Source organism: Pygocentrus nattereri, chromosome 5 (assembly GCF_015220715.1).
Source record: "Pygocentrus nattereri isolate fPygNat1 chromosome 5, fPygNat1.pri, whole genome shotgun sequence".
Classification (NCBI taxonomy): domain Eukaryota; kingdom Metazoa; phylum Chordata; class Actinopteri; order Characiformes; family Serrasalmidae; genus Pygocentrus; species Pygocentrus nattereri.
This window is the reverse complement of record NC_051215.1, coordinates 37216434-37360612: the sequence shown is the minus strand read 5'-3', so window position 1 is coordinate 37360612 and position 144179 is coordinate 37216434. Positions and strand designations below refer to the sequence as shown.

General features: G+C 38.8%; 1 protein-coding gene across 1 annotated transcript; it reads right to left on the bottom strand.

Moving 5' to 3' along the window:
• Positions 1 to 52328: 52328 nt before the first annotated feature.
• On the bottom strand, positions 52329 to 133670 carry zgc:171482 (zinc finger protein). Its single transcript, XM_017724181.2, has 7 exons — positions 133123 to 133670; positions 112724 to 112828; positions 103499 to 103591; positions 90955 to 91114; positions 86434 to 86667; positions 73677 to 73773; positions 52329 to 55489 (listed from the first exon to the last, which is right to left on the bottom strand). Exons 2-7 carry the CDS (start codon positions 112826 to 112828, stop codon positions 55468 to 55470), a joined length of 711 nt encoding a protein of 236 aa, XP_017579670.1. The 5' UTR covers positions 133123 to 133670; the 3' UTR covers positions 52329 to 55467.
• Positions 133671 to 144179: the final 10509 nt, after the last annotated feature.

The following is a 144179-nucleotide window of genomic DNA, read 5'->3' as shown; positions in this document are numbered from 1 at the left end:
GATTTCCGTGTGATCAGGGAAATCAGGTCATGGGTGGGGCAAAAAGCTGTATGGTATCTGAGACTAGGGGCCTGAAGAAATATTTAAATCCTATTGAGGGATGTTATGGGTAGGGAGTTTGATGGCAGAGAGAGTAAACAAAGATTTTATACACATGACTAAAAATTTGCATTTGGAATGACAGGTATCCTTAGCTGCACTGGAGGAGCGTGGGACACAGCCTGGTTCTGCCTCATGAGAAATTCACTGTTTCTTATATCACCTCAAAAACTGTAGTGCACTACAGTGAAACTTACTCACTCATCATCTGAGCTGCTTATTAACATGGGTCTGTGAAACCTCTGAACTTCTAAAATACTGATGATTATATTCTGTGTAATGTTCATGCTCTTTACATGTTGATTTATTATTTGAAGTGAGACTGAACAGAGCAAGTTATTTATTTATTTATTTATTTATTTCACTGTGGTTAACCCATACACATTGTAGTTATGATATAAATTTTTGCATATTTAATAGTTTTATTCATTGTTTTGTGTTCTCCAACTCACTGAAACAAGCAAAAAAAAATTAGTACATGGTTTGTAACCATTTACTCAACACCAAATGTGTGTTCATAAGCAGGAGATTTTTTCTTAGAATCTCGTGGGACGTTAATGTTTTGTACACTGTCCTGTTTTATGGAAAGAAAAGCCATCCTATATGTTTTTTGCCATGCTTTACCAATGCTTGACAACAAAATAAACTGTAAAAATGTGAAATGTGAGTTTAAATGCAATTTGTTACCTAGTAAAAATAATACAGTGGCATGTGCAAAAGTCTGTTTTATTCAAACCATCAAGTTGTAAAAGCACAGATTGTAACGCTGGGAGCGAGGAGGCGGAGGCATACGCTGAGATAAGCGACTTTTATTGAGGGCAAATCCAGGGTCGTGGTCATGACAGTCCAGGTTCAAAGATCCAACATGGATAGAATGAGGGACAGACATGACGAAATACAACCAAACAAAACAAATCCAAACTATACAAACAGCTCGTCAAAACAGGCTTTCAAACAAACAACAATTCAAACATACATCCAAACATCAAACATCAAACAAACATCCCAAACAACAACTCAAACAAAGACCTGCAACTACACATGGGAAAACACAGGGCAATACATGAGGGTAAACAACAGGCAGTAACACAGGTGGAGACAATTAGGGGTGGAGTCACGAAACAAGAGGGCAGGACTGAAAACCAAAACAAAGCACATGGACAGGACTGGGAAGTAAACACAACACGAGCACATGGACAGGACTGGGAGGGGCCAATCGTGACACAGATAAACAGTGCCCTCCATGTTTGGGGCAGAGGCATAACTGTTTTTATGTTGCCTCTGTATTCCACGGTTTAAAATTTGTTATCAGTTCTGCAATTCACATGTGGTTAAAGTGCACACGGTCAGATTTTAATGAAGGATATTTTCATACATTTAAATTTTAACTATGTAGAAATTACAGCATGTTTTATACCTAATTCCCTTTTTACAAGGCACCATTAGACACGGTCACTAAGTACATTAGTCATGTTTAGTACTTTGTTGCATTTCCTGCATGCACTGACTGCTTATGTTGTACAGGTGTGTGTGTGTAGGGCACTGTGTGCTTTGAGATTGCATGATCCTTGAGCAATCTTCTCACTATGGTTAACCTGGTTTTGCCTTCATCAATGGTTTCTGACCACTGTTGGCTGGATAGTTTTGAGTATCTGACTGATCTGAGTTAGTGTAATATATACAATGGATCTGTTCTTTAATACCAGAAGAACCATGGACTCATGCTTTAGGTGACTCTGTCTAGATGAAGACTGTTAATTCAAATGCAATAGAAACATAGACACTGCAGGAATTACTAGTTTGTTTTCCACCTTAAAGCAATTCTAGACTGTAGACATTTAGACAACTTTATTACTGTCTGAAAACAGGCTCAGTGCTGCAGGTTGTGAATAATGTCTGTTTACTACAGTGAAGTAAAGAGAGCACAAAAACAAAACAAAGCATCAGAGCCGGATTGAGCTTATTTTAGCTGATACCTGATTCATTAAAATACGCGTTGGCATCCCTAAAATGTATGACTAGCATGTATTTAAAGACTTTTTAAGCATACATTGCACCCCTGTGGAAACCCCAATTTCCATTATTTTTGAGAGGCCTAAATGTAAACTGTGTGATTTGAGCGGAAGCTCAGCATTTCCATGCTGCCCATAAGGCATGTGGAGAGCAGGGCTGTGGGTGTGATAGGGCTGGGAGAGGCCTTGAATATTCATGGCACTGTAAAGGCATTCTTTACTCCTAGTGCATGTTAAGTAGATACGTGTAGCCATGCTCAGTGCATTTAGAGCCGCATTGACACATCTCTTCATGCGTGCTCAGACATGAGAGACAGTAGGAGCGAGAGTGAGAAGTATGCACTGACAGGCCTGATGTCATCTATCTCTCATGAGCTAGAGCATAGAGTACGGATAACAGATCTCTTTATCAGAGAAGAGGTGTTCTTGCTTCGCGTGTGCGGTGCTCATTTTGGTTTCAGACCAGCTGGTACCCTGGCTTAGGCCACATTTGCCCAAGATTGAAGCATTAGATTGAAGTAGATGGAAATCAAAATTTAATTAATTCTCAGAGGTTTCTAAGAATTCCTAAGTGAGAAAAGTGTCCCTTGATGACATGCCATCTGTAACTGCTGATGATTAAAGCATTAGTCACAGAGCATTTTGGCCACAGTAAACACAAATAACAACGTGAAGCTTTATGTAACAAAAATACTCGTAATTCATTCTTAAAGCCAATATTTCTCTAACAGAAACATTTTCTTCATATGTATAAAGAGCCTCATTAAAAGCATGAAGCATGAAGGGGCTCCTAAACCGCTGTAGGCTGAATCGGTGAATGTGTATAACTGCATACGGAGATGTCATGACATCACACAAAAATCAATTCAAAAAGGGCTGTTTCTGCAGCTTAATTCTTATACATTGTTTAGATGGACTGAGGAGTGAATTGTGTATTTTAAAATATCAATAGTGTTTGTTTATCATGGGCGTCAAGCCACATGACTTAACCATATAAACTATGATTTTGCTGCAATTTTGCAAACACAAGGCTGTATAAGACTGTAATGTGGCTGGACATCTGGTCTAAACTCTGGACAATAAATCCGATGCACGCTGAATTGTTTTTAATTTTCTGTTATATTATACTTGCTTGCAAAAAGTAAGTAATCTGATCCGTCTATGAGTGGTGAAGTGGGAGTGTAGGCATAGTGATTTCTGAAACAAGCAAAGACATCAGAGCATCATGCCAGATTTAAAAAAGAAATCAGTCCATTTCATCTAATTGTAGGGAAAAAAAAACTCTAAATAGTTGCTGTACCTGGAGTGTAACATGCATCATCAAAGAAACTTCTGCCACTCAGTCTCACCTTGCAGTTGAGGCTACAGTGCAGAAACCTTTTATTCTGTCAGTTCATTGCACAACACTGAGCTTGAGCCTGACTCTGCTTTTTCTCTCTCTGACTGCCTTTGATGGTGTGTTGTTTGTGCATTTAACTGGTTAAAAGAGTCTGTTTAGCTGTTTAAATGTCATACAGTAAAGATAAATGTCTCTGTATGAAGTATAAACTACAACCCCAATTCCAATGAAGTTGGGACGTTGTGTAAAACATAAATAAAAACCGAATACGATGATTTACAAATCCTTTTCAACCTATTTTCAGTTGAATACACTACAAATACAAGATATTTAATGTTCAAACAGATAAACTTCATTGTTTTTTGCAAATATTTACTCATTTTGAATTTGATGCCTGCAACACATTCCAAAGAAGTTGGGACAGGGGCATGTTTACCACTGTGTTACATCACCTTTCCTTTTAACAACACTCAATAAGTGTTTGAGAACTGAGGGCACTAATTGTTGAAGCTTTGTAGGTGGAATTCTTTCCCATTCTTGCTTGATGTACAACTTCAGTTCCTCAACAGTCCGGGGTCTCCGTTGTCGTATTTTGCACTTTATAATGCGCCACAGGTTTTCAATGGGAGACAGGTCTGGACTGCAGGCGGGCCAGTCTAGTACCCACACTCTTTTACTACGAAGCCACGCTGTTGTAACACGTGCAGAATGTGGCTTGGCATTGTCTTGCTGAAATAAGCAGGGACGTCCCTGAAAAAGACGTTGCTTGGATGGCAGCATATGTTGCTCTAAAACCCGTATGTACTGTTCAGCATTAATGATGCCTTCACAGATGTGGAAGTTACCCATGCCATGGGCACTAACACACCCCCATACCATCAGAGATGCTGGCTTTTGAACTTTGCACTGATAACAATCCGGACAGTCCTTTTCCTGTTTGGCCCGGAGGACACGACGTCCATGATTTCCAAAAACAATTTGAAATGTGGACTCGTCAGACCACAGGACACTTTTCCACTTTGCATTGGTCCATCTCAGATGAGCTCAGGCCCAGAGAAACCGGCAGAGTTTTAACTTGCACTTGTAGATGGAGCGACGAACTGTGTTCACTGACAATGGTTTTCTGAAGTGTTCCTGAGCCCATGTGGTAATATCCATTACAGAATGATGTTGGTTTTTAATGCAGTGCCGCCAGAGGGATCGAAGGTCACGGGCATTCAATGTTGGTTTTCTGCTTTGCTGCTTACTTGCAGAGATTTCTCCAGATTCTCTGAATCTTTTGATGATATTATGGACTGTAGATGATGAAATCCCTAAATTCCTTGCAATTGCATGTTGAGAAACTTTGTTTTTAAACCGTTGGACTATTTTCTCACGCAGTTGTTCACAAAGTGGTGAACTTCGCCCCATCCTTGCTTGTGAACAACTGAGCCTTTCAGGGATGCTCCCTTTATACCCAATCATGACACTCACCTGTTTCCAATTAACCTGTTCACCTGTGGAATGTTCCAAACAGGTGTTTTTTGAGCAGTCCTCAACTTTCCAAGTCTTTTGTTGCCCCTGTCCCAACTTCTTTGCAATGTGTTGCAGGCATGAAATTCAAAATGAGTGAATATTTACAAAAAACAATAAAGTTTATCCGTTTGAACATGAAATATCTTGTATTTGTAGTGTATTCAATTGAATATACATTGAAAAGGATTTGCAAATCATTGTATTCCATTTTTATGTATGTTTTATACAATGTCCCAACTTCATCATACCCTTATATTTCAAATACGAGGAAAATTGAGTTTTGAGACACGTTCATTACAAAGTCTTCTACAGCACAGCCTTCTGAACTGATGCCATATTGAAAGTGCACTGAGTCTAAAAGTGGATATGGTATATCTGCATCATAGTTTCAAAGAGGACAGCAATGCCACCAGGGAGGTAAAATGTCCCTTAAGCCCTCATTCAGCAACAACAAGATGTGCTGTGTGACTACAGTACCTTCAGGGTGTTTTTCATTTGAGAATGTAAGAATATTACATTAGAACTCATCTTGTTGCCTCATGATTTTATTACTCGTTCACCCCATCAGGCAGTCTCACAAATAAATGGTCATGTTTCCTGATGGACAGCTTCTTGCACTCGTGGAGTGAGAGAGCTGTTGCATAATATTTCATCATAATTCTGCACAGCTCAGTTTTAAGCAGACATTTCATATTTTTGGAAAGTGTCTTCACTCCTCTTCACTCATTGTCACAGTTGTCAGATAGTCAGTTTAAATGTGTCTGTTGTGCATTTTTTAAAAAAAATAGTTTTAAATTTTCACTAGTCAGCATTTTATTGCATATGTGCACAGTATCTAATCTGTTTGACCTATGGCTTGTGAACATTTGCATTTGCAGTTTCTTGCTTGTATGTAATTAACACACAGTTAATGTTTATTGTCAGTCAGTGAAAGAATAATTGTTTATATCAGCAGATGGTCTGCCGAATAATAGCTTGGAATGGAAAAATATCCTGTTAATTAGCTCATACCTTTTAATGAGCACCTCAGATTGAGAAGGCTCTTGTATTCGACTAAGCAGTTAGGAGGTAACTAACATCTGGGGTTTTGTCATGGGCCTATTCTTTCTTTGGTTCTCTCTCTTGCACTCTCTCTCTCAGAGTGGTTTTTGCCTTGCAGCAGCGGCAGAGTGCCAGGCAGTGAAGGCTCTTGGCCTTCCAGGCCTTGCCAAGCCAATTACTGGCACAGGAGAAAGTGGGCTGGGTAATGTGTGGCACTTCAGAAAGGCTGGTGCATGGAGAAGGCCAGAAGGCCAAAATAAATCACATTTATAGAGTTTCATATTTCATTGACTTCATTAAGATGTCCAAGGACTATAAGATGGTGAAGTGAACTTTGATGTAGAGACTTGTCATTTTCTCTACACTCATTTAGCTGTTCAGAGAGAAGTTGGATGTAGTAGACTTGGCCAAATCGAACTGTTAAGGCCTTCAATATGCAATGAAATGTGCCAGTAATAAACGGATACATCTAAAACTTGAGCTATTATGGAGCAATTTGATTTGGGTCAGGATAGTTTCAATAGTCTCCTGAACTGATGAACTACATTATCCTTTTCTATAAATTCCTGGCTTGATGAAACCCATCTTTAAAATATTATCGGTCTGGCAGCACTTAATGATTCACTTTGATATACAGCCTATGATGAACGCACTGCGACCCACCCCCATCATCTCTTCCTTTGTGTCAAATCCATCCAAAAATATCAGAAAGAATCATGCATCACATTATTAGAGATCCTGCAAGCTCCTTATTTAATCAGTGCCCTGATTTAACAAGGCCAAAGCACTTCATTAAGGCAACACAGAAGACCCACAACTTGGAAATGATTCATGCAGAGAAGGCATTTAGTCCAATGGCTCATGTTTCCCCTTTAACTCAGGCTTTCACATTGAATCTGACAAAGTGACTCTGCTGCATATATTCAAGCTGGCTCTCTACTTCAAAGCAATCAGTGCAACCCCTTTACATGCCAAATGTTTCTGTCTCTTTCAATTCACAAAATCATTTATTTGGACTTTATCAATTCCCCTGCAGCTCAGAACCTCAAAACCTCCTACTTCCTCACTGGAGGAGACAAGGTTTCAAACATAATGGAGAATTTAATCCAAGAAACTTCAAGAAGTGATACAATGTGGAATAAAATGACTAAAGTTCAAAGGTCCTCTTACTGCGGTGTATTGCTCTAAAGTAGACACTCTTTTGCATCATAATCTATCTAGGGTGCCATCATCCAATCAACAGTATTGATAATGCTGATACTAAAGAAAACACTGGCAACTTATTTTTTATTGTTGGGTAGTTGACTTGATTGTGATGACTGCAAAAATAAGACACTTTGAGTTTTTGATAAAGTGTAAAACTCTTGCTGTCGTCAAAGCATAGCTGTCATGCAAGGAGATCTAGAAAAACACATCTGCATCAGAAATTGACTATAGTTTAGGATGGTGAATCACTGCTAACTTAAAGTAGTTATTAAATCTCTAGCTAACTCTGTTTCAGCTTAGCAACATAAACTGTTAGCTTGAAGTATTGTTTTGCAATTTTATTGAGTTGCAATTTTGTCTAAACTGTCCAGTTAAATTAAATTTCAGTAAATTTCCGTAGGGCTGCATGTCCACAAGCAGTGTTAATTTCGCTGACGAACTATTTTCGTCATGGTTTTCGTCAACGAACCTTTTTTTCACGACGAAAACGAGACGATGGCTAAATAAAAACTACATAAAAGGATTAAAAACGATGACGAAATTAATCGACACATTCCTCAACGAATAAAAACGAGACGAAGATGTTTGGCAGGGACGACATCCAATCAGAAGTGAGTTTGTTTAGTGCAAGGCGGGGACAAATAAGGAAAACACCCAATCAGAGCTACTTTGGCGTACATTGGGGCGGGACAAGCTGGGGGGGCCATCCAGTCAAACGCACACCTGCACGAATTTGATCTGAACCCGGGAAGACCGCACTATCCCGAGAACTGTCGGTACTCGTGATGGAACTAAGTTATCTAGACAGTGTCCGCAGGGAGAAAGAGAAGAGCCGATGTATGGACACATTTCTCCTTTGACGTCGTGAAAAACAAGACGATGTGTAAACCATGTGGGGCGACTATCTCGGGTAAAAACACGACAAATCTTTAACGGCATCTGCAAGCAAGTCACCCAGATCTCCATGCAAAGGTGAGCATTTTAGTGTCCTGCAGGGTGAAGTGTTTTTCCTAGTTTAGCGTTTGTGTTTAGAGAAAATCACCACACCGTGTTGGACGTCAGCCCTCCAGCAGCACCGTTAGCGGAGCCTTTCTCAATCCTAGTCCTGAAGGCATTTTAGAGCGTGTCCTGCTGTAAAACGCCCGTGTTAACTCAGTAAGGTGGTGTTAATGATCAGATGAGTCGGATCAGGTGTGGGAAGCAAGTGAAACGCTGAAATGTGCAGGGTAGTGTGTTCAGACCAGAGTCGGGAAACTACGGGCATCTGCGTTTGATCATCATGTCCCAAATGGCTCCATACACCCTAGAAAGTGCATGAAACAGATCAGATAGTTTTATTTACAGTGAATTAGTGTCCAGTGCCTCTAGTAAAACTGTGACCTCGAGATGTCTGGTGTGTTATGTGTCTGAAATAAAGAGATGTGGAATTGAAATGTGGAATGAAAGTCTGTGCCAGTTATTCATTCATTGATTTACTGCTATGCTAATATTGATTTGAATTCCACAATTAAAAATACTTTCATAGCAAAAAGTGATAAATGCAATGAATGTAGATTAATCACAGAGCATGTCATTTAATTAGATTGACAGCACTCGTAACAATTATTAAATAATTAAGCGATAACAAAAAGGTGATACAAGGATAAAATAACAGATTTCTCTTATTCGCTTTGCAGTTATGGAAGACCTCAGTTGACAACAGTGGGCCACAGAATGCAAAGAAAGTGACAGCATCCCAGCAGAATATTTCAGCAGCACTTCTGAGTGCTTCAAAGTACAAAAGTGACACTAAAGAACAACAAATGAAAGAGGAGGCTATAGCCAAATGGATTGGGTGTACTGGATTACCAGTTACTACAGCTGAAGACGAGGACTTTGTTCTTATGATGGAAACAGTAGATAGGAGGCTGACTGTTCCAAAGAGGCCGGCACAATAGAGCAAGTGTAACATTAGCACGAAGTGCTTTCCTTAAAATTAGTAGATCCAAATAAGCCTTTTGTACTCTGGCCACATTGAAAGCCCTTGGATAGCAAAAATAGGCAACTACTTGCAAGACACTTGAGTGATATTTACTGCCATTGCTGAGAGAGAAGATTTTAGCTGTATGTGCTAATGGAGTTGTAGGTCAGCTGGTTCTGTTTTGAAGTTAAAGATGATGAAATACAACGGTTGTACTGTTTGGTACTGACAGCTTTTGAGACTTTTTCCTTAATATTTTGTTTGTCAATGATGGCATTGTAAGTCTCTCTTTTTTGATATGTATTTAAGAATTTCAGCTGCAATATTTAACTGTAAACACTGAATTCAGTGTAAACACTGAATTTTTTTATTTTAATATTTGAGATATACTAAATTCAGGGACAGCAGGCATGATGGCATTATAGCTTGTGCACTTTGTTTTTTGAATGTTTTTTTACAATTTCAGCTGTTAAAGTAATTAACCTGTGAATACTAAATTATTAATACATTAGCTGTTATGTTTGGTGTTTTTTTTTGCACTAATGGCACTGCTGCTTTTACGGTACCCAGTTTTATAAAGAATGTAATATGCAACTTGTTATGAACAATGCTTATATTTTTCAGGCAGAGCAGGCCTTCTAATCATCAATGTATTCTTATTGTTATGCTCAATAAGCAAGGTCAGGTAAATAAAGATGATGTTGTTTGTTACATCCGTTTGAGGTGTGTATTGGTCTTTCACACGTTAATAATATTCCATAACTGGTTAATAAATGTTTAATTTTGTGTAAGTGTATATAATGAAAAAGCATTTACGTTTTACACCCTTTATATTTTAGTCGACTGAATCGACTGTAGATTTAGTCGACTATATTCTTATGATAATTAGTCGACAAACTAGAGTAAAACTAAATGACATTTTAGTCAAAATTAACAGTTCACAAATATAAATATTCTGTATGAAAACATGCCTTATTCTCTGCATTTTGACCTTCCAGCCTCACTCATGTGCAAAATCACTACTCAAAACAGTTCTTGCTACTCCTGAGGCACAATGAATGTAATTGGCTCAGAGAACAACTAATTAAAATAACCTAATAGGCGGGGCTTTTCTTTAGAAACGTGTCTGTCCCTCAGTGCTGCTATGTGGATGTGGATGCACTGCATGAAAGGTACGGAACTCAGTTTCTGGTGCTGTTCGTTTTTCAGGAAATTCTTTTTATGTGGTTTTGGTTCCTTAGAAACCTGCCCGGAAAACTAGCAGCTTCTAAAGCAGCATCTACTTTGGTTTCTTGTTTGTTAGCTAGCAAAGTAATGCAAGTAGACGAGTAATAATGGTAGCTACTAACTATGAGCGACTGCAGTTTCTTTACTAATGCTGCTTTTACATGTTGGAACTGAAAATGTACCTCTTGCAATGATGGCGGTGTGCAGCCACCAAGCTATCCGTGCCTAAATCACAACTGCTTAAATTTTAAGCATATTATGGTGGTACATGCACATTGTGCGTTCATGGCACCAGCTTATATCTAGTGTTTTTTGCAACAAACTAGTAATAAAAGTTATAGTAATAATATGCTTTCAGTGTACTGTGAATTCTGAACACATCAAAGTACACATGGGCCTATATATTTGACGAACCTTATAGTATATCTCTCATTCCAACTTGCTCTCCTTTACCTGTCACATTCATCCTTTCCTGTTGGCTGGTAACCAATTACGTTCTTTCTACCTTGAAGGCAGCGCTGAACCTTTTTGAGTAGTGATTTCACTCAAGAGCTCCAGCCTCATTAAAACAGTGTTGAATGTCACTCAGTATTTGGTCTGCTGTCTATAGTGGAGATTTTAAAAGCCCTTTTCATGTGTTTTTATGTGGACAGATTTTTTTGAAAACACTGACATGTGCTGAACAGTGAGCGATTTATATGTAGCCAATATCAGCTTGACTGTTTTATCCAACATTTAGAGGACTATTTGAGTGTAGATAACAGTATAATGACCTATGCAGTGCACTTTATAAGGAGTATAGAGCCATTTGACATTCAGACTATGACAAAACATATAGGTAGATCTTATGATGCTGTATAGCTGAAAATCACAGGAATCCGCTCCCGGATCTCATTGGAACATTTTCTCTCCACCCCCTCATTATCCATATCACCTGTTCCTTATTGTGTTAGTTTGTCTTTGTTGTTTTGGTAGTTTTGATGTCGTTTCAGGAGTGCTTTGTTAGTTCTTCTGATTTTTGACTTATCTGTCTTTGTTGATGAATAGTTGATGGATTTGCCTGTGTAATCTTCTGATTCCTGCCTCTTGAAATTCATCCAGTAAAACTACTGTATGCAATTAATAATGATGCATGCATTTTTTGTCATTTAGGTGATAAAGTAGAAATTAAATGACAATTATAATTTCCCTGAAACCACAAACATGACAACATATTTGAAGGAAGAGCTGTTTGGGAGATGAAAGATTGCTCTTCTTTATGAAATTAACCAGTTGACCTGTCACATTGAGTTAAAGGCCCATCACATGATGTTACTGACCAGACAACCTAACAGATGTTCTTGGTGAATCTTCAGAGGACATCATCTGAGTAAGCAAATTAAAGGTTTTCTAGAATCAAAGGACCTCCATACACTGTCAGAAATAAAGGTACCATGCAGGTACATGATTTATTAATCAAGGTACAAACAGTGTAAACGTTCCCTCAAAGGTACAGCAGTGGTTTTAAGGTCCAACTGTGTACCTTAAATAAGTTGTTTCTAGTGAAAAAGTAGACATATGTATCTTTTCATAAACTAATGTTTTAAAACAGAACCATTTAATAAAAAGCCTGGTGATGAGTGGAGTCAGTACAACCTAGAAAATATCATTTCACTGGATTATGGTTCAGTTATACTCCATGCGTAAAGGTACTGAGATGTACCCCTGAGGGTACCACCACAGTGACAAGAAGGGTACGGCCCCAGTGACGGTGTTGTACCTTTTTTTCTGAGAGTGTAGCATTACTTGGGCTGCCATGTAAGATTTGCTTGTGTTCTTTTGTTATTTCTACACTGTTCACACTGAGCCAAATAACACTGATTAGGGCAGCACAGAAGATTGGTTACTGCGCTCTTGACCAAATTCCCCTTTTTTGGTAAAAAGGATTTAAAAAGAAGGCTCTTTATATTTTTAATTTGTTGAAATAAACATTGTCTTCAGTGAAAACATGTCTTGACACACTACTAGCTGCTCTTCTGTCTTTTCCAGAAGAATCAATGTATTGCTTGGTTAAAGCCATAATGAACTGCTTAATCAATTACGGAAATCATTAGTTGCAGTCATAAATGGATAATTGTATTGCTGTACAAATGCTTATAGGACTCTGTCGTAAGTCCCCCCAGACGCACATCCATTTAACCTTCTCTTGTTGAGTCTTTTTTGTATTGACATAGTCTGTTTTTCGTGTTAATGTAATATAATTCTTTATCCTTTGAAAATTGGTAAATAGACTTATATACTTTTCTGATCTGTTTACATGTTATGCGTGTGCTCTCAACTGAACAATGTCTTCATATATAACAGAACCAGATTCTGTTTCTGACGTAAAAAGATTAAAACTTTTGAATCACCTCTAAAATGCAAGTGCTGCTCATTTGACTTTATTTTTATTGATCCAACACACTCTCCTCTCTGAGTTAGACATTATTGATGCCAGTCTTGAAAAAGATTAGCATTGACTTGACTGAAAAAAAGCTTTTCATCCTGTTGACCACTATTACAAATTCAAGGTTTCCCCATGCTTGACTGACCTCTGCTTCAGTGCTGTTGAAGTTTAAATCTGTTTTACTTTTAATCATAACTCGTGCGGCTTTATATATATATATACTTACTCACTCGCTCACATTCTAAGCCTTTTATCCATCTGGGTTGTGGGGGGAGTTGGAGCCTATCCCAGCAGTTAATGGCCAGAAGGCAGGAAACACCCTAGACAGGTCGCCAGTCCATCACAGGGCAGACAGACACACATACCTTCACACACACACACACACACCTAGGTGCAGTTTAGCACAACCACTTGGCCTGACTGCATGTCTTTGGTCTGTGGGAGGAAACCTATGCAGACATGGGGAGAACATGCACCATTATGCTTGGCGATGTAATGTTTCCATGCAGATGCTCAGCCATGAGTTACAGCTGCTCTGTAACTTTACATGGACTGAGTTACTGTGATTCTTAAAGCCTTGTACTTTTCAATAATTCCACTCACAGTTGATCATGTCTAGGAGGGAAAAATGTGTGAACTGACTTGTAACATTGACATCTCATTACAGTAGCATACTTGAATTCAGTGAGCTCTTTAGAATTACTTATTCTTTCATAAATGTTTGTAATAGCAAACTGTATGGCTGGGTGTTTGGTTTTATACAATTATGGCAATGAGACTAATTGAAACATCTGCGTTCAATCATACTTTTTGTCTTATACTTTTGTCCACATAGTGTGTGTGTGTGTGTTAGTATAAATAAATTATATAATGTGAGGAGGAAAGCATGGGGGCTTTTTTCTGGAGTCAGTGAGCAACACATCTGGTCTATTCTGCTGGACAATGAATTATGAAACTGTAATTGGCCAAACCACTGAAAGATTGAATCCAGAGGCAAAGTGCTGTCAGAACTGATAAAGTTCATTGAGAATTAGTTTGAACCTGAAAGGAGAGTGATGGTTCTTAATGCTACTGTTAGCAGTGTTGAGGAGTAGCTGGCTCGCCAGTACTTAAACTGAGTTTTGCTGAGTTTTTAGCTCATACATCAGTTTGCCAAAAACTTAAAGGAAAGTTTCAACACTACTTATTGGAGTCATGTTGAGAGCTGAGAATTATGTTGCTTGAAAATGCTTTCCTTTACCTCCCCTCTGTTTTGTTTCCTGGTTTTCGTACGTGGCCTCACCACTTGCTGGTTCATTATCCTTGGCTCTGCATGGTCACTGCTCCTGGTTTATGGACGCTCTTAAAATATGATTCTTCAAGGGTTCTTTTAGTAAATGATTCTATTTAGAACCATGAGTTCTAAATTGAGCCATAAAATGGTTCTTAGTGTGTGTGTGTGTGTGCGCGTATGTGTGTCTTTATAGAACCTTTAAGAAAATAGTTCTATGTAGCACCAAAAAAGGTTCTATTTCTAAAAGGTCTATTGCTTAATATTGTAGCAATTAGTTCTATATAGCACCAAAAAGGGTTCTATCTTCAAAAAGATTCTACAAACCTGTTTCCAGAAATGTTAGGATGCTGTTCCAAAAGTAAATAAAAACAGAATGCAATGTGTGTAAATCATTTAAACTAAATGGTTAATTGAAACAAGTGCAATGAGAACATATGCCCATTTAAATTTGATGCCAGCAACATTTAAAAAAAATTTGGGACAGGAGCAACAAAATGCTGGTAAATGAATTAGGTCATTGGATTAATTTGTAACAGGTCAGTATTATGACTGGGTGTGGCCCAGAGAGGCTGAGTTTTTCGGAAGTAAAGATGGAGAGGAGTTCATTGTTCTGTGAAACACTGTGCAGGCAAATAGTCCAAGAATAGTTTCATTGTATTGTACATAACATCATTAAAAGATTCAGAGAAATCTCTGTATGCAAGGGACGAGGCCAAAAACATATTGGCTGGCTATGATCTTTGGGCCCTCAGGCAGCACTGCATTAAAAACCGACACAATTCTGTAGTGCAAATAACTGCATGGGCTCTGGAACTCTTCTGAAAACCACTGTCAGTAAAGGCCTTGTTAAGAGATGACCTTACCTGTTTCAGCAAAACAATGCCAAACCACATTCTGCCTGTATTACAACAGGATAGCTCTGTAGTAAGGTTCTAGGTGCTAAACTGTCCAGCCTGCAGTCCACATCTGTCACACGCTGAAAACATTTGGCACATTATGAAGTGAAAATATGACAAAAGAGACCCTGAATTGTTGAGCAACTGAAATCATTTATCAAGCAAGAATAGGAAAACATCTTGGTTTCAAAACAACAGTTTTCAAACAAGTACAATGTGTTGTCCAAACTTTTTTGCAGTGAGTTGCTGGCATCATATTCAATGGGCATATATTTTTCAAGAAACAATTCAACTTTTGATGTTTTTTTGTACAATTTCCAATTAAATATAGGGTTTAAATGATTTTCACATCACTGCATTCTGCTTTTAATTACATTTTGCATGGAGTCCCAACTTTTTTGGAAACGGGGTTGTGTATATACAACACCTTGTTCTTTAAAGACACAGTTCTATATAGAACTATATAGTGCTTACTGTTTTTCAAGAGTGTAATTCTTTGTTGCCACTCAGTGTTTAAATATTCTTTCTGTTATTTTTGCATTTTTATTGGTGCATTTTAAACTCAGTTTTGACTTAATGGCTGAAAAAGCATCCACACTTCTATGTCCTGAAGTGGGCTCACACCAGCTTTAGATTTTGCACCTTAATTACAACTATAAAAGTAGGAATGAAACAGATGATTTTAGTTTCATGTTAAAATTCTACATCTGATTGGTCTGCCTTATTAGCAGTTAATTAACAGAATAATTTATGTCTGTTATATCTGTTGAACATAAAATGAACATATTGTCTGTAAATCCAATCTTCACCAAAGACATATTTGGATATAAAAAATGTGCCACAAGTAATTTGACATAAAATCAAACTTAACGTTGACTTTTGAAGAATGTTTTCATTTTCTTCTTCTTCTTACAAAGTAGTACTAGTAACAAATAGTAGCACTCTAGATTTGCTTAATGCAAAATAAACTTTGTATCACCTTAATATGCCCAGTCCCTAATTCTTTTTTTTTTCTTTCTGCTTTAAAGGACTTTTGCAACATATCTTCAAATCGTTGACCCCAGCTTTCTTTGCAGTTCTCTGAGAAAATTGTTAGGTACTTTCTGCTGCATCATCTTATTTGCTCTGTACTGTCTGCATGCAAAAGGATATGGCCATAAATCATCACACCCATCTCATTCATAAATCAAGATTGTACTACCAAATGGAAAAGCTTTTGAGTCGAGGCCAGTTTTTAAGGAGTTGCAAAGTCATGGCAAAGTAAGTTTGCTTTAATTTGAACAGGCTACATATGAAAGTTTGTATACTTGTATCCTATGCTTGATTTACATCAATGGCCTTTTTGAACCGTAACGCTAACAAACATTATTTTTGTGCCATTTGCTTCACCTGCTGACCCTAGCTAGTGCTCCCCTGCTTTCCAGATTCATTTACGGTCCTTCAGGAAATTGTTTTCTGGAAAACATCCTACTTAATATTCAGACAGAGACAGGGAGTAAGAGCAGAGCTGTTTTTCAGGAGAATATGAATTAAGCATGAGATTGGTGTGATGCTTGAAAGGAGAGGGAGGAGCGATAGCAGGCGCAAAAGGGTACTGGAGGACATTCTGTTGTGCTTCAGTACTTCCTAACCAGTGTATATTCTTGTTTGTGCTATTGTCTTTTGCTAATTGCTGGTTGATTTTAGCAAAAATGCTGCATGTATTCTACATTTGACAGATGAATTAGGAGGCTCCAGAATTGCTTAATGAAGTGTATATCAGTAAAGCGCTTGAACAACCATGCCACTTTCTCACAGCAGTGTAAACTACTGCTGGGTATCCATTTGCCCTCTGTAAGAGAAGTTACAAGCTAACAGTTGCACTCATATACAGCAGGAGGAAATTCACTCTCCATCATCAGGCCTTTGCAGGCTAGGGTACCTCACACTGTGAACTTTGTGCAGGTTTGATTCAGCTGCTCACGATATAATCACTGAAGTCATTTTATGCCCTTGCCACCAATCAGAGGTAATCACAGCTCTACACCAGGTGTAGAGGCAAATGCATATTCCAGGAGACAAAGACTGACTCTGCCATGGATATCCAAGAGAAGAGCACTCCTGCCAAGTACTTAAAGAAATGTTACTAATGTGGCTCTTCCCTCTGCTCTGAGTAGTCTATGAGAGTCTGAAGAAGGCAAGAAGGCATGGAGACGGTTGCAGATGCAGCTAATAAAATCTACATAAGAAGATTGACTTCCTTGCTGAAATGTTTGCCTTAAAACTGAAACATAGTAGTTTTTCAAGGCATGCATGCTGTCCAATACGTGTTGTCCAATTTAGCAGAGCTGCTCAGCAGGTCAGTAAACCAATAAGACTTGAAGCATAACAATACACCAAGCATGTGATTCAATTTTTTCACAGCACTTGGTTCAAGATTCAATATTCTCATGATACTTCAAACTAAAGTTGAATGAAAAGGAGGACGACTATATTGCACAAGCTGCTAAAATGTGTAGAGCTGGGAGGTAAAAAGCCTGCAGCTGGGAGCATGGGTGGTGCTGGAGGTGGGCTTAAGTGAGCTTAAGCCGTGAATGTTTCTAGCAAAGCTCCAAATCTTTTTTCACCTTGGTTTATCGGTTTAATGCATGTCCTTTTCGTTCAATAAAATTCTTCAGAGTTCCTTTTCATTTTTCACTACATGTTATCATTTACATCCTTCCACTCCTTGGACGTACCATTTCTCCTCACCCACCCTCAGTGCTCAGGTTGGTAGTGTAGCAACATGCATCAATAACATTACTGAAAATGAAAGAAAATATATAAAGCCCTAAGCAAAATGCTGTTTTAAGTATGTGCAACCACAGAATGATGGCTGTATTTATACTAATAGAACTATAGCTGCATAATGTAACATTGATAAATAGCTTGTTAGTTAACACCAGTCTGATGTTAGCTGTGGTGAAGTAATTAGGGTGGTACTTAATGTGTTGTATTGTGTTTTTATCATTTTGTCGATAAGAGAATGCTGTTAATGTCCATTTCTCAAATGAATCAATCTTTGATGTCTGACTATGGTTGGTTTGTGTCACTTGTCCAATGTTGTATGTAAAGTAATTGGTATAATAAGAAACTATAGTAAAATTTGTTGCTCCAATTCCTTTACATTGGTTTGAGAGGGTGGATAGTTTAATTCAAGTCTTTTGATGCTTCCAATAGAACATTATGACCGTACTGTCGAGAAAGCCTGACAAATCCTATTTTACCAGTACAACTGTAGCAAGAACCATTGCTTAATTTTACATTTGTTTTATCCTACCTGGTATTACGAGATTTTTCTGATTTACTTTCATGCTTAAACTCATGGCCTTACAGTGAAACTAAGATAAACTCTGTTTTTTTAACTTAGCATTGCATCCTAAAATTACATGGTTCTTTGAGATTTGAACTTTATACTTGGCCAGTTAATAGCTAGAACCTGTTGGCCATTTCAGTGTAATTCAGCTATCTTGGAACTTGGAACCCAAAATAATTGGCTAGTGTATTGGGGATTGTACTACACTTCTTAACTGATTAATATCTAGAACTTGGACTGTAAACAAAAGCATTGATAAGGTTGGTAATTTGTGCATACAACATTACATACAATACTACATATTAGTACACAATACACATACATTGTTTTAATATTCCCAATTGGACTAGTCTGTCCAAAAGGAGGCCCACGATCTTTTCCCTGATGGCTGTCAATACAGTACATCATGTACTGGCAAGAGCTGATATTTACTGTCACTGTTTTACCAGGACAAGAATTTGGACAAGCAAGTGAAACAGAGATAGGGAGAGCAAAGAGAGAGACAGAAACCTGAGACAGATGACAAGTGGAGGCAGAAAGGAAATTAAAGAGGAAAGCAGGAGAGTGATGGACACTCTAAAGAGCCAAATGAAAGAGAGAGTTCTGTGTATGCTTTTTAACATTTTAAATCAGCCTTCCTTTTCTTCAGCTTGAGTAAAGAGAGTCTGAAAACTTTTTGGAATGTTTAGGGTGGTCAGTATGTCAGTTCAAAAGCGATAATTTATGCATTAGAACGCATCAGTTTCTAATTAGACATAGAGGATATTGGCAAAGTATGATGCAGCTTTAACAGAATTTTTGGATTTTAACAACCATAGAGGTTGTCAGAGTAAAAGGTAATTGGTTTGACATCAGGGGTTAAGGGCTTGAGCCCTCAGTGCCTGCTGACCCTTGTCCCACCATTGATTGCAACCTTGGGTGTTTAAACAGCTGATATCACCCATTTCTACAATGCGCATTGATAAGATTGAGCATCCTAATGATGAGGCTTCTAAGCTACATAGTCATAGATATTGTAGCTAATTATACTGCTGATCCACATTCAAGAATTTTGTCTGTTAGCTACCTACATATTATTGGAAAAACAATAATGGTAAGCTGTAATTAGCCGTATGTTTGTTATTCTTAATTTGTTCGTGGCTTTACTAGTGGATTTTACTTTTTTTCACAATTTCCTAGAAGAGATAGTATAATTTAGATGTTAGAATTAACCTCATTATTGACTTATTCAAATGGAAAACTGAATTTCTGTTCCTTTTTTGAAATGAAGGAGTTTGAAGTTAAATAGAAACATTAGGTTTCAAAACCTACCATTCACTATACAGTTCAAACAATGTATATATGGGAACTAAGCAACAAAAACAGCCAGCTTTGAATTCTTTGTTTCTGTGATGTCACAAGAACCAACTTATTTACATATATACACCTATTCAGACTGCAGCAGTTGGCCCCGCCGATTCATATTAAAGTTCTAAGGAATGTTTCAGCGGAGTGCTTTTTGAATGAGTCACAATACAGGACAGCCAATCAAAACAGAGCTTGACACATCAGTCTTGAATGCACAGTAATTGAAAGGGCCTGTTTAACTTTGGGGGATAAAGATGGTAGATATACATATAACATTTAAGAGTATTCACAACTTATGGTATTTCACAGATGCCCCTTTAATTCTATTTTTAGTACGCTCCAAAAACTATACTATCAGTGTGTAAAGTCACTCAGCCACCCACTGTAAATGTTCCTCTAATGAGATGAAGCAGAATGAATGCCACACTAGGTGGCAGCATGGAAACAAAGCTTTGTACCTAATTATCAGACGCAGATGACTTATTGATTAAAAGACTTCATTAATGAAGGGGAAGGGTGGTGGGCTGTATAGGTCGTTGGTTGTTTTTGTAATCAGGAGGCATGTGGAGCTGTGGCCGCAGGGCTTTAGGGACTGGTCCATTAGGGCTGAGTGAGCACTGAAAGGTCGAGACGAGCTTGAGGAGGCACGAGCCGCTGCTGCTGCTGGCTCTGTGTGCAGTAGGAGCAGAGGAGCACAGAGGCTCACTCTCTCCAGTAGAGCAGATTGGGGTGCCAAGGTGTCAGCCAACCCACGTTACTCACAGATGAGAAGAAGTCACATTAAAAATTGAACTGCTGTGAGACTTGGCCCGACTGCAACAGAATGCTGAGGTTATGACCGAATTCATAAAGGGATCTTAGGAGAAGACTGAGATTTAGGTGTTGAAGATCACTCAGTGATGATTCTTGCAATGTATTAAAACCACTTTAATGCAATAAAGTTAAAACTTAACTGTTTTTTTTTATTTTATTTTTGAACTATTATTGGATCATGTGAATGTCTTGCTTCATCCCACAGAGCACTCAACAGGAAGGGCTGAGGTTGTTCAGGATGGCCCCAACACAAAATTAACATGTTTCTCAGTTACTAAAGGGCTCATTTGCATATTTCTGCCTTATGCGCACTCTTAAAAATAATGGTTCCAAATGGTCCTTGGCTTGAATGTATTGTTCTATGAAAGGTTATTAATTGATACAGGGACTTTATGATTTAAGGGATCCCTAAACTTTGTGGAGCACATATATTAAGAGAGTCGCCAGCTATCGACAGTCTCCTGACAGTGTCTAGACAGTTTAGTAGGGGAAGCCTGTTTTGGGGAATTATCTACCTAGAACTTCCATACAAACGAACAAAGGCACAACTTTGTAATTAACATACGACCAACACAATATAACCATGTGTTTGGCTCACATGCATTTCATATAAATGCCCATTTTCAGCAGCTAAGAGAAAAAAGTATCCTTCTGTTGAGTCAAAATAAATAGTTTTCACAATTTTAACCTAGTAAGTAGTGGTGGTGCTGGTGGTGGTTGTTGGTTTTTGTTTCAACATTAAGTAATTATTTTGAGAAAAATTTTGACTTTGTTTTGAAGCACTGAAAAAATTTTCAGCTGGAGGGATGAGCTGAACTTAAACTAAACCTAAAATAAACTTTCACAGAATAGACTCTAATATTTATAATGATTTAATAACATCCGAAAAACCTTTACTTGTTCACTATATATGGGACATAGAGCTTGAGCCTTATTGTCTCAAATAGCATCTGGCTTAACCTTACTTCTAAAAATGTCACTCATCAGTTAATTCAGTATAAAACACAATACTCTTTCTGTAAAAACACAACCAAACAAATATCTCCCGCTCTTATTTGAGCATACTTTGTATAGAAATTTAATGATAAATGGACCAATAGAAGTGCTCTAAAATTGCTTGGAATAAAATCTCTTTACATACTTTCCTCAATTAAAGATATAGAACATTTTTGCGTTAAAGTTGTCATTTTGGAAATACTTGGTTTGCTTTGAACAGCAACGATATGTTCTGGGAATGTGAATTTATTACAGACTTTTGTTAAAGCTGCCCTGAGTGTTAAATCTCAATATCCCAAACTTGCCTCTCTACTGAATGCTAGTCAAAATTTGACACTTCATCCAAGCAGAATGCTGTTCTCTGGCTTTATAGATGCTAAAAATGATCATTCAGTTTTAGTTTACTCCTAATTTTAATAGACAGAGATTTTGTAATTTTGCACTTGATATAATTGTGACCCTTGAAGGTATGAATGCAAAGTTGAACAAGATTCAGACGGTGCAAGCTTGACTGAAATTTTGTATAGACTTTCTCATTGTACTATTTATTTGTTTTTTGAGGCTTCCCCTTACTTGACCCCCAACCCTTCACCCCAAGGTTTTCAACTGTTACTTGTCAACTTTTTCCACATCTATCAAAAGGTTCTTCAAACCAAATTAGTGTCATCTGTGGCATTGCTCCTTTTGTTGCACCTTTATTTTTAACAGTGTACTATGAAAGCCAATACTGTGTTAAAGTTTTTTATAGGTTTGATTGGACGTTGTAGCTGCTCAGACTGACCACTTTCTTTGACCAGACTGCACTGATCAGGCAGACAGCTTGTTATGCAATTGTTACAGAGCACTGTTACCCAAAGATGGCTTAGTGTGCCACACCAGCTGCCACCTCCTGGGACAATGTCTCAACAGACTGTTGCACCCTTTCTGAGTCATACAAGTTCTGTGGAACTGGGTTTTAGTTGGATGCAAACATTGCAGGCAATGCTATACAGTGTCAACACCACTCATACCACTGAAGTGACATACATTTCTTTCTCAGTTTGCATCATGTGCACCACTACAACAAGAGAAGGCTGGCCATGTACAAATCAGTCACTCATGCCACAGTCATTTATTAGGACTGTGCATGGAGGCACCAGTGAAGATCATAGTAAATCTTCACCAGCTTTGAGGTCGTTTAGACACTGTGTGCCCAAATAATCCACCAGAGAGATGGCTTTAATGAAAGTAGTCACTGAGAGAGATTCTTAAAACTCACTTTAAAGTCAGCTGTAAAGTCAGCCTTGTCAACTTCCCTTTGCACCATTAAGCTGGCATTTGTGTGTGTGTGTGTGTGTGTGTGTGTGTGTGAGAGAGAGAGAGAGAGAGAGAGAGAGAGAGATTTGGTTTTGATAGGGGTTAGAACTGGAGACATGAATGTGGACAGGTTCGTTATTAATCATGAGGATTGTGCCTCTGCTGCCTCTCTTATCCCCATGTTAGATTTCATGCAGGGTTTGTTTGGGGTCGGACAGGGATTTTGGAGCTGTTGGAGTGGAATTAGGGCTGCTGGATATAGTCATGCTTAAGGTGGGCAGACTGAGGGGAACATGGCACGAGACCAGATTTTTCCCATGCAAATCTCCAAAATGTTCAAAGTTATCTGCCTTCTCTGCAATGTTATCACATCTTCTTGTCTCTGGACTCGAGTCACTTCTCTTCAGGCTTTCATCCAGTGAAAAAAAATCACAATAATAGTATAATATTTAAAAACTAAACAAACTATATTTTGTATAGCAATTTTAAATAGCAGCACAGTGGCTATAGACAAAATAATAATAAAAAAAAAAACAAAAAACTAAAGCTCCAATTTTTTTTTTATTCTCGCTTTTTGCATAATTGTCATAGACCTTTACAGACTGGAGCCATAGAGCAGTGCATCTCTTTCTGAGAGCTGTGAAATATCTGAACACATAATATAGTAATTTCTTAAACCTTTTAATATATTTTGGTCATATATTCGTAAATGTGTGTCAGCCATGCTGAATATGGAGCCTGTATTTTATAAGAGTCAATTGATTATCCACAGATGCTGTGCTAATTTCTACTAGTATAACGCCTTTTCCCTATTTAAATTGGCATCCAGCTAACAGTTTAATACTACAGAGCTCCAACAGACATTAGAAGGTTTAAACAGACAATCAGGTAATGTTTACCCTATATGCTACCCAGTTATACAGTGAATCTTTCAGTAAACATTTCAACTTGAGGTCTCTAAATATGACTGGATTAGTCTTAGATTAGTTAAACAAAAATGCATTGCTATGCAGGGTGTTGTCGCTTTCCAAAGAAAAACATGTATTATATATATAATTTTTAGTATAAGGTAATTTTTTTCTTTTGATATAAGCTAATGTGAAGATATATTATTGCAAGTAATTTTGGATCGTTTCTGTCAATTAATCATTATTTTTCAGACAACATAAATGACAGCTGCTGTGTTTAAATGATGTAGAAAATAAAAAATCAACAAACAGGGAGATGCATATTTGTTTATTTTTGGACAGTAATGGGATGTTTGCTATGGTTTTGGACCACAGCAAACACAGACTTTTCCACTGCATATGTAAATGTATTTATTCATCTTTTTCCTCCTCCAAGTTGAATGGGCTGGATGAGTTTTCACTTTTTAAAGGGGAATGTTTGGGGACCTCTCCTCCCTCTGCATTGCAATGACTGCACACACTGGGATTGTTTACTTGCATCCTCTTAGAGGAGAGGACCGTATCATGTGATCAGAGCGTGAAAGTGTATTGGGGGTGTGTGAAAGCAGAGTTGCTCTGAGCAGCTAAAAATCTCAGATGAAAATGCAACTTTTTTTCAACAAATTGCAGTGACAGTATTTTAAAGTGTCCACGATAAAGTTACCGTGTCTATTTGATATCACAGTATACTGGTTTCCCCTAATATAGATTGAATATGAATGTCTACTCTGGAATGTATGTGTGCCTGACTATGCATTTATGCAAGCCTTTAATGTATGATGTTTTGTTGGCAAAGCTAACAGAGGTGTGAGTTGCTGGCATCGCAAGCAACTGCTTAGCATTAAAAAATTCAGCCTGCTGGCAAACTCAGACAACCTTTTTTGTCTTCTAAATTATTTTTCAACGTTCTTTTTTTTAATTGGCTATTCTACGCTACAGCCTTAGAAGATTAAAAGTTCAACTGCAAGACCGGAAGTTTTTTCTCCAGCTGTGCACTAGAAATGACATTTGGAAAGGGTTAGATGTGCCCTTCATGTTAAAAGGTATTATCACTTTTGTTTGAAGCTGCTTAGTAGGACATGCAACCAGGTGAGATGTTTTGAACCCATTTCAAAGCCTGCTGAAGAAGCTTTCCCCCAGAAGACCTGCTTACATACAGCTTGCATCATATTTAGTTTACTCTCAGTCAATAAAGCAATCTCTCAACAAAGCTTCCAGAGGTTTGAGATGTGTGTTGAAAGGCTTGTCTGCTCTCTAGTGTAGCCTGTTGTTTTAGAGTTTGCGTACTGACTGTTATCAAGGGAAGTGTTTGCTACCTTCAAAGAACATTGAAAGAAAAGCCTGTGTAGTATGTAGAACTATTAATGGCAGGTGGAATATCAGTTGTCAGGTAATATGTGATAAAATAGGAGTGGTATGAATGCATTAGTTAAAGTCATGGTACACATCAACATATTGAAATGTGTCAAGGACAGAAAAGCCTGCCCCATCTTGATTAGCATAAAGAGAACCTCATCAAACAAAAAAGAACTGTTCAGCCTATGTAAAAAATGTAAGGAAATTATTTGCATGGATATTTTTGCATTGTTTTGATTTTAACATTTTTTTCCACTGCAATATAATATTATAAATATGTTCAAAATTTCTGTTTCTGCTACCAGGACCTACCCCTGAAGCCAAGCCTGGGGGTTGTGTTCCTCAGCAAGGCAGCCCACATGACCCAGTCAGGCTCAGCCTGAAAAAGCAACAGAGTAGGCTTTGTGGGCCTCATTGCAAACCAAATTGAGAGGAAAACTGACTGTTTTGTGTGCTTATACACCAAACAACGGTTTGGAGTATTTGGCCTTCTTGGAGTGAGTGGGTGGGTTTCCGGAAAGGGCCCTGTCTACAGAATCCTTAGTCTTGCTGGGAGATTTCAGTGCTCATGTTGCGGTAAGGGGGCATGGAGTCTGAATGGATCCTGTCCCATTGTGGAAGCCACCACGTGTAGATGTGACCAAAAGCTTGCTGCAGCTTGTCAGGTGGCAACCCAAGAAACTCCTTGTGTATACCATGGTGAGGGAGGCCCTCGAGCTGAAGGAGGAGGACTTTAGGGACTGTTTGGCCCAGAGGACTACCGACTCAGCAGATAGGTAACAATGGGCAAAAAGGGTCAGTGGAAGTAGCATTTTGAGGAAACTTGAGAGATATACCTCCCTCACAGGGTTCATTGCCAGAGGCATCTGAGGGTCAGACTCCATTTTCTTGGTGGAGGTCACTGAGGTAGTTGGCAACCTCCTTGGTGGCAAGGCACCAGGGGTGCATAAGGTTCAGCTGGAAATGCTTAAGGCTCTGGATTTTGTAGGTCTGTCATGGCTGATACACCATGTCACATGCACCGTGGCAACATTTCCTTGCTTGGACTGGCAGACTGGGGTGGTTGGTCCCTATATTCAGAGAGTGTATGCAAATTACTGGGTAACACACTGCTTAGCCTCCCTGTGAAAGTTTATGCCAAAGTGCTGGAAAGGAGACTCCAACTATCAAACCTATTGAGGAGGAAAAATGCAGATTCTATCCTGGCCCAGTGAAGAGCTGGAACAATTGACCACCTTTTCATCCTTATGTGGATTGTTGAGATGGCATGGGAGTTTGTCAACCCAGTCTACATGGCTTATGTGGACTTGGAGAAAACTTATGACCATGTTCCCTGATATATTTGGTGGGAGGTTCTCCAGGAGTATGAAGTGATCTTTGATCTCTGCCCAGAGTGAATTTTGTGTCCATGTAATTGACATTAAGTCAAGCTCGATTGATGTGGGTTTTGTACCATTTTTCCCACTCCTGCTCATGATACTCATGGACAGAGTGTCAAGACATTGCCGACATCAGGAGGGCCTTATGTGTGAAGGGTGGAAGATGTCATCTCTGCTGTCCTTTTGGGTCCACTGCATGAATGTCTCCAGCATGCCTTGGAGTGATTTGCAGCTGAGTGTGAAACAGTTGGTATGTGAATCAGCACCACCAAATCTGAGTTCAAAGTCCTCACCTTTAAAAGGATGGCATGCCCACTCCAGGTAAGGGTAGAGGACTTGCCGCAAGCAAAGAAGTTGTTCACAAGTGATGGGAAGAGGAAACGTGAGATTGACCACAGGCTGGGAAAGCCAGCAGCAGTAATGCAGTCACTGTACTGGACTGTAGTGGTGAAGAGAGCTGAGCCATAAAGCAAAGCTCTTTGTTTGTCACCCTCGCCTATGGTCAAGAGCTTTGGCTAATGACCGAAAGAACAAGATCACGGATACAAATGGCTGAATGGCTTTCTTTGTAGGGTGGCAGGCTACATTCTATTTGATAGGGTAGAATACTCCTCCACATTGAGAGAAGCCAATTTCAGGCATCTGATTAGGATGCCCCCTGGTCACATCCCACTGGTATTTTACCAGTCACAGCCAACTGGGACAAGACCCCGAGGTCCGCCAAGGACTTGCTGGAAGATTTATATCTCAAAGTTGACCTGGGATTGGCATGGGATCTCCCAAATTGAGCTAGAGGAAGTTGCCGAGGACAGTCCTCTTGGCTTCTTTGCTTTCCCTATTGCAACTGCGACCTTAGCTGGATCAGGCAGTTTTAGTAGATAAAATGAGATTATATTGACTGCCCTCTGAAATGTGCCTCATTCAAAGGCTGGAATACTCCTCATCACTTAAATGTGACTTGACAGGTTAACCTCCTCTAGGCTAAATAGGCCGATGTACTATATGTTCATGTGGTATTTTTTTTAACCCCGCAAAAGCAAATAATTTACTTTTCCATCCCAGTCATGTATGGCATGTAAGAGCATGTTTACATTCCACATCAAACTCTTTTATTACAAAAAAGTAAGGAAAATTTGATAAAATGATATGGGCCCATTAAGAATGTGAAGGCAGAAATGACTTCCTTGTACATAATACTGTTTTGTTTAAACAGAAATCAGATTTAATTGGCTATAACCAAAAGTTTTGCTTGAGTATGACTTACTTTAACCTAGTAACACTTATTACCTGTGAAACTGAGGTGTGTGGGGTGTGTGTAAGGGAGAGGTAGGGCACATGTAGTCAGCACTTTCCCTGGAGCAGTGAGGTTGCTCTGTGGTCATGCTTGTTTGAAGAACGCTCACTGGGTCAGGGTAAAGGCACAGGTGCCCAGGCCTGGATAAGTACTCTAGTGGGCATCCAATTCTACCACAAAAGTAACAGGCACTCAGACAGGCACATAGACATACACTTTTTATATTCTTTGTGACCATCTGATATATACACTAGTTCCTGTAAATGATTTGCCCATGGAAGCTATTGATCAGAACCCTAAGCTTTCAACCCTCTGAGGGCTTTTAAAGATCACACTCTCCTCACACACCCCCTCTTCTTCATACATGCCTATCCTCTTATACACCACCACCCTCTCTGTTGCCTTCCTCTTGCAATTCTCTTACCTCCCTGGAGGCCTGCTGACTCAATAAACAGTCAGACCAACATTAACACATGCAACTCCACTGCACTCTTGCTCCATTTGAGCCTAAAGTAAACCTCACATGGTCATGTATATGGAGATACCCAATGAAAAGTGCTAATGTAGAGGAAAATGCCTATTTGCTGCAAAATTTGGAAAAGGAAAAGAGAAACTGATTTCTTTGGCTTTGTCTTTGATATTCCTTTTAGAAATACAGATGAAAAAAATGTGCTCTGGTAAAATTCCAAAATGAGAGACAAACAAAATTTTCACTTTTTGTTGTTGATGGAGCTGAATGCTGTACAGCTGATGGTTATGAATGACCACATTACAGGCAAATATTTCACACTTCTACATTTTCATTAAGTTACAAGTTCAAAACTGCCAGACATCTGAGTGATTTTGAGAAGTCTCAAAAATATACCCTGGTGCAGTGAGCCTCTTAATTCTTAATTACAAAAATTTTTAACATTGGATATAGCATATTTTCGAGTGAACTCTTTAATAATAACAGCACATTATATACAGAGGTTAATTTGAAGTAGAAAAAATATCAGATTGGAAATCAATTTAGGACAAAAGCTGTTGTTTTGGAAACTGTATTAAGAGAGAAAAAGTCAGACCTGCACATGCCTAATCAAACTGTAAAACATTCCCGGCATTGCTCTGTCCTTGATGACATCTTGAAAGAACCACAGAGAGATCTCCTAAAAGAGATGCTAAAAAAATCTTTCCTCTGGCATCAACATGGATGTAGTGTTTTGTTGTATTTATGGCACCAGATCTGCTGTGCCAGATCCAAACTTTGTTGGAACCATTAAAAAAGGAACTGAGAGCACAGTAAATGACTCCACTGTTTGACTTCAAGTGAAAAGTGATCCAATGCGAATGCAAAAGTATGTGACTGTTCCTTTGCTTATTTGGGTAGGGAAGCAGACTGTTGTTAGCACATTAAAATCCTCATAGGTAAGGAAATTGGCTGAATATGTTCTTTTTCTGTACTAACACCGCTCCTGTCCCTTGATCATTCAGCATTGCTCATTTGGTTCCATCAGAGGTAGGAATTAGCTCAGAAGAGTGGCATAGAGCTTAGAGCTTTAATTGGGTCTCATATTTCAGTCTGAATCTGAATATAGCTCCACAAAGTTCTGTCAGAACCTGACCTCAATCTGACCAACAGAAGACCATAAAAATCTCCACATTACTAATGATAGTACATAAGTTTGCTTGTAGCAATGTTGGCTATCTTCAGGTCAGTAGTTAATAATAATAATAATAATAGTAATAATAATAATAATAATAATAATAACAATATCCACTATCCAAAATATAGTTTAAACTGCACATTGTTGCTTCCACTCATCAATCAGTCTTTTCAAACACTGCTTTTAGTCTGGATATATATTACATAAGCTACATACACTGTTCTCATGTTGGCCATGTGAACTTCAGTGGACATCGCTCCCACAAGTTCCAGAATAAATATTGATTAAAATGATTAAAGGACGGCAGAAGAAAAACTAAGGCAGAAGTAGGCCTAAATATAGGCCAAAATAAATAAAGGTGATGGGCTATGAGAAATGTAATATTTGAACCTGACCTGGGTTTTTTGGGAAATAATGTAATCAAACCCACCAATCTGATGATCGCATGGTCAGCTCACTGTAGCCTCATATCTCCTGTGGAAAAAATGCAAAGACAAAATTCAGACATTCCAATGGCAGAAATCATTAAAAAGCCCAGTCTCTAGTGATAAAAGTTTGGTATCTGCACTGGTGGTGAAACCAAGGCTGTTCATGCTGTGTCCTTGAGCGCTGTTTGCTTGCTTTTCTTTCTATAGTTTCTCTCCTTGTGCAGCACTGACTGAACATGCTCAATTGGTCAGAATGTAGTGCAGAACACCACATAAACTTCGGGAGAAGGTTGGTCACTAACACTCACTGAAAGCATACAACAATAGATGGTCAGGTTGATATATCAGGGCACCAAGAGAGATGCAGACCTGTGTGGCACTGAGAGTTAAGACATTTGTTGCTGTATTATTGTCATCATACTCAAATACAATAATTTTTTACTTTCTTTTGTAGGTTGTTGTTACTTATAGGGTTGGGTGATATCTACTAGGAAGCATCGTGATGGGCGATGACTTTGGCAGGGGTTGGGGTCTATTCACATGTTGGGCCCTTTCACAGCCCATCCTTCCCTACTCACCAGGTCTCTCTTTACTTTTTTCCTCTGTCTTTCCTCTGTATCCATCTTATGTTTCATAGTGAAGTCAGTGAATATGTGCTTATTCTTAGTGTATTGTTTTATCCCAGTAATTGTCTCTGAGGTGTTCTGGGACAAAGTGTCTTGTGGCTTTCAGCTGAGTGAAGATAAAATTGTCAAGAACAGCAATGCTACAAGCATACATAGCACAGAGCCCCTGCAGCCTTTTTGAAGCCAGAAACTGTGGCTTCATATTGGCTTCTTGAAAAAGCCTGTTTTTAGCTTTGAAATCTGTGTCTATTAAATGTTGATAACAAAATGCTGGTTAAACAGCACTGTTTATTCCTGACAGATTTACACTAACATTTTTACATGTTATATTCTCTTATAAGACATTACTTATATGCCTGTTACGGACACTAAAAATGCCCAGGTTGATACCACAGCAGACATTCAAACCCTAAATATCACTAAGCTAACCCTGCTGTCTTGACAATAATATAGTTAGCTACCATGGTGAAAATACAAGGAACAGTATTGAAAAACTGGTTAAAAAACAGATCTGTACATTAGACACTGCTGTGAAAAGGAACACTTTTCTTCTATGCAGAAGTGTGAAAGGTTCTATGCAGGGTGTGAAATACGCCCAGGTATTCAGGGATTCCCATGTTGGCTTGCTAATCCAGCTGTGGCTGGCTGCTCGCCTGCTAGCTTCAATGACAATTTAATGGTTCTTCTGGAACATTTGAGATCCTACACATAATTTTTTTCCCCTTCAGATTAGAAATGAGTAAGATTAATGTAAGATCTTCAGTGAGTAAGATCTTCAGATTAGAAATGAGCTTCCCCCAGTCTCCTAGGAAAATTGGGCAAGCTTTCAGATTTATGAATATATTATGGCATATTATGGCAAGTTTTTTTTAGATGTATCCCAGGCATAGTTATAGTTGCTAGGCTATGACGGACCAACTGGGTGTACCGACTTGCTATAGCCTGAGGCAGCTCAGTGAGTGCAGCTCTAGTTAGTCAAGCTAACGGTTGGTGGGTGGGGGAGGGGGAGTGTTGCGTCATGATGCTGGCTCAATATCATGATGTCTGTTAGTTATCAATGATGGGTGATGGCATCTTCTATCAACCCAACCCTAGTTATTTACCTTAAAATATGATGCAGACATATTGTTAGCTTTGGGCAACAGAGACGCAGGGGGAAGTAAGTAATGTAATTTGTGAAATAGCCAGCAACCCCTCGCATTACAATAAGGTGTTAAAACCCCCATGTTACAAGCAAGAATTGACTTAAGTCCTGCAGAAATCTTTAATTTAGCCTCAATATTCAACCCAAACCTGTGTCTTTCAGCTAGGCAGAAATGCTAGAAATACTCTCTCACTTGTATTGCAGTGTGGCCTTGTTAATGGTGAACAGTTTTTAAAAGACTTGCAAAAGTTGCTTTAAATTTAAGTTACATTGCATAAATTAAGGTCACATGGACATAAGTATTGGCCATAGTAGTTATACGCAGAAACTAAACGATATTTTGATGAGAAAAACTTTAAAGTTCTATACTTTAACCTTGACCGCTGAAGTCTTAGACTCATTCCACAGTGGGGAGACTAACTTCACTAACTTCTAGTCATTTCAACCTTTTGTCTTACATTTGACTTATTCAGACACTGTGTGTCTATTCTGAGAATAATGGCATTGGGGTCACAATGGGAAAAGGCATGCTAATCAGCAGTGTGACCGCTTGAGAGAGAAAGGGGCCTTTGCCAGTATTATCTGCAGCCTACTTAATCCAAAACTTACTGAAAGAAAAGGATTGCTTTTACCTAATTTTCCTAGTATCTGGTATAAGGTCAGTCAGGCACAGGAACTGCTTTAAGAAGCAAAATGTTCTTTTCTAGCACTAGAACAATGGTCTTCATATTCCTCATTAGAGTGCTATGCAATGGACGCTTTTCAGCTGCTTAATTGTTTTGGCTGTGATTTTGTGAATTTGCTGCCAATGTTATTATTGTGGTGAAATCTTGCAAGGCCAGCATGCCACAGACATGCTAGCAATGTGGAGAACTGACCTTTGAGGTACACAGTTTGTTTGAGGGCAAAACCTGCCTTTGTATTAGAACTACACATTTACTGTATGCCTGTAAAGTGTTGAAAAATGTGACATTTGGTCATGTAAATAATGTAACTGAAGATATTGGATTGATATTAATTTCTTTCTTATTTGATGTTTAGTAACACTGCAGTGCTCTGTGGCTTCTCAGTTAAGGATCATTCAAGCATAAAACTGTTGCATGGCTTAATGCTGTTGGTTTTTGAGCTCTCCTGGGTGTAATGCTCCAGTCCTTTTTTAAAATTGTACTTTCATATGATGGTATGTTTCTTGCTATTTTGGTTTATCCTAATTATTTACTCCCCTAACCTTCAGCTTCTGACATACAAATTCACTTTGATGCATTAATTTCTCATTATCTTGGCATGTTGACCAGAGAGCTACAGTGCAAGCACTGTTCAAATACGCCCCTAAATGTTATGTAAATTTCCCACATGCATATTAATGTGGCCACAATTAGACACTTAAAAGGTTGCTGATAATATTTTAGTGTAGAATGAAGAATACCCTTGTGTCCGTGACATTTAAGGACCGTACAAGCAAAGAGCTAAATGGAGACTGTATAAATATCTGACCACAGCCTTAATTTTTTACCACTTCTTTGAGTCATAGGTTCACTTGAGTTTCTTAGATACTAGAACACAACATTCTTGTGTTTGATAGATGTTGAATATGTTTCCTACTGTATTGTGTTGTTGCTGCTGGATGCCTAAATTTCCTTCGGGATCAATAAAGTATCTATCTATCTATCTATCTATCTATCTATCTATCTATCTATCTATCTATCTATCTATCTATCTATCTATCTATCTATCTATCTATCTATCTATCTATCTATCTATCTATCTATCTATCTCTTCACCGCTATTAGAACTGCAGTACTGAGTGAGTTGAGAGCAAGAGAGATTATATGTTCATTCAATGGCTAATTGGTCAATGAGCTTGAATTGACCAATGTCAGATATTTTTGGCTGATTTTATTTACTGTTACTTCAGTTGCGCTGCTTCCAAGCTTACCACATGTGAGCTGTCCTCTCAGAAGTAAAGCCAACCTTGATGACAGAAGATATGGTTTAAGGTCTGTCTCACAAAGCAACTCGTGATTAACTAGTGTAATGAATGTTTAACCACTTTTATTGTTAAGCCAGGTTTATATATTCAAGCTATAATTAATCCTCATGCGCATATTCATGAATATGCATTCATGGCAAGCAGTCAAATCATGTGAAACATGAGGAGGAGTCAGCAGCATCTAGAAATCTATGAAGTAAATAAACCATTTGTAATGGTAAAAAGTAGCACTGTCATCACTGCTACCATTTTAGTGCTTATTAGAGTAATTATTGCTTCATATTCTTAATATCTATGTAGAATGACTTGCTTCCTCTGCTAAATAAGTGATATATGTGATTAATGCCATAAACATCATGAGAAAAAAGTACCTAGAGGGGTCCAATTCCATTGTCTCAGGTTGGTCAGAAGCTTGGCCCTGATAAGTCCAAGAGCTGTTTATGTGATCAAAAATCCTGAATTTAACCTGCCCTGGAACAGGTTAAGCATGCAGCATAACTTGGTGTGGCAGTGTATTCTGGCAAAAAGTAATTTACTGTAGTGAGACAGATAATCCTTGATTCGAATGTTAGGTTGGTAGGAAAGAAATCCTACTTTGTGAGACAAGCTTTGGTCTATTAACCATTTTTAAGCTACAAACAACAGCAATAATAACACTCGTTGCAGGCTAAATCAGAAGTTCTGGAGCACATATCAGGTGGTTAAGCAGAACAAACTGATAGATGTGCGCACACAGTGTGTATTTTGCTGGCTCACATTATTTACATCATAAGAACGTAAACAGATTTACCAAAAATAAAAATAAATCAGCCAGTTGCTGCATATATAGTGCTGGATAAATTGTGGATTGAGACCCTGGCTGACTCTCATACCGTCCGATTCTGATTGTGTACCCCTAGCAGCTAGCTGTAAACATACCTGAGAAAGGTACCTAGCTAAAATTGGAGAAAAAATGTATATGCTGTCAATAAAACTGATTATCTAAGATTTTAGTGCTATTATATATGTCCCTGAAGTGTTATTAGTGTTAACACACAGTGTTGTTGGGAACAATATCCCTTGACACTTGTGCATGCATGTTTCAACAGTGAAGTGTCTGTGAGTTCTTTCGCTGTGTGCTAAGCAGTCTGGCAAGTTCAAGCTGTAGATACTCATTTTACTATTATAATCACCAACAAAATGTACTTAAAAAACATTTATTGTCACAGAGCAGTCTTTGATTTAATTTCTATCTGCTCTGTGTGATCTGATCTTTATTAGGTCATATTAAACACAGGATAGGGCTTTAGTGTTGGCATTAGTATTATCCTCTCTACTGGAGCACATGAGAGTGAACACACAGCAGACTTACACAGGCCCCCTCTGTATCACCCACACAAACATGCAGCTCAGTTTTTTTTTTATGAGGTCAGTAAGGGCTATATATTTTTTGCCCTGTTTAACAACAATCATTGTGGATGAGCCTTGTTATAGTGTTATAGCTCCATCGCCCCTAACATTTTGTCTTTTTGGTTTTGACTGAAGTAAAATATCTGCACTGTACAAGGTCATTGGCTGTATTACATTTGGACATGTGTTTTAGGAAAGTGTTGTACAGATAGAGATTAGCTTCTCCAGAAGTGAGCTCTTGCCTGTAGCTACACTCTTTAATCAGTTGGCAAGGTCAGTTATGCAGTTTGTCAGGACAGTGTTGCTGGACATCCAAGGTTTTTGACACTTTCATTCTTGTTATTGTGAGAACACGGATGTCCTTCCCCTCAGAGGAACTGTTGTGTTGTAGGCGTTTGTGAGAATGGACATCACTCTTGTGTTCACTCAGACTGTTCTGCCTTTTTGTGCTGATGTAACTCATACTGTTAATTGTAAACATTTTTTTATTGTGTTTAGATTAATCTTTGAAGGCTCTATCACTGAATCACTTTGAGGATCGTTCTGTGAAATCTGCTAGTAGCAGCAACAACAGTAGGCATTATTATAGAGCACAAATAGAATATCAAAGTACATAACTTTATGAACAAGTACTAAAATGAAACAGTAATTTTAAAAGGAAACTTTTTTTTTTTCTCACTGTAATGCATTTTCAAAGCTTGACCCTTGTAGCTATCCTTAGCTCCAGCCTAGCCCAGCTGCAGCTCCTTGAAACATGGCATAGTGGAGCAGGATGGCTACAGTCATGGAGGAAAAGCCACTCACTGGATGTCAGTGATGATAATTGGAAACTTCATACTTCAGAAATCACATTTATGTTCTGGTTCATGCGTTCACGTGTTGGAACGAAAAGAAAGACATTCAGTAAGGTATAAAGGTGTCATTTAGATGTTTATTCATTTAGAGCTTAGAGAAATTAAATATAACACCATAAAAGGCTTTTTTTTCTTGGCATACACAGAGATTCACTTGTGATTATACAGCCATTCTCTTTTTCTCCTTGTACCCAGGCCAGTATAATAGGTGTTAGAAAATGCGCTCTTGCCAATGCCAGCATAGCTGACCTCGACTGCATTACTCATCATATGTCCTTCTGGGGAGTGAAAGCATGCACTTTTGTATCTACAGTACCTATTGGTGGTCCCCAGGGACTCTGTGGTGGTGTCAATGCTTATTTATTCTTGCTATTGATTTATGCACATTGTATGCCCCTTAGGGCCTTCATGACCATTTTTTGGCTCTTTGACCTTCATACACATTCCAGATCTCCCCCCACTTCCCCTCAGCTAGTAGTGGTCTAGCGCTGTTGGAGCAGGTCACCCCTAGAAATGGCTATTGACCAGAATAACTGCCTTCTGCAGGTTCTATAATGGCTTTAGTAGGAGTCTTGGGTCACTCCAGTCAATAAAATCTGTTTGTCTCATTCTCTGTCTAAGAGGCCTTTGTCAGCACGGGGAGAAAATTAAACGTGATCAACCAACTTTAGGATGCCGTCTATGGCTGCATTAAAAAAGGGGAAGAAAAAGAGAAAATTAAGTGGAAATGCAGATTTTTTTTGGCACACATAAATCTTGTAAGGCTGTTCAGCGAAGGACAGCCTTGGTGGGGAGAGAAGAGAAGCTTACTGAGGCATTACTTAGTTTGTGGAAAGCGGACAGAAGAGTGCCCATTAATTCCCGCAAAGCTGTCTCTTGTTTGCGGTCTGCTACTAAGCAGCTGGCTTCTCTTCTCCGCATTAGCCATGACATGTGCCAGCTTTCTCCAAGCTTTGGGACTTGGGGGACTGAAATTAAGTCAACACACTAATTAAAAGTCATACAACAGTGCTGTGTGGCACATTCAAAAGCATTTGCTTTGCAAAGTTGAATGCGTTCTAATTTTATCACAGATTCAGCCCTTGCGAAATAGACACCAACCAGCCTTTTAAAAAAATTGCATTAGAATAATGCAAAGCCATGTGTTAACCCCTTAAACTCCAGGCATGTTATGCAGATAATAATCCTAAAGCTTTTATCCATATCCACTATGAATTATTCAGTAGCTACTTTGAAACCACTGCATGCAGTTATGAGAGTGGGTAATAGAAGTCGAGATCTGCTGACGGGTCTGTAGCGATTAAGGAGTTAATTACAGTGAAACTACTGAAAACACATGGTCTCTTGGGCTCAATACAATGAGCAGCAACTAGCGAAGTCAATGAGCAGCAAAGTGTTTGAAAATTGGAAATAGCTTTTGTTCTGTGGTTCCTGGTGTTCTGATGAGACCTTCAGTGTGATTTTATGGTTAGGAGCCTTTGTTCTGAAGTGCGCTGTCTGAGATTTGAGCTTGCTCTGTGACTGACAGCAATGACATTATGAAGAATAAATGACTGGAGATGTGTTGACATGTCAGTGACAGCAAAACAGTGTTATTGTCTGGGATTGGTTAAACGTTGACAGATATAAAGGTATGTAAAGTATATGTGTTTATGACGGTGTGTTTATGAAGATGAATTTGGTGTCTTATGAAGCTCACAAGAAGGAGATTGTGCTTATTATATCTAAAAGAGAATGATGTATACAAGCCTGCCTCTAACACCAAGCAAAGGAAGGTGATTTTCTGTGATAAATGTGCTTTCTTAATGATGCACAAACAGGGAAATGTGAGTTTTAATTTGATGTCATACAGCTCTTCACTGTCAACAGCTTTTATAGTAATTACAGCAGTCAGAAAAGTGGATATAGCAGGAATTTTTTTGGGGTGCATGAACAACAGAGACATTGCTTTAAAACACACATACAAAGCTGTAAGTAAATTCATCTAAGGTTTATATTTTTGGTGAAAATGGTACTGTAGGTTGAATTATGCAGTGTGCACTGTTGGCTGAACAGAGCTCTTTATTAATGTCATTCATCTGAGAGCTCCCCTGACTGCGACTGGTCCACTGCACAAAGAGGGCTTCTATTGTGAGTGTGACAACATGGATAACTTCTTTATGGGACAACTATGTGGGACGTTCTTGTAATATTACAAATATTAATGTGTTTCACCAATATTAATGTGGAAGAACATCACTTACATGTTGAACTTTGTGATAAACACACTCAATACTGCTTCAGTGTGGTCTTTGGAATTTGGAATTGTTTGGAATTTGAGGCTATCTCAGAGCAAATCTTGTATTTTAACACTTCATTATAAGGACTTTGTGGTATTATCGTTGTACAGTTATAATGAAGTGTCAAGTAGTGAAAACAAATGAGTATTTGGCAAAAATAACACATTTCAAAGGGTGCTGTACTTTCTTCATTATGGTAATTTTTGAGGGTACAGTAGCATAAAAGAATTTAGAATTTAGAGATTCAGTCATTAAGCAGTGTGTGGCAAAGCCCTGGATTTCTAATGCTGATATATGCAGAGGCTGGGTGGTAAATATAGCTCATATTCCCCAGCTCTCCCAAAAGGGAGTTGGACTCAAACTGAGTTTGGTTTAATGAAACTACCTGCCCCAGTTTTCCCTGTCTCTCTCACTCTGAGGGAGGGCTTGGGTAGGGATTGGGGCAGGGTGGTGGGGGTGGGGCTGGTGGTGGGGGTGTATCGTAGTCTTCAAGGTAAGCCGTGAAGCATGACCAAACTCTATCTGTGCTGTGCAGAGACTCAAGCATGTCATGTGTGTAATAGAGAAATAGGAAATGGATGAGAGTGGGCATGATTAGAAAATGCTCCTCCTCAGAGGGGGGACCTGAGGAGATGCAGAAGGAAAGGGAGGGAGCTGAATAATAATCATTTACACTAGTGTGGCATACTTCTAATAGTACTCTCCTATTTCTTGCTCTGCAGGCTCAGCCACTTTGTCCGGCTGTCTATACCAACAAGCCTTCCTTCTGCAGAGACAATCCAATATAACCTGACAACTAGCTGTTTATGTGGCGCTGATGATGAATTAATGATATTTGTTTTGTGATGTTTGCTAAGGATGTAACTAATTCATAGTTTGCTACAGCTCTCAGGCTTCCAGTTAAGACAATCTAATTATTTTTATATTTTGTACAGCAGTTAGATGCAACCACATAATTTAATTTGTTGAACTGTTTCACCATATCTGTATGTGAAACCACTAAACTGCTGAATATTATTTGTAAGTATCAGCATTGGTTGTTTCACTTAAAGCTGCTGGAATTAGTTTTTTGAGGAAAGAAATTGCCAATATGAAAATATATATTTGAAACATTATTTTTCTTCACATTTCATATACTGTTGTTCAAAAGCAGTAGACCACTTGAGATTGCATTTGCCTTCAGCTCGTAACTGTGACCAAATCACAGCCATGACGTTATAGGTGATACCACTCTATTATATCATTGCTTAAATGTTTAGGCAACACTTTAGTGTAATGATAGTTTATAGATGGTTATTAGCTGCAGCACCAAAAAGAAATATGAACTAATCAAATATTTAGAATTATCCATCATTAATTAATGTGACATTAGTTTATTGCAGACATAGAAGTTATTACTTTATAATGACATGAGTTTCAACTTCATAACTTGCAAATAATGTACTAACCAGTGATTACAGTAAGTGCGTCTACTTTCTAAGACATACACACATGCATGCTGTTACATTATAACAAATTATTGATGAACAAATCAGAAACTCAGATGTCATCCTCTTTTAGTAAATATAGTATGTGATTACTTACAAAAGACATCTAGAAAATATGAATCCTAGGTATGCATTAGGTAATGCACTGTGCCTAATTATCATGCACCACATTAAATTATTCATGTAATTAAGCCATAAATATCAATAATAAACACTTCTATACACTAAAATTAAGAGATATTATTCCATAAAAATCAATTAGGTCACTCAAATAGGCATTTAGTCCATAAACAACCTCAGTAAACACTCGTATACGCTCAAAAAGTTATTAGTCCATAAACATCAAGGAACACTTATGTGTTAGAATAGGAGATATCAGTCCATATACAACTTCAGTAAATATTCCCTTAGACTCAAAAAGGAGATATTGGTCCATAAATAACATCATTAAAAACTAATATATACTTGAATAGGAGATATTAGTCCACAAACATCAATAAACATTTATACAGAACATGTGATATTAGTACATAAACAGTATCAATAAAAAATGTCTGTATGTTACTGCATGAGATATTATACCATAAACAACATTAATAAACAGTCCTATACGCAGGGAAAAGGGGGTAGGGGGACAGGACACCTTGATATGACCTTAGAATAAGCAAATAAGTTAAGAATAATGAACATATAAAATAAGTAATGTTTATATATAATGTTATGTGTGTGTGTTTAATATATATATATATATATATATATATATATATATATATATATATATATATATATTCTTCCTCCCACCCTTTAGAATAGCTAATTGTAATAAAAGACTAGTTTGGAAGTTCATTTAACACACAGATAAGAGATGTCAGATTTCATCAGTTTTGATATACAAACCAAAAGACAAAGGCTTGCATTTAAATGGAATGCAAATACTAAAAGGTGCTTCATTATCCAAATAACTTATGTGCTGCTTGCCTGTTTGCAGCTTGTACAAATTAGGTCGAAAACAAGCCTTTACTATTTCAAACAGGCTGTAGACCAGTGACTTATTGGCTTATACCGTTCTATGAGAAAATTTGTAGGTTCTGTCATGTTCCATAGATAAGAGTCGTGGATAACTGAAGTCTGTATAGCATATTGTTAACGTGCCTTCATACTGCCTAGAAAGATCATATGAAATCCTGCTCAGGTGCAAGTTTCAGTGAGCTTCCATATTAACATTCAAAGTAATTTGTTCCTAAACCTATGCTTGTCAGTTCACATATTGATTGTTTTTGTGCTATCTTTATTAAAAAGAACAGTGGATTCTCATCAGAGAACATCATAGTACTGTTGATAAAAGTCTGTATTTAATTTAAATCCATGGTCATCGATGTCAGAGAAAACTAATTTTCTCCCATCAAAGTCAAACATTCAAACACACATTCTGCTCTGATGGGTTGAAGATATTTTCAATCTAAAATGCACTGTTTATCATCACTCAGTGACAACTCTCGCAGATGAAAGAAAAGATAAACAGGTCATGTTCAAAAGAGTGGCAAATGATTGATTTTCTTTCTCTCGCTGTGAAATACAGAACATCAAAGCGTACTGCCAGGGTAGCGACTGTTTTTTAGAGGTGCCTTTAGAGAAAACTCTGGTTAACCTCTCAGCGGAGTAGAAGTCAGAGGTCAAATATTCTTGTCCACAGTTATCCACAGTTCTCTCCAGAGTATCCAAAGGTATTAAAAGATATGTATGATCAAAGGGAAGGCAGTTATGCAGTGCCTTTTACACAACTTCTCTGTTGAAATGCTGCACTGAAACAGCACAGATAAATATGTCTACCACGGACATCAGTCAACAATCATTAAAGCATCACTTACACTTTATCATGAAAATTAGAGTAGTTACCAATCAGTTCTGAGACTTTGATGACCTTGCATTCAATAATTAGTGCAAGGCTTCAATAATTAGTGCAAGGCTACTTTGTTAACCAAACAGGTTCTTGTTACTTATACATTACCATATACCTTACATTACAGTGTAACAGGCCTGTACTCTGAAAGGAAACATTTGTTAGACTTGCTTTCTGTGGCCTGCTTACATAAAGGCATCATGCATTTTAAATAAAAAAGCAATGTAACAGTATTTCTGTGACATTTTAATTAATCTAGGTTGTTCCTAGTGCTTTTAAGCTGGTTCATGTCCCAGAGATATAATTTTCTGCTCAGCTGAAATTGATAATTGAAATTCTGTATTTATCTCCAGGTGTTTTTCCTCACCATAGGTCTCTGGCCTACAGGTCCAAAGTCATGAGAACTGTAAAATATGGACATCAACTGTAGGGTAAAACCTTAAATGTAGAGCTAATTGAGATGAAAAAAGTAGCCCACATCAGCCTCTCATTATACTTTGATTTCCAATTTATTAGGTGCTTCTATCTTGCACCTGCAGTCACAGAACATTTTTCCACACAGGTGCCCTTTGTAGGTTCAACTGGCTTACTGGCTGTAGCTGATAAATTGCTGCCTTGCACACAAAATCAAACTCAAACTTTTCAAATGTTAGTTTAAAAGTACAAGTGTTCTCAAGGTGCTCTGAAGTTAAACTATCCAGTGCAGTGTGTGACATGTTGTAGTTAAATCACCTCTGCCACTGGTGTGCATCTCACGGAAAAGCTTTTAACCCTTGTATGGTGTTCATGTTTTCGTTACTCAGTGGTCTGGTGGACCCACCACATTATTGTTTTTTGTTTTTAAATCAATACAGCCATAACAATTGATGTTTAAAATATCACAAGTGGCCAGAGTATGGGTTCTCCTTTAGCAGCTGTAGGCAGTCAGCAGCCTGTCCACGTTGTCCACACACACACACACACACACACACACACACACACACACACACACACACACACACACACATCCATATACAAACACATACATGTAGGGTGCTTAATGCTAAATGTATTTTTAAACCATCAGTTAGTTGTGATTGTGTGGTCTTGTACACAGCATATGGGTGTTTAGTTGTTCCTACCTCCTCCACAAGTAGTTCACAAGCTTAATTTTAGTGGGTTAAATTTCCTCATTGCCTCATAAAATACAGTTTTTACTTGACTCTTCTTCTTGCACTCGCTGGCCATTTACACGTATCAGTGCAGTGTAAGTGTAGGCACACTCATACTGGTTTATTAGGCCAACTATTAGTGTAGGTGTACCTATTAAACAACAATTCAGTGTAATAGCAATAGTAGCTCTGTGCTCCCCATGCTCAGTTTGAGTTCAGGACTATCTACATTCAGTCCAAGTTGCATTGGTAGTACTTTTCACATTTTTCCCACTCTATTAAAAATCAATCTTTAAAAGAAACAATATTGAAATCTCAATCAGTATAAAGAGGACATAAAAAAGATGGAATGGTAGCATATTGAGATCAGATTGAGTCAGACAAGATGGTGTTTGACAATATTTTAGGGGAATTGCATCAGTTTTTCAATGTTCTGCATAGCTTATCTGTTGAGAAATAGGTAGTCATTCAAAGTGGTGATGTGAAATAGTGCATTGTAGAGAAACTTACTGAGTTCAGTTTTTTTAAAGTGAGCTTTAAATATATTTTAGGCCAAAACTTTAGCTCAAGCCTTAGTATGTAAGAAGTCTGGCATTTAAGAGGGTTAATGCCTCTAAAAGCTTATTATTCAGCAGCTATAGGGACTTCAATGCAAACTGGTTGAGCTGTTCTTAGTTTATAGATCTTTGGGCATGCTGAATTTTGAATTGGTGGAATTCCCTCTTAGGCCAATTCAGTTCATGATTGTTATTCATTCAGCTGAATGTGATGAATGTTCTGTTCTACACAGGATTTCACTTTACTGCTATTAGGCCATTGAAAATGTGCTTAATCTCATTTAAAGCACTGACACAGACACACACAAACACACAAAATACACTGCTCAAAAAAATAAAGGGAACACTCAAATAAAACCTCCTAGATCTGAATGAATGAAATATTCTCATTGAATACTTTGTTCTGTACAAAGTTGAATGTGCTGACAACAAAATCACACAAAAATCATCAATGGAAATCAAATTTATTAACCAATGGAGGCCTGGATTTGGAGTCACACACACAATTAAAGTGGAAAAACACACTACAGGCTGATCCAACTTTGATGTAATGTCCTTAAAACAAGTCAAAATGAGGCTCAGTATTGTGTGTGGCCTCCACGTGCCTGTATGACCTCCCTACAACACCTGGGCATCCTGATGAGGTGGCGGATGGTCTCCTGAGGGATCTCCTTCCAGATCTGGACTAAAGCATCCACCAACTCCTGGACAGTCTGTGGTGCAACATGAGGTTGGTGGATGGAACGAGACATGATGTCCCACCAGATGTGCTCAATCGGATTCAGGTCTGGGGAACGGGCGGGCCAGTCCATAGCTTCAATGCCTTCATCTTGCAGGAACTGCTGATACACTCCAGCCACATGAGGTCTAGCGTTGTCCTGCATTAGGAGGAACCCAGGGCCAACCGCACCAGCATATGGTCATACAAGGGGTCTGAGGACCTCATCTCGGTACCTAATGGCAGTCAGGCTACCTCTGGCGAGCACATGGAGGGCTGTGCGGCCCTCCAAAGAAATGCCACCCCACACCATTACTGACCCACTGCCAAACCGGTCATGCTGAAGGATGTTGCAGGCAGCAGATCGCTCTCCACGGCGTCTCCAGACTCTGTCACGTCTGTCACATGTGCTCAGTGTGAACCTGCTTTCATCTGTGAAGAGCACAGGGCGCCAGTGGTGAATTTGCCAATCCTGGTGTTCTCTGGCAAATGCCAAGCGTCCTGCACGGTGTTGGGCTGTGAGCACAACCCCCATCTGTGGACGTCGGGCCCTCATACCATCCTCATGGAGTCGGTTTCTAACCGTTTGTGCAGACACATGCACATTTGTGGCCTGCTGGAGGTCATTTTGCAGGGCGGAGGTAGCGGTCCTGCTGCTGGGTTGTTGCCCTCCTACGGCCTCCTCCACGTCTCCTGGTGTACTGACCTGTCTCCTGGTAGCGCCTCCAGGCTCTGGACACTACGCTGACAGACATTCTTGCCACAGCTCGCATTGATGTGCCATCCTGGATGAGCTGCACTACCTGAGCCACTTGTGTGGGTTGTAGAGTCCGTCTCATGCTACCACGAGTGTGAAAGCACCACCAACATTCAAAAGTGACCAAAACATCAGCCAGAAAGCAGAAAGGTACTGAGAAGTGGTCTGTGGTCCCCACCTGCAGAACCACTCCTTTATTGAGTGTGTCTTGCTAATCGCCAATGATTTCCACCTGTTGTCTATTCCATTTGCACAACAGCTATGAAATTGATTGTCAATCAGTGTTGCTTCCTAAGTGGACAGTTTGATTTCACAGAAGTTTGATTTACTTGGAGTTATATTGTGTTGTTTAAGTGTTCCCTTTATTTTTTTGAGCAGAGTACATATGTAAAAAGAGTGTATAGCTTTTACGAGGGTCCTCTGGTGCATTTACCAAAGTGTCCTACTTCTGCTGAATACATGAGAGAGGCAGCTGTCCTGCTAGGGGGAGCAAAAAAAGTTCAGAATTTCTGAACTTTTTTAAATGATGAGCAGACTTTTTATGAAGCATAGTAGTAAAAGAATTACATGAAGAAACCTGCCAGTAACGGTGAGGAACACTGAATTAATTTACCCCTGCTATAAAAAAAACATATTCTAAATGTATTCTACTGTTACTTTTTTATGTATAATGTAACAATTTTACTGAATATATTTAGCACCACATATTGAGTATTCAGACATCACTATCTTTCAAAGTTTTCTGCATAACTCTGGCCTTAGCTCGATTCCAAGTTTGTGATTGAAGTTTTAATAAATGTTTTAAAATAACACCTCCAAGAACACATTTTGCTGCAAAGTGAGAAAAGGAAATCTGTGTTCCCTCCAAGAGTACTGCTACTGTATGCATGACCACATGTCAGGAATTATTTACAGTATCATGGTAGGCGATTTTGCATAAGTGCCACAGATGCAATATCACCAGATGAAGATATTGAGGTGTGCCCGTGTGTTGGACCTTCTAATCCATCACCCACTCCACATTTGAAAGCTGACTTTTGAAGTTGAATGTTATTAAATTCATTTTGAAGAGATCCAACCTTTGCAGTGCGCTGGGATGGATATGACGGATACATAATGTAAAATGTTCTGACAGAAGGGGAAGATTGTGTCCCTGTTGGAGCTTGCTTTTTGGTAAACATTTGATGTTACTGATCACTGCACCAATGTGTGCCTTCAGCTTTAGCCAGTTTGGAGCCAGCAGCCACAGCCCCAGCCAGCAACTGGGTCACCTTGACACCTCACGCTGCTTTCCATCACTGAATTCACAACTGCATATCTATTCCTTTAACCTCAGGACCACAAAGCTTAATCCTCACACAGTGATGCTCTTTTACAATGAAAATATTCTTTCTTAACACAGAATATCAAGTAATGCAGACCTGATAGCTAAGACCTCCCACACTGCCACATGCCTGATACAGCTGCCTTTCTTCTTTTTTCCTTGCTTAGCATCACTGCAGTGACCATAACAGTGAGGGGCAAGGGAGGACATCCCCAGTTAAGTGGGTGCGGGGTGCTTCATGTCTTCACCTGTGCCTTTTACCGGAGTCCTTTACAAAGTGTCAGACTTGTCAATGTCAATTAGTCTAATAGCTTGAAAATATATTACTTTCAAAGTCACCTGCTCTATGTCTTTGGCAAATGATGACAAAGGATAGACAATTGAATCAACTTGCTGTATGTGTCTAGGTCATTGACCTTGTGAGAGCCATTAAAATGTATTCCTTAGCAGATTGTTACCAGGGGCAATTTGATTTCAAAGATAATTGGATTATAGTAGTAGCAATGTCCTAAAATCATATTCCTGTGTGTGCCTGAGAGAGAGAGAGAGAAAGAGAGAGAGAGAGAGAGAGAGAGAAAGAGAGAGAGAGAGAGAGAGAGAGAGAGCGAGCGAGAGAGAGAGAAGTTATAAGCTAAGTGAAATTTGTTGTTCATTTTAAAATGGCAATCTTTTTTTTTTTTTTTATAGCTCCAGGTAGAACAGTATTGATGTTCCTTAACTTAGTTTAATTTGGTTTTGTGTCTTTTTCCTTTGAAAGAAATCTTTTTGGGGTCATGCATTATACTTCCATGGAAATTATATCAAGAACTATGGCAAAATTCTAGCTAATCTAGGCAAAAAATTCTAGCTAATCTATGGCAAAATTCTAGCTAATACTAAACCCCAGTCTAAGACTGAGAACTTGGCTCATTTAAGAAAATAGCCTAAAGAACATGCACACAATGGTTTTTAATTTTTTATGGTTTCATATTTACGTCTCTATATTAACAACTGTAACATTTGAAAATACGTTTTGGTATTTTATGCATTTTTTTTTTCAAGCTGACTTTTGACTTATTCGTGGAAACAAATTACAATTCAATATTTTGCCTCCTTGCAATCATTTTAACTCCTCATCCAGTTCCTTTTCTGTTGTCTAAACCATTAAAATCAGAGGCTTATGACATACTAAGGTTTATTCAGAAAGTCTGGACCATCCAAAGAAGTGGTTTCACATGGCAAAAGAACCAAACCAAGATTCATTTTGATCCAGATCAAGCCCACCTCTTCTGGTCCGACAAAATTTTGGTACTTTGATCTGGTCTGTGCTCTGAGGCACCTTTTCAAACGAGCTATTTTGGTTCCTTTTGAAAAGTCCAAACCAAACAAGGTAGGTGTGAAAGCACCCTAAAATAGTGTTGCAGTTTTGGAGGTAAACGTCAGTTTAAGGCTGTGGAATGAGAAATCTAGTCTAATACACTCCATAAACTCTGGACGACAGTCCTGTCATGCTCAGATCTGTTGTTGATGTTCTCTTTTTAAGATTTACTGTCCTACAGAGTAATCTGATCAGGCTGCGGCTGGAGGAGAATAAAGCTTGTCGTGCATTTGCTGTACACAGGCTAAACAGAGATCACTTCACATTAATAAGGAGCCATAACACTAAGTGTTTTAGAGTGTCCTAGATCAGCGCATCACTCTAACACAGTTTAAAAAGTGTTGTGATGAAATATTTAGAACATATTTCAGTTGGATTTTACCAAAGAACTGTAAAGTTGCTGCATCTGAACTGTCACTTGCTTAAAAATGCATTTGCAAAAATACATTTACTCCTCCAACTCACCTTAGAGATTAACCCACATCAGAGACTCTCTCTCTCTCTTTCTGGCTCTCTGTCTGTCTGTGTGTGTTTCTGGTTAACAATAACTGTCAAATAGTAATATATTTCTGAATATAAATGAAATAATCATTGATTACCAAAGGAATACATCAGCACTGGATAAATTGTTGTTGCTGTGGTTGTAATGTTTACTGCTTCTAGAGGTTAAAACCTATTAATCTAAGAAAAAATTCAGGAGACTAATGGGCAGAATGGCTCTCGCTAAAAATGACTAACTGAGTAATCTATTCACAATTTTGACTCTCTAATTAAGTCTTTATTAAAAAAAACAATACTTGATTAAACAGTAATAAACTCTGCACAGTGTTCTGCTTTAGTTCTGTGTGTACAGATCATTTCCTGTGATGTTGCCCAGTGAAATATTTTAAGGTTGTGATTGTGGATGTACAGAAAAGTAACTCAATTACTCAAGTCGTTTTCTAATAAATTACTTATTTACTTTTACTTGAGTAATTATTTTATTAATACTTTTACTTCTTCTGAAGTAAATTGTCACTAAAGTATAGCACATTTACTCAAGGTTCGGCACACTTTCCACCCCTGTTTATAAGACACTATACATATAACATCATCTTTTAACTATTATTAATAACTATTGAGTGCAGTGCACTGGTTTGATCAGATTTTTTTCTGAAGCCAGTTTGCTTTTCACTTCCTATTGATTGTGCTTTAAACTTCATATGAGGTTAACTCTGCTAAGAAGTAGCTTTCTTTGCTTGGAGGCACCTGCAGACAGAAACAACAAGGGGCAATAACTGCCTTCAGATTTCACAACCCCTGAGATCAATACGGTAAGCTTGCCAAGCCACACAAAAGGAAAATACATCGCTCTTTCTAAAATTCTTTGTCTGTTATCTTCATTTTAAGTGATTTTGATGCATCATGTAACTGCAGCATGAAAACGTGTTTAAGACTGAAACCGGTTTACAGGGACAGCAAATCAGACCTTCCATTAATTGTATTAAAACTTAATATATTTTCCTCATGAAATTTTTTATACACATATATATATAGAAACCAAGCATTGGTTAACAGATATGTGGGCATATGTGTGGCTTGGCCATGGGAACAAGAAGAAACAAGTCATGAGCTTTTAAAATATCTTTTTTTTTCTGGCTGGGTTAATACTGGTGCTACACCTGATACAGATATGCAACAACAAAGCAATGTAACTAGTGTATGTGCTGGTTCAGCAGGACAGTCAATAATTAGAGCGCAGTTTCTGAAGGAAAAAAAGTTTGGGCGCCCCTGTTCAAATTATTTGTTTTCTTAGTGAAAATGCATCAATACAAGTTCTACAGAGAACAAACGTCAATGAACTTGGGACATTGTGTAAAACAAAAATAAAAACCGAATACGATGATTTGCGAATCATTTTCAACCTATATTCAATTGAATACACTACAAAAACAAGATATTTAATGTTCAAACAGATAAACTTTATTGTTTTTTGCAAATATTCACTCATTTTGAATTTGATGCCTGCAACATGTTCCAAAGAAGTTGGGACAGGGGCATGTTTACCGGGTTACATCATCTTTTCTTTTAACAACACTCAATAAGCGTTTGGGAACTAAGGACACTAATTGTTGAAGCTTTGAAGGTGGAATTCTTTCCCATTCTTGCTTGATGTACAACTTCAGTTGCTCAACAGTCCGGGGTCTCCGTTGTCATATTTTGCGCTTCATAATGTGCCACACATTTTCACCGGGAGACAGGTCTGGACTGCAGGTAGGTCAGTCTAGTACCCGCACTCTTTTACTACGAAGCCACGCTGTTGTAACACGTGCAGAATGTGGCTTGGCATTGTCTTGCTGAAATAAGCAGGGACGTCCCTGAAAAAGACGTTGCTTGGATGGCAGCATATGTTGCTCCAAAACCTGCATATACCATTCAGCATTAATGGTGCCTTCACAGACGTGCAAGTTACCCATGCCATGCACTAACACACCCCCATACCATCAGAGATGCTGGCTTTTGAACTTTGCGCTGATAACAATCCAGACAGTCCTTTTTTTCTTTGGCCCGGAGGACATGACGTCCATGATTTCCAAAAACAGTTAGAATGATATCGGTTTTTAATGCAGTGCCACCTGAGGGTTGTAATAAAGTTTATCCCTTTGAACATTAAATATCTTTGTAGTGTATTCAATTGAATATAGGTTGAAAGGGATTTGCAAATCATTGTATTCTGTTTTTATTTATGTTTTACACAACGTCCCAACTTCAGTGGAATTGGGGTTATATTTTATTTTTTCATGTTTTTTCCAATATGTTAAATCTGCGCTATGTAATATTCTTCAGTTAAAAATAAAAGACAAAGAATTACTTCAGCAGATGAAAAGATGAGTAATGAGTAAACAGTTTGTGTTTGATCATAGTCATGAGTAATTGCCACATTTTAGTCCCTTTTTCTTATATAAATGCATACCTTGTAGAAAATGGAGTAAAAAAACTTAAATGTTCACTAGAGTAGAACTCCAAGCAGTATTAGGTTTTCCTTAAATCGCTATAGAAATGACACATAGACATAGGCTTAAGAGTCAAACTGCTTGTTTGTTTATTATTTCTGTAGCAATTTTGCAAACATGAGCAGATGGTCTGAGATTGAGTTTATGAAAGACCTCTTTTATGATCAGTGACCCATTAAATGGTTTATTATGATCTCCTGGTGCTGTTTAAACAAGAATCCATCAAGACACAATTACATAATGTGCAGATGTCCAAAACATAGCTCTAACAAAGTAGATGTTCTTCTCTGGCTTCCTTTCTGTGTTCTCTCTCTGAGGCCTGTTATCTCTAGTGCAGAGTCTGGATTGCCAGTGGAGAATGAGCATGTCATCATCACTGTCTAAAAACCAAAAGTATAACAAAAACCCCAAAAACATCTCCATTTTTTTGTGCATTTTTTTTTCTATGTAAACAGCAGCTGACCTTTCCATTGTGTCAAAATTTCATGATGGTTGGACCAATAGAAATGCTCCACAATTGCTTCTAACAAAATCCCTTTTCATTTACTTGCACTAAAAGTAAATGTTCTAGCCTTCTCCTGTAAAGTTACCATTTTGGACATGGTTGTTTTTCTTTGTCAATGGTGATATACAGAGTAAATTAGAAACAAGCCACTAAATCTGCAGAATAACAGCTTGCATAGGGAGAGTGTTTTTTGACCCTGCTTTTAATCTCATTTTGATTTGAAAAGAAAGCAAATCAGTAAAGGCAAGCAGACGTAACCCAAGGGTAGGTCTGTGGAGATCAGGACAAAAGCAGTGATATTCAAGGCCTTGGTGCACAGACAGAGAAAAGGTAGTATGCTTTATTATCTGCATTTATTTTGTGGCTTGAAGACGTATCTTCAGTAGAAGTGAATGACCCCGTGTTTGACCTGGAGTGAGCTAGCTAATGCCTGTCCTTTCTCTGCACTTTTCAGCTCTGTTTCTGTGCAAACCTCAGGAAAGAAAAAGGAAAGAAAATATTCTACATTTTCTTAGATTTTTTTTAAATCTGGGGTTAAACTTTTGACATTTGTGTGGGTTTATGTACAAAAATTGGTTACAAATAAATTTTACATGACCATTTTCCAACCTTTCTGTATCCCTCAGACCTGTTTCACACACATTACTTCAGTGTGGTATGAGCAGCATGGAATGTCTTGCTTTTCATTTCGAGTTCAGAGCTAGAAAGTAGATGTAGGGCCTATTTTTTCCCCACAGTCAATAAAATAAACTCTGAAAATCTGTGAAAATAAAGCCAAATGCTGAATTAAAACTTTAGATAGACTTTGGATACCAGGCTTGATGCAACTGCCCAATCACAAATTAGAAATGTGTTGATAAATGATAAATGTGCTGCACTCTTTTATGAATTGCTCTTTTATTGAATAAAATAACTGACTTTACTATTTCCATTTAAAAAAAAGGATGTTTGTAGAATTTGCTTGCTGTAGTGTATCACAGTGGATATGCAGTATGTGTGAAAGACCAATGTGTGTGTGCTGTGCCAGTCATGCAGTTGCTTTGCTCATGTCACACAGAGGGAGAATGCGTGAAACAGGTCTTTTATATATAGATTGGCTGCTTTTGTTCATGTGCCATTTGACCTCTGTTCTTATTGGCTTCTCTGTATTGACTACCTCCTTCAGCAGTCTGGGCTAAAACATTCTTCATGACATCAATGTGAATAAGTGAGGCTAAGCAGCTATAGGCTTACTCGTTATACTTGTTTCAAAAAAGTGTGTAAAATGTATTTTTCATGATCTGGGTTAGTCAATCTGTTGCTCTACGTGCTTTGTTAGCCCCTTTTACCCCCCACAGGACCACCATATAGTAGGTATTGTTTAAATGGTACATCATTCTGAGCTCTGCAGTAACACTGACATGGTGGTGGCGGCACGTGTGTGTTGCGCTGGTATGAGTGGATCACACACATCTGTGCTGCTGTAGTTTTTAAGCACTGTGTCCACAAACTGCCCACTCTATTAGACACACCTACCTTGTTGGTCCACCTTGTAGATGTAAAGTGAGAGACCATAGCAGTTTGTGTTGATCAACCTCTAGTCCTTCATTAGTAAACACAGGATGCTGCTTCCTGGAAACTTTTACTTGGTAGACTATTTTCAGTCCAGCAGTGACACTTTTTTTTTTGAACACCAGCAGCACTGATGTGTCTGATCACCTTGTACCAGTGCAACACACCCTAGAACACAACCACCACATCAGTGTTACTGCGGTGCTCAGAATGATCCACCACCCAAGTAATACCTGCTCTGTGGTGATTCTGACCATTGAAAATGGGGTGACAGGGGGCTAACAAAGTATGCATAGAAACAGAAGGGCTACTTTGTAAATGTAGAACTACAAAGTGCATCTATATGGTAAGTGGAGCTGATATAATGGACAATAACTGACTGTAAAAACAGGGTGTTAATGTTATGGCTCATTGATGTGCATTTTTACGGTACTCTTAAAACATTCCTTTAGCAAACACGCACATCTGAAGTAGCGGAACGCCTCCACTCAATCACTTTCTGATTTATTATCTGCACTGATGGTGCACTGCAGTCACAGCTAAATATCCTGGTGTGTGGTTTGACTTCTGAGATCAAGACAAAGTGATCTAGTGATCAATGTTTTGAACAAGTAGGTTAGCCTTAAAGAGCAAAGTGAGGATATATTTATCCACTGAGGGGTATCTCTGATCTCCAGTTCTTTACACAGCTGTCACTGACCCTTTGAGCATAAGCAAGATTTTTAAACCAGGATAAGAGCAGCATGGAGCCTTGGATGAAGAAGATACTGTACAAATCCTGCCCTTGCTGCTTTACTTTGGAGGGATACTACACAGTAACACATCCATTTGATCCCTGCAGCTCAGATCAAGGCTGAAATTCTGTGTTATGTCCCATATTTGACCATTGATGAATTAACGTATGAATTTCAGTACAAACATTTTTAAGACACACATAAAAAAGATGCTGATAGCTGAGCGATCTAGCAAAGGAAAAATAATCAGACGACATTTTTGTTTGAAAGAGAAAATAGATATCAAGTGTATTTACAAATGTGCACACATCATAACATTCTCACCATTTCTATTTTCAGAAAAAAATAACACCTGCATTATTATTTCTCATGTTTTTTACTTAAATAAGCCTCTCAGCGCACCTGTAGTGTCCTATGCATTTCATATACAGAATATATTCTGTGACCTATAAACCTTCTTTAACCCACACCACACTATAACCATTACCAAATACACAACATTTTTGTGGTGTGTGTTCGTTTGAAATGGCATTCCATATGATGAACATCACAATATGAACAGCAGAAGATTGAGATTAGATTAGGTGGAACTTAATGAAAACCAAGTTGATAGCATCCTCATGTTGCCAGTGTAAGGCCCTCTGTCCCGGTGCCATGTTGTTGAAGGAATGTCTGCCCGTAGAAAGCAGTCAGTTAAGCTGTGCTCTCTGAATGGCATTCTCTCAATCCTAAACCCTGCTACAGCTCACAATTGTCCATGCTTGCCATTTAGTGTGAATGGCAACTTTCAAGTATTCAGCCATGCATTGAAAAGAGTTTGCTTTGTGGTTTTGCAACCACCACCTTTACTGAAACATCAAAGGGCTCTGGCATGAATACACAAACCCATGAAAAAGTGTGGTTTCCCTTGGATTTGATGGCTAGTTAAACAAATACTTCACTAAAGCCAAAGAGATTAAATTGAACCACAAATTATTTAGAGAGCGGCAAACAGTTCAAACTGCATCTAAAGTCTACTCTCATTTTATTGTAGCAATCAGGGACTTCATTTACACAAAACTTTCCAAAAAAAAAAAAAAACCCCTAGACATAGCTATTAAAAATTGAATTGCATAAATATTACCTAACTTGCAAAGTCCTGTCCCATTTGAAGGAAAAAAGACAAAGGCATTGAGCTGTTTTACAGGAAGTTCTTTTGGCATAGATATAAACATTAACGCCATCATTACTCTAACAGAAATAACTGTGGACGTACACATGAATGACATCAATGCTGTGATATTTTTTTTTGTTTGTTTGTTGATAAAAGGTTGGTTATATTTAATATAAGATTCTCTTTGTCATTTTGGACTATTTCCAATGGTCCGTTCTTCACACAATGTTCACACACTATAAAGGGAAGCTGACATTTTGAAATGATGCTTAAAAAAAAAAAAGGTTTTGAAACTAAACCAACAAATTAATTGATTCAATATACATACTGGGGCAATCAGGCTGCCTTTCAATACCAGTAGAAAGGAAAAGACTTGCTGCTAGTGATGAATCTGTACAGGTCTTGTAATACATCAGAGCTGTGCATAGCCAGTGGTTCCATATCTTTCTAGCAGAAATCTGTAGGAATGTTTTCTCATGTAGATGTTGGTAATCTTTAATCTTTAATAGGTGTTGTTTATAGAGAAAGCACTGAGGCCTGTGTGAAGTCCTTGCTCTGCTCACCGCAGCGCCACATAAAGGCCAAGATGAATTTTACATAAAGGTAGTCTAATCAACTCATCACTGGCAGCATTCGGACACAAGCAGGACAATTACCTGACGAGACAAAGCCACTAAGATGACTGACAACCTCTTCTTCGTACCTGTTCCAGCTTGGCATGCCTGAGTGATCCACCAAAGCAGTGCTCAGAGGTTTGAGGAGCAGAGTGGGTTAACATATTACAGATCATCATTGCACACAAGACTTTGAAGATGCAAGAAAATACTCAAGTAGTATGACCCTGTCTTATCAGGCTGGTGCTGTTAAATTATGCGATGACTGTCATAGTCATTGTTATAACATTAACTGACATCCATTTACTTTAGGGTCATACTTAGTCACAGAGGAGGACAGTGTGTATTCCCAGCTTATGACTGTTGGTTTAACCATTGATCTTGAATAGAAATATAAAGCACACAACGGTCGAGAAACCTCCAGGATATTAAGAATCTCAAGGACAAACAAATAGATGCCCTGTCCCAGGTGTCCTTTAAACGTCTGTGCAGCTCCAAAAGTTCTCAGGAACATCAATTTCCTTTGTTTTTCTGAGCTTCATCCACGATTGTTTTTCATTGCTGATGTTGTTTCAGGCTGGAAGAGAATCAGAAAAACACAATCTATAAAAAAAAGAAGCTGTAGCACAAGAATCCAGAATTATAGGGCTGTTACAAGATTCTTATGGTGGCAGATGAAAATATGTATTAAAGACAGCAGTATTAGATTTTAAAGTGCCTTTAGCAAAACTGAATTTACTTCAGTTGGACTCTGTATTAGATATTTAAAACTGATTTTATTGTGTATAGCATTAATATAACAGCAGCTGTACTCTTTGCTGCTGAAGAGGAAGTCTAATGCGTCTCGTATAAGTCTAATATAATGCACCAAGAACATTTGTCTTGCTGCACTTTGTGCCGCTGTTGTAACAGTGATAACAATTTCCAAGCCAAACCAAGTCAGAAATCCTGTGTAAAACTTTTCAGGCTGGGTCAAACAGAATGACAATTAAGCTGTTTTCTGCTAAAAAAAGAGTCCAGGAGGTGTGTGTGTGTGTGTGTGTGTGTTTATATAATGACTGCTCAATGGTCCAAACATTTGCACTGTACTCTATTAAGAAAATTAAATGTTACGTTTTACACAAAATACATAAATATTTCACCTTTATTTTGCATCCATCTGACCAAACAGTAATATGAGCACAGCACCAACAGCACCAAACAAATGAGTTACAAGGTGAACAAATTTCAAAGTCTCTTAATGCAGTCATTGATGTTGTTGTAAAAACATATAGTGGAACAAAACTAAGGGCAACATCTCATCTCTACCATAGCCTGAGAGAATGCAATGCCTCCTCCACTGTATATATAAAAGTTAAATGGGAAAAGGAACTTAACATCAACGTTACAGAGGAAGAGTGGGCTAAAATGTGCAGGGTGCCACACACTACTACTAATTCAAGAATATGGAAAGAATTTGGGTGGAAAAATCTGACTCGATATTTTATAACACCTGTAATAAAGAGTAAACAAATTGGACAACATCAACCATGTTGGAGACTCTGTACAAGTATGGTGGTCAATCACACTCATGTCTTCTGGGAATGTGATAAACTACATTCTTTCTGGGAGAAAATAAATAATGGCATCAAGGACATTTTGGGCTACCCAAAGAATGCAAAGTTATGTATCTTGGTGATATAAATAACTATGTTTCAGACAGTGATAGGTATTTAACAAAGATTTTGCTGATAGCAAGCAAGAAAGCAATAATGCGAAATTGGGGCAAATCAGACCCCCCCCACTTTTGAACAATGGGTAGAAACTGTTAGAGAAATGTATGTATTGGAAAAAATGACTTACCAGCTTCGACTGAGGGGAATAATTTTTGATAATAACTGGAGCAAATGGACAGTATATGATGTCACAGAAACAAACAAGGATGAATAAACTGGAATAAAAGAACTGTTAAACATACTGTAATCTTTAACACACAGTCTTTCGACTTTTGGCAACCTTGGTGGAATTAACATTTTTATACTCTTATTTTGTTCTGACATTATTACTGTTATTATTTTTTTGCTATTATTATTTATATATTTATTATTTTATTTATGTATTTTTTTTCTTTCTTCCGTTAAGGACACAGAGATCTTTAGTACTGTGGATGTTGCTATAATTATCATTTGTATTTGTCTTTAATTCTTTAAAATGTTATTTGTGCATATGGTGAAAAAAAAATCTAAATAAGTATAAAAAAAAAGAAGAAGCACCAAACAGGTTACAGGTTTGATAATGAAGAGACAATTATAGAAGAGTTAGGTTGTGAAAGAGAGCAGACCGTAGGCCCCGAGGGATTTAATTTTCATCCGTGCTGCATTCTTACTGGGCCTCTAACATTAAAGCAGAAGAACACCTGATTTTTTTTCAGTCTGTAGGGAGGGCACATTCACCTTGCCAATGTGGAATATACTGTGATAGTGGCTAACCAATAAATCAGGCTTTCTCTCAGTCTAGTCCAGTAGTATTTGCCTGCCTCTGACACCCAGTGCCATCCAAAGCAATGTGTCCATAACTGAGAAGCATCACGCTCTGCTGGCTGACGGCTGTATTTTTATTTTTTAGAAGAAGAGTGTTTGCAAATAGAGGCTTGACTGGCTCATTTCACAGAGCAGAGAGTAGTGAATAATCTATCCCCGCAGTCTATTCCCTACCTGCCCTTCTTTGCTTGATCAGTAATAAATGAGGACCATCTTCCATCAAGCTGACAGAAATGTCGATTTTAATAGACCTAGTTTCAGAAAGCACACTGACCTTTCTCTCCTCTTTCTTGGAATTGTGGGTCCTACTTTGTTTACTTGGTTATTCTTTTTTGAAGAAATGAATGCCAGAGACTTGATTTAGCCAGTAACTAGGTGTTTTTAGTGTGCTTTCAATAGCTTGTTTATCTTTTACTACATATATGTCCCACTCCAAGCACTGCCAGACTGTCAACAAACTATTATGTGAAGACAGCTAGAGCTTAAGTTGGGCTGGAACAATCTGGTATCTGGGGTTCAAAAACTCTCAAGGTAAAACTGCCACCCCCTCCATGTATTGTGAATAAATCTTTAACTTCTGGAGAATGCTTTATAAAGAGCTGTGTGAAACATGAAGTTACTTAAATCACTTAAAATCAATTTAGTTTTAACTCAACCCTCCTAATGGGTTTATGTGTAAATGGAGCAAGCTAGCTAGCTAGTTGATGTGGTGTGTGCATTGTGTAGGCTAACCTGTCGATGTGTATAGCCTAGCCAGCTAACTTTATTAAGAGGAGTCCCGTCACGTTTCAAGTTTCAATTTAACCCCTGAAAAAAGCCAACATTGGGGAAGCACTGTCAGAGTAATTGGAAAATGGAGACTTGCAGAAATGTGATTAGACCACAATGATTCCTGCTTGCATTTATATTTAACCCCTGGCTTGACCTGACTTTATACTTACAATTATTATTTTTATTAAAAGAAAACACAATTTTTTCTCAGGTTGTTCAATACACACCATTTAAAAACAATAAGTGTAGCAGTTCTATGAATGAGGGGTACTCCTGGTCACTTTAAGTACAATAGTTATCATGTATTTAACCAAGTAAAGCCAACAATTCTGTATGTATTTGTAACAGATTTGAGTGAGTGTGAGAAAGACAGTGAAAATGTACAAATAGTTGCTAGAGGTATTGCTATAAGAGAGAGCAATCACTTTGGAAACTGCATGCCTGACATCTGAGTAAAAGAAACTGGGCTTCTTCTTCACTACACGTGTCCCAAAAAAGGTCACACTCTTTGTGTACCTGACTAGTACCTGCAACTGACCCTCCTTATGAGCAAAAATGTGAGGGAATCCACTGTTTGAAATTGTTCAGTAGCTTTTTAATGTATATGAAGGGATTGCAAAACACAAATACTACTTTAAGTATTTTAAGACAAAATAATTATCTTTTTTCATGATGTACATTGTTGTGAGTGGACTTTACACATCAATGCTATTATGACTGATAACACTTCATTTCGATAGTAAAGCATAATTTATCACTCTAGAGAACATGTTTTCAGTGCTTCAGAGTCCAGTGGCAGCATGCTTTACACCACTCCAGCTGGCATTGCTCATTATAATCTTAAACCCTAAACCCAAGGCAAAACCTACAACCCCAATTCCAATGAAGTTGGGACGTTGTGTAAAACATAAATAAAAACAGAATACGATGATTTGCAAATCCTTTTCAACCTATATTCAATTGAATACACTACAAAGACAAGATATTTAATGCTCAAACGGATAAACTTCATTGTTTTTTGCAAATATTCACTCATTTTGAATTTGATGCCTGTAACGCGTTCTAAAGAAGTTGGGACAGGTGCATGTTTACCACTGTGTTACATCACCTTTCCTTTTAACAACACTCAATAAGCGTTTAGGAAATGAGGACATTAATTGTTGAAGCTTTATAGGTGGAATTCTTTCCCATTCTTGCTTGATGTACAACTTCAGTTGCTCAATTTTATTTTGCACTTCATAATGTGCCACACATTTTCAATGGGAGACAGGTCTGGACTGCAGGCAGGCCAGTCTAGTACCCACACTCTTTTACTACGAAGCCACGCTGTTGTAACACGTGCAGAATGTGGCTTGGCATTGTCTTGCTGAAATAAGCAGGGACGTCCCTGAAAAAGACGTTGCTTAGATGGCAGCATATGTTGCTCCATGTACCTTTCAGCATTAATGGTGCCTTCACAGATGTGCAAGTTACCCATGCCATGCGCACTAACACACCCCCATACCATGCTGATTTTTGAATTTTGCGCTTATAACAATCCGGACAGTCCTTTTCCTTTTTGACCCGGAGGACACGACGTCCAAACAATTTGAAATGTGGACTCATCAGACCACAGGACACTTTTCCACTTTGCGTCAGTCCATCTCAGATGAGCTCGGGCCCAGAGAAGCCAGCAGTGTTTCTGGGTGTTGTTGATATATGGCTTTCACTTTGCATGGCAGAGTTTTAACTTGCACTTGTAGATGGAGGGACGAACTGTGTTCACTGACAATGGTTTTCTGAAGTGTTCCTGAGCCCATGTGGTAATATCTGTTACAGAATGATGTTGGTTTTTAATGCAGTGCTGCCAGAGGGATCGAAGGTCACGGGCATTCGATGTTGGTTTTCTGCCTTGCTGCTTACTTACAGAGATTTCTCCAGATTCTCTGAATCTTTTGATGATATTATGGACTGTAGATGATGAAATCCCTAAATTCCTTGCAATTGCACGTTGAGAAACGTTGTTCTTAAACCGTTGGACTATTTGCTCACGCAGTTGTTCATAAAGTGGTGAACCTCGCCCCATCCTTGATTGTGAAGGACTGAGCTTTTCAGGGATACTCCCTTTATACCCAATCATGACACTCACCTGTTTCCAATTAACCTGTTCACCTGTGGAATGTTCCAAACAGGTGTTTTTTGAGCATTCCTCAACTTTCCCAGTCTTTTGTTGCCTCTGTCCCAACTTCTTTGGAACGCGTTGCAGGCATCAAATTCAAAATGAGTGAATATTTGCAAAAAACAATAAAGTTTATCCGTTTGAACATTAAATATCTTGTCTTTGTAGTGTATTCAATTGAATATACGTTGAAAAGGATTTGCAAATCATTGTATTCTGTTTTTATTTATGTTTTACACAACGTCCCAACTTCCCAATTGGGGTTGTACAAATACACCTGCGCATAAATCCAAACTTAATGTTGTTGATAATCAGTATCACCAGAAAGTTTGTTAATAATTTAGGTTTCTGTAGATCATCAGAATAGTGTGATCTTAAGATATTACCTTTATTAGAGAAATGCAAATGGAACATTTTGTTGTACAATGGAAAACAAGTACATTTTTCAATCAAACTACTTGGAATATCCAGCATTTTGGGATAAAACTTTTCATATTTAATATATGTGGACACACCCCCTAATTAGTGAGTTCAGGTGTTTTAACCACACTCATTGCTAACAGGAGTATAAATCAAACACAGCAATGCGTTGTCTGTAGACAAACATTAACAGTAGAATGCACTGTACTGAAGAGCACACTGACTTTAAGATGCCCCATTTGCCACAAGTCAGTTTGTGAAATTTATGCACTGCTAGATCTGCCCTGGTAAGCGCTGTTATTGAAAAATGGAAGCATCTAGAAGCAAAAACAGCTCAACCATGAAGTGGTAGACCACGCAAACTGACAGTGGGCTGCCGAGTGCTGAAGCATGTAGCATGTAAAAATCACCCATCCTCTGTTGCATCACCCATTACAGAGTTCCAAACTGCCTCTGGAAGCAACATCAGGACAGGAATTGTGTATAGGTAGCTTCATAAAATGGGTTCCCAACGCTGAGCTGCTGCACAAGCCTAAAATTACTATGAGCAATGTCAGCTGGAGTGGTGTAAAGCATGCTGCCACTGGACTCATGCAAGCACTGAATACATGTTTTGATAAGTGATAAATCATGCTTTACTATCTAACTCCATATTAATGCCCATGCTTTTGGAATGAGATGTCCAACAAGCTCACAGATGTGATGGTCGTGTGTCCACATATCTTTGGCCATATACTGTATAGTATTTTTACACTTGAAATAATGATGCAGTAGTGTTATGGCTTTTTTGTTCTTCCTGGGTAAAATTTCATCGCTCAAAAGTTGCCCTTTAATGGCTCAGGAGACTTGTGATTCTCCTAAAATTCCTTAGGAGGAATGACATTAGACCAAAATGAGATGAGACACAAGAGAAAGAAATAAAGTAGCAATGAGGTTTTAACTGCAGATAAACATGAGCATTAATATGTTGGAAAATCTGATCTCTGCTAAAATTCAAGAGGATATTAACAGGGTTTTTGTCAAAGGTGAAATACTGGAGCAGCAAAAGATGATGCTTTTTTCATCTAATCTCATTACTGTCTAGGAGAAACTACAGAAACATGATTCTTCTTTCATATGGGCTGTCACTGCAGATGATTTTTGGATAGATGTCGGACAGATGTCCCATATATCTGCTGCATGAATTCATTCATATATTAGTAAAGACTGGCAGTCCTTGGGGAGTGTACTTCTGTGTAGCTAAAGGAAGCTTTTACTTTCACCTCAGTTTTACAGATTTTCACACAGCTCCTTTAGTATAAATGAGAGTAAACTATAAATATTAATTGTTCCCCTCAGTAGGCCCATAAATCAGCATTGTACATGAGGAAAATGAAGAAATCAAACCTGAAATATTTGCTGCAGTAACAGTATGTGGGCTGAGGATCCACAGGGAGGGGAGTATTTATTATGTTAGAAAACACTGCCAAAACTCTTTCAGAATGACTGATCAAGCCTGTTTAGAGTGGCACAAAAAGACACTGAAAATGACTAATTCAGTGAGCAATGAGACACATATAGAGCTTTGAGGTAAAAAAAAAAAAAAAACAAAGATCAGTGAAAAGACTTTTTTTCTATTCTGCACTCTAAAAGTCTTAAGTACAAGTGATTTTTGCTACCATGAACTTACAGTCGTTACCAGATGTGTTCATCAATCCTCTATGATGAAAATTTTCACAGTAGTTGCTCTGCTGAGAGGAGCTTCTTGTCAGCAATGCAGGGCTGCAAGTTTCTCTTTGCCAGACTTTGGGAGGTTGCGAAAGAGAGGGAGAGACAGATTAAAGGGCCACTGCTGAAGGACGGGGAGAGAAATCGTTTTTTACAGCCAGTCTCTTTATGCCTGCTCTGCGCAAAGAACTAATCCCCAGTGACTGTCAGCCGAGCACTCGTCTGTCCGCCAAAGCTTCTTACACGAGTCGACGCTCATCCAGCCTGCTCAGTGGTGTACAGTTGGGGTAGCAGCAGCTTCAGCTCCTTGGCCCACAGACCCCCGGAGACAGGAGGGTATTATCTCCCAAGCTACGCTCTTAGCCTGGACCCAGCTGCACAAAAGACAGCTTATTCCTGAGTTTATATATATATATATATATATATATATATATATATATATATATAAATAACACAAGACAAAGTAAAACTCATTCATGCCTGACCTCGAACAGTCTTTCAGAATCTTCTATCAGAATGAGTATATGAGGTATAGCTTCAAGCAATCTAGGTGCATTCTTTTAAATCTGACGGACCTGTATAGAAATGAGTTTGTGAATTTCTGTGGCTCGCAAGATATTTAGAACTAATTATTTCTATGAGTTTCTTTACATGTTCTACAAAACTGTAACTCCTAAGAGTAAGGAAGAAGCACTCCTTTTTATCTAAGGCCTCTTTTTGTAATCCCAGTGCAGCATGGCATAACAGCTGGCTTGCATTGCTGCCTTGGTACAAATTCTTTCTGGACATTAGACTTGTGTTTGCAGAAGAATGTGGGTCACTAAACCTTCCTTCCCCTGTGAGTAAAAGAGATCAGGTCTCCAGCACCAGGAACCGTGTCTTTCCACCTTGTGAGCCGCCTATGTTAGCTTTCTCCCAGGAGCTTGCTCCATGTAATGGGAGTATGCAGCTCAGGAAGAGTGATTACACAGGTACAGAGAGACCAATCAGCTGGAACCCCCATCTTGTTCCAGGCAGCCCAGGGGATCGATGGAAGAATCAGGAGATCTAAACACTGGTACCAATGGCTCAGATTACACTGCTTTCATCTAATCAATCAGCAAGCCTCTTTTAAGCAGCCCACCATCCTCTCTCTGTAGAACATGGTCTGTCATCCTTCAGGAGCACAGAACCTGTTTCACTCTTTCTTGATTATATTTCTTTTCTTAGGTATGCTTTCAAGCTTCATTTTGTTTGTTCCCCTCTTTCCATTTTGCTCTCCCTATACATTCTCCTGCTCACTCAAGCTGCTCAAGGAGTGTCCAAGCACACAGTTATCTTAAGTTAGGAGTAGATGATTCTCTGACGATTCTCTGTCATTGTCAGCATTGCCGCTCGCAGCTGCTCTGCTGCCTGCATTAAATCACTGCTCTATCCAACCCCTGGCCTCTGGGCATGCAGTAAAATCCCCTTAAAAGTGTAGATGGGTGCACAGGCCCCAGGTGAAGGCACACTTGCCTGGCTGTAGAGTGATGTAGAGGGTGCTGAGCTGGACTGCCTTTAAGATAACACGCATGTAATCGCAGCAAACCAGACCAATGTGGTTCTCGCCCGCAAAGGAGATAAGAGCCCATGCTCAGCAGGAAGAAAAGTATCTGTGTGTGTGTGTGTGTGTGTGTGTGTGTGTATCTGTCTGGTGTTGGCAGAGGTAGGTATCAGGTAGCAAGCACTTTCAGCAGTCACATGCATAGCTTTAATTCTTGTTAGCTTTCATCTCTAGTATAAGAAAACGTGCCTACCAATGTAGCCACAAAAGTCCTGGTAAAGGAATGAAAATGCAGCTGAGAAGAGAACTATTGTTTTAGGGCCAGTGCTGCTATTATATGTGGTAATGATAAATGACTGGAGAGAGAATTTTTGACACTGATTTGTTTGCCCTGATGAACAGGTGTGATCTGAAATGGATCCTTAACATGCTCTAGACATGTCTCTTTTACTTATACATATTGAATACAGAATGAAGTGTTCCTACATGTATGTGTTGGATTTAAAGAGGTCAGTGTGTGCTCTAGTGGCAGGAGCTGGGTGCTAGGTGCGGTTGGCCAAGCTGCTTTAATACTGTGAACTGAGCAGGGCATGAGCGGGGGGTGACTCAGTACACAGACAGAGGCCAAAAAAGCTCTCAGAAGAGTGACAATAAAGGGAATGATGGCCTGGGCCCTAGTGGCAGCAGTCTGAGTGGCAGAACACCCCTAGAGGGAGCACCAGTGGGGTCATGTAGAGAAGGAGGTCAGTCCACTGTGCCACATGACTTTCCTCCAGTGGTACCCCGTAAGCATCCTAGTGGAGGGCAGTGGTGGCCAGGAGCAGATAAGCACAGCTAACTAAATCTGGCAGCACAGCTAGGCCTGACCCCATTCCTCTAGCTCTTTGGTTTAAGACAAAGAGAGCAGACCCCCACCATAGCTGGACAAAGGTCAGTAAGCATGATTAGCCAAGAGGCAGGATGGAGAGGAAGATGGTGGTTATAAATAAACTCGCCCCTGTCTCGGCAGGTTGCCTGCTGTTCATGATCAGAGATAGGAACCTGCCCGACTAGCTGTAAGGGACAGAGGGCACCAAATTGGGGGGTGGACGGGACGGACTCTTCCTTCTCTGCCAAATTACAGCTGTGTGGACACTCAGTCCCACATAAGAGCCCTCCAGGACTTGACAGCAGACCAGGCCAGGTAGGGCAGATTAGTGCTCATTATAAAACTGTCATTGTCCCCATAAACACAAAAACATGTCCAGTATGTGGGATGTCACTTTGTTAAAATAGACCACTGCGTTAGATTAGTAGGCATCTGGCTTGGAATTAGATTTAATTAACCTATTTTTGTGAAAGAGAAACATTCAAGAAAACGCTGCTGCTATGTTCTGCCACATAGCAGATAAATGTGGCCCAAATCCAATCTTTTACTTTATATGTAGCAAGCAAAGTTTATTTATATAGCGCTTTTTACAACAGGTGCTGTCACAAAGCAGCTTTACAGAAAAATCAGCATCACAATAAGAAAATCTGGGTCCAAGCCCCCAAGAGCAAGCCAGTGGCGACAGTGGCAAGGAAAAACATGAGAAAGGCAGGAGGAAGAAATATTGAGAGGAACCAAGACTCACAAGTGGACCCCATCCTCCTCTGGTCAACACCGGATAGCAAAACATTGTTAGTATAAAGTTTTATAGTACAAAGCGGGAAAAACAGGTGGGGCAATGGTTAATCAGATCAATGTATGATTATGTAGCAGTAGCATCTGAGCGTGAGGACTGCACAGCGTTGTACAGCATGAAGCTCAATGTGACACAGATGTGTTACCTGCATGTTAGTGTGAACAGCGAAAAACACATTGAATCTGACATTTTCCATTCTGATTTTAAACACTTTCCTATTTGGTACCGAAATCCATTACGTATACAATATGCAGCAATGTGACTCCGTCTGAACTGCCAGATCAGAATTTATGTGACTTATTTCAATCCAACTTGACATTTGTCATCATATGCACTGCGGAGACTTCAAAAACATTTGCAGTGATGTTTCTTTACAAAGAATTAGAATTCACTTATGCAAAACCACTCAGTGTTCGAAGTGTTTTTGAAATAAATGGCAGAACGAGGCTGTGGGAGAAAAAGGCTGCAGTGTCAAAGAACAGTTAAAAGACTGAAAGCTTCAAGAACCTGAAGACACAAACCAAAGAAGTGACCGTGCCCTTTTTACGGTGAGTTCGAACACATTCTGGGTGATGAGCCCAGTTGTGAGTCAACGAAGCTTCATGATGTCTCCTGTGATGCTGGCGAAAGTGAAACCGAAAGCTCTGGGAGTGACTGGTGTTCGTTAGCAGTCATGATTGTTTACCTCTGGATAAGCACACCACATGAAGCAACATGAAGCACTGTTCTTTTGCGCATACGGGCTAGTTTAGGAGCTGAGTTTAGGTCACATTTAAAAGATATTGTGAATAGCCACTTTCGGCCACTTATACCTGCTGTGTGAATGTAGCCTTTGTTTCCTTGTGTTGCACAACACTAGCCAGTCAGCGATAAAGGCATATGTATATTGGGATTTGAAGGGATACATCACGTTTTATTTACAAAATGTTTCCACCTTGATAATCAAATTTACAGAGCTGATCATACAGAAATAACCTGAAAATGGGACAATGTGCTGAAGCATACTGACTGACACCTGACACCAAAAGTGCAAAGTGGTTGCCACTTTGCCATTTCTGTCCTTAATAAAACTTTAGCCAGAAGTGACTGCCAAGTACAAATTTCTATCCTCCACTATATTTTGACAAAGAAGCAAAGCATCCTGGATTTGTGTTGGTGATGGGTAGCAATTTGGCACTTTGTGACACATGGGCTATGTCTGGGAGTGCTGCGCTATATGCGAAAGCTCTCTTCTTACCAACCCACAGCAAGTGTTTTTTACAATTTCTAGTAATTTTGCAGTTACAGACAATTATAGCTGAAGCATATTAAACTGTCACAGTTGTTCATCATGGAATAGTAGACTAGGTAACACTAGATTGGACTGTGGGGGGAAAAAAAGATGTGCTGGGGGAAATAGGTAAAGGAATCATCTCTGACTTCCACACATCCATCAGCAAAGTGCTGCCTCTGCAGTACAGGGGACACACTACCTTTTTCAAGGTGTTTTAATTGCCAAATGGGGTTCGACTCTATGCTTTACACAATAAATCAGGTGATGATAATGTCCACCTCAACTTGAAGAGAAATTCTTGAGTCATTTGGAGTTTACAGAAAGTGGATGCTAAAGGCCATGAAGTCTTTAATTTGGCCTTTTTTCCACAGAGGAAAAGTACCAATCACTTTTTAAACACCATTTGGAAGCTTCTCCCCATAGCCATGGTCACAGTTGGATAAGAATTCATGATTAATTTATGACTTGTTTTAGACTGCTATCATTATCCTTCCCAGTCTTCAAAAATCAATTTCCCCCACATTAGCGCCAGTTCCTTTAGGCTGAATATTCCTCTTGTTTTATTTAACGACATGAAGGGGGAAAAAAATGTAGCACAGCAAGACAAAAAATGTGCATGAAATAACTCACTTTAATATATTTAAAGTCAAGATAAAGTTTTTCTTGAATGCTATAAGCCTTTATCTTTGCACTGAATATTGTGTTTGATTTTCAAAAGATACACTATATTGCCAAAAGTATTTACAACCCCAATTCCAATGAAGTTGGGACATTGTGTAAAACATAAAAACAGAATACAATGATTAGCAAATCCTTTTCAACCTTATATTCAATTGAATACACTACAAAGACAAGATATTTAATGTTCAAATGGATAAACCACCGTTTTTTGCAAATATTCACTCATTTTGAATTTGATGCCTGCAACATGTTCCAAAGAAGTTGGGACAGGGGCAACAAAAGACTTGGAAAGTTGAGGAATGCTCAAAAAACACCTATTTGGAACATAATATCATCAACAGATTCAGAGAATCTGGAGAAATCTGTGCAAGTAAGCGGCAAGGCAGAAAACCAACATTGAATGCCCGTGACCTTCGATCCCTCAGGTGGCACAGCATTAACAACCGACATCATTCTGTAACGGATATTACCACATGGCCTCAGGAACACTTCAGAAAACCTTTGTCAGTGAACACAGTTGCTCCATCTACAAGTGCAAGTTAAAACTCTGCCATGCAAAGCGAAAGCCATATATCAACAACACCCAGAAACGCCGCCAGCTTCTTCGGGCCCGAGCTCATCTGAGATGGACTGATGCAAATCATCGACATTGTGTTCTCTGGGCCAAAGAGGAAAAGGACTGTCCGGATTGTTATCAGCGCAAAGTTCAAAAGCCAGCATCTCTGATGGTATGGGGGTGTGTTAGTGCCCATGGCATGGGTAACTTGCACATCTGTGAAGGCACCATTAATGCTGAAAAGTACATACAGGTTTTGAAGCAACATATGTTGCCATCCAAGCAACGTCTTTTTCAGGGATGCGCCTGCTTATTTCAGCAAGACAATGCCAAGCCACATTCTGCACGTGTTACGACAGCGTGGCTTCGTAGTAAAAGAGTGTGGGTACTAGACTAGCCTGCCTGCAGTCCAGACCTGTCTCCCGGTGAAAATGTGTGGCGCATTATGAAGCGCAAAATATGACAACGGAGACCCCGGACTGTTGAGCAACTGAAGTTGTACATCAAGCAAGAATGGGAAAGAATTCTACCTACAAAGCTTCAACAATTAGTGTCCTTAGTTCCCAAACGCTTATTGAGTGTTGTTAAAAGGAAAGGTGATGTAACACAGTGGTAAACATGCCCCTGTCCCAACTTCTTTGCAACATGTTGCAGGCATCAAATTCAAAATGAGTGAATATTTGCAAAAAAAATTAGTTTAACCGTTTGAACGTTAAACATCTTGTCTTTGTAGTGTATTCAATTGAATATACGTTGAAAATGATTTGCAAATCATCATATTCTGTTTTTATTTATGTTTTATGCAACGTCCCAACTTCATTGGAATTGGGGTTGTAAATATAGTGTATCAATAATTGCAATATGATGAGTTTCAACATGGCACATCGATGACAGGACCACTGCGCTCTTTATTAGATCACAACATGGTGCTGTTCTTTTTTATGATGACATCTGTTCCACTGACAGAGCATCCTCTTCTAGACAGGCCATGTTGCTCAGCAACTCAGCATGTATCGCGACAACTTGAAACCAGCAAGAAACAGGTTTATGTTTTCTATGTAATTTTTACAAGATTCTTAATCTTACATAACTTACACAAGACTTTTAGATTTGATCTTTTTAGAATTTTCAGGCTTCATGGAAAATCAAAAGGACTGTTGGTAGGTGATAGAAACATAACAATAAATATTTATATATATATATATATATATATATATATATATATATATATATATATATATATCACCTGCCAACAGTCCTTTGATTTTCCATGAATCCTGAAAATTCTAAAAAAAGACTACTTAAACCTTCAAAATGATTACTGTGGTGAATACTGCCAACCTCTTTAATGGACATAAATTATATGAAACTTAAAGGAGGTTGAGTTGTGTCCTGAAACACTGAACGTGAATGTTCTCAGAATGTTGTTTTTTTTTTTTTTTTTTTGTACTTTGTACTCGGAAAGCTGCAGAAATGCATCTCTATTTACTGGTAAAAGACAGTAGTCCACCAACCAAAAGAAATAGTCCACCAACCAAACAAAAAATTCAGCCAGTAGCATCCTGTGACTGCTGATGAAGGACTAGAGGATGACTAACACAAAGATAAGCAGCAACAGATGAGCTTCTGTCTCTGACTTCACATATATAAGGCAGACCAACAAGGCAGGAAAGTCTAATAGAGTGGACAGTAAGTGAATAGTGTTTAAAAACCCCAGCAGTTTTGGACTTGACAGTGACTGGAATATTATTATATGTACCAGGGGTCAGCAACCCAAATCTTAAGAAGAGCCATTTTGTCAAACCACCTTGGGAACCACAATATTTTATGTCCAATTTAACATCTTGGCTGTATCTCAGTATGTGCTAATGTCCTAATATAAGATAAAAAATTATAAACGAAAATGCAGACTTACTGTTGCTCTGCTTTAAGCTATAGCTTAGCTATAGCTGCTTTTGTCACGTTTCTGGCAGAAAGGTTTTCTGCAAAAGTATAACATTTTCTTGTAAAATGTCTCTGAATGTTCAGTTTTTTATAAGGCTGAAGTCACTTCTAACACACCAGCTTCTTGTTCGAACTTTCCTGTTACACCTTAAATGGTGCCTGAGGTGCCAGAATGTTACTGTGGCACCCTTTAAGGTGGGACTGGAAAATTCAAACATTATTCTGACTTCAGCTTTAGGTTTTTAGTGTTTGACTGTTTCTTGCTGCAAATTAAATGCATCAGGAAACCAGCTGGAGTGCTTATAAATGTAAATACATCCATTCGTCTATAAATTATCAATGTTTTTCTTTTTGACTTTTCGTTCACTATTAGCTAGGTCAGATTGTTGTCTGTGTTACTGTGTAACCAGTCATTTGCATATTTGGTAAATTAACAGATATAGGCTACATTAAATGTTTACTACCATTTAGTGTTAAAACTGTGTTAAAACAAATCAGCAGAGCTTTATTTTACTGCAAAGGAGTATAAAAATTTTATTTTTACCTAAAAATCTGCTTCTCTTGTGGAGCCACAACAGGGAAGTAAAACAGCCCACTCCTGGTATGTACTCTCTATTCTCCTGCTTAGGTACACATATTTTGTATCTACATTCATTGTCCACTTTATCAACTCTGCTTACCTTATAGGTGCATTTTCAAGTTTTACATTAACAGGTTGTTCATCTGTTTATCCACATCATTTGTTTTGCCTTTGTTTACCCCATTCACCAAAGATTAGAACCCGCACAGGACTACTGGTAGACATTCCTAGTGCAGCAGTGACACTAATATTGTAGTGGGTATGCGTGCTGCATAATCTGGAAACTGTCAAGCTCTAAGCAAACTTGCTAAATTGGAGTGCTTCCAACCAAACCTAACTATCTATTTATAATTTATTATGAGGTCAAACTTTTGATATTTCATGGCTGGTGTGGCTGCATAACTTGCCTCTATTTTGCCTAGACTCCTATCCTAGACGCTCTCTGAATCCTACTGTAAGGTAACTATGACGCTTGGTGTGAGCTAGATTGGGAGTGTCAAAGAACAACAACTATAACAAAAAACAACTATAGAGACAACAGAAAGAAGCATTCATTCTGTTATTAAGACCGTTTGTGGGTATTCTAGATCTTCAGAATTTATTTTTGTGTGGGATATGTTTCATTTGTAAAAAATAAAAAGGGGGGGGGGGGCAGCAGGATTTGTAATAAAAGCAATGCAATTGCAATCTTTGTATCCAATTAATGCCCACAAACTGGATACTTTGTTTCATTTGATTTCTGTGCTAAGGGCACACCTTTAATTCATTGTCCTGACTTTTGCAAGCCAGTTAAATAAATGACAAATTATGTAAATCTCATATGCAGAGCCCTCCAAAACAAGCATGTACTTTGCAAAAGGGTGTTAAAAGCGATAAGCAGAAATAAGCGTTTTTACTAAATAACAGTCTACAAGAAATAATTTTGAGAGAGAGAGAGAGAGAGAGAGAGACAGAGAGAGAGAGAGAAAGAACTATACCTATTTTACTATTTAAATGGTGGTGTGTAACATATAACAATGCAATAAAAATGATTGAAAATGCTAGGGCAGAGTCAGTGTTCTCACCTCTTAGCAGAGGTCTGTTAATTTGTCTGTTAGAAAGGTAATCAAGTGCTAAGTGATGAAAACAATTCTACTCACATTACTCTCCTTTGCTCCTTCATATTATTCTATTGAAATTAAGGCAGGGCTGTTAACAGTGCACCATACAGCGCAAATGAATCACAGATAGTCACATTTACAGGATCAGTGAAATACACTGCACTGTGTTATAAATAAGACCCACACATTGTAACAGTAGCAATTTTGTGCTGCAGAGCATCATCAAAGTAATGACAAACTTCCTAACACTACAAACAAGGTAAATGCTTCAGCTGAAGCACTGTGATCAATTATTATATCAATTATGATCAGAGCCAGTTAATATGGGCTAGCAGATGGCTGCTTGTATCTGGGCAAAGATCTAAGGACTCTTCCTCCTACTGAACAAGCTCACACTGTGCTCTGACTTCACTGCGGAGGTGTTCAAGAAAAAAGCCTCCATAAACAAAACTCCATTCTTTCAGTTTTGATGCAAAACAAGCCTTGCATGAAATATACTGTCTTTGTCTGATGGGAATGCACACAGACCTGTTAGAATGACAAGACAGTTAACTGTGCCCTTTCACCAATATTCTTCTGTGCGTTTAGTGATTTTTCGTTAGAGAGGATGTAGCTGTAATTAACGTGAATGAGTAGTGGGAGCTAAGAGACAGTGGTGATTTGGCTTTCAGCTTGTGTCCTCCTCTCACTCCCCCACCTCTGGCACTGTTGGCATGTTAATCAATTGGTTGATTGTGAAGAGCAATTAGGGGGCACTGTTAGTGATTTAGTGGTTACATTCTACTCACGTAGTGCTTAGAAATAGGACAGCTGTGTACCATAAAAGCACTCTGGCTTAAAAAGGAGAGTGAAAAACACAGTGCGGCTTGCATGAAGTCTTCGACTGCCTGACTTATGAAGCAGAGTCTATCTCTGTCAACTGAGCATGCCTTTGGGGTTCGCACAACAAGAGTTCTCCTCTTTCTGTCTGTCTTTCTCTCTTTCTCTTGTACTTTTGTGTTCAATCTCATTCCTTCTTTCTGTTTTTTTTCTATATGTTTCTCTTCATACCTATGCAAAGTCACAATGGAATGGTGTATTCTGTCTGTAGCCAGCGAGGGAGGGAATTTGAATACGATCTCATCTGATCACAGCAGTATGTCACATGCAGGCTACAGCAGAGGAAAATAAGCAGCAACTTTAATCGTTTCCACGTACTCCCAGGTGGCAATGTTTACTCATCACAGCCTCCTCTACACAACACAAAATAGAAAACAAAATGGCAAATGATCTATTTATAACTACAGAATTTAGACAAGATTTGAATCAATGGTAGTCCTCTAATTCGTGCTACATAAACTGCTGTCTTTGAGTTGTTGTCATTGTTTTGATTACAATGTGTCCTTAATTAGTTATTGTTTTCAGTACAATCTCCTTGGTCTAAAGCAGCTGTACTTCCCACAGTCTTCTGCTTACTGCTCATGTGAAAAAATTTCTTAGTGAAGGCTAATTCAGAGAGCAGCCACTGTTTCTCTGTGAATATGGCCTCTTTAGTTTGTTTGTGTCTTTAACAAGTTGTATTGTTTTCAGTACAACATGTCTTTAATGGGTTGTTGTTGATACAAATGTTCTGACTTTCATTCAACACAACAGATGTATGTGATCCAGAAGGCTTCCTTCATAAGTGTCACCCAATCAGATTCAATCAAGCGAAGGTAAAAAAATACACAGAGGATTTACTGTGATTCAAAAAATAATAAGCACATGAGAATCACACAAAGATAAAAGGAGTACACAGAGTTGACTAAGGCTGAAAAGAAAGGGTGAAGAAAGTTCAATCACACCACCTCAGAAACTCAAAAGAAGAAATAAGTGAAGTTAACTCACTTGTTTTGGTGCTTGGAGCCCTGGAGATGTGCATGATACTGCTCAATAGAGTTCAGCACCACGTTGCACATGCTGCATGAGTAACTACTACGCAGACCTGCAATAAATAAATAAATAAATAAATAAACACACACACACACACACACACACACACACACACACACACACACACACACACACACAAATACACTGTTAGTGATAAGGTTCAACAATATGGTGGTGGTAACAAGGTGTTAGACAGTTGTACTTACTTTTTACATAAACAGTAACAATAACAGAACATAATGCCTATGAATTGATTGGTTTGGAAGATTTTATATTCAATACCTATTCTTGTACCCCATTTCATTTAACAATCATTTTCTTGAGTACTGTATCACCCAATTTACGATAAGAAAATCAATCTATATTTATGGCTTGTTCTTCTTCCCTACTTCTTGTAACAGTCATTGCTTAAAAAGTTTATTGTTAGTGTATCAAATGAGAAAATCAGTGAAGTCATTATGAAGCCAGTTCCCTTGCTAATCAATTCCTATTAAATGTCTCTTTTCAATCTCTGGAAATTTCAAGTGTGCATTAGCATTTGAAGATTTCTTTTGTCCCAGTGACCTTTTGATTTGAGGGAAAATGGATTGGCTGGTGTAGCAGAATGGAGAGAAGCCACGTGCACAGCCCTGCAATGGGAGCAAAACAGATGTGTGCTAATTAAGGGGTTTGCAGGTGGTACAGAACAGCAGTGGTCCAAAAATAGATGGATGGATGAGAAGAACAAGAGAGAGAGAGAGAGAGAGAGAGAGAGAGTGTGTTGAGGAGGTGCAGCAATAGTCATCACATATGATCAAACCACATGGTCTGTGTAGTGGATTAATTTCTATAAGACATCTGCAGTTATTTATGACAATGATGTAACTGACAAGTTGAAAATTCTCGACAACGTTTAAGTGATAGTTTAGCAGAAAAAAAAACAATAAAAAACTAACAACAATAACAACAACAAATTAACACTGTTTCCCCCTTACCCCAAATGTAGTTGATTGGCAAAGACATGTCTGGTGTCCGAAGCTTATTTCTTTAATTATGCACTGGCGGTAAAATGACTATGTCAAAGGGTGTCAAAGTACATAAGCAAGTCTTTTTGGTGTTACCTGATGTGGTTTGAGGCAAGAGATAATGCAGGTATGCAGTTTGCATCATGCCAATTGGTGATTATATGTTTCCATTATGCTTTAATTACATTAGCTGTGTAGCTCTAGTGCAAAACTAAAAGAAACAAACTTCCCAGTGCTAACACCTACAGTCCCAATAAATCAGTTTTCTGTGCCCTGAACTCAGTTGGAGTTGGAGCTGGGCGATATGGAAAAAAAATGTTATGATAAACAAAATTCATATTGTTCTATATCGATACATATCACAATAAATGTCAAATCATTATTTTTATATATGTTTGAAGGCTGATTTTTACTTTACATAATTTATTGCTGTTTCAAACTATCCTTTATGGTCAGAACATGACAGACACTCACCAAACAGTGGAACATTTCACAAATCTGTCATGGGACGGTGGGAGAAAGTGTCTTGTTGAGCTGTTATCAGCTGGAAAAACACGGCCGCAGTTTTTGTTATAATCATAATTTAAGAAAGAAAACAGTATTTTTAGCTGTCTGGTGATGAGTGCTAGGCTATCACGTTACAAATGCTAAACAAGTGGCCAACAAAATTGCTAAACTGTTTAGTTTCTCAACAACGTCAACTTAGTAGGAACACCGAAAATAGCTGGCTCAGCACGTCAGGCTTAGTGCCATCAGTCCTAACACAGCCATGTCAGAGCACATTCTAACACCAGCTAGCAGACGGCTGGATTTCTCAATACTGTCATAGTAGTTTGAGGGGTGAACCGCAATATATCTAACACCAGACAGAGTCCTTCTTTTAGGTACAGTGGAGGAAATAAGTATTTGATCGCCCACTGACTTTAAATGTTTTAATACAAAGAAATAAATGAAACGTCTCATAATGTTCTGCCAGCTTTATTTTAACAGTGACACGTAGAATATCAAAAGAAAAACTGAGAAAATTACATGAAATGAGAAATAAAAATGAATTTGAATTTCATTAAAGGAAAAAAGTATTTGACCCCCTAGTAAAACATCATTTAATACTTGGTGGCAAAACCCTTGTTGGCAAGCACAGCAGTCAGATGTTTCTTGTAGTTTTTATAAGGTTTGCACACACTTCAGGAGTAATTTTGGTCCACTCCTCTCTGCAGATCATCTCCAAATCCTTAAGGTTTTTAGGCATACATTTGGAAACGCAAAGCTTCAGCTCTCTCCATAGATTTTCTATGGGATTGAGGTCAGGAGACTGGATAGGCCATTCCATGACCTTGATATGCTTCTTATGGAGCCACTCCTTTGTTTCCTTGGCCGTATGTTTTGGGTCGTTGTCGTGCTGGAAGACCCATCCACGACCCATTTTCAGTGCCCTGGCAGAGGCAAGGAGGTTGTCACCCAGGATTTTGCAATACATGGCCCCGTTCATCTTCCCATCCATGCGGTGAAGTTGGCCTGTGCCCTTAGAAGAAAAACATTCCCAAAACATAATACTTCCACCACCATGTTTGACGGTGGGGATGGTGTTTTTAGGGTCATACTCTGTATTTTTCTTCCTCCAAACATTTCGAGTTGAGTTGAGGCCAAAGAGCTCAATTTTGGCCTCATCTGACCACAGGACCTTCTCCCAGTCTCTCTCAGAGTCATAATATGTTCATTGGAAAACTTGAGGCGGGCCAAGAGGAACCTTGCGTGCACTGCAGGATTTTAAACCATTATGTCTCAGTGTATTACCAATGGTTTTATTGAGACTGTGGTCCCAGCTGCCTTGAGATCATTAACCAGCTCCTCCCATGTAGTTCTTGGCTGATTTTTAACCTTTCTCATGATCAATGAGACTCCACGAGGTGATATCTTGCACGGAGCTCCAGGCCTAGGTCGACTAATAGTAATGTTGTACTTCTTCCACTTCCGAATAATTGCACCAACAGTTGTCACCTTCTCATCCAGCTTCTTACTTATGGCTTTGTAGCCCATTCCAGCCCTGTGTAGGTTAGCAATTTTGTCCCTGACATCTTTAGACAACTCTTTAGTCTTGCCCCTGGTGGAGATGTTGGAGTGTCACTGAGTCTGTTGGCAGGTGGCCTTTTATACAGGTGAGAATTTGGGACAGTTGTCTCTCATGCAGGTAACGACTTCACTTAGATTAGGGTGTGTCAGTGGTCTGTGGGAGCCAACATTAGTCATGGTTTTTAGGTAATCAAATACTTATGTCCCTCAATGAAATGCAAATTATTTTTTATTTAAATATTATTTAATTTTCTAGATTTTCTTTTTGACATTCCATCTCTCACTGTTAAAATGAAGCTACCATAAAAATAATAGACTGTTTAATTATTTGTCAGAGTACAAACTTTCAAAATCAGTGGGGGATCAAATACTTATTTCCTCCACTGTACATTTAAACTGAAAGCGGTGCTTTTGTGTCATGTTTGATCTACAGTATCATCAATGCACCAAATGTGTGCAAGTGACGGAGCACTGCTTCAAGTTAGCCAGCTGCTAATAACAGCTAGCCTGGAAAGATAGCGCTCTCCCACTTTCCAATGTCTCACAGCCTTCCTCACTTTACTTTTGTTTAAATCAGGGCTGTAACTCATGATGAACCCACTTCTTTCGGTGCTTAGGAATGCACTAATACTCAAATATGACTTTTCTGAGCGCTGTAACAGAGCTGTAGTTGTGAGGATTGTGATTTAGCTTACACTGCTAAAGCTTACTGGGATGTACAGAAAGGGGAGTTCACTCTAAGCCAATAAAGTAGTTAACACCACTTATCTTGTCCCTCACACTTAGTCACAGGAGAACAGATCGCCGGTCACTCTACTCAAACAAGGAATATATAACTCCGCATTTCAGGCGTTGCTAAAAACTCATCTTAGTCATATATTCTAGTTATTTTTATATGATAAATTACCGTTTTGATATAGTTTTGAGTCACCTTAGGATTAGTTGGGAATTAAGCTATGCATGTTGTCAGACAACATGGGGTGTCAGCACACTAAACATATGGCAATACCATCATAATGAATCACCAAACACGTCCATACAGCTCTTCAGATTTCGAGGAGACATACCACTGAAATGACAAGCATAGCAAATTGAACAAAGTAAAAGTTACTGACTATAGGTCCGATGAACTTGCTGTGAGAACACATTGATGGCAACTGACACTGCTTTTGTTCTCCTGGGTCTGAAAAGTGTCTATTAATTAAGGTTTAGCCTTTACACTAAAAACTGAAGCCCAGAAATAGGAATAACAGTCAGTGCATTAATGATAAGACTAAAGAGTCCCAAAATTAGCCTTTTAAATCTAGCTGGTGAGATGGAGGCACAGTTCTCAGACCTCTCCATTAATAACACTGAGTGTTTATTTCTGTTAATAAGCTCTCTTAGATGAATGTTTGCTACACTGTGGACCCCTGATGACCTCACAGTGTGACGCTAATAAACCAGTCTAGTATGACACCATGGCAGCTTATAATCCTTGTTAATTAAACTGCCTGAAATGCTGCAAGGAACCAGAGAGAGAGGGAAAGAAGACCCAGGCTGATGAATGTTTACAGGTGGCAGATGAAAGTTTTCTGTTTAGTTTTGGCTGCAGGTAGCTTCTTTTCAGACAGCAGACCATCAATTTAATTATTTTCCTCTGATAATTGCTACCATGCAGAAAAAGCATTCCAAATATTCCCCTGCATTTTTAGCCTGTCTTGGTTGAATGGACAACTAAGGACAGAATACAGGAAAAGGTGACTGCTTGGCTGTGGCATTTCGTCTATTCTGATGCGTTCATTTAAGATTTAAGAACACTGAAAGAACACTATAAATTGCTTCAGATGTACTCAGGTAGGAGCTTATTTACTGCAGTGAAAGCCCCATTCTTCAACACAAATGTTTCTGTAGAGCCCAAAAAATAGAAATGTGGCAAGGCAAGTCAAGACCATAAAACATTAAGTCATACCCACAAGCTATAAAAGATGTGACACAAAAACACAGAGAAAGAGAACGAAATACACCACAGAGAAAAAAAATTCCACCACAGTGAAATGATTCCTACTATATATATATGAATATATATATATATGAATATAATTAAAACATAAAAATAAATCCTTAATATGGGAGGGAAAAAAGTAAAACTTTTTACAATTAGAATGCTCCTAATGAAGGACTACAGTGCTATACAAAAGTTAGAGACACTTCTTCATTTGTTTAATTTCCTGTCAAAATGACTATTAAATGTGAATTTAAATTATTTTTTTCTCATCAGTAAAATATCTATGTATATATATATATATATATATATATATATATATATATATATATATACACACACATTTACTTTAAAAGTAAAGTGTGTTTTTTGCTTCTTTCAATGTTTTTGTTCCGACAGCAGCGATACGTATATATATATATATATATATATATATATATATATATATATATATATATATATATACACATACATACACACACAATATACATATATACACAGTATCTCACAAAAGTGAATACACCCCTCACATTTCTGCAAATTTTATTCTATCTTTTCATGGGACAACATTATAGAAATGAAACTTGGATATAACAAAGTAGTCAGTGTACAGCTTGCACAGCAGTATAGATTTACTGTCCTCTGGAAATAACTTTTAACTTCTTTTCAGCAAACTCTTTGCAGGCTTTCTTGTGCGTTAGCTTCAGAAGAGGCTTCCTTCCGGGATGATGGCCATGCAGATGAGTTGATGCATTGTGCGGCATATGGTCTGAGCACTGACAGGCTGACCTTCCACTTCTTTAACCTCTGCAGCAATGCTGGTAGCACTTAATGCTGTTTTTTTCAAGCCAAACTCTGGATATGACGCTGAACACATGGACTCAACTTCTTTGGTCAATCCTGACGAGACCTGTTCCGAGTGGAACCTGTACTGGAAAACCGCTGTATGACCTTGGCCACCATGGTATAGCTCAGTTTCAGGGTGTTAGAAATCTTCTTATAGCCTAGACCATCTTTGTGGAGAGCAACAATTCTATTTCTTACATCCTCAGAGAGCTCTTTGCCATGAGGTGCCATGTTGAATATCCCATGGCCAGTATGACCGAATTGTATCCAAAACACCAAATTTAACAGCCCTGCTCCCCATACACACCTAATGAGTCACATGACACCAGGGAGTGACAATGACACAATTGGGCACAATTTGGACATGTTCAATGTGAGGTGTACTCACTTGTGTTGCCTGCTCATCGTAGAGGAGTGGAAGAGGATTCCAGTAGCAACCTGTGCAGCTCTGTTGAATTCCATGCTCAAGAGGGTTAAGGCAGTGCTAATAGACAATAGATAATAATGGTGGTCACACAAAATATTGACACTTTGAGCACAATATGGACGTGTTCACTGTGAGGTGTACTCACTTGTGTTGCAAGCTATTTAGACATTAATGGCTGTGTTTTGAGTTATTTTCAGAGGACAGTAAATCTATACTGCTATGCAAGCTGTACACTGACTACTTTAAGTTATATTACAAGTTTCATTTCTATAGTGTCCCATGAAAAGATATAAAATCACAGAAATGTGAAGGGTGTACTCACCTTTGTGAGATACTGTGTGTGTGTGTATGTATGTATATATTTTTTAGCATGACCATCTTTTGCCTCTATTACAGCTTCGATTCTTTTTGGAAGACTTGCTTACAGTTTTTCAAAGAAATTTGCAATGAGATTTTTCCACACATCCAAAGTTCAGTTTCAAAAGTTGGTTACATTTTCTACTTCTCATAATCCAAGTAATCCCAAAAAGTTCACTGTGGCCAGTCCTTTTTTCTGAGAACACCATCAGTTTTTGTTTGATTTTCACATTTTCTTAATCTAGTTTCTTCTCTCAGTAATAGAAACAGGACAGAAACATCTGTGGATTTTTTCAGATCAGAAGTAGTGGGGCTTGATTTTATCCTACAGAATCCCATTTCCTCCATATTTCAATATCTTTTGAAACTCCTGTTTTGAAACTCCTGTTCTTCCATTTTTTCCCCTTCCTTTTGTAGGTAAGTTTCTTGTATCTAATTTTCTGAGAAATATCTCCTGAAAATGGCCTTTTTGGCTATGAATTAAATAAATAAAAGGTCTCTGACATTTGCACAGTATTGTGTATATACTTCTATGTGTGTTGACTATATAAGCACACAAGTATGTGGGCTGTCGTTTGGCACACAATTGTGCACAGTGGTCCAAGATGACTCTCATTTGTCAGAGTGGGAGATGTACAGCGTGGAGAGGGAAGGCTTGCTCATTCCGTTTTACACCTCTTTACTGTAATATGTCATCCAGGCTTTATGTGAAGTAGAGGGCATATAGCTGGAGGAAAGTAAGCCAGCTCACAGATGCAAAGACACACAGCGTTCTTTTAAAGATGATTCTACATTTGATTTATAACATAGCAGACATAAGACGTAATTTTTTTTCAGCCTTAAACTATACAGATTTTATAATGCATCAATTCTAGCTTTGTCACCATACAATTAATATATCAGAATTAGGGCTGAAACGATTATTCGAGTAACTCAAATAATTCAGTTACAAAAAATGTTTTTGTTAAAGGCTTCGTTTAATTCATGTCACTAAAGTCCATCTATTTTAAATGTCTCTGCTATTGTATCATTCCCGCTTTGTAGAGTACGATAAAACTAAGGATAAATAGGCTAACCTATGTTTGTGAAGTTGAATTTCATAGTTTTTTTTTCATGTACATCATAAAAGTTTCACAGAAAGGTTGAATAAATGGGCATACTTCTGGAGCCAATAAGCCATAGGTTTTAAGCTTTGATCTAGTAAAAGTGTTGAGTTTGAATAAAAACTTTTTGTGAGAAATAACAGCCAATTGCTTGCTCTTTTTAAGAGGCCTTTCATATTGCATAACACACTATCAATAGAGTTGTTTAAAACACAAAAGTGTGATTTATCCGATTACTCGATTAATCGATGAAAAAATTGACAGAGTACTCGATTCCAAAAATATTCGATAGTTGCAGCCCTAATCTGAATAATAGTTAAAGAAGCAATAAAAACTTCATTTAATTTACTTTATTTATTTGCTTTTATTTTTTCAATTAGGACTACTATATGTCTGTATAGAGAATTTTATTTGTCTCTATTTTGACTGAAGGAGATTGCATCTCTGGATCATAGACCTTGTCCCTGGCATTTTACTGATTAAAAGGAAGTCCTATTCTCTTGCAATTTTGAACACAGTAAATAACTGCACTTTGAAATCCCCTCTCTGCAGAATGAACATTTGCCCCTTAGGCTCTCTTTATTCTTTTTCTTTTGTTTATTAGGGAAAAATTAATACCTGCCAGAAACACGGGGAAGGGGGGGTGGGGCATCCTTTGTTCCTATTTCTACAATGTCAAAATAAACCCTCAGCCGGAAGGCCATTACACCAAAGTAGTTTCCACATAAACAGGCTAGGTTGTGCACTGCAGTCTCCAAGCAGTCACTTCACTGATGGGCTGAACAAGTGGGAGGTCCTACGAATGAGTAAATGGACCTCGAATGAACAGCTCACATGAAACACTGGCTGTCCCATAGAGCCAGCTTTTTACACACCAGTAGAAACAGAGGTGACAAGGTTTGGGGCCAGAGATGCTCAGGAGAGTGTAGGTTTAACAATATGAAGTGAAGGTTGATCTCAGTGGACTTCTCTCAGTGTAGAGAAGAAATTGTGGTGTCTCACAATCTGAATTTAGCTGTACTAACTTCACCAGTTTACACTGTGTGCACAATTATTAGGCAAGTGAGTATTTTGACCATATTATCATTTTTAGGCATATTTTCTAACTCCAAGCTGGATAAACTTGAATGCTTAATGGATTTAAGCATAGCAGGTGATGTGTATCTGTGTAATGAGATAGGGTGTGACCCTATATCAAGGTGTGCATAATTATTAGGCAGCTTTTTTTTTTAGGCAAAATGGGCCAAAAAAGAGATTGAACAGACTCTGAAAAGTTAAAAATGACCAAAAGTCTCTCAGAGGGATGCAGAACTCTTGAAATTGCTAAGATATTGGGGCGTCATCACAGAACCATCAAACGTTTTGTTGCAAATAGTCAAAAGGGTCACAAGAAACGTGCTGAGAAAAAAAGACACGAATTAACTGCCAAGGATTTGAGAAGAATCAAGCGTGAAGCTACCAGGAACCCATTATCTTCCAGTTCTGTCATATTCCAGAACTGCAACCTAGTTGGAGTATCAAGAAGCACAAGATGTTCAGCGCTTTTGGTTGCTGCTGCACAAAAAGTTGATGGTCAACAGATCAAGAAACTGACAGACTCCATGAATGGAAAGCTTATCACTGTTATTGAAAAGAAGGGTGGCTGTATTGGTCACTATTTTTTTTTTTTTTATTTCTCAGAAATGTTCATTGGAAAGCTTTGAGTTGTTTGTTTATAATTCTCAATTGAACAGATGAAAATAAAAAAGTGAGATGGGATAATGTGTGTTTTTCATTTAGTTGCATAATAATTCTGCACCATTATAGTTGCCCAATAAATGTGCACATATAGATATTCTCCTAAGAAAAACGAAACTTCACTTTTACTTTCTTAAACATTCATGTTTGAGGTTTATTAACATTTTGGATTAACCAAGAGCACTGTAGTTGGTCATTAATAAAAATAATCCTCAAAAATAAGACTTGCCTAATAATTGTGCACACAGTGTAGATGTGCAAGACGTGCATCTCCTTTTGCAGGGTGTTGTAATCAACAGCAAATATTTCTGGTGAGTGTAAAATAGTTGGTGACGGGGATATAATCTTAACAAGACCATCCTTTGGCTTGGTTGCTTTGTTTCAATAATATGAAGATGGATTTTCTGCAAGGAAAAAAATGTCTGTGCATTGCAAATTCAACCAATTTATATCCTCTTTAGGTTGGAAGTTTGATTGTGGAAGGAGAGTGAATTGAAAAAAAAAAACGCTTAAGTATGATTTCTTGGCTCGGGCCTCTTTTATATTATGGCTCGCTGTACTTTCTGTCCTTGGTAACTGAGTATCAGCATGAACCTACTGATCCCTCATGAGCCATCTTTTGACAATGCCCTGCTGACAGCTGTCCTGCAAGCATCTGTGTCCTGCTGGGTGCTAAGAACCCAGCATGCTGATGCAGATAAGGTTGAGGCTTAGATTACATGACTAAACTTGGAGTCTTTCCAGTCATTTAAGGTGAATTTAAGAAAAAATCAAGCCTACTCTTTTGGTAGAGCCAACACATGATGGAGTCACATTGTGATGTGCTTGGTACACTATATGTACAGTGGTTTGTAGACACCTGCTCACCCACTGTTCCTTCTGAATTCAAGAGGATTAATAGGCAATTTGTGCCACATTCCACTGCAGTAACAGCCTCTACTCTTCTGGGAATGGCTGTGTGGATCTGTTTGCACTCAGCCACAGGAGCATTAGTTAAGTCAGGTTAGCGAGATAATCATACTGGACCACTTTAGAGCTGCACTGCTCCATCGGCCAATGCTGGTTAGATTTATACCCCTCTAGCCGACATCAAGGGTGGATCTCAAAACTCTAATTGATGGTTGCTCGATTCCTCTTTCTTTTAGCTTTCAGCTAAGTGACCCTGAAATCAAATGAACCATCTTAAAGAACCATCTTAAAGAAGTATAAATTCTTTAAATATGCTCAGAGGAATCAAAGAGAAAGGAGGCTTCCAGAGAGTCTTATTTTTTTGGTAGTACATAATATATGTCTGTGGTACAGTTTACTCTGCCTATCCTTTTTGTTTTTTTCGGATGATTCAGTTAATGGCTGGTAATGGAAACGTTTTATGAAAATTAATTAATATATATATATATATATATATATATATGTGTGTGTGTGTGTGTGTGTGTGTGTGTGTTTAGTGTTTATAATGGGCAGATCTTTTAAGCTTGGTAACAGGTGATCAAAGTTACGACTGCGTGAAGGACAACTTATTTGTCAAACCAGTTTGGGTTTGATTCCTCTGTCCTTCCAACCTTGCAATAGGTAAAACATAAAGGACTCACTAATTAGAAGGAAAGTCTGCATACTTTTGGACAAAAAAAGATTTCTGTGTGTAACCATGTTTTCCTAGTATTTCTTCACCTTGGTTAAAATAGGGCTTAGAAGTGAAAATAGTAGAGAAACAAAATATCCAATGTCAAAACTGAGAAATTGTATTGTTTTTGAAAAATATATGCCCATTTAAAATTTGATGCCAACAACACATTCCAAAAAAGGTTAGGACAGGGCCAACAAAAGGCTGGTAAAGTTGTGTAATGCTAAAAAAAATCTGAATTTAAAAATCTGATTAATTGGCAACAGGTCAGTAACATGATATGGGTCTAGAAAAATCATCACGGAGTCTGTCAGAAGTGAAGATGAGGAGGGGTTTACCACTGTGAAAGAATACACTATCAAATAGTACAACAATTCAAGAATGCTTCTCAACATAAAATAGCAAAAAACTTTTTCTTTTTATCATATACCATAACATTAAAAATAACATTTTAAAAAATTCAGAGAATCTGGAGAAATTTCTGTATGGAAGGGACAAGGCCAAAAACCAGTATTTGCTGACCATGATCTTTGGGCCCTCAGGCGGCACTGCATTAAAAACAGACGTGGTTCTGCAGTGGAAATCATTGCATGGGCTCAGAAACTCAAAAGGTAAAACTCAAAAAAAGCAAAGAAGAAACCATATATAAACAGGATCCAGAAACGCCACCACCTTCTCTGGGCCCAAGCTCATTTAAAATGGACTGAGGGGAAGTGGAAAAGTGTCCTGTGGCCCAACAAATCAACATCTGAAATTGTTTTTGGAAATCATGGACACTGTGTCCTCTGTACTGAAAACCACTCAGCTTGACATCAGTGCGCAGTTCAAAAGCCAGCATCCATGATGGTATAAAATTGCATTAGTGCACATGGCATGGGTGATGTACACATCTGTGATGGCACTATTTATGCTGAATGATATATAACGGTTTTGGCAACATATGCTGTCATCCACACAACGTCTTTTTCAGGGAAGACCATGATTATTTCAGCAACATGATGCCAAACCACATTCTGCATGTATTACAATGACACTGCTCCGTATTAAGAGTCTGGATACTAAAATGGCCTGCCTGCAGTCCAGACCTGTCACCCACTAACATTTGGCACATTATGAAATGAAAAATACAACAAAAGAGATCCAAACCTGCTGAACTGAAATTCTATATCAAACATGAATGGAAAAAACATTTCACTTTAAAAACTACAGCAACTGGTCTCCTCCGGCATCACATTGAAAATGGGCATATATTTTTCAAAAACAATATTTCTTTCAAACATTTGACATGTTGTCTTTATAGTATTTTTCTTTAAAATATGGTTCACATGATTTGCATATCATTCCATTCTGTTTTCATTTACATTCTGAATAGCGTCCCAACTTTTTTGGAAAAGGGGTTGTATCTCCTTTAGACACAAGAAACTATTTAGACACAAAAAATTATTGATATTTCTTTGGACATAGTACCTTTTTTGTTAATGTTTTACCATGCCTACATAGTAACCAGCTGCTCCTTATTTCCCTTTTTCCTTCCTCTTGCTGGCCTTCAGACTTTACACTCACCCGTGCTCTCAGTGGCATCCAGACTACCCGCCAGCTGCTCCAGTAGCCGTGCCCGTGCTGCATTCCTCTTGTGCTTCTTGCCCTCGTAGTGCTGCTGTGCCATCAAGGGGTTGTTGAACCAGGCGCCACATAGGCAACAGTACTTGCCTGCTTCTCCATTGTTGCCCATTGGGGGCCACGAGGGTGGAGGCAGTGCAGGAGGATCTGTGGGCTGAGGGGTTGTTGGGGTTGTGTCTGAGAGAGAGAGAGCCCAATAAAACTCTGAGTGTAAATATAGCTTGTTCTGAAGTATAATATTATGACATTACAGCACAGTCTGTATTACAATTATCAATACTTATCAGTTTTATGAGCCTTTAGAAATTTTGCATACATTAAAAGGTGAATGCCTCTCCTCTGACACATCTTTGCTATGAAGTTGGGGAATGCTTCTTTGTTTTGGACCAGACGTGCGAAAATGGAAAACCTCCAGGTATCCCATGCTCCATGGTACTACAGACGTGTTACCATGGTTACCACCCCCAAATAGCCTACAGGCCTTGACACGATTGCAAGTTCATCCATCTTTCAAGGCAACAGAAACGTTGTTTCAGCAGAGAATTAAAGCCATGTTAATTTACACATATTTTTAAAAGCAGCAGAGGAGCAGACAACCTTCATTACAAAATACAGAAAAGAATCAAGAATACTCTGTAAATGCAGACCAGCATAAGTTGCTAGACATGCAGCAGTGGTTGCATTGATTTGCTGTGGATAGAGAAAGATCTATCATTTATGCCATTTCTGATATGGTTCTGCATATGTATTGCAGCTAAGGCATCTTGTGCCAAAGGCATTTTAGTTGCCAAGGCCTGGAAGAGAACAGCATTATGACACAATACAACATTATAACCAGTGCTGAAGCAACTTGATGGCTTTACATGAAAAAAAAAAGATGTCTGTGATTGGCTACATGCAGCTATACATGTCTTCAGAGTGGGCTAAAATACTAACACTAAAAGTATTCTTTAGAAGTGAACTGTAGAAGTGAAATATAACCTATATAATACTGAGCTATGACCTGCACATCTAATACACCACTATTCATCCCTTAAGATGTATCTAGTGGGCATACCTTCTTGTGGTTTGATCTTTGAGAACTTGAATGTTGAAGCATTTGGTTGCTAAGGTAGTGTTCAATGCATTAGTAGATTAGTTAGTCATACTGAGGCAACATAAAGCCAAGAACACATAGTTACAGTAACTATGGTTCCCTCTGCTCCTCTCACCACCCACATTGCACTGTTTTGAGTGAGATGATTCTACTGTGCTCAGATTAATTTAAATCAACAATCCAACAATCATTTTTTCACAGCAGGACATATGTGCATGGTGCTAGGGACATGTTTTATTTCATGACATTTTTTTTTTGTACTTTTTTATATTTTGGTTAGTAATAGAAAGAAATGGGGTAGATACAGTCATTTAGACTGTCAATTCAGGTCAGCTAGATTTATCAACTGAGAAAGAAAAGTTTGTCTGTATTTCTCTTTTGCTCCCTCTTCTACTGTTTGATATGTGCACACTGGTGCGTGAATAAGTGCTTCTTTCCACTGAGAAGGCCTGGAAGCGCAGGGTAGGGACACACTGGGCCATTTGCATGAGAGGAGTCTGAAGCTGCCAGGCAATCTGGGTGAGATGGCAGAGAGTGGAGAAGAGAGTCTGACCAGGTAACTCTCAAGGGCATCTCCATCACACTTTGCCTCAACTGTCACCAGCAATCCTCATCTAATGCAGCTCTCTGGAGTGCAGAGCACTTTGAATTTTCATGAACGTTACTTTTGCTTTAATCGCTCATGCAATCCCTAGCCCTCTACTGTCCTTCTAAATTAATGGGGGGGGGGGGGATAGGGGAAAAAATAATGGGGTGGGGGTGGGGGGGCACAGCACTCATTGTACATTATCATAATTTGATATTTATCTTTGCATACAGCTCATGTTGCAAGCACCAAATTCCGTGTGTCAACTGAGTCTACACTACATTTAAAATGTAATTTTCATATCCTAAAGTACCTCTTTAAAAAGTAAATTGAACAGAAAATGGGAAACAGATGTACATACTGATGGAGTGTGTTCTGCCTGTCTAGTCTGAATAACACTGTATTGCTTGCTTGAAATTATAGCCTGATGATAGGAAATGAAATGTAATAGTATCGACAGGCTAAAGATAGAACCCCTGAGTGTTTGCCTAAAACAAGTCTAACAAAACATGTGCTAGACATTTATCACATGGCTGTGCTTTCTTTGGAATACATTATAGTCAAATATGGAAACTGCACAAAACTGTGTCAAAATAAATGTGGATCTCTGGGAGGAAATAGAAACAAAGCCACATTGATGCCAAGTTTTAACATAACAACCCCGCTCTAACTCACAGCTTTCCCCAGCACTGGCTTATTTCCAGGGGCGATATCTGAGGTGACTGAAAGTGTGTGTCTGGATTAAATTCTATTTCACTTTTACAGTTTTAGTTTTAAACAGCCTTCAACTGTCAATAATGCTAAAGTCATGCAATGTTAGTTTTGGTTTCAAAACAAACACAAACACTTTCTACCTGCTATTGTTTACACAAGCAAATGTTTAACAAATTGCAGACTGTGCTTATACAAGTAGAATAACACTCCACAATGACTTGCCTTAAGCTTTTTGTTGTTTATTTGTTATTTGTTATTAATATGACTGAACTGCCATGAAGTCGCTCTTGCTAAGAGTTGAACACTGGTGATAATAGGAGTTTGATATTGGACATGTTGTTATGCAGGTGCTGACATGCTTTATGCGATGATAAATCAGGAATCTGCCTGTCAGTATGGCACAGAAACCAGAATACCTTTCTCTCTTCATTTCTCTTCCATCCACACTGTACATTTAAAAGTATACAGACACCCCTTAAGGTGCACTCATTGCTGTCAGATGTGTTCAGCTGTGCACACACAGCTTGTTTAATAATAAAAAAGAACTGCCAATAGAATGAGAAACTCAGTAGTGGCTACACATAAGTCTAAGGTCATCATGCCCAATGCCAAGCATTGGCTAGAGGGATATAAAGCTCCCAGCACTGAGCTGCAGAGCAGTGGAATGGCATTCTCTAGAATGCTGGGGCAACACTGAATAACTCTGGCATGAGCTTGTGTGGCGTTTATTATCCAGAACTAATTATCCAACATTTGCTGCTTTACTGCGGCAAAGCGTGGAACAAACTCACTATTGAATACCCTTGATTTTGGAAGAGATGCTGGGTGAGCAGGTGTCTAAAACTTTTGAACATTTATTGTTTTTGTCAAGTTTAAGTTCAACATGAATTCGAAGCTGCATATGAGTATGGACACCCACACATTTACTGCTGCCGCTGACATTTATGGCACTGGCGGTTCTATTGGCAGATGTGAAGAAAACAATGAGTAAAGAGGATGCTGTGTGTCATGGCTTCCTCGTGGTGTTAACCTATATCTGTTGCTGGGCTCATGTGAAAAGTGTGAGCTGAATGGAGTATGATACTGACATAAATACAGACAATCCCCATCCTTTAGATCAATAGAACCGCCAGAAAGCTTTAGGCCCATGCAAACTCACGCTTCACTGACTGTGACTTGGCTCACGTCGCCTCACACACCAGTCTCATGGGAGCATTATCTACCTTGGGGCTTGTAGGAAGAACATAATATACAGTATACATATAGTATATTTAGAGGACACCCACTGTGTCACTGCAATTCAAGCCTTTATTTCATAATTTAAGTCATTAGCATTCCATGCAAGTGCACATTCTGTAGGGCTTTTACTCTTAGCAGTTGTGAGGGTCCACAGCACGCTGCTTGCTTATAATAGATCCAGATTAAAGGTGAGGCCTTAGATACATTACCGAGGAATGATACAGTGAGTGTGGTTCTATGGTTCGCTCATGTGTCATCTGTATCTATTGTCTCCATGTAGTCTGAAGCTTTAGCATTGAGTGTAGCTTGAGTAAAGCTGTGTTAATGCTGCATATAGCACCAGGCCAGAGGGCATTAAACAAAGCTTGTCTGTCTGAGTCGCTCTTCAGCCAGAGCAGAGCTGCATGCCGCATAGGCTTTACGCTCACAGTAAACCAATCTCCTCCTCTGCTCTTACAGCCCTGAACTCTGATTCATTACTTGGTGAAAGAGCACACCACTGGGCACTCAATCCCTCCTCGCACCATATTTTACACTGCACTGCTCCATCGTCTAGGTACCCTGTCTGCCCCGCTCCAGTAAGGTTACATCATGGTGCTGACCACAGCTAATACAGCCCTTACTTTATGTACTGTTTTACTGCACACGCTATCAGAAGCCCCCTTATGACTAAGATGTTTTCTTCATAGTAAGTAAGCTTAAATCTCAACAGCAACAGCACATATGGACATCACTGGGTCACACTAGATTTACAGAAAGCAAATACACTGACAAACAGTATTTTTGCAAGTTAATGATGAAACACAAAAAATGTTCATAGCACTCTGACCTGTGGGGGTGGTTAAGCTGGGCTGCTCTCCGAGCACCAGGCGTACTCTCTTTGCATGTGTTTTGCCTTGGTAGTGCGACTGAGCCACGATGGCAGATGTGAAGAACATATTGCAGAGTGTGCAGCATTTGTTCCTGTCCACCTCATTCTCAGCACTGTCCTATAAGGAGAGACACAGGACAGACAAGATCAAGATCAGGTCAGGCTGATAAGGAAGTATATGGGGAAAAAAACAACAACAAAAAAAAAAAAAACAGATACTGCCCTTTATTGGTCTATGAAGTGATGGTTTGGCTTTGCTGTAAAAATTTCATTTAAAGCAGACAAGTTGGGCTCATTAAGGCAAATGGCTACAATTTACATTAAATTAAGCACAAAAGCATGGAGATAGAAACTATGATTAATGAACCAATTTCAGTTGGTTCATTTTGCAAAACACTAGAACACTTCTCCCGTGACCCTGAGGGAGAAGCGGCTTAGAAAGTGTGTGTGTGTGTATGTGTGTGTGTAGAACACTTCTTGTATCTTGATGAAGGACTACACTTTACAGACTCTGATAGTCTTTTCTTTTGTGTTCTGACTTACAGAAGTGCTCAAATCAAGTAATGCAACTATGATGAAATACACAATAGAGTAGCGACCCCTGACACTGCAGGGAACGCACAGCCTCTGATGGGCATCAGAAACACAGGAGCATATGAAATATTCAGCCAGCCCGTTTTGCCCTTAGTGTTTGCCAGCACTGCAGCTGTAAAACATTCATGAGGCAAAGTTGGGATACATCTACAGACTGTCCCAGCAGACATTAAGCACAGTATACAAATCACAGTAAACAAATGCACGTAGAGAAGTGCAATCCTCCAGACATAGACCAAGACTAAGCTACATGATGCTAGGACTAACAGTGTGTCATGAAAGCCAAATTTTAGATGAAAACAGGCACTAATATTAGCAGCATTCTCTTAATGATGAGTATTGGGAGTACTGAGATTGTGTTTTGGCTTGGTATTATGATCTAAGACAAAGGCCCAAGCTAAGACTTCCAGCAGGGCTTCAGACCAAAAATAAACATTACGGTTGACATTTTGGAGAACCTCTTTGACTACTGTTACATGGTTTTTCTGACCTCACTATCTTAGGAAGAGGACAGTGGATTACTGGGCCATTATCAGGTGTGAAAGAGCCTGGTCCTGGGACTCTTCGGAAACTCCAGCTCTGCCCAGGTCTGAACTATTCCAGCCTCACAAGAAAGCTTAGAAGGTCAGCCTTGAGTAAATCAGACACAAAGAATTGCCAAGAATTTCCCTGTTCACTGGCCTATTTCTCAAGGCAGAACTGCTGCTTATCATCCATTATAAAGACAGCAGAGGCAGTTACTCGAAAGCAGAGGACGCCAGGGTTGAGTATCCTCACTCGTATTCTCCACCGAGAGCACTTTAGATCTTTATCTTGCTTAAATAACAGAGGATGAGGAAAGTACCCATTCTGCACGTTAAAAGCCAACTGAAACATCAACAAAGCACTAGCCCTTTGAGGGCCAGTAAGCTTAGAAGCTAGAAGCACTGTCCATGAAGCAATCTGTTGCTCATGGCAACACCAAACCTGTGATATGTGGATAGTCCTATTGCAATACAGGTAATGCCAGATAGTTTACTGTGATAAGCAAACGAGATCAATAAATCATGAAAAGAAGATGGTGTTGTGATTTTTCTTAAAGAAGTTATGGATAACCCGAAGTGACTTCTTTAAGGGTGAAGTTGTATGACCATTTGAAGTGATTCATAGAATATTCTGCGATCCTCAATGTCAGATTGCTACTGTAAGATATTAAATGGAAGACCTGCTTTGAAGCCCAAATGGACACCACTGTACAAAAATACTGCTCAGGAATCCACAGGGACACAGATTTCTAGGTTATGATTTTATTCTTCTGTTATATCTCTGCCTTTTAAGATGCAGTGTGTCTGCTTGGTGCTCAAAGACTTTTCCTTTGTGCCAGAATATTTTGGCACTTTCCACACCAACCTCTGTTTGCTGCATTTCTACACTTTTACACTGTTCCCCACTGCTCCAGCACACACCTCAAAAGAGAAGTGTCAGCTAGCAAGTCACACTCTCTGAGCCTTTACTTCCAACGCAAGGTGTTGAGCTATTCTTCTCTCTCTGCCAGTCCCTAAATCGACATGTGCGCCCTGACTTCCTATCAGGCAAACAGAGACTGTTTTTTTTCTTCCTTCTTCCTGTTGTCCCCTGAAGGGAGGCCGTTTCACTGATTCTCCCCCTTTTCCTACACTGAAATATTTATTGGTATTGGCAGCTATTCACTGTGCCTCAGCTTTTCTATGCCTTGTCGCCTTCATCTATGCCAGTACCCCCAACATTCAGACACAGCAATGGTTTGTTTTGCTGTACTTTCTATGTGTTTGCCTATAACAAGCTCTATTTCCCAAGTCAGTCTGTTTTAAAATGAGCTCCCTTAACATATTCTTTTGAAAAATGTCCACTTCAAAAGATTTGTACATTGCTTTTAAAACTTGTCTGGCAAGTATCTGACATTGGAATGAAAAGGACTAGCTCACAGTCTCACTTAATTAACTCTCTAAATCATTACTGTTGTAAAAAAAAAAAACTCATCTGAGAAACTGTAACTTTTTAGGACATGGCTTAAAATGGTTTAACATCAATCAAGCCTACAAGCAAAATACTGTCATTAGTTTGTGAGCTTCCCCATTTATCATTCTTTATCATTGTTCAAGGTTCATCTTACATTTGGTTTGCTTTATCTTGTTAAGAGGTACTTGACACATTGAGTTTAATTTAAGCCCTATAGGAAACTTACTGGGATGTTGGCCTGTCCTGTCACCGTGTATGCACTGATGTCTGAGCCAAGGGACAACTATGTTAGATGTCACTTCCACCTCAAAGTAAGAGGGTAAATAAGACTCAACTTCATGGCCTAGTTTTATTTCCCTGAGCCTGTGACCTGATTCTGGTGGGCTGGGCAGTGGAGTGAGTGTGTTCTGATTGATGTTTATAGGTGAGGTGTGTAGAACAGAGACAGAGCTACAGAGAAAAGCATTCAATGCCTACTATCTCCCTCAGGACACAGCAAGTGTCTGGCCTGCTCTGATGCACTGCCGTACTCAAAAATAAATAAATAAATAAATAAAAATGTCTGCATTCTTTTTGCTGATCATTCTCCATTCTTGATGTAACATATTTGTCTGTGTGTGTGGAGTTTTTCATGTACGTATGTGATGGTGTGTTTAAAGCATGTGAGAAAATGCCTGTTTGTTTGAAAAGTTGTGCCAAGCCACAGCAATAGTCTGTGTACTATGTATATGCACTTGTGCATGTAATGTCCTCCAATGTGGAAGAACACAAAGAACACAGCCTGAATTTATCCAAGATCTCTATTTATAAACCTGTCACGGGAGCAGCGGTCCCCCCACGAGGCAGCACTGTTTGAGTTTTCTATCACTGCTTGCTTGTTTCCTCTGGGCTTTTTTGATTCCTTTCTTTTTTAGATGTGCTTCAGATCTGGCTTCCCATGGCTTTTGGTCAGCCCTGCAGGGCCTGTTGCTTGTGGATTAGAGTAATCATTGTAATCAAGAAATGAGAGCATAAACATTTTTCTTTTAATGTAAAATGTCATCATCCAACATGGAGCAGCTTTTGTTAAGTTAGGAAAGAGAGCACTTAAAATGAAAAAGATACGAACAGAAGCACTAACGAAAAAAAAAAAACAGTTTCATTTTTTATTTACTGAATGTGTTTTTGCATGAAATTGAATCGATGCGTCATGCATTGGCCTCCTCGATCGGACTACAACTCCCAGAATGCACTGAGATCATGTGACTCTGGACTCCAGCTTGCGCTCCTATCAGCGCTCACAGTCTCCAGAACTTTAACTGTTATCACCTGTGTCTTGTTGCAGCTCAGCGTACAAATGCCCGGGCTTCAGAAACAGTCAGTGTGAGGTATTGCATCCTCCTGAAACTACTGAGTGGTCTCTCTGTGTGATTATATGTTTGACCGTATTTGTGACCTTTTTGCTTCATGTTTTGACTATGTCTTTTGCCTTTCCCTTTTTGGTACTTCTGCTGGTTGTTTTGATTCGTGTTTTGAAATTTGGCCTGAACTCTGACTACTCTTTTGTGTTTTGTTCATTTTTGACTTTGGTTGCTTGGTTTACTATTAAACCATCTCAACTCTCATCCACAAGTGTCTGGGTTTCTGTCACTTCGTAACATGTTGCACAAATGCAAAATATTTTTGTCAGACGAGTGACATTTGAAGAAGTGACGACTCATTACTGATGGTGCTCGCTAAGAAAGTATGCAGGGAGCTTCGCCTTTTGCCTGAGTTTTCGTTTGCTCTTGTTCAAATGCACCCCTCTTTCTCGATCTCTTTTGCATGCTCACGCTCTTTCGCTGTCACATACACATCTGCCCATTTACATGTGACCTATTTTGTGAATAATAAAAAGCATTTGTGTGTGTACAGAGGTTTGAAGCACTGACAGTGTCTGGCCCTGCCCTGATCTTAACAAAGAGTTTTTAATTAAGAGCCTGTTTATCTCTCTCTCTCACTCCGTGCAAACAGCTCTTCCACTGTTTGGAGGGGCGTGAAAACATGGCTAAAAATAAATGCAGTGAGGAAAGGGGGAAAGCAGACTGAGGCACACGCTAATTCTCCCTGTTTGAAGACACGCACAAAATATAGATTTAGAGAAATGAAATGAACGAAAAGAAAACTTTCCCTCCCTCTTTCCAGTTTGTGCTTCTGAACACTTCAAGCTAAGAAGCAGAGGGCTGCTGATCTCTCAAACATTCAATCATGCTTTGTGATGGGAAGCAACTAAAGCAAAAAGGAAGTGCCATGCATTTTCTCTCTCTCTCTCTTCACACACACGAGAAAAAAGATCAACTCTCCTTTTTATCTCTGAGAACCTTTCCGACCTACTTTCTTCTTTTATGTTTGCTTCTGAGCCTGACTACCTTTGTGTGAGGTTTTTTTTTTTTTTAAAGAAACTCTATTGCGCTCACAGCTGCCTAAGTTTACTAGCTCTCCTCATTCCAGTGAAGGCACAGTGTCGATAAAAAGTGGCAGCTTTACAGAGGTAAGCAGGAACAAGCTGGCCCAATAAAGGCTATTCTGGGGGCCACTGCAGGCTTCATGCAGCCAGAATGAAAGAGGTGGTGTGAAATGGAAGCTGCTGATGAAGGTAAATCGTGTTGGGCCTTGAAGGCAGCACTGACAGTAAAACTCTCACACTTTAGGCCTGATTCCATAAAGATGGCTATGTAGGTATGGGACAGAGGAAAAGGTTGCTCGGGTAAGTCAGGATCAGGAAGCCATCATCCAGACTGAATTGTGGAGTGGAGTGTGATAAATGCAGATCAAGGTGTGCAAAATGGTCTTCAAACTTGAGTGCTGAGCTCTGCTCACTTTCCTGTACAATTTGATTAGTGGCATGTCTTCAGGAGTGTTACCCTCTGTGTCCTCAAGGGTTGTTAGGTTTGGTAATGGAAGTGCATGCAGACTGGACTGAGCTCTGTCTGGTCCCCAGTAGAATTATCCATAAACACTGCTCTAATGAGCTCTTTATGAGCACACAGTCTCACACTCTAACTGACTGCAGCTGAGGACATTCCTCCACAGACTACCTATTATCAGCTGAATGCTTCATAGGCCAATAAATGCACCCTATCCCTCACCCTTAAACGACTGATGTTAATTACACAAGCTCAGGGAATTGTACGTAATTGGATAGTGTCACGGTGGCGCGGTGGGTGGCGCTGTCGCCTCACAGCGAGGAGGGCCTGGGTTCGATTCCCCAGCCGGGTGACTGGGGTCCTGTCTGTGTGGAGTTTGCATGTTCTCCCCATGTCTGTGTGGGTTTCCTCTGGGTTCTCCGGTTTCCTCCCGCAGTCCAAAGACATGCAGTCAGGTCGATTGGACATGCTAAATTGCCCCTAGGTGTGAGTGACTGTCTGTCTGCCCTGTGGCGGACTGGCGACCTGTCCAGGGTGTATCCTGCCTTCTGCCCGATGACTGCTGGGATAGGTGACCCTGACACGGCTTAGAAAATGGATGGATGGATGGATGGATGGATGGATGGATGGATGGATAGTGTCACACTTTTGTTTTGCCTCTGTACTCCAACACACGAGATATGCAGTGAAAAAATCACTATGAGCATAAAGTGCAGAAAGTATTTACCAATATAGTGGTTATAGGAATCACAAAATGACAGTCCTTTTCACAGTAGGGAGTGGGGGAGATGGTGTATAAAACTATTTATTTACTGAAAATGTAAGGTCTAGTTTCATGTCTTTTGCTAGGTTGTGTGTCCTTTGTAATGGATGCCATCTGCAACTATAAACATAACTAGATGCTAGAAAGTCAATAATGCAGCCATTTTCAGTTCCTGCTCATTTTGGAGGCTGTTCTCTTTCAGCTTTGTCTTCAATAAGTGAAATGCATGTAACGATAAGACGTTAAGATACTTAAAATGAGTCAGTTCCAATGGCAGCCATACATGCCTATATCATTTCACAAATGCGGTGGATTGCAAATATACAAATATAGCTCTTAAGCATCACTTTGAACACTCCCTACCAATTAAAATGGTCTTCACACTAAGATGCGTTTGGGAGACTGTTTCCTGTTCAGCAGATTTTTTTTCATGACCAGAAGTATTCATGCTATCAGTCATGCTGTGATCTTCAGTGTTATGCCCATTGCTATCATTAAGCTCAAACCTTGGTTATTTAAAGCTCAATGTATCAAACACTTGATTTTAGCATACCTATCACTGTGGCTGTGTGATTCTGATTTTTTTCAGTCTCAAGGTAAATGAAAAGTAGACCACTTTTCATTTACCCTTCTTTGGTCACAAAGCACTACACTCCATATGTAAATGCTAGGATTAGCTCTAGATCTTTTGTTAGTTCTCTTGTGCAGAACTGAGAAGTCAACTGTTGTTACTTAGGAGCCCCTGAAATGGACTTGCGCAACTGTGTGCAACATACCACCTTCCAATTGTGCCTCCTAGCCATTGCCAATTGGCAGTTTGTATTGTTTGAAGTGAGTGTGTTTTTGGTGTGCATAGGAGAAAGCTGCCACAAATATTGTCTGAGAGGCACCTTTTAACTTGCAGACTCTTGTCTGTAGCACCTTTCTCAAGAAACCCATTTTAGCATGGTACATAATGTGTTTACACCACAATGAAGCTTGTTAAACAGGAGAAAATAAACATGTTTGTGTTTACTTGCCAGAAACTTACTGACTAGCTAAGCTAACTTTGCTTCTTATGGTTTAGTAAAATTACACTTTTACAGCCTAGAAATCACTTCAAGATAACAAAGTGTTCACTATGTTAAATTAGCCTACAAGCTACTGTAGCCTACTTCTGTTATTACGCTGGGACATGAGCCATGTCAGTCAGTTAAGCCAACATTCATGTTTTTTTTGGGGGAAAAAAAAAAGGGAAAACGGTGCAACGATCTAAACCCAGACAACACAAAAAGCTGGAGTTGGGACATGGATAACACATTGAAAGGAAACAGATTATGAAACATGTTGGGTAAATGCTGCTGAAGTAGGGCACTTTCAGAAAAATTACTTTCTTCATCACTTTTTGCCATGATGCCTCTGTCATACAATCTGACATGACACTTTTATAGTAAAGCTTAAAATCTCACTAACACTAAGGGCAGGATGACCCTTCCTAGAACCTCTACTGACCGAACTCTAAAGTTTTTCATGTGATTCTGTTAAAGAGGGACACATTTATTATCGAACTGAGACAGAATCTTTACACTAAAAAACTAAACCGAGGCTGACAGTGTAATGACCAAAACTGTCCAGTTTGCTAAATGGTGTTTGAAAAGCCAAGCAGGTTATTTGTTTCAGAAAAATCAAATATAAGCCTCTGGAGTTCCTTCCAGTGTGACTGCCAATACATACTACTGCTAACTTTAATCATTACTATTGATATGTACAAACCCAATTCCAAAAAAGTTGGGATGCTGTGTAAAATGTAAATAAATGTAAACAGAATGCAATGATTTGCAAATCTCATAGACCCATATTTTATTCACATCAGATGTTGGCAATGAGGCATTTTACCATTTCATGAAAAACATTAACTCATTTCAAACTTGATTTTTACACAGTGTCCCAACTTTTAAAATTGGGGTTGTAAACAAATAATACACAACAACTGCATTCACTTATAAGCTTTCCCAGTGGCTGTTCCAGTTTACCAGCAACACCCTGTCCTGCTTTGCCAATATGTTATTAGCATGACTGAAATGGGAAGGGAAAAAATTACTTACAATAAAATAAATTTGAAATAAATTTCTAGGATTTCAGCTGTACTTTTACATCCCACTTCAATATGTATAACATTTACATCAAGATTTACTTCTTTCTAACTGCAACATGATTTGCATCACACTGTCATTTCATGTGTGATTAATTTTCGTGATCCTGATTTACTAAAATGGAGCGTGCCTCTCTCAGATGTGACTTCACAAGCGTAGAATTCTAACAATTTAACACCTCACTTCCACAGGATGAACTCGCTTTATCTCGCTTTTACTTTGCCCTTTGTCACATTTTACCCTCAAGCCTAGAAGTATATACAAGAAATGTATGACATCAGGTCTATGCGGAAAAGCTATAAATACTCTTGATGTCCTAAACATTAACAACAAAGGCAACCTCCATTTTAAATCTGTTTTATTCAGTCAAATGTGCTAAAGTAGAAAAGCAGTCAACTTCCAACTACTTAGAATGTACTGTAGATAATGAGTGGGAAACAGTGTTGGGTGGTGGGTGCAGCATCTGCAGAAATCATAACTTCCTTGCAGATTATCATGCTAAGACATGAACAGTCAGATTTTGTTGTTCATGCCAGGACTGCTGGAAAACGATAGCAGGAAAAAGAATGCGAGATTACTTTACCAATATCTAGATGCCTTTTCTTTGTTGCAGTGCTCTTAGCTTTTCCAATTTGTCTCCACACATTCTGAACAGCAGGTATTAATCACTGTTTAATTCAGAGTCTGCATAGATCCACACAGCTTGACGTCTGCTGCCCTAGCCATCTTTCTTTGTGAAGGGTGATGAGGGGAATATTAGTATTCTGGCTTTAGGAAGAGAAAATGAGGGACAAATTAGCTAGACTTCAGAGTATGTCATCTTCACTGTCCTCATTATATGTTTCAACCTGATAGCAAGCATGCGCAGCTCTAAAAAGAAACCTCGCTCTTTACCATGACAGCTTTCAGCGGCTGCTTCCTACCAATTAAAAAGATATGATTTAGAAATACAGCTCAAAAACAACCAGTTACAAGTACTCTCTGCAATTTACAGGTTACTTTACACGTTAGCAACTGTGGTGAGGAGTTATTGTATTGTTCACGCAAGCCGAGTCATGGGAAAATTACACTGGCGTAAAACTACTGCATCGGACAGCATGCAAAAATAGAACATTATAACTCTTATCAGTGTGGTTTCTGTGATATTTATTGTTCCAGTCTGGGTTATTTCATGTTTCTATGCTACGCTGCAGTGAGTGAGCTCAAAAAGGCTCAGGAGACAGAGGAGCATGGTAAAGGGTTTAACTCTTCTAAAGAATGAAAGGGTGTGCAGGGTTCATACATAAGCTGGTCTACCACAGCTACCACAATTTAACAGTGTCCTCCCGGGCTTTGGCTTGCAGAAGTAAGATATGGTCTTATTTGGTGAGTATACATTCACATAGTCAAACATATTGTAGGCTACCGCCCTGAGCAGACCAAATCCACACAGATCAGGAACTGAACTAAAACAACTAAAAATGATCTAAGTAAGGTTCCAAAGAATATTCAATACAATTTGATCATGAAAATCTGCAATCCATTCAAATAACTGCTACAGATTGTGGATTTGAATCCACACCATGATCTTCAGTTCTTCCAGCACCTGCGTGCACACAAAGTGAGGTATTCTGCTGCCACTGTCGAGACAGCCTATCTGACCAAATACATCCTCCCCTAAAAACATTTCTACATTAGCTGTATTTTACTCTGGACAGTAAAATGTATTATTTGTAATAAAAAAGTGACTTACAATCAAACCTTGTTGTCAGAGCTGAAACATTCTTTATAGGCAAATTCTAGCTAATAAAGATTGACTTGTTAGCCACATGGTTTGATCGATTGGAAACATTTCTTCAGATATGTGCTCAGACAAGCTCAAAGAATCTTCTTCTTCTTCTTTCGGCTGCTCCCTGTAGGGGTCGCCACAGCGGATCATCTGCCTCCATCTTGCCCTATCCACTGCCTCCTCTACTTTTACACCAACCATCTCCATGTCCACCTTCACTACATCCATAAACCTTCTCTGAGGTCTACCTCTTCTCCTTCTACCCGGCAGCTCCATCTCCAACATTCTTTGACCAATATATCCACTATTCCTCCTCAACACATGTCCAAACCATCTCAACCTAGCCTCTCTGGCCTGACTCTCTGATTTGCTCATTTCTAATCTTGTCCATCCTTGTCACTCCCAACGAAAATCTCAGCATCTTCATCTCCGCCACCTCCAGCTCAGCCTTCTGTCTTTTAGACAGAGCCACAGTCTCCAAACCATACATCATAGCAGGACGCACTACTGTCTTGTAAACCTTCCCTTTCACTCTTGCTGCTATCCTTCTGTCACACATCAGCCCTGACACCCGTCTCCACCCACTCCATCCTGCCTGCACCCTCTTCTTCACCTCTTTTCTACACTGTCCATTGCTCTGGATGGTTGACCCAAGATATTTGAAGTCATCCACCTTTACGACCTCTACTCCTTGCATTTTCACCTTTCCACCTGCCTCCCTCTCATTCCCACACATGTATTCTGTCTTGTCTCTACTGACCTTCATTCCTCTCCTCTCCAGTGCAAGCCTCCACCTCTCCAGATTCTCTTCCACCTGCTCTCTACTCTCACCACAGATTACAATGTCATCTGCAAACATCATGGTCCATGGAGCCTCCTGCCTGACCTCATCTGTCAACCTTTCCATCACCATTGCAAACAAGAAGGGGCTCAAAGCTGATCCCTGATGTAACCCTACCTTCACCTTGAAACCATTTGTCACTCCAACTGCATACCTCACCACTGTCTCACTATCCTCACACATGTCCTGCACCACCCTAACATACTTTTCAGCTACACCTGACTTCCTCATACAGTACCACAGTTCCTCTCTTGGCACCCTATCATAGGCCTTCTCTAGATCCACAAAGACACAATGTAGCTCCTTCTGACCTTCTCTGTACTTCTCTACCAACACTCTCAATGCAAAAATTGCATCTGTGGTACTCTTTCTGGGCATGAAACCAAACTGCTGCTCACTGATCTGAACCTCTCGCCTTAGCCTTGCTTCAACAACTCTTTCCCATACCTTCATGGTGTGGCTCATCAACTTTATACCTCTGTAGTTACTGCAGCTCTGCACATCAGCTTTTCCATTTTCCATTTCCATTTCCACCAGCACCCTGGTTTTACGCCGGATGCCCTTCCTGACGCAACCCTCACCATTTATCCGGGCTTGGGACCGGCACCAGTAGTACACAAAGTACACCCCTAATTTGTTTTGCTGTTTTAGACAAGCTCAAAGAATACATGGACCAAAAGAAATGTAAAAGTTCACATGTGAACATTTGTGTATTAAGCAACAATAGACAGAAGTAGGACCTTAATCCTAAATATTTTAGAGCACTAATTCATGGTGACACAATTTTGAAAAATACATTTCCTGTACTGCTCAGAATTTCTCTCTAGTTATACTCTTAACTGCATTTATTTCCAAGAATGAATGTGAGCGTGAAAAATAGTGAGCTGTTTCTAACTTATTCAGACTGCACTGGGTGTAAAGTCCAATACTATGGTCAGTTTAGCACATGATCTAGTAGAAAGTGATATAAGCGTGGTTTAAAACTTTCATCACATAGCCAATGAAGCATGAGAGATAAACAGAAATCTTGGCTTTGAGAAAAGAAGATACAATAAGATACTGTTTAAAAGACACTTTTTTCCTCTGCTTTCCTGCAGTATTTTTTGCAACTTTTTTTGTGAAAACAATTGTCTGTTGTTTTTTTTTTTCAATATGTCAATATTTTTTTCCTGTAGTATCTTAAAAGCATAATTAAAACAATAAAAAGAAAAAGAGAATGAAAATGTCATTTTCATCTACACAATGTAGTTTGCTTGTTTATTGAGCACTCCAACACACTAAACATACAACAATTACTTCACTTTACTCAAGCAGATATTCATGGAGGAAAGAGTGCAGGAGCCCAGCCAAACTGCACTATCAGATCCAACTGAATAAAGACATCCATTAACTCCAGTGGCTCTTCACTGACAGGTTAACACTCACTCACTGCTGGAGGGTCTGAGAGCAAAACAAGCACACATCCATCTACGCACATCACCCAGCACTATTACTCACATTTAACTCTTTCTCAAATGCTGCCTACTGTAAAGATTTACATACCGGGTTGTCTGGTCTCAGTCTTTTAGAGGGCGGACCACCATCCTCCGGATGAAGCATGTAGAACAGACGTACTTTGTTGGCATGTTTCTTGCTCTGGTAGATCAGACACAGTGAAAAAAACAGTGTGAATTAAAGCCATCTTTATATTATTTTACTTATAATTCAGCAAACTGTTTTTAATACAAGATACAAAAATACTCCCACTACAAATGTACATGGTAAGTTTTCTTATGCTTATGAAGCTCTGAAATCTAGATTCATTAATTAAATATCACATAATTACCAAAAAGTATATTGTTCAGGCTTTGTATATGTCTGTTGCGTTGATGGTAAAGAGCATCTGTGACCATTTATTTCATGACCTTAGTGTTAAGTGTGAGTTTGCTTTCAGTCATATTTCATGAAGCTCTTTTGTTGTCTCTTCACCTGGTCTGGATTGACTATTAACCATTGCACTCAGGTTCATGTTACGCCACCCAAACACTTTGATTATTTCATAGGAATCTGAGGATGCCAAAAGGGTTGGCAGCCATGTGAAGTCTGAAATATGCATGTGCGTGTTTCACTTTTTAAAAGTGTTTCACTATTTACAAGTTCCTCAAGTTTCAAATAGTCAAAGTGGGCCAGGGAGCAAAGTATAGGAGCTTTTAAAAATACTTTTGTGGACTACAAATTGTTGCATTATTTAAGCTTTTTCTTTAGCTTAATTACTTCTTATTAATTAATTTAAAATAACTACTTATTTGTTTTATGTAATAGTACTCTATTTTGCTTATTAGAGATTAATTATTTAGTCCAGTAAGTTTCATTAGATAGCATAACAGTGGTGGAAAATTTAGAAACATAACACCAGACCTAAATGAAAAGTGTGTGTGTGTGTGTGTGTGTGTGTGTGTGTGTGTGTGTGTGTGTGTGTGTGTCTGTGTGTGTGTGTGTGTGTGTGTGTGTGTGTATGCGTGTGCATGTGTGAGAGGAAGATATTAAACCACCTGCTGTGTGACTGCTTTATATCATTTCATATCTGTGTACATTTTAATTTGAGAGCCTGGGAGTTTGCCTCCATTCATAAGATGAGCTGCAGTATTTCTGCCTGCCTCTCATGGCTCTTTCTGCAGAGAAGTGCAATTTCCAGAGTTCACTGGGAGCAAATACATTTTCTAACTGCTGCTAATATAATTGAAAAACGTGGTTATCAAAGAACTGCTGTATCACTCACAGCTTAAATCTGTCCCTTTAATGTCAAAAAGGTGAACATAGTAATATTGGACGAATGCTCTAAAAAGATGTGAAGCACTCCATGCCAGCAAAATTACAGGTAGTAAAGGGAAAGGACCCTGTGACCTGAGATACATGGGCATTAGTGCTGAAGACAGTGATTCAGATTTGGTCAGGTTTTTGAAGCTGTTGTACTACTGAAGCTTTAAGGTGGATTACTTGAATTTATAATGTAATATGCAATATGTTTGATATTAAAACTGGGATGTGGGTATCTGTGGGTAATAAAAGAGTTATCAATGTTGGCTTTAAAGCCTGGTGAGAGACCAGATTGCTGCTAGGTTTTGCTGAGATCTGCGGGGTGAGGCTCAAATGGAAAAGCTGTTATTGTCCTGTAGCCAGCAGCACAAAATCTCCTTGCAGACTATTTTAGTCTGACAACAGACTGAGTGCATTCAGGTATGATATGTGTTCTCCTTCCTCTGAAGAATTTCTACACAACACCACATTATGTGACGTTTTGATGTTAGCAATTTTTGTGCTGATTGCACAGATTCCAATTATGCATGAATGAAAATATGTTAAATTAAATATAGTATTCATGGGGAGAGACCAAGTGGTTCCCTCCTTTGTCATGTCTAATATCATGTACTGCATAGTTATTCACAACAATATAATATGCTATTCTCCTTACTTAGCACTGAAGTATAGGAAAGTTTGGATGGCTCAACAATGTTACAGCTAGTTCTGACCTTTTGAACTGACTAAATAAACTTTTATATTCATATCATATCATGCAAAACATTTTTTCAACCAATCATCGATCAGTTTCACCAGAATACTGATTTTCCTCACCTCTTTCATGTTACTGGTGATCTGTTTTGTATTTAAGCCCAGGCTTTAGACTAGATCTTTGTGAGGTATTGCTTCTTTCTCTAGAGGTACTGAGCATTATTTCTTGTACACTGTTTATCTGTGTACCAAATTGCTGTTTATGTCTGTTCTGGTTCTGACGTACACCTATTTGTTGACTACCTCTGTAAAATGTCCTTTAAACAGTAAAGCCTCTTTTGAGTCTTTTAACCACAATCATCTGATTGATTCTGTCTTGTTACAAAAATGCAGGTAAACCTTGTATGAAGCACTTAGCCTGTTTTTTTTATTTTTAACTGTTTTTTAAAGTAATTAATAAAAGGTAATTAAATATAACCCCAATTCCAAAAAAGCTGGGACACTGCAAAATGCAGACAAATATAAATAAAAACAGCATGCAATGATTTGAATGAATCCCATAGACCCATATTTTATTCATAATAGAACATAGAACACATATCGACATTGAAAGCGAGACATTTTTGTGGAAAACATTGTCATTTAGATCTTGATGACAGCAACGCATCTCAAAAAATTGTGACAGTGACATCAAATCGTAATAAAAAACAGCTGGAGGAGCAATCTGCAACTAACTCACATGACTGGGTATAAAAAGAGCATTTTAGAGAGACAGAGTCTCTCAGAAGAAAAAATGGGCAGAGGTTCACCATTCTGTGAAAAACTGCAGCTAAAAATTGTGGAACAATTTCAGAAAAATACAATCCACAAATGCAAGTTAAAGCTGTATCATGCATGTATCACTATATGTCAACACAATCCAGAAATGCCACCATCTTCTCTGGGCCAAAGGTCATTTTAAATGGACTGAGACAAAATAGAAAACTGTTCTGTGGTCAGATGAATCAACGTTTAAAATTCTATTAAGAAAGCATGGACAACATGTCCTGCGAACTCAAGAGGAAAGGGGCCTTCCAGCTTGTTGTCAGCGCACAGTTCCCATCCAGACAATGCCTCTTTCAGAAAAAGCCTTGCATATTTCACCAAGACAATGCTAAAACCTGGATGGCCAGTTATCGTTCTCGACTCACATCACAAACCTGACTCGGTCATGCAGGTATCTACTGTACAAGATCCGGAGGATCCGACCCTTCCTCATCCGAGAGGCCACCCAGGTGCTAGTGCAGTCTCTGGTCACCTCAAGGCTTGACTACTGCAACTCACTCTTGGCTGGTCTTCCCATGCAGACCATCAAGCCTCTGCAACTCCCACTGGCTGTCCGAACAGCAGAGTCTCTTGCTGTCTTCAAAAGCAGACACAGCACTTAAATGAGCATTGATCTATAAGCTGCACATATTTTATTGTACTGCACTCTGTATTGTAGTTTATTGTATTGTATCTTATTGTTATTGTATTGCATTGAATGGCACAGAGTTCTGCGTTCAACTCTGTTTCTTTTTCTCTTGGTGTCTGCAGTGACTTTTTGTTTCTAGCAGTATCTGAGCTCAGGACTGTCTTTTTCTCTAAGCTATTGGTAACTAGCAAAGATACTTTCTCTAGATTGACAAAGCACTTCTTGTAAGTTGCTCTGGATAAGAGCGTCTGCTAAATGCTGTAAATGTAAATGTAAACCAATACTACATCCATTACAACAGCATGGCTACTCAGAAGAAGTGTCTGGATGCTAAACTGGCACGGCTGCAGTCCAGACCTTTAACCAACAGAAAACATTTAACGCATCATGAAATGAAAAATCCAGCAAAGAAGACCCAGGTGCCAACTTTTTAAAGATGTGTTGCTGCCATCAAGTTCTAAATGAATGTTTTTCATTAAATGGTAAAATGTCTCACTTTCAACATCCGATGTGTGTTCTATGTTCTATCATGTTTAAAATACGGGTCTACGACATTGCAGTCAGAATCATTGCATTGTTTTTATTTACATTTATTTTCATTTTACATAGCATCCCAATTTGTTTGGAATTGGGGTTGTATTATGATAACCCTCAACCCTGTAAACTCAAATTTTCTGTTTTGTTATCTTTTTTTCATAAATTTGCAATGAATGATTATTTTTAGGAAGGTTCCTGCTTTACTCCCATTCAAGAACTAGTGTTTATTTCTAGTGTTTATTATTTAGTACTTATATGATTATTGAATTCACAGTTGAAATTTAAGATATTCAGTTGTTCTGGTCGTTGTATGAACATTGCAAAATGCTTGAAACTATCCTCCCTGATGTTTCACAAAACCCTTTCCTTTCCAAAACTAGAGAACTTGTTATACAACTTGGCATTTCCATGCTATGATACCTTATAAGTTTAAACACTAACCCCCGTAGGATGGAAGAGGGGGGTGGGGTTGGTACTGGGTATCACTGCCTTTGAACATGTGGAGCTAACACAGCCTTTGTTGGTGGAGAATTATAAAAAAACTTGGTTGAAAGTTCTAGAGACTTCAGGCTATTGCATTAAGCAGAGTGGTTTTCTGACTCAGGAGTGTGGACTCGTGTCTGGTGTTCATTTAGACTGGGAGATGAAACAGCATGATCACAAAAACTGCACATTTAAAATGCATGTGTTTGTTTTTAAACGCGATGATGTGCTGTGGGCTTCTTTGCCTTTTCCTATATTTCATTTTCATTCATAGCTAAGTGGGTTTGAAAAATAGTGATTCTCCACAATATAATTAAATTCTGCTTTATGTAAGACAAAGTTCTGTCTTGTGCGTGTAAAATGGAATTGTCAAAAAAAAAGCTCTTTGTGCTTCTGTATAAACATTAGATTGTCAAAACTATGTGCACTCTTGTCCATCTTCATTAACTCAAAAGAGCATTTGTGAGGTAAGGCCCTAACGTTGGATGAGGTGAAGATGTGGTTCATCAATCTCCCAGTTCATCCCAAAGGTGTTCAGTGTGGTAAAGGTCAGGGCTTTGTGCAGGCCACTGGAGTTTTTCCACCTCAAACTCGTCAAAACTAAGTCTTTATGGACTTCGCTTTGTGCACAGGGACACAGTAATACCTTAAGAGGAAACTGCTGCCATAAGTTGGATACTTATAACTGCTTAAAATGTCTTTGTATGCTGCAGCACTAACTTTACCCTTCACTGGAACTAAGGGGTCAAGCCCAAACCCTGAAAAAGAGCGGCACATCATTATTCCTCCTCCACTGAATTTTAGTCTGGACACCATGCATTCTGGTAGGCAGCATTCCCCTGACATGCGCCAAATCCAAATTCATCCATTACACTGCCAGACAAGGAAGCATGAGAATGTATCCAGAGTCTCATGGCAACATGCTTTACACCACCCCATCCAATGCTCGGCGTTGCACATAAAGATCTAAGGTTTGTGTGCAGCTGCTCAGCCATACAAACCCAGTTCATGAAAATCTCAACGCACAATTCTTGTGCTACTGTTACTTCCAAAGGCAGTCTGGAACTCTGTAGTGAGTCATGCAATAAAGGATAGGTAAATTTTACATGCTGCATGCTTTAGCACCCTCTGCGTTTGCATGCTCTACTGCTTCAGGGCTGATTCTAGATGTTTCTACTTTACAATTATAGCACTTACAGTTGACCATTGCAGATCTAGCTGGGCAGATATTTTACATACTGATTTGTAGCATAGGTGGAATCCTATGACACTGCCATCTTTAAAGTCACTGAGATACTGCCAGTGTTTGTCTATGGAGACTGCATGGCTATGTGCTTAATTTAACATGCCTATTAGCAATGGGTGTGGCTGAAACACCTGAACTAAATAATTAGTCCACATACTTTTGGACATATAGCGTATTTCACACAGAATGCCCTGGAATTCTATACATCTATAATAGGTATATGGTAAGACAATGTTGGGATCTGATGTATGGGGGGATGAGTGAGTGTATCTATGGGTACAATTCATTGAGCAAATGATAAGACAGATGAAGGCTGGAGGGTAAGATCATAAACCCTAGGCAACACAAGGTTGCAAATGTGTATGCATAGGTGCCAGTGCTGGCATTCGGAATGTTTCTTGCAATTTGACTAATTTTAGCTCTGCCGGACCCAGTAAGTGTGTGAGCGTAACAAGAGGGCCCAGCTGGATTCAGAGTGAGCTCTATAGGCAGGCAGTGGCTTTGATAGATGAGTGTCAGAGCCTGGCTCGGAGGGAAAGAGAGCAGCCTGGCTGGATTACATAGGCCCAGTAAAGAGTCACAGCATTGGGTAAGGATAAAAGAGACTGCTGATACCCAACAGTAAGCCAAGAGGGAGAGCGAGTTTATACTATTTCTGATCTACTTCATCTCAAATCATTATTATTTTACTGATATTTTTCACATGTATATGAATAATATGGATGCTTCAGAACATTATTAATGAATATGAAACAATGGATTTCTTACTTAGCCCGTTTCTCAAACCCACGGATGACACAAAATGAACAGAGACAGAGAAAGAGAGAAAGCGTGGGAAGATTCAGTTTGAGGTTTTCGAGGATAGTTGCGCAAGATCAAGGATGAATTTTGTATCCCTGGGGTGCTCTGGAGCAAGAGATGACTATCATACACTATCACACAACTCTCCTCCAACTCTTCTTATGTTCTCTCTCTTTTTCTTTCTCTCTCCTTCTCTCTGTCATTTCAGTGCAACTGAGAGATTTAGTGTTCCTTCATTTACGTGTCTGCATAATGTACAATATTCTTAATTTCTTTATATGAATATAATTCAATTGTTTGGAGACTTAAACATCTCTTACAACCTTTAGGCTTGTGAGATATACAAATGCTATCTCAAATCAATGCAACTGAAAGATTCCATGTTTCTTCTTTTTCATGACTGCATAATATACAATAGTTTCCAAAGCACAACAGGACCAAGAAGGTAATGAGTCAAAGATTAAAAGAAAAATCTTTCATCCTTTCAATCCTCACTAATTTCTCTTTCCCTTGTTTACCACAGTTTCTCTCTCTTTCTTAGCGCTCTTTCCCCTGCTCTCTGGGGAGCTGGAGAGTGGTGGAAGACCTTAAATATTCTGGCCCAACAGTATGGTCTCCAGCTCAGGCAGCAGGTGTTCAGACACATTTGACTGACTCAGTGCTTCTCTGTGGACATGAAGATTAGGAAAGGAATGGGTTGTGCGCATTGCCTGGGTAGCTCTGGAATGCCTGTTTGGTGAAGTCTGATTCTGAACAGCTCTCTTGGTTGTTTTCAGCAGTTTTGGCCATGGAATATAAAGCTGGTAACCATGCAGACTGCAGTAAATCAGCCATGCTCATTTGAACAATGTGCTATATGAGAATGTTTACTCTAGATGAGAGATGACAAGCCACTGAACAAAGAGCCTTAGACCGCACCACTAAATATAGTGTATGGGTGCTGGAGCCGCTTTGTAAATAAATCTTGCGGAGCCAAACGGCTACTCTGAGACACTCCTTTTGCTACACCGATTCTTACACTGAGGGTTTGTCCTCATTAGCTTGCCTGTTAATCTACTGATTGCATACTTTGTAGTCCAGGGAGGCCTAAGTGAGGGAGTTAAATAATGCAGAGGGATGATTATTTAATGGTCACTCATTAAATTACTTACTGTGAGGTTGAGAGTCTTGAGAGAGGTGGACTACATTACAGCTTTAAAAGCAGGCTGTGAAAAATGCAAGAGGTGAGCATTCAGCTATTCTGTAATGTATTACTGGGGCTCACCCCAGGTGCAAATTATTAGAGTGATGATCAATTGATGAGCATAGTTTTTGAATTAATGTGGATTACTAGTTTGTGTATGCACTGGGAGTAAAAAGAAGTGACATCACAATGTGGGCTACAATTTGTGATTTCACAAAGGAGTTTTTGTGATTTTATTTTAGCTGTATTCTCTGATCTCACTGAATTAGTTTGAAACACTTTGTATTTACTGTGCTTGCAGCTATGCTTTTATGTAATTTGTCATAATAGATGTGACATATTGGAATCAGCAAGAAAGCAGTGATTTACAAATCTATGTTGACCTGTATTTGAATGACAAAATGGTACAAACACATGTAATATTTATATCCAAAATACAGTAAAGTTGATATATGCTGATTCTGAAATTTATGTTCTAAAAACACTGGGACAGGGCAGTGGAAGACTAGAAATGTTGTGAAATGTACAAAAAACATTTTAAACAAGTGACACAATCATGCTTTAGTATCAAAGGAACATCCAGGAAAGGTCTAGTCCTTTATGAGCAAAGCTTGGTCAAACTCATCACTTGCCCAAAAATTAAATTATATATATAAATTTTTTTTTTTAAATAACATTCCTCAGTGAGTGATTCCAAGAAGTGTAGATATTATACATGCATTAAAAGTTTCAGGGAATCTGGTGAATCCAGCAAGGCCGAAAATGATAACTAAATGCCCATGACCTTCTACCACTCAGACAGCACTGCACTAAAACTGTGATGGATATCTATTTCCATGGGCTTGGGAATACTTTGAAAAACCGTTATCAATAAACAACTATTATCAACAATATCCAGAAACACTACTGACTTCTCTGGATTCAAGTTCATTTAAAAATGACTGATTTCTACTGGAAAAGTGTACTGTGGTGTGATGAGTTAACCTTTCAGTTTGTTTATGTAAATAAACAATGCTTTCTAGAAAACATTTTTTATTCAGGGTTGTTCATATGTATTTTAACATAACAAGGCCAAGAAATATTCTGCACATGTTACAACAGCATGGCTGCACAATCAGAGAGTGTGAGTGATAGACTTGCCTGCCTGGCGTTCAGATCTGTCTCTCACTGAAAATCTGTGGTGCATTATGAAATTCAAAATATGACCACAAAGGCCCTGTGTGCACATACCCATGCTGAAGACTTCTGTAAAAGCAGCAAAAATCTGCTTTAAAACTGGATCAACAGAATTTACTAATCAAACAAAATGTACTAATTGATGCTTTATGTTTTTATTAGCATTTCACATACTATCCTAGATGTTTTGGAACTGGGTTTGTACAATTTACTAATGCTAATAAATTCAATCTTTAATAGGAAGATAAATAAGTTGAACTTTACCCCATTTACTAGCTCAGAAAAACAGTGCACATAAGCTAATTTGAGTGGTGAGGGGTAGGTGTGAGTTAGTTGGAGAAAAAGAGTAAAATGTGTATGACTTGCATGTGTGTTTGATGTGTGTCCATGAAGCTTCACCTCATAGTGTGCAACACGTTGTGATTCAGAGATGAGCTGGGCATTGCAGATGTTGCAGTAGCTCTCTGTGAAGAGTCCACCATTTCCAACCCCTGCAGACTTCATCTGAAAGCAACAGCACCAGCACACATAGTCAGAACTTGTAAGGTGTATTTCATTTATCTCTGACTTTCACAGTCAGCTTGCACATACATTTTATTATTAACAACTTCAACTTCTATCCACTTCTCACCTCATTCGTGTGTGATAATCATCAAGAAGATGTTTAAAATGCACGGCACTTTGGTAGCTAATTCTATTCTAAGACACCTCTTTGATAAAACATCTGTCAGTGTATAGCTATGGAACATGTCATTTGATCTGTCTTGCAAGAGGATACAAAAAAAAATCAGTTGTCATTTGTTCTATAGTCTGTTTCTCAGCTCTTTATGTTCTCTGGGAAGAGCAATTGTTCCTTCACTGCTGTTCACCCATATGGTAATTGAAGTTATGCTCCAAATTCCAGTGCCAAAATAATGTTCCATTTTCCTAGCAATGGCTTCTGGATAGCGTCTTGTGTTACAAAAAAATGCAAAAAAAAAAAAAAAAGTTATTAGACTGCATATTAAAAGCAGTCAAAATATATTTTCTCAGGGTTTTTCTGAAGATAAAGAAAATTCAACTTTGTTTCCATGCCTCTTAATGTATTAGTAATGGATACCTAATATCTCTTACACACCTACACTTTATTGGCGTAACACACTTACTATATATGGTTTAATATGATGTCAGCCCACCCTTTCCAGCTATAACAACTTCAACTCTTCTGGGAAGGCTTTCCATATGGTTTATGAGTGCTTATGGGAATTTTTGACCATTCATCCAGAAGCACATTTATGAGGTCAGACACTGATGTTGGACAAGATGGCCTGGCTTGCAGTCTCCACTCTAATTCACTCTAATTGGACCTTGCTTTGTGCACTGGTGTGCAGTCATGTTGGATCAGGAAGGGGCCATTCCCAAATTGTTCCCACAAAGTTGGGAGCATGAAATTGTCCAAAATCTCTTCCTTTCACCGGAACTAAGGGGCCGAGCCCAGCTCCTGAAAAACAAGCCCACACCATAATCCCCCTGTCCACCAAACTTTACACTTGGCACAATGTAGTCAGACAAACACCATTCTCCTGGAAACCCAGACTTGTCCATCGGATTGCTAGATGGAGAAGTGTGATTCGTCACTCCAGGGAACACTGTCTCCAGAGCTGCTCCACTGCTCTAGAGTCCAATGGCGGTGCATTACACCACTGCATTCTATGCTTTGCATTGCACTTGGTGATGTAAGTCTTCGATGCAGCTGCTCAACCACGGAAACCCATTCCATGAAGCTCTCTACACTGTTCTTGAGCTAATCTGAAGGCCACATAAAGTCTGTAGGTCTGAAAGTTGGCGACCTCTGCACACTGTGTGCCTTAGCATCCACTGACCCTGCTCTGTATTTTACATGGCTGAGCACATCATGGCTGAGTTGCTATCGTTCCCAATCGCTTCCACTTTGTTATAATACCACTGACAGTTCACTGTGGAATATTTAGTAGCAAAGAAATGTCATGATTGGACTTTACAGGTGGCATCCTATCATGGTACCATGCTGGAATTCACTGAGCTACTGAGAGCAACCTATTCTTTCATAAATGTTTGTAGAAGCAGTCTCCATGCCTAGGTTTTATACACCTGTGGCCATGGAAGTGACTGGAACACCTGAATTCAATTATTTAGGTGGGTGAATACTTGAGTGAATACTTTTGGCAATTTAGTGTATATACAGATGATACACAGATGATGTGTATCAGTGACTCACAAATGTTGGCCTTGGTAACAGCAGAATGTCTTGCACCACCAACCGGTACACTATGGTCTCCATATTTTACACTACACCATATTTCCATGTACTATGGTAATTGTTTGGGCTGAACTATCAATTAAAATAATTATCTAAATTTGCATGGAGTCAGGGAGGGGAACTGAAAAATGCCATATATCAGGTCTAAAAACTAATCATAGCATTTGAAATGTCATGCAGCATAGATGGGGCACATTCATAAGCATTAAAAGCATTGTAATTATCAGAGCAAAAGCTCTCACAAGTATCTTTTTTAAAGAGATGCCATGATTTTCAAAGGGTCTAAATTATCTGCATTACCTTTTCTTATAAACAGCCAACACTGCACGTATAGCACCAGCTGTTCGCAAGGATTTGCCTGATGATTAAGCAAACTAGATTTTGTTTCCATGTAGGAAACACACTCCTCTCAATGAATTATTAAACTGTTAGGAGATTTAGGGCGCTTTCACACCTAGCTTGTTTGGTGTGACCCTATCAAACTTTTTCTTTAGTTCAGTCTGCTTTGACAGATAGGAATTCCCCACCCATGCTCAGCTGCACACCAAACAACTGATTCATGGTCCAGCAAAAATCATGGGTCTCAGTCCACTTCCAAACTAACCCTGATTCAGTTTGCATACTTTTCTGTTTCTTCTAGCAGCACATCAATGCTGTACTGTCCACTGCTTATTTAAATGTCTGACTCTTCGAAGGCTCTCATGTCGTTCTTGGGGCACTAGATGCTGTTAATGACAGCAGACGAACGACAAAATAATAGTGAAGCCAAGTGTTAAATTTTGGCACAGGGAATGTGTTGCTTCAGCAACCTGATTACATTCAAATTCACAAACCAATCATAAAGATGCAGATATCAAGTGGCAAAAATGAGAGTAGCAGAGCACATGTATTCCTGCAAGACCTCTGACCATTAAACAAACACTGATGTGTAATTTGGTGCACTTCAGCTGTTGCAGTGTTAAACCAACCGAACCAAATGAAAAAGAGACAACGTCAAAAACCAAAATATTAGTCTGGACTTCAGCAAAAAAACTAGGTGTGAAAAAAACCTTAAATATCTCTCTTATAATTTGAGATGGAAAGAGAGAGACAATGATTTATAACACCTGTAACTTGCAAGTACTTATCCTGAAAACTCTCATATATTGTCGCTGTTGAAACAAAACCAGTATTGTAACTTTTTACAAGAAGGAAAAATATTCTTAACTTTTAAACTTTAAAGTTAAAGTAATGACATTTAAGTAACACATTAATCAAATGCAAATACTTTGTAGACGCTTACCTTGAATTGAACTTGTATTCAACAAAATATCTTTTAAATTCACCTTAACCTCAAATCAAAACTAGTCTTAACCCTCACGCTATTGAGAATCAGACAGTTTAACAATTTGAACATCTGTACATAGGCTACACAGGGCTATACAAATAACACAGGACAAAATGCTATTGGTCCATTCATCGTGAAAATTTAACAGTTGACACTTTCTAGTAGTTGACAGTAACAATATTTTGAACAACAGAGTGTGCAAAGTACCTTAATTTGAGCTTGGAGCAATCCTTGTTCCTTGAGGATTCAACCAACGGGGTGTAGAGCTGTCAAACGCTGCCCTACACATCCAGCTAAAACATTTAGCGCACAAATAGCCCTCTGTTTCTGAATGTCCTCGGTGTGACGGGTAAGAACATTCTGGACTTTCTAATTAACAGTGGGCTACAGAATGAACAGCCATTTTGTAAGTGATCTTCTGTGGAACCAACAGAGTACAGCCTATTAGAAGTAATGGCTGAGATGCAAGCTCTGACACAGATACTGCACATTCTCTTCCCATCAACATCACATGAAAAACTATCATTTGTGTTGAACCAAAATCATTTCTAATGAAGACGCAGCTGTTAGAACTTGATGAAAATGACACTTGATCACAATACTGTTAAGGCAATGTGTATCATATCGTTTCACATTCACTTTGATGGCCTATGAAGTCTTTGATTTAGACCCTACTTCAATAACAGGCCCTCTGACTGCAATCAGACATGCCCCACTTTTCAATTATCATCTTCTTGTCATAACAGTGAGAAGACTGAATGATACAATCAGATGGAAACAAAACTGCTTGTATTTTCCACTGAGGAGCCACCAGATGGGATGTGTGGAGAGAGGTAAAAAAGGTACAATAAAATTTACTTAGCTACTGTGCTCTAGTTGACTAAAACTGAAAAATTTGCCTGCATCAGTATTCAGTAGCCCCAACAGACATTTCAAAGCTGATTCACACAGTATGTCTTTTCTCCATAGATATCCACAATCAAATAGCATCTGGCCTTGGGCCATTTATGAGAAAATGCACAAGTGGCAAAGTCTGCTTCGGGAGAAAATAAATTGATTTATGAACTTTCAGAGTCTTCACTAGGAGCCATGTATATTTTAGTTTTGAAACTCATTATTTTTTGTGTTCTAAAAAGCAAGAGTTTAGTTTTGTCTGCACATTTCTGAAAGAAAGTTGTGTGTTCCTTAGTTAAAAAAAAGGTTCTATACAGCACCACGAACACTCAAAGAACCCTTTGTATGATTAAAGGGTTCTCTGTATTGTGAAAGCATTCTTCAGATTGATGGAAAATGTGCTTTAGATGATTCTATATTGAACCTTTTTAAAAAAAGATTTTGTAAAGTACTAACCAGGGTCCTTCTGTTGTTGGTATTATGGTGTTATGGACAGTATTATGGTAGTGGTATTAAGATGTCAAGCTTTATCATAACAACAAAAACCCCTTTTTGTTGCTATATAGCATATACAACACATTCCCCAAGAATCTGCAGAGCCATTCACAATGCACAGAATCATTTAATAATGCAAATTTTTTTTAAGCATTCAACAAAGTGGGATAAAGAGTTCAACATATAGTATTCAGGTCACTCAAGGCCTAAGTACAATTTACAAATGGTTATTCCACTCAGCCACTGATGGATTTAAACAGAGGTCATTCATAATATTTTTGATTACACTCTGGCATATTTCATTTAATTACCTGGACCTAAATCAAAGAAAGAAGACGTTGTGTCATAGCATCACACACCCAAGCCCTATTACAGGGCTCTAACCTACACACAGACATTTGACAAAGATTCAGTTTACTTTAGGTAATTTTCATACTGCAGTTTGTATGCAGTGTATGCTGCAGCTTTACAGTGAATCTGTCAATAACTATTTCTGTATAAAACCTAACTCTGAATAATAATAGATTAACCAGTTAGCCCATTAGCAGCCTGCTGAGTTGCTTGTTAAACAAAACCAAGTTTATATGTAAAGTTCAGTATTCTTTCATGCCTTTTATATCATACACTCACATATTGACTGCATACAAGTTTCATTAGACTAAGCTTTTAAGATTAGACTAGACTTCTTCAAGCCAGGTGGGATTGGAGTTTTTACCTTTTTGAGAGAGGAAAATTCTCTATTTGCTCTTCCCTTTCATGTGTTGTGGCTGTCTTGTGATTGTTCACATGAATTTATCATGTGACAGCCCAGTTGGAGCTTGTGAAGGTCTTATCATGTATGTTTAATATTGCGGCATACCAAATTACTGAATACCGGCACAGGTCTACTCAATATAAACTAGCCATGCACTGTTAGTGAGGTTTATGGCAATTTCAAAACACAATTCTTACACTGTATATACTGACAAGAATTTAATGCATCAAAGCGAGACTCACAGTCGTACAGACTGTTCACATTTATGATGTTCAGATACAGATATTCGTGTAGCACTTGCTACCTTGTCATTGAAAATTCAGGCAAGCCTTGTTGCATTCATAAACCACATAGCAGCTGTTATTATTATTCCTTTTTAGCTTTACTTTTAGCATTGCTTCATTCGCTTTGACCATTACTTGATTCTGTTAGTCAGATCCTGTCTCATTTTCAAAAGAATCCCAAATTAGACTGTAGTTTTGCTCAGAGGAGGTTTGCTGTTTTAGTATTTCCAAATTAGCACAACAGTACACTGTGCTCAGCTAGCTGCAATCTGTCTTTAAATATGTAGCAAAAAACATAGAAGGGGTCATTTCTAGAGTAACAGTTCTATGGACAGAAATGTCTTGTTGATGAGAGAGATCGACAGAGAATGGCCAGACTGGTTCAAGCTGATGGAAAGGCTAAATCAAATAACCAGTAGAAAATCATTTTAGAACGCACAACACATCAAACCTTTCAGCAGATTGGCTACAATAGCAGAAAGCGACATCGGGTTCTGCTTCTGTCAGCCAAGAACAGAAAGCTGAGTATAAGTGAAGTATAATAAAGTGCTCGGTGAGGGTATAATATATTTAGTGCAACGGCTAAAAGACAAAAGCTAAGTGGTATTTAAGTAGTAAATAACTGTATTCCGTGGCAAACAGCTTGTTTTACACTGTTGGCATTTCACTTAAAATAGAGTTAGAGTTAAAGAGGGATCAAAGGCTCAAATGCTTTATGAAATCAAACATACAACCCAATTTCAATGAAGTTGGGACGTTGTGTAAAACATAAATAAAAACAGAATACAATGATTTGAAAATCCTTTTCAATGTATATTCAATTGAATACACTACAAAGACAAGATATTTAATATTTAAACGGATAAACTTTTGTTGTTTTTTGCAAATATTCACTCATTTTGAATTTGATGCCTGCAACATGTTCCAAAGAAGTTGGGACAGGGGCAACAAAAGACTCGGAAAGTTGAGGAATGCTGAAAAAAACGCCTGTTCGGAACATTCCACAGGTGAGTGTCATGATTGGGTATAAAGGGAGCATCCCTGAAAGGCTCAGTCATTCACAAGCAAGGATGGGGCGAGGTTCACCACTTTGTGAACAACTTTGTGAGCAAATAGTCCAACAGTTTAAGAACAACGTTTCTCAACATGCAATTGCAAGGAATTTAGGGATTTCATCATCTACAGTCCATAATATCATCAAAAGATTCAGAGAATCTGGCGAAATCTCTGCAAGTAAGCGGCAAGGCAGAAAACCAACACTGAATGCCTGTGACCTTCGATCCCTCAGGCAGCACTGCATTAAAAACCAACATCATTCTGTAACAGATATTACCACATGGGCTCAGGAACACTTCAGAAAACCACTGTCAGTGAACACAGTTCGTCCCTCCATCTACAAGTGCAAGTTAAAACTCTGCCATGCAAAGCGAAAGCCATACATCAACAACACCCAGAAACGCCGCCGGTTTCTCTGGGCCCGAGCTCATCTGAGATGGACTGACGCAAAGTGGAAAATTGTTTTGTGGTCTGCCGAGTCCACTTTACAAATTGTTTTTGGAAATCATGGACGTCATGTCCTCCGGGCCAAAGAGGAAAAGGACTGTCCGGCTTGTTATCAGCGCAAAGTTCAAAAGCCAGCATCTCTGATGGTATGGGGGTGTGTTAATGCCCATGGCATGGGTAACTTGCACATCTGTGAAGGCACCATTAATGCTGAACAGTACATACAGGTTTTGGAGCAACATATGCTGCCATCCAAGCAACGTCTTTTTCAGGGACGTCCCTGCTTTTTCAGCAAGGCAATGCCAAGCCACATTCTGCACGTGTTACAACAGCGTGGCTTCGTAGTAAAAGAGTGCGGGTACTAGACTGGCCCGCCTGGAGTCCAGACCTGTCTCCCATTGAAACCTGTGGCGCATTATGAAGCGCAAAATACGACAACGGAGACCCCGGACTGTTGAGGAACTGAAGTTGTACATCAAGCAAGAATGGGAAAGAATTCCACCTACAAAGCTTCAACAATGTGTCCTCAGATCCCAAACGCTTATTGAGTGTTGTTAAAAGGAAAGGTGATGTAACACAGTGGTAAACATGCCCCTGTCCCAACTTCTTTGGAATGTGTTGTAGGCATCAAATTCAAATTGAGTGAATATTTGCAAAAAACAACAAAGTTTATCCGTTTAAACATTAAATATCTTGTCTTTGTAGTGTATTCAATTGAATATACGTTGAAAAGGATTTTCAAATCATCATATTCTGTTTTTATTTATGTTTTACATAACATCCCAACTTCATTTCATGAATTTTAGGGTGAAGAATAATACAGAATCCCAAAGCTACATATTAAATCTGCATTTTAAAGTGCTCACAAGGCTGGGTTAGTATATGATAGTGAGAGAAAGGGGCCAGAGTGGTTGAAAACAATGAGATTTCTGGACAAGGAAGGCTTTGCTATCTCCTTGGAACTCTCTCTGTCTCTGGAGCTTTTACAAAAATACTGCTGCTGTGATTAGCCAAAAAAATCAATGATGTCTTCTTGACCTATGTATGTACATGTCTTTTCATCAGACCAAATGACCCAGAGATTTCTTGAGCTAGTAATTAAAACATTCTAAACACAAGGCTGCAGATAACGAAATACCTTAGAAGGTCCTAAAGGATGGAACCTGATTACTGGTCTTACATTTAGGGTTAGAGGCCTGTAAGTGTGTACTGGGGGGCAGACAGGTTGTTTTTCAGTACGTGATCATATTGTAGCACTATAATCACCATACAGGTTACTCATGTGGAGGCCTTATCTTCATCTGTGATGTGACATCATTCCTCCCTCTGCCATCTGTCTCCATGCGCTCCTATCTGCTGGGTGTGACTACAGAGTGCGCGTCTAAGCTAGCTCACCGTAATGCTATTCTGGCTGACGCACAGACCTAGTCAGGCTGTCCTCACAGTATCCACAGTTAATGTTGAAAACAAGAACATATTCTTCTCCTTGTGCTCTTCTCCTGCCTTCCCTCTCTCCACACTGTCTTTTCTTTAGACCTTTTCATTTTGGGACACCCTTCCCCTCCCTGTCAGGCAGCGAATAAAGAATTTCATTGTGATAAAGAGCTGCATTGTACAGCATCGGGACTGATGGATACTGTGAGAAAGAAAGAGTCTATGATAAACAGAGAGACACACAGAGGGTGATGGATAGAAAGAGCTGGCCAACCTCCAAAACCAGCAGCTCTTACTGTGTTTTAATCGCAGCCCAGCTTTTAAGAGAAAATTCTATCTTCAAAGCAGCCAGGTTTCACTGGCAGAGGTAGAAATGAGAATAAGATGACTCTGATTCATCTGTCTGCTCTGCAGGTGGGCTCTTTGCACCCCCTCCCACCCCACTCCATAACTCAACGCCTGAAGGAGGAAAATGTCAGCCCTCTGGGCTTACTACATTCAGCCTTTCACGCAGTCACTTCTAGACTGGACTCTGCTGTGTTTGTTCTACAACTCCCTTTTTTCGGGCTTGACCTCAGCAGTGGCCCTCGACTGAAGGATGACACCTCACTTGTCAAGTCTGAGAAGTACCTGCTGCCACAAACTTTCACTTTACATCCAAATGTCTTACGACTGCATCAGTATGTAGATGTGGCCTAAACAGAAGAGCAAGGGCTAAATATAAAGCAGTGTTGAGCTGTGCAGAGAGGTATTATTATGCATTATAATGGTGTGTGTGAGGTATGAGATGCAGCTCAGTCTAAAAATTGCTTGGTAGAGATGACTAGTCACAGCCATTATAATATGCACCGCATGTAACAGCATTATGTGATCTGATCATCAACAATTACATGGTCCAGTGTTTCTTCATTAAGGACACCAAAGAGCGATAACATTATCACAGCGGGCTCTTTCTGAGACCTAAATGTCTCAAAGTATCTGCCTAGTGTAACTAGTTCTGCGAAGAGACAAATTCTGATACACATGTAGAGAAAGTGCATATGCAAATTCTTTTCACTTTGGCAGGGCAGAGACTCTGAGGATCCCACTACTGGCACCAGCTCCATGCGCGGTACTTCTTCAAAGTGTCATGGCCCTAAAAAGTTGATGAGCGCTTTTTTGGCTGGGCTGCCTGGGTGAGGGGAACATTAAAAATACATCTGCGAGAAGACGAAAGAGATCTGGGCCTCCATGCTCCCTTCACCCTCCTTTTCTCTCACTGCCCCATGGAAAAGTGCAGCTTTATAAATCTCTTTAGCTTTTTTACAAATGATAAGCAGGTCAGACTGCCAAAGGTCTGGATGCACTAAAATGCCCCTCTGGCATGCACTTCAGTCATGAACAGCTAGAAGAAAAGAACTGCAGAGCTACAGTATTTCTGGTAGGTTCTTCTGCCAATAGCTATAATACTCCTTTAGTCAGTGGCTATGTTTACATGCAAAGATTTTTGCTAGGGCTGGGCGATAAAACAAAAACAATAATTATCGCGATATAATTTTCCTCAACAGAACTATAAGAAACGTTCAAAACATTTTTATATAATAGAGCATTCTCACACTTGCATGTTCTAGAGACAGCCCTGGTGGTGTTTTGTACTGCAAGGAAAGCGACACTGCTCTGCTGTCACCATGAGAGGAGGCACTTCCAAGCTTTTCAACATGATTAGAACAGGGGTGTCAAGGAGTGAAGTGAGTCGCCAAATACACTTTAGCAATGTCTGAAACATTTGACTTATATATTCCCTATTTGGGTGGAGTGATCAGAGATCTGCTTTCCTGTGAAAGGAAGTGTGACACGATAAGTAGTGTAACTATACTGTCCTACAGCAAACTCACTTCTATCCTAGCACCCAAACAAACTTTAGCAATGTTAAATCTCCTCACAACTACAGTGCTGTTACAACACAATCAGACAATCATGATTAGACAATCATATTTTAGTATTAGTGCATTCCCAGAAACATTCTCCCACTATCCCATGACAGATCTGTGAAATGTTCTACTGTTTGGCAAGTGTTTGTCATGTTCTGACCATGTTTTAAAACAGCAAGTGACCACTCAGGTGCAAAAATCAGCCTTCACACTTCAAGAAATAATATCTTGACATTTATTGCGACATGTATCGATATCGACTGATATGAAATTTTTTTATTTTGATAAGATTTTTGGCCATATCGACCAACTCTAATTTTTGCCAATGACTGAATACATTCCGATTATAGATTGAGATTGAGGTGTTTATATGTTCATTTAACTCAACAATCTGATGGAAATCTCTGTTTACATGCATACTACAAGCAGTCTGATCCAAAATCACACGCATACGCAAAGTGTAGACATTAGAGATTCATGTAGTGTAGATGTTACCATGACAACAATTTTCATGTGAGATAAGCAGCAAAAAGCAGTGCTTTTGCTTTTAATTACTTTAAAATTATGACAGACACAGGAAAATGTACTTTACATGTACTTATTAAAGAAGGGCAAGAGGAAGATGTCATGTTCGAAGACACATAAGCTGGACACCATTTACACTTCCGTTTTTTTGAAGTTCAAAGCATAAATGTCGTCTCCTCTGCAGACCAGTTTCTCATCCCACCATGTTGAACATTACAAACTTTCCCAATGACTGGGAATGCAATCAGATAAAGGCATTTACATGGATATTATTCTTCTATTTAATGAATTATTTACAGGATTACCCACCTTGTTCAGTTGGACAGAACTGTATTCCAAATGGCCTCAATAAGACTAGTCTATTTCTGACTGAAGTGTATACATGGCTTTGTTCTATTCCGACTGAGCTATTAGTTGGATTATTAACAGATTATTAGGCTGCATGTAAATGTGGCTAGTGATGTAACAAAACGTAAATATTTGTAAAAACTTGCCAATGACAATTCTTTAATTGAACTAAGAGAATCATTAAACATTTAATTGAGGCTGATTGTAACACAAAGAGAAAGGTCAAAAAGGTTTCATTGACCCATTTTTAGCCAATGTGATGTATAACATGCCTTATAAATGTTTATCATATCATGTTTGATTAAATGATTACATGGAAAACATTTACATCCCTACCACAGGTATAAGGAAATGAGTATGCACATGTGGATGACTAAAAGCACATGAGACTGGCTCCTAAATGTCACTGTGCTATGATAATTGTCTGTACTGAATTCTAACTTAAGATACTTATTTTGATACACATGGTGTCAAACAGAAAAATGTCACATATCATATCTAAAGCTCATTTTATGCTTGTAGCGTATGAAATGTCACACAGGGTAGTTGGAGCATATTTTAAAAATGATAATAATTGAGAGATGCACTTACAGCAAAAGCTCTCACAACCATCTATTTTCAGAGAGGACACGCTGATCTTCAGTGAGTCTAAATTATACTGCATTACCTTTTCCTGGAATCAGCCAACACTACAGAAAACATTTCCATTTGAGTGTCTCAGTGATATGCCTGCAATGCCCTATACTATCTGTTTATATGAGCCTGACGGAAACACTACCCAGTCAGTAAGCTAATGCAAATGATGCATTCTCAGTATCTGTGTAAAGAGGAGCGATGTTGAGGTAGACGCATGTGCAGAGACAAGCGAGATTTATTATGGGCAACTCCAAAATCAGGATCAAGACAGTCTTGATTCAGGTAGCCAACATGAAGAGCAGGAGGGACATTCATGACACAGAAGTCCAGACACTTAACAAAAACTCTTCAAATAATACATATATTATGCACACAAGCCTTACATCAAACATACAAACAAGCATACATCAAACACGATCAAACAAAGACCAGCACTAGACTAAGGAAAACACAGGGCTTAAATACAAGAAGGCTAACAAGGGTTCACAAGACACAGGTAGAAAACAGGTTTAAACAATCAAGGGCAGAGACAAGAAACAAGGGGCAGAACCGGGAAGAAACCAAACAAAGAAGCACATGGACGATAAAAAGTAAACGGAAAAGCACATGGAGGAGTGGGAGGAGCCAATCGTGACAATCAGATTGTCTGATATGATGCTGTATTAATTGAGGACTCAAGCATGCTGTGGGCATGGTCACCAATTTCAGCTGCTAAGAGTCCATAATTTGCTAATTTTAGAACATGCATCTCAGCAAGTCCTCTCTCTTATCGCTGCTAATATAGAAAGAATGGTGCTTTAGATCCATTGACTTTGGATCATCTTTTGCAGCTATTTCAAGAAACCATGTGTTTTACATGTATGGGCTGTTTTCATTTGTATACTTTTTTTGTGTTGCACAATGATATTTAAAAGGTCATATGGATAGGAGAAATAGAGGAAAGAGTTATTTCAGAGACATTTCACTTACTTTCAAAACACTGAAATGAGACTTCTCATTACATTCTCACAAATGTCAATGACCATGACACTGATTTTGGATAGGAAGTTACTGGAGAATGTTGTAATAACCTGTAGAAGCTTTCACAAGCAATCTGAAAAAACAAGATTGAGAACAGTAAAACAGCACAGCTCATGAAGTAAAGAACTCAAAGTGTAAGGAGCTACAGGTGGGTATCCTTATATGTTGTCTTAGTGCTCTCTGCATTTTGAGACACCCTTGCCTTCACAGTAATATTTAAAGAATTTAGTGAGATAGTGTGACAGTGTAATATCACTTACATATGTAGTTGCAGCTTCCAATGCGTCAGCAGTAAACTAAAGTAAGAACATTACAACCAAGTCAAATGATACATTTATGAAATTGCTCATCTAATTTATTTAAAAAAAACAAGTGTTTTTATTATATCCTGATAAAACAGCTGGTACGGAGGCATAGACAAGCGACTGGATAAAAATTATTGCACGAGCCACAGCTTTTAATACATGATCCTCATGCAGAAAGTGTGAAGACCAGGAAAGCCCTGTGCTCAAATTGCAACCCCTTTCCTGATATGAAACGTCTGGGTCTGATACCAATACCAAATTTCAGAATCAAAAAATTCTAATAAACAGTGCTGTACTGTAATAGAAGTAAGCAGGTGATGACTTTAGCAGTCTCTATAAAAAGATGTTATTTACTGGTGCTTTATTGGTGGAAATGTTGCAGATGCCTATAAACACACCTCAATATCAGCCAATACTGTAGGTTAACAGTCAAATTCCATAACTTTTCAATGACATAAAATGAAATGTCCATGTCAAACAGTTAGCTAAATAACAATGACAAAGACACGGTTTTTAGCCAGCAAAAATGAGTTAGCTAACTGAAATTCTATTTGGGAAGGAAGGAAACATATTTATTAGGCTGCCTTAGTGTTTTTAGTCCTGTCTAAACACACAATGTCAGACATTTTTGAAATCCTTTTTTTCATCACAGTTTTTGTCAGAGGGTTGTTATGTCACTTCACAACGTGGAGTACCTAGAGTAAAATAACAACTGTCTACATATACTGAGAGTATCTCAGCAGTTAGCTTGTCATTTTTTATGTAGCTGCAACAGTTAATATTTGTTTAGCAGCCATGGTGCAGAGCAAGTGCTGTGAAGAAGGTAGTCATGCAGGTCTCAGCATAAGAAGTGGCAGCAGTGCGTTTTTCCTCTTTCATTTGGCTTGTTAAATTACTTTCTCCATCTTTCACAGAGTTTGCAGTGCACATGTCCTGAATGTTACCCCTTATTCAGCTGAGATCATTTTTGCAAACTAGGCTCTTCATCATTTCAAATGTGATGAGATTAATAACTGCATTGGGGAAAAGTCGAGGAAATTGCATGACTTTTCCAGCGCTAATTATTTTCCATTTTCACAGGACTAGAAAACCCAATTTCCATATTCCTTGACTTTTCCAGGACCACATGAACCATTGATAGGTAAGTCTAACTGTACGAAAAACATACCCCTGGTTACAATGTGTCTAAAAAGTGTGACTTTTTTTTTCTAAGCTTGTGACTAACAAAACAGAACTGCCCTTGCATGGCTTTTACCATGATGCTCTATGCTTGTGTCCTTAACCTTGGTCAGCACCTCATTTGTACCTCCTGAATTCATCATGCTCTGCCAGACTCTCGTGAGACTGACAATTTCTAAGAGGAGAGTGAAGATGAGGATGACAAGGCACCAAAAGCCTCCGAGCTAGATCTCTGACACCCTGCTACAGAGCAATAGCATGTCAACCCCAATCGCAATCAGAGCCACCAGGACCTCTCAGTCCACTTGTGCCCTCAAGAGACTGAGAGACAGAGAAAGAGATGCACCAAGGACCAGCGTACCTTTGTTTAGCTCACTGCCTACACTTGTGTTAGACATTTTTGCGCAGTAGAAACGTTTCCTACTTCTTCCATTATTTAGCCTGAATTCAAGCTCTCTAAAATACGTCCTATCTCTAGGGTTTATGGCTAAATGTGGGTGAAAACTGCTTACAAACCAAGCACTTGGTATATTACTTCACTTTCAAATAGACAGACGATTACCACTGCCTGCTACCTCTGCACCAGGAATGAAAGGACTGATCTGCTCTACATTACATTCAAACCTTCAGAGGCTAAAGAAACTTACACTATCATATCTGAATGCTTCTGTTGATGTATATATACACACACACGCACACACACACACACGTTACGTGGGTAGTAAAAGGCAGAAGGTGTTAAAATGCCATACTCTATTTCAAAGCTGTATTTCATTAAAGTACTGTTCTCTTTATATTACAATTATATTACAATGTCCTTCAGCTTCTCTAAATTTGATCTGTTTTAAGATTCACTTAATATATTTTGGGACTTCATAATATGTAGGATGTATGTATATGTTGGTCAGAGACATTTATTAGATTTATTAGTCAGAGACAGCCAAAATGTTAATGTCATATGTATGCAGTAATTATGGCTGAAAGCAGCTCTGAGATTGAGTGATGCACTTCAGTGAGCAATTTCAATTTCTGCTGTTTGTGGACACACCTCGCAATGACCTTGTTTGCAACCTGCCAATCACAGGGCTGTTCTGAGTTTTCGCTGTCCCAAAGAAAATCTTTCTTTTTTTGTACATATAGAGTAGAACAAGAACAAGTTTTTGCCTATAGGGGCCATCTTGCAATAACAGATTGTGCGAAGAAGAATAACAATTAAGAAAAAAAAGCAACACTCTGTCACCTACTAGGGTAGTTCATGTCTTATCCTGTATGCGAAGATCCACATGCTTCAAAGTCCTATACCACAGTCTTTGACATCAGACATCATTGGGGGTATGAGCTGATGATGCCTGCCTCACTGCATCTACTGACTGCTTGACCAAAGCTTGTGCACCTGGGTAAAGTGCTTGATGAGATATGTGAGAACTACACACAAAAAGGGTAGCTGTTCCAACTTCTCTTGATTTCAATTTCTCCAAATACTTAAAATATAATAAAAAGAAATGCCACTGATTTACAAAGTAAGAACAGAAAGTAAAAGCATCCCTGAAAAACCATGCAGGCACACTGTACTTCTATTCAGTTACAATAGCGTATGCTGTCTGAAAAACAGACGGTTTAATCCCAGCTCTTTAGGTGACATGGGAATAGCAGTAGAAAGACCACATAATTCATCACCTCCAAGGTCTGGAAACCAAACAGAATCGGGGCAAACACCACATGCAACATAATACCCTCCTCGAACACTTGTAATACGCTAGCTCATGGGCTCACCTGTTACTGGGCTCTTAGAGAATTATTAATACTAGCACAAATCCTGCCAATACAACCCAGATATTTCATGATTTGTTTGATGTTGACACAAACATACACCTCTGATAGGAGAAAAACTCAGAACCAGAAGTAGAGGGGATGTCTCCAGGGGGCCATAAAAATGTTTCCATTAACTCAGCGGTTCCAAAACTGTATCACGGGAATTATAAAGTATCACTGCTAGACTGTTTTATGAGGACAATGTTCAACACAGTAATCATTCCCACCATTAAAACAGAGCAAAAATGTAATATATAAATGCACTAATCTGCATCTACGTAACATCTACTCTAAAACTGTTCAACGATAAAATGGTTTACTGAACTGTAGAAAAAGATAACGATACTGTTGGAAGAAAGTAATGATACTGATGTGCACATTTCACCTGTATTACATGTTACACAAATGGTTTTTCAAATTGTTCTGCTTCAATGACGCATGACTGTGACAATTTGTTTAACAATTTGTTTTGCTTTTCTGCGGCACATACTTTGTGCTAGCTTAAATGTCTTGTTGTTTACCAAGAATACACAATACAGCTTAGTTTGCTTTCAGTCTCATAATACTAGGTGAATGAACACATCTGATTCGTTATCATAGAAGTGTCTTCTGGCCGTAGGTTATGCATACATGCACAATCCAGATTTTATGTATTCTTTCTGCAGATAAGAGAAACAAAAGCAGTTTATACACTGCTTTTACAGTTCAAATGTAGAGACCAACAGACAAATTGAGACAGAACGGAAAATTCAGTAAATAGGCAAACTCTAATAGGCAAACTGCAAATGCAGGCACAACGTGTGTCTTAAAATCTGTTTTCTCTAATCCGCTGCTAAATGCAGGATGAGGGAATGAGAACACAGCATGTTTTAGACAGGCTGATGAAGGAGAGAGAGGGAAATTAAAGACAGAATTGTGCCTTGCCATTGGGGCAGTCTTTGACAGATGCAACACATGGGCTCATACAATTAGAACTTCTTCCTGGCAGAAGCAGCTGATATGAAGTCTGTGCATTCTCACAAACACAAATGCATGTGCATTTACACACGCACACAGTTGTACATGAACACACATACACAGTTTGGCTTTTCAGGGAGCTCAGGATAATCAATAGACACTCAGTAGGCAGGTGATCTGACCAAAAAAACCTCTCAAACACTGCTGTTTGTGTTCCCTTGTCCCTAATCGACTAAAAGCTCTGCAGAACCTGGCAATCTGCCAACCACCCAGGATTTTATTTCTCCACAGAATGTGCAAATATTTAAATAAAGTGAATCATAAATCATACCAAGCAGTGATATTAACATATATATTGCTCAGTCTACTCTGACAAGATCATCATTTAAATATCATTCAAACTAATTCATAGCAGGATTTCCGCCTTACTTTTAATATTTTATTATTATATTTATTTATATTTATATATATTTTATTACTTTAATATTTTATTATTATATATTTTTAAACTAGGAGTAAATACTATTAAACTAAGGCTGTGACAACATGTTCATGATAGGGTAATTATACAAAAAATATTTAGATTCTGTCCATCTTGATGTTCCATATAACCTTGAAATGAATGAATACATTCATTCATTCACACAAACACATATAAACATGCATGATATTTACACCATATTTCTAAATCTGCATGATTCAAATTAAGCTATACAGTCTCATTGTGAATCATTACACATCATCTTTTTAACAGTGTAATTGTTGTATTTGATCATTTAATGACCATATGTCATTTTATCCAAACAGAACTCTATATGGAACCATGTTAAGAACTGAAGCAGGATTAGAAAAGGATTTAATTCACATCTTGTGCTTACTGTATGCTATTTATGATGAATCTTCAGTCAGGATTTGCTGCCTGTTGCCATGGAATCTTAAAAGACTGATGAAACTACATTGTGGCCAGAGAGGCACATGCAATTCTGAATGAACCACAATTATCTTCCCTTTGTAATCCTCTATGAAGGACCAATTATGTTGATTGGGAAATAATACAGTCCTAAATCAAGTGTCACAGGTTTGGATTTTTTGAGGAGAAAGCAAGATTCTAATTATCCTTTCAGACAAATAAGCTCTTATAAAATGTGTATTTTCATTTGTTGCTTTGTGGTTCTGCACAGAGGAGGCACTATATAACATTCTTTCCAGCACAACAAATCATCAGTAATGCGTAGTGTGAAGCACCATAAACTTTCCATCACAGTAGAGCCAAGTGCATCATTCACTGCTGAAGGATGCCATGACTCCACAAAAGAGTCGCTGCTCACTGGTGACAGGGCTGGAGATGAATATATAATCCCCCGTCCAAGCCCAATGATCTTGCCAGTCAGATGCACAAGACATACAGCCAAGCCCTAACCGAAGAGCAGATGAAGCATGTAACCCGTGCAAGAAAGGGACAGTGAGTCATTACTATGAACGAAAACAACAACTGAACGATTATCTATTACTGCATAATTATAGCTAATATGGCTTTAGTATTCTTTCTCCAATATCTATTTGCTTAAATGTAAGTTTAAAATATTGTCAGTGATCAGTTAATGTTACTAAATGATGTAAAATGAAATCAGACAGAAAAGGGTATGTTATAATGACCTAAAGCCACATCATACATGCTGTGTCAGACAGGGCAATTTGGCATTACCCAGTGAAGGGAAAGCACACAACTTGGTTTCCTCCTAATTGTGAAGACATTGGTGAAAACATTACTCACAATCTTGTCAGTACTTCTTTAGCCAAAGGCGGTCAAAACTACAGCCTCGAGAAACGAAGACATTAAACACATGTTTGTTCATCTGAAATTTCAGTTTAAACAGGCAGCTGGCAGCCTAAATTATTTCACTTCACATCAAAATTTTGGGCATTAAAAACTCATGGAAATGACCTTGTTCTAGCAGGCTATGTCTCTTTTGTTGTGAATAGAGGAACCATTCACTGTGATTCACCACAGCTCGCATTGAAATGTAACATACATACAGAAGTAGGACTTTAATGTACACTATGTCCAAAAGGTTGCAGACACCAGCTTGTCTGTGTCTTCCAAATTCAAGGTCTATTCATAGGAAGCTTTACACTAAATGTTGTGAGGATTCAGCCACAGCAACACTCGTGGGATCAGGTAGTGACAGATGATTAGTTCTGGATCACAGATGTCAGTCCAACTCATCCCAAAGGAATGTTGTTCTATCACTCCAGAGAACGCAATTCCAGAGACTAACAGTGGGGGGCTTTATACCCCTCTAGCCACTGCTTGGCACCGGGCATGTTGACCCTAGGCTCATGAGCAGCTGCTCGAGAGGATCACATTCAAACCACATAAAGCCTTTCTATGATTATGTGATATGTGCACAATTGAATGCCTGTGTTACCAACGGGGGAGCCCTAAAGTAGCTGCATTCAAAGAGGTGCGTGGAGACTTTCTGGACATTCAGTGTAGCACCAATAAGGAAACCGACATGAGGTTATACGCCCATGTATGTCCATGAACGACATTTAAACTTATGTTTACACCAGCTAAGTCTTGATAAGTTCTTTTGGTCAGCTGTTGACCTTGACGCAACATATAATATTACCACCTCAGAGCGTTTACTTCACAAGACAGGGAGCAGTGATACACAAACACCTAACCTATAGGGTTTCTTTCAACACTGGTCAGCGAAATGCTTTCCACAGTTAAAGCTCACCACTATTACTTTCTGCCTTTGAATCAAGTTAGCGAACTCGCTTCGTGGAGGATGTACCAGTCGGTAGAAAGTGTTCTTTACAAGAGAAACGGGAAAAAGAGAACGAGTGATAGGCTAGCTAGCAAACAGTACCCGCAGCTAACAAGCAACAAAGTACAAAACCTCGAGACGGTTTTGAGAAAATAAGGCACTACTTCAACAGAATGAGCGAGAATTAAGTTATTTTAAAATATCTAACTCTGGATACAAGTCAAAGTTGGGACATGCTGCTAAAAACAGAGACAGGCAAGAAAACATCGAGACGTTTGTTTTTTGTTTTCGTCGTAAGTGCCAGAAATGGGCTTCCACGCTCTGGAAGATGAAGATAAAGACTGTGAAAGGGAACAGACTTACCGTTCACTACGTTGTCTTCCCCTTCGCGTGTTCTCCGCCGCTCCGGAGCCCAGCTGCTGCACTCATCCGCCGACAGGCTGCACGTGTATCCCGGGAAAGTTTTGAGTTCAGCGCCTCAGCTGCTCTAACGGCGTCGCACGCGCTTCTGTTTCCCGCCCAAACTGCCACAGGTAGACTCGAGCCGCTGCTGCTGCTGCTGGAACGCGTGCGGGTTTGCTTGGCGAAGGAAATCAAATGAGCAGAGTCGTCTTTACCCCACAGGCATCGCTTCCTCTTGATCCACTGCTTGGAGCGCGATAGTCTGCATGAACCGCAGCGGCGTCCTCGGCGGAGGGAGCAGGCGAGTGAAACGTGGAGGAGGGTGTTTCGCACGGGCTTCAGCTCAGCCTACACTGCACCCACACGCGCAGGTAGCAGCTTATATAAAGAACTAAGGTCAATGATGCTCCCTGCGCGGTTAGTAGTGGAGCCGCGTGCTTGAAGGATATAATGAGTTGCCGCCATCTATTGTCCTCGTTGGGCGTTAAAAAAATCGGTAGCACGGGCCAGAGTTTAACATACTGAAGAGCAGGGAAGAGTGCTACTTGCCTCTGCTGCTTGTTCACTTATTCCCTCATTCCATCACACACACACACACACACACACACACACACACACACACACACACACCATTATCCAAATCATCATAAACTCTGTAGGAGTAAATTTCATTATGTAGGAGTTCATTTGCCCAAGCTTTTACTCTGCTCTCAAAGACCACTCATTATTTCTTTCTCCCACTGATAATCCACTCAAGTTCACTATCCAATGAACCACAAGTTTAGGAAGAGCAGCAGTTTTTCAAGAAAAGTCTCTACATTTTTAATTTGAAAAACATTTTTTGTGTTCCAAAGAAGGGGGTAGAGGGGATCAGCAGGCCATTGCTTTGAAATACATTCATTAAAAAGAAAGGAGTATTAATGGGTACAAAAATATGCATGTGGACTATTCTCAGATTAAACATATCATATATATGAGCATATCATTTTATATAAGAGCATATACATGATTAACCCAACCCAGTTGTCCTGAACAAGGTCGAAACGAATCACATTTCCCTAAATGGCTTCCTCCACTTTTACAGCCTGTTAACTTGTGTTGTGAAATACAATGGCACTGCTTATTTATACAGAGTTTGCTCATGAAATTGTCACATTTTCTCTCATGTATAAAGCCTTGCATTGAATTACAATAATAACAGCCTATTACATGCTTTCAGCAGATATGACAGCTGCTTTTGTACGAGCTCCTAATACTTCCAAGTCAACACTATGTCAATGCGAAGATGGCAGAAGAAGCCAAATTTAGCAGAATGCTAATGGAACAGGCCTGTGAATCTGTGGTGGCAGTTTGCATTGCTTATATGTACCATCCATCTTGGCAGAGACATTTGCTCTTCTGTTGTGGCATAAATTTCACTAAATAGTGCACATCTGTAGTCAAATAGCATAGGCCCACCATATGTAGCATGCCAGGCATGATAGGCTGTGCATATATCACCCTCATGTTAAAACAGGAAAATGGGCCCATCTCTGCTGTGTTGTAAAAGTTTATGGGGTTATGTGAAATCTATAGCGTAAATGAAACGCACAGAGATAAGGGACGGGTTTGCGCAGCTGGTCGGTGGTGTTATAAGCAAATGCTTGCTTACGACGGGAATTGCATTCGTCATGACATATGATTCTGTGCAAATTCAGCAGAGAGTATATTTCCTGGATGATTTGGAGGCTGAAAGAAAAATGTCTGGTTTTTACTGGAGCTCTCTTGGCTGTTTAAGGAGCATCAGCAGTGGAGCATAGTGTAAAAGCTCATGGAAAGGTTGCTGAAGTGTTCCTTTGCTCCTACAAGGGCTTCATTACACAGGCTGCAGCGTATCAGGCACTTCTAGTAATAACAAACTAAAAAAGAAAAAAAAAGGTGTGATGTATGAATCAAGAGAGTATGATGTGTATATGTTAGAGATGTCAAATGATTAAATATTTAATTACATTATTTGGGCAGTTAATCTTGAATCATCACGTTTTCTTCTTATTTGCTATAATTTTACACTATGTTCCATTTAAAAATTAGTTTATTTCATTATAGTGACAGAATGGACAAAATAATCACAATGTACTATTACCTTCAATGATTCAATTTCAAACCAACATGAATGTGAAAATCTTATGAATTCAGGGTGAATCTGAAAATGAGGTGAATGTGATGAGAGCAACAGTAGCTGTATATTCCAACTCCTCCATAGCTGTACTCCTCACAGTCTCATACTGCATATATCGCTGTTGTTGGAACAAAACCTTGTATCTCCATTTTTATCGATTTTCAGTTTTTGACATAATTTGAAAATGCGTGTTATACTGTGTATAGATTTCATGAAGGATGGACCAAAATAAATGGCCAAAAATGACTTGGAGAAACTTCTGGTTCCATTGACTTACGTTGAAAGTGATGTATGTTTTTTCCTTCTCCTGTAAAGTTACCATTTTGGAGATACAAGGTTTTGTTCTTGAAGTTTACTGCTGATTTTGGATTTTTCTGCTCAATGTTTTATCTATAGTTGATCCTGCAATTACTGTCCAGTGTTTTTGTTATTACTGATATCACTGACATCAGCGCTCTGTATATGATACTTTGGATTTGATGTGTTTTGTTGATACACAAATTCACAGCATGGCAGTAGCTGGAAATAACTTTTAGCCATTGATGGAATTTACCATTTAAAAGTTGAGATTGCTGCAATCATAGCAAAAGGAGCTGGGCATCAGGCTGGAACTTAACTGCCTTAACCCCATTTGAAACACCACCATTATTAACTCATTTACATTGGCACCACTAATATGTGTATGTGTGTTTACACACATACACACTATAAGACCAAATGTATGTACACGCGTGACCAGCACACCTATATGAGCTTGTTGAACACCCCATTCCAAAACCTTGGACATTAATGAAGGGTTGTCCTCCTTTGCCTCCATTCTTCTGGGAAGGCTTTCAAAAATTTTGGTAGGTAGCATTCTCCTGCCAACATTTATCAACAGTTTATCCATTAGACTGCCAGTGAAGTGTGATTCATCATTCCACAGAACACGTTTTCATTGCTCCAGAGTCCAGTGTTGGTGTGCCAACTCCACTCCAGCTGAAGCCTGCCATTGAGCATAGTGAGTGATCTTACATGTGTGTGCTGTTGGTTAATGTAAAAAATTCAAGTTTTTGCTGATATTGCTTCCAGAGGCGAATTGGAACTCAGTGAGTGTTGCAATGTTTACATGCTACATGCTTTGGCATTTACTGGCCCCCGCTCTGTTTTCATGGTCTATCACTTTATGGCTGAGTTGTTGTTTTTTCAGGTGCCTCCAACTCCACAGTTGACTGTGGCAGATCTAATGGGGCAGAGATTTCAAGAACTGAAAGGTTCTTGTGGTAAAGGTGGCATTCTGTGACAGTGCCATGTTTAAAGTCACTAAGCTTTTCAGTGTGACCCGTTCTGCTTCCATTGTTGTCTGTGGAGACTGCATAGCTAAGTGCTTGATTTTATACACCTGTTAGCAATGGATGTGGTTGAAAGACCTGAACTCAATAATTGTACTTTTGGTCAGCAGTGTATAGAGAGAAAAATGTTCATATGAAGTCATGAGAGATTAACATTTTAAACTATATATAATCTACAGACAGACAGACAGACAGACAGACAGATAGATAGATAGATAGATAGATAGATAGATATAGACTATGACGTAGGTATACAGAGAAAGTGGTAAAGAGAAATATGCAATTATGTATGTTTTTTGGGGGGGTTTGGCATGTATAGTTGAACACCTCAAGCAGCGTGGATCTATAATTTGGGCTCATACTTTGATTCCTCATTTTTAAAACTACATAATTTAGTTTCATATTAGTTTCATAGTAGCTGCTGAATAATTCAAAATATTTACTGAACAAGTCTTATGATTAATAACTGAATAATAAGCATGTAATTTAAAGGGCTAATCTCCCACAACTTGATATGAACATTTTCCTCCACGCTGGTGTCCTTGGCATGTAGCCTAGCGGTGCATCTGAATCAGAGGCCCTGGGCTGCTCACGTGACCATGGCATGGGAGAGGACTGGAGGTGGAGGGCACCCTGTCTGGGCAGTGGCTGAAATCTGATGACAGCCGCTGAGAGCAGGTGCTGCCAAAACGCTGACCTGCCACTGCGCAGAGGTCAAACAGGACTTCATCCCAGAGCCATCCGCACATCGCCTGATGCTACCCTAAAGCTGAACGCTCCAGGAGAAGATCCAGCTCATTAGGCTGAGAGAGAGAGAAAGGAGGAGAGAGATGCCATCCACTCTTATTTGCTCTCCAAAACAGCCAGAGAGCGATTGAGCTTAATGGAGTCTGCTTTCTAGCTTCAGGGCTAAAGCCACAGTACTGTCAAACGCGCAGATCAATTTTCAGTTCCAGCAATTTTAGCAGCTTTGCTTTTCCAAAGGAATTGTCATAGAAGAGAATGTTGTGGCATGACTGTGTGATATTGTCTATGTTATAGAGCTCTCAAAGAGAACCACTTGGTGCTTTTCTGTTCCTCAAAAGTGCAGTGACTAATGCTCTCTTTCTTTCGCTATCATTCTACCTCTCTGTAAAGCCCTAATGGTGGCCTGTCACTGCATGTCAGTTAAAGCTGAATGAGCAGTATAGACTGCTCTCTGCTCCAGGCTTTATTAATGCACTTATTCCATCTCATTTAGACTTAATGTTTATTTTGACATGGCAGATTTGTGCTTTAAATGTCAGGTGTTCATCTAATATTCATAGGTCATTGATGGGTTCACAAAATAAAGACATGGCTAAGTGACTTTAATAATGTGTTTTATTCTTTCATATTGACTTTCTCTAGTTTCTCCCCCCTGAGTGAAACCGTGTTCCAATGTGTTCTGCAAGTGGGACACTAAGCAGTTTGGCTCTTGTCAGAGTCCCTGAAACTGCACGTTCGGTTTATTGACAGCTCATGCTGCAGCTCTAAGCTGGTTACATAACCTGCAAACATTAATTTAGATGGATACCTTATAAAGTAATGAAGGCTGTCGGGATGGAAGCTTTGAACCATAAATTTCTGCTAGGTGTAGCTGTTTAAAGGCAAGGCTCAGCGGACTTTCAGTGGTAGCTGGGTAAATTAAAGTCATCAAAGCATGCATTGCATTTTTACCACATTTTAATTAAAGCTGGGTAATGGGATAGTAAAACAGAATGAGAACAGGTTTTTTAATAAACCCCTGTTGTAAAAGTCACAGGATGTTTGTAAATCTGAAATTATTTATTAAAATGGTATTATATTGTGTACATAATTGATTGTAATGGCATTGTGGGGCTATTGCAATCAAAATGAGAACATATCTATTGATCTATTTTTTTCTTACCAAGATAAATGTATCAAAATATCAGTTTTCCATCAAAATAAGCCATTAATTCATTCATCCATTTTTTACCATGACAAATGAATCAAGATATCCTTAAATCTCAAGAGCATGATATTACTTGTTACTTTTTATGGTTATTGTATGAAAAAAATCTTTATTCTTTGTTGATCTGTTTTGGCTTACAGTCCTATTTCATTCAGTCTGTTTTGCACCAGAAAGAGTGGTGTTTCTTGCCATCTAGTGGCCTCTTTGTGTCTTTCATACTGTGATGTCTTTTATGGTTTAATACTGTTACTTTTGATTACTTAAAAACCTTTGAATATTTTTGAACTAAAATCAGTAAAAGCAAATGCAGACTTTGGGAAGATATATATTTGAGCCTTATTACTGTAATATACTGTAAGTTCACTGAAAGTAGGAATGAGTACCATGAGACCATGTGAGACTAGAGTGAATGCTGCTATTTGCATAGTACATTTCGTTGGAGCACTGAGGAATGTAGTCAAATGCCATTAATACTTCTGCTATATACTTTCATGGCTTTTAGAGTCAGTCATTTATTTTCTTGTATTGTTGTCCACTAGATGGAACTGGAGTACTTTGCATAGATTTTCTGCATTAGAAATAAAGGTGCAACAAGCCATGTCCATTTCCAGATATCCATGTAAAATGAGATGCTTATTGTTGCATAATGTATTGTTCTAATGACCACTAATCCATCAAACTGACATTTCTTAAATCTATAATTTATATTTTTATTTTCTGATGACCTGTTTAAATGATGGTGCACTCTAACTGATGAGCCTTTAGTGTATATACACAATACCTTTGTTTCTGTTGACCATATGTTAAGGATACCAAGGATACCATCATTATTAAGCAGTTGCATTAGCCTAAGTGACTGATCCCCTAAAGCAGTAGATGAAGGTTCAGCAGGCTGCTATTTTCCAGCTCCAGCTCATCACTGGTGGAGCCTGACTGTGATCTGCTTAATGTCACAGTCAGAGCTGTCTGCAAGATGACCTAAGTGATGAGCAGATAGATTTGGCACCATCAACACCAAGTAATACTCATTGCAGAATGCACGGGCAAGTCAAGGAAAGGTGAAGTTTCTGCTCATTCTTTTCACAGTGTATTTGAGCCCATTGTTTGACAACCATCTTTTCTATTTATAAATTTCCAAGACAGCAAAGTCTGTCAAAAAACAAACAAACATAAAAAGTAATAAAATAAATTAATGAATAAATAAAAAATGCTTCATTGCGATTTGGGTCATGTTAGACATTCCTTATGATCCCAGAGTGGATTAACTGTAAACCTAGTCTATAAAACAACAAACCAAAGAACTAAAAAAAAATATGACAAAGTACATGGAATTCATCATCTCAGGTCAGTCTTCCAAGTTTGTAAAGCACTCATTTTATGTAAATCGTAAAACTATGATTATGCAGTTGGAGAAGAGTAGAGACATTTACGAGTCTTCAAGGGCAGCATCTCTGGTTGCAGACACCCTGTGTGTTGGCATGGACGTTTCGATCCAGTCCCAACACCTCCTTCCTCCAGCACATAGCCTAATTGCATTAGTGGTTAGGGGGAGCTGAGTGTCTGCTGGGACGTTTCAGGAATTGCTGTCTGGGGCTCCTGCTCTGCAGTGGGGGTGGGGGATACCAGGCCTGATTACCTTAGCAGGATGCTGTACAGTTTGTTTGGTAAAACTATCAAATTTGATTACCTTTGAGTGCTAAGACTGTTACCCTCTTAATTCAACAGCCCTAGATTCCGTAGACAGTTTCACTTTATAGGGATTTCCTTGCACAAATATGATGGACAACTCAGCATTGATTTTTTTCTTTGCTCTCTCTCTGACTTATGTGTCCCAGCTGAGCAGGCTTGGTATTGATGTTGGGTATCTGCTGCCAGGTTATATCCCAAATGAACATACCTCACCAGAGGGATTTTTTCATAGACATCAGGTTGATGAAATGATTGAGAAAATGTTTTGAAAAACAAAATAAATGTTTTTTTGAAAAACTGAGATGGACTAAAAAGAAAATTAGGAAACCCAAAAGAACACGTGGAGGATCGATGTCCAGCACAGTTTATTTATTTACTTTCACAAACACCTGATTTAAGTCATCTGTTAATTGCCTGGTTTAGTGACTGTGACTACCAAACTGTGTAGGACATCAACTCTCCAGGACAAGAGTTGTGCACCCCTGGTATAGTGCATGCTCAATCTGGCTTTCTATATTTAATTTTTCAAAGAAACAGGGAAATTTTGAGCAACTAGGTACTGGTTTTCTGTGCCAACTTGAAAGTGTGGTTACAGAGGCAAAGCTAGTGGACAATTAATCATTTGTTTGGAAGAATTCTGCCCTCTGATGGGGTCTTTGAATCTTACAATCCAGTTGGCTAGTTGAATCTCACTGTCCGATTGGCCAGTTGAAGGCTGAGTTTTCTGTGGAATATTAAAATTCTTTCCAATAACCACTAACAATGTTTTGCAAAGTTTGAAATATTACTTCAGAGAAACTATGAGAAACAACACCTATGCAAATTTAGCAGGAGCTGCATTCTAGAGAGATAAGAATGTAGCATTAGTTGTCAAACTGAGGTGCATGTGGCTACTCTGTTTAACATTGTTCTTGTTCTTGACTTAGCTGTATATTAAAGCTATAAACTCAGGGTGAGCAACAACCCAGTGACTAGTCTGCTGCTCATATTCAGTCAGTGATGTACAACCCCAATTCCAATGAAGTTGGGCCATTGTGTAAAACATAAATAAAAACAGAATACAATGATTTGCAAATCCTTTTCAACCTATATTGAATTGAATACACTACAAAGACAAGAAATTTAATGTTCAACTTTATTGATTTATTGAACTAATGATAAACTTTATTGTAAATATTCACTCATTTTGAATTTGATGCGTGTTGGGGTTGGGGTTGTATCCAGGACTTCCAGAAAATTTAAAGTAAAGTTTTTCTCACAAAATTCGTCCCATCTGATTGTTAATCTAACGTGTTAGAACGTCTCTTCAGCCTTTGACATCCAAACCGCTATCACAGCTTGCATATCTATATCTATCTCAATACAGAGAAAAGCCATTCCTGATTTTTCAGTTACAAATGCATTTTTAGTTCACAGACATCATTAGGCCTTCTCTCAAGGCCTAGAGAAGGCCCAAGGTCTCCCTTTTTAATTCTACCGTTGCATTGTTCATTTGTAATCTCAAAAAACAAAGTTACCCAGAATAGTTATTTGCGGAAACAAATATGTCAAGTTATCTTCAGTCAGAATCACTATTTGCAAATTGTTCTTCTGTCTCTAGTAGCAGATGTACATTTATGCATCTAGTAGGCCCTCTTATCCAGAGTGTAACACTAGTAGTCCTGCCCATTTTAAATAGTAGTGCTTGATATAGCAGTGGCATTCCTGTCTGGGTGAGGAATTGAACCATTGACCCATGTGCAATGTGCAGTGTTATCCACTATGACATCCAACCATCACAACTAATGGAGTAAATAAGGGATGTTGAATAGTTCTTCTGTGCATTCAAAATATGTAACTCATTATGCATTGCCATGTGGAAGGTATCCACCAAATATGCCTCCAAAAATTCAGGAACGCCCTGCATGGATAGCTCAGAGAGGCATAGAGGTAGTGCTATCTTGTCAATGATTTTACAAAATGTGTCTTTCTGTTGCTCCTAATCAGCAGATGCAGCTTTAGTTGTACAATGAGCCCCAGACCCTTTCAATGTTACTCTTGCTCCAGCCTTTGTCAATAGTCTCCTTAGAGCAGTGTGCTCCAGAATGCATTGCTCTTTTGCTACTGTCAGTCTAAGTGGGACATGATGTTGCTGAAACAGCTTATGTGTTAAGCCTTGTAATATCGAGCCATGAGGACACCATCCAGAAGCTTTTATTACTCTGTTAAAGTCATCAACAGTCTGCGGAGCAAGCATAATAGATTTGAATGAATCAAATAATTACTCCAATAAGATGGCAGGAAGTGCTTCTACTGTAGCCTTCAAGCTTGTACTGACCTCCATGCTTTTCATATTCCAGGCTTTTCCCTACTCTGGCTAGAGCCAGCGGTCTCATAAAAGAAAGAGAGAGCAGGAAGAATGTGACTGATTTTTGCTAACAGGCCCCTAGTCAATTATAAAGCTCAAGTATTTAAAAGCGCTAGTGTTAATGGTCTTGATAAGCCTTGACTTCGGCCTCACACAATTGTGAAAGGATCTTTTTGGTCCTGTTTAGTTGACAGATTACTGGAGGCTTTCTTGAGTGTGACAGCTTTGGGCATGCACATAAAGAGACAGCTAGTCATGGATGTTGACGTTGTGAGATCTCTCCTTTATTGGATTGACACACGTGCTGTTTGTTACTAAGAGTAAACCCCAGTGCTCACATTTGAAAAGAACACAGCTTGGGGGAGCCTGAAGGGTTGTTGACATGAAAGCGCACAGATGAAGCCTGCAGTCCTCATTTTCACTGGAGGTGCCACAAGACTATTAAGTGTTCTTCACTGTTTGTACACTCATAAAAGTGATGCACTGAATTTACTTGAAATATGAATAATTTCCACATGAATAAAATACTTCAGCATAGACATATAGGTTTGGAATGCATTGCATCACTTTTTTAGTATAAACTCTAGATCTAGTTTAGTATGACCAGAGATTTTGGTCTATAGTTCCATTCTGTCCTGCCTGCTTGAGCTTCTAATTGATGGGGCAAGCAAAATTCAAAGCAACAGTAAATGCTTTGTTCTGTGTGGAGGGAAACTCATCTAAACTCAGAGGGGATAATTAGACTAATAACGCAAATGCCATTACAGATACATGTTACTGAATGTGAAAGTTAACAAATGTACTGTCAACATTCTTTTGCCTTCTTTCAGCTGCTCCTTTGGTGCTTGTTTTTAATCATGTTTCAATCAGATATTTTTCTTTGTGTTCCATGTCTGTATAATGGCCCTGCTGTAAATCTTACTCTGGTTTCCATGTTTAACTTGGCTCTGTGGGATCATATGTAACCCTGTGATTAATAGCATCCAATAAAGAGGATGAAAGGAAAAAATTCTGTATTTCTTAGCTCACTCTTTTTGTGAATATACTTTTACTGATGCCATAAGAGACCTCTGAATGATTTTCCCATTTTTATGGTTCAGTTGCTCCTTTCAATGTAAGTACTTGACTTCAGACCATCAGTGCCATCATGGGCCAAAAAAGAGTCAGATAATAGATAAGAATGGAGGACTTACATGTGCAGAAATTCTTACAATGGATTAACGTTAATGCATATATTTCTAACCTGTAAAGCAGCCGTTGACTAAGTTTGGTGAACTTTTGGGTAATTGCAAGACAGGGTCATGCCAAATAAGCACCAAACAGTCAAAAGAAAAAATATGTAGTTTCTGATATTTGTAAAATGCTGTGATTCCTAAACTGACCCAAACTTACCAAACATCTCAAAAATAGTTCTAGCAAAGTCATGAAAAGTTCAAGTTTCTGACTGGAAACTACACGTTTGCTTTGTAGGCATGAAACTATCACTGGGGCAGTATCCTTCTTGTCTCTGGGGTGGTACTCTCAAAAGTACATCTCAGC

Coding starts and splice junctions, on each gene's coding strand:
- zgc:171482 (XM_017724181.2), bottom strand. CDS start 112,828: ATGAAGTCTGCAGGGGTTGGAAATGGTGGACTCTTCACAGAGAGCTAC. Junction 91,115..103,498: donor GACTGAGACCAGACAACCCG/GTATGTAAATCT, acceptor CTCTCCTTATAG/GACAGTGCTGAGAATGAGGT. Junction 73,774..86,433: donor GGATGCCACTGAGAGCACGG/GTGAGTGTAAAG, acceptor TATTTATTGCAG/GTCTGCGTAGTAGTTACTCA.